Source organism: Thunnus maccoyii, chromosome 21 (genome assembly GCF_910596095.1).
Source record: "Thunnus maccoyii chromosome 21, fThuMac1.1, whole genome shotgun sequence".
In the NCBI taxonomy this organism is placed as follows: domain Eukaryota; kingdom Metazoa; phylum Chordata; class Actinopteri; order Scombriformes; family Scombridae; genus Thunnus; species Thunnus maccoyii.
In genome coordinates this window covers 18927955-19049850 of record NC_056553.1, presented here as the reverse complement: position 1 = coordinate 19049850, position 121896 = coordinate 18927955, and the positions used below count along the sequence as shown (strand labels likewise).

At 39.3% G+C, this 121896-nt stretch overlaps 3 protein-coding genes across 4 annotated transcripts; 2 read left to right on the top strand and 1 right to left on the bottom strand.

Moving 5' to 3' along the window:
• Positions 1–468: 468 nt before the first annotated feature.
• On the bottom strand, positions 469–94853 carry LOC121888366 (guanine nucleotide exchange factor VAV3). Its single transcript, XM_042399830.1, has 27 exons — positions 94451–94853; positions 78998–79114; positions 51890–51948; positions 51709–51774; positions 48141–48249; positions 47161–47262; positions 45501–45569; positions 44401–44504; positions 44031–44130; positions 43581–43676; positions 39574–39642; positions 38282–38368; positions 38090–38175; positions 37149–37281; positions 33294–33403; positions 29507–29608; positions 28031–28122; positions 25918–25940; positions 24637–24655; positions 19976–20106; positions 17829–17894; positions 17069–17103; positions 16603–16719; positions 14259–14346; positions 13433–13562; positions 6262–6413; positions 469–4738 (listed from the first exon to the last, which is right to left on the bottom strand). Exons 1-27 carry the CDS (start codon positions 94655–94657, stop codon positions 4694–4696), a joined length of 2514 nt encoding a protein of 837 aa, XP_042255764.1. The 5' UTR covers positions 94658–94853; the 3' UTR covers positions 469–4693.
• A 6698-nt stretch (positions 94854–101551) lies between these two features.
• Positions 101552–108251, top strand: LOC121888250 (crystallin J1B-like). Of its 2 annotated transcripts, none has more exons than XM_042399685.1 (10): positions 101552–101614; positions 102157–102223; positions 102970–103149; positions 103901–103999; positions 104634–104726; positions 104813–104969; positions 105093–105208; positions 106050–106127; positions 106497–106636; positions 107842–108251. In XM_042399685.1, exons 2-10 carry the CDS (start codon positions 102157–102159, stop codon positions 107944–107946), a joined length of 1035 nt encoding a protein of 344 aa, XP_042255619.1. In that variant the 5' UTR covers positions 101552–101614; the 3' UTR covers positions 107947–108251. The 2 variants fall into 2 exon arrangements, with proteins under 2 accessions (XP_042255619.1, XP_042255620.1); XM_042399686.1 differs by having other exon boundaries at positions 101559–101614; positions 102154–102223.
• Positions 108252–110567: 2316 nt separating this feature from the next.
• sh3glb1a (SH3-domain GRB2-like endophilin B1a) lies at positions 110568–120967 on the top strand. The gene is made up of 9 exons (XM_042399885.1): positions 110568–110840; positions 111277–111418; positions 112374–112502; positions 112686–112819; positions 114865–114957; positions 117672–117761; positions 118440–118540; positions 118981–119212; positions 119686–120967. The coding sequence occupies exons 1-9, from the start codon at positions 110778–110780 to the stop codon at positions 119791–119793; spliced, it is 1092 nt and encodes a 363-aa protein (XP_042255819.1). The 5' UTR covers positions 110568–110777; the 3' UTR covers positions 119794–120967.
• The last annotated feature ends 929 nt before the right edge of the window (positions 120968–121896 follow it).

The following is a 121896-nucleotide window of genomic DNA, read 5'->3' as shown; positions in this document are numbered from 1 at the left end:
TTGAATGTAAAATCTTAATATCTGTAAAGTAAGAAGTGACAACAGTATACTGTAGAGGTTACATTAGTGACTAGAGTACAATATTTCCCTTTGAAATGTAGTGAACTAAAAGAATAATTAGTAGAGTAATATATATATATATACTAAATAAATAAAATAAATAAATATGAGCCCTTAGTTACATCCCACCTCTGCAGGTTTGTGTTACATCAAAACAAAACACTAAATACGTAACTAAAAACTACTTGTCAATACGTATATCAGATCATGATCACCTCTCAAAACTACAAATAATTCAAACTGATTGAGTTAATGTGGCGAAATCATCATGAATCTCACTTAAAACTGTAAAACTCATGTGCTATATGCTGTTCTTCATTGTATATACATAGAAAGTCGAGGCACATTTGGTTTATTACACACTATGTATAGATCTGTTGAAAAACTGCAATGATGCACAACACCACATTAGAAGAAGCAACGTATATTTTTATTATATGCTATGTACATATTTTACATTATGGTACAGCAAAAATACACGGTAATGCTACACAGTCAGGATTGCACGGTTTTAGAGTTAGGCCACAGTGGTCGGGTACCGTGGTATGAGACATAACACTGAGTTTACAGTAAGTACAGCATACATCTTTGGCTTCATAGGGATAACATGGAGCATGAACAACACTGAACAAAAATCTCAGTCAAGACGGAGCAATGATAGCTGGGTAACACACAGGAGGAGGTGGATGATTTGTCAATGATTTCTTGGGTTGTACTGGATTTTCACCTCAGACCAGAGACCAAGACAGCAAAAACTATTGTTTTTGTAGGACATAAGAGTATTTTCTTCTGCTATGTTTCAGTTCAGGTTAGTACAGACCTGTTTTTACGACCTGGTTAAGAAGATTGTATCCTAAAATCCCTGAATCCTGTCAGAATGCTTTTCCCCACGTACATGGTGTATGCCTACGCATATGGACATAATCTGCTCACACACAGTGTATAGGGAGAGCACATTTTAATTCATTCTCTAATTGGCATCATTTCTCTCAGTCTATTAATTTGTGGTAAAATTAAACTAGTCTTCATTTTGCTGTGGTTGTTTATAGAGAATCAGAACACCTCTTTCCCTCCTGTCCCTGATAATACCGAATCTTCTTTTCTCCTCCCACCGAGATACAGCGGCGGCAGTTACAGCCTACGGAGCATCGGGGCGAGGGACAGAATACAGAGAGAAACCGAGAAGACAGAGATTGGATGAAAGATAGATGGGGAAAGAGAGCAGTAAAGAGAGAGATAGAGAGAAGGGAAGTGACATGGTGAGACAGAGCGAGAGAGAGAGAAGCCGACAGAGAGATGGATGCAGCGGGGTCGCTGAGGTGAGGAGATGGTGTAATGATTAGATCACAGATACCCTTGAGCCTTCCTCCCGTCCCTCCCACACACGCAAAAAAAAAAAAAATCTGGAAGCACATTCAGAGGAAGGAAGGCCTGCAGTTGTAAATGGCCCCGCTGTCAGAGTTCATCTGGGCGGAGGAGGAGTGCAGGAGTGGATTACCGGAGTCGGCGATTAGAGAACCCTACTCTGCCTCTCCAGTTCTCCCAAGATGGGAAGAGAGGCTTGTGTTGGATCTCATTTGTGCCGCTGCCACACCGCAGCTCTCTCTAAGATTTCCTAAAGATGTTATGAATTTAATGTTTGGCTGTTCAGAGCCAGCAGACATTTTAGGAAGCATGTGGGGAGGAGAAATATCATCCTCAGGGTTCCCACCGGGCATGAAAGTTTCAGGAATATTAAGAAATTCTGAATAAAATTCAGGGATGGAAGTAAAGAAACTTTACAATATGACTTCCTCTTTACATATGACTTCATATTATGAATTCCATGTACTTTGATACTTTGGTCTTGTCTTTAAGGCGTCTTCTTTCCCTTTTATTCTCAATTAACAAGTCTGAGGCTGATGCTTAATTCTGCCTTAAATACTGTTCAACTCCTAATCAGATGATGTCATCTCCAAACTTTAGCAAGCTGAAGGTGACCGCTTGGAAATGAGGACATGTGTTTAGGATGCTTCCATCTAGTGGTCACTTAATGACACTGTTGATAACACAAAATTGGAAAGGGGATTATAATACTTCACAGCTGACAAAATATGTTAATATGATACCTTTTTGACATTTTTTTCCCCCAGTTTTCCATCCAGCATTTAAACAAATGACTGTAAAAAGAAAATCTTTTGTCGTAACATTACATAATGGCACGGAGCGACAGGGCTGGCGGGGGGTTATTAATGATTTCCAAACATAATGTCTCCATTAAGCGCATACAAAAGCATATTTTTACAACTAATTATTAGTTTTACAAAATATATTTCTGACACAACACCCAGTGGCATCAACAATGACAAAGACATGGTAGGAGAGGAGTATAGCTTTGAGAGGAAGCAATGCCCTAAGGGCTGTTTCCAGAGGCAGGATCCACCAGTTAGTTACTAAAGGCTTTCTTGATCTTATCATGTACTTAAAGTTCAACAGGACCTCGGAAAAGTTCTTTCTTCAGTATTTCACCATGTTTCCACTTAAAGTAAGTGGTAAACTAAAGCTGCCTCTGAATAAACCAGCCCAATGTATGTTTCAGTGATAGATATCATTGTATTTTATGTACATTACATGTATTTTTTTTTAAAGAAACATGTTAAATTATTACACAGTTTTCCTTAAAAATGAAAAGCTGCATAATTTTTTAAAATGTCATGAGTAGGTGTGTGTAGGTGTGTGAAAGTCTGTATTTGAGGAGTGAGGGGGAACACAGGAAATGAACGACTTCAAACTGAAGAAATTAAAGGACTAGTTCAAACTAGTGTCTTCACGGAGAGAACTGTATATAACCGCATATATCCGACTGCTGCCTTCAGATCATCATTTTGGATCTATGCGTTCTGCCTTCTTATTCTGTCTGTGGCTTGATATTGGACTGTGTTAATAGTATACGGTTGTGTTGTGTAGCATGTTTTGCTGTAAAGGTATTTATTCCCTCAAATGTGGGAAAATCCTCTTTCACTGTGGATTAGGAAGACAGTATGCATAATGTTTACGGGAGGTGAGGGTGGAACGTAGAAAAGAAGAGGGGCTGAGAGGGAGGACAGTTAGAGGGAAGATATAAGCGGCAGAAAAGGGTTTCTGAAAGCTGATATTAGTTCCTTTTGGATTGAAGCTGTTGCTACTTTGAGCCAATAATATATACTCTTTTAAATGTGATGTTTTTCTTGCCAAATTACAAGTGTTCAACTGTGTTCTTGAAGGACAAAAACCTCTGACATACTGGCTATAACATTGCTGCTAACACCCAGAATAAAACATTTTAATGTGTAATCTGGTGAAAAAAATCTGGATTGATTAACTCTGCAACAATGCAATCAATCAAACGGCATCAAATCTGTCATATCTGTAGATGATGAAACTGAATTAAACTTTAAAGATGTTCTGAAAAAAATAAAATAAAAGTGACGCAGAAAAGTGGGGGGGGGGGATGAACAAAGAACAAAGTTGGGCTGTTTCATATACTTTCCTTTTCTTCTTTTTTTATGTGAAGAGGACAGGTTGCTCCCAGGTAGCTCGGCTTGTTCCCCCGACAAGCCGGTAATGCCTCCAATAAGATAAAACCTCGGCAAATGTGCTCCTGTCGACAGAGCTGCCACCGATAAGAGCAGAGGATCGCTAACGGCCAAGACAACTAAAAACATGAGAGGCCGGGCCGGAGATAAAGAATGTAGGAGGTGGGAGGAAAAAAAGGAACAACAGCGATCAACTGCTGGCACTGCGTAGCGATGCTATCCGACACCATCCCTCTCTCACATCTCCTGTCTTACATCTCCTGCGCGAGCGTGTGTGTGTGTGAGTGTGTGGCGATCATAATCTGAAAGGGAGGACAAGTGGGTGGTGTGTGTATGTGTGTGTATGTGTGAATCTGGGTCATCAAGTCATCAATAACCACCTGCATTAGTGGAACAAACACACGGGCAAGGTCAAAATAGACAATTCAGAGAAAGAAGGGGATGAAAAGAAAAAAAAAAAAAACTCTTTCCAGTGTGGGTCCTTTCCAGCTCAGACAACTCTATTCCCACAGGGGGATGGATAGATGGATGGATGGATGAGCGCATGAATGGAAGAGTGGCATTTGAGTATCTACTTTTGACAGATTGGCGACGGCCGACTTGGCAAGAGGAAACAGGTGGGAGTTGGGGGCTGCGGCTGGCTCGGGCAGAGAGAGGAAGGGAGCGAAGGGTGAATTATGGATGGATGGATTAAGTTAGGGAGGAGGAGGAGGAGGAGGAGGATGGGTTGGGGGGGGGTTGTCTGGCGAGGGCTTGTGCCCCGCTGACAGGCAAGCTGCTAGTTGGTGGAGTCACTTAGCCGCGCAGAGTCAACCAGAAATGATCGGGCATCTTTGCGTATGCAATGTACTGTAGCCCTTTTTTTTCTCTCTCAAAGGCCGCTGGGATGGTTGTAGGCAACAGGGCTCCATCGAGGAGAGTGAAGCCGTCTGCTTGGCTTTGAAAAGGAACACTGGAGCAAGCAGCGGTGCAGGAGCTGACACCGGTTTCACTTGTTTGTTGCTGTTATGTGCTCAGTTTGCTCACTCCGCTGCTGCCGGCCTTCCTTTTATCTTATTCTTCTTCCTGTGTTGGACCGTTCACTCCTCGCCCTCCTCTACGTATGTGGACGGAAACCAGCCGACCTGAGGGGAGGGAGGAGAGGAATGAGTAGCTGTACAGAGGTTGATTGACAGTTTGTGACTCATTTTTGTGATGTACTTTTCCCTCAACCTGCACTAGCTTGTTCTACCTTCGATAGTCTACATTTACCAGAATGCCTTTCAACAGCCCACAGAGATAAATTGTGTATTGTATGTGTAGGAGGAGAAAGCAGTAGCTTCATAATAATTTTATAATTACTCAAAAACATATATATTTCACATGCTACCCCTGCAGAAGTCCTTTTTCTTTTATTCTGAACTCCAACTAAATGTGACATTTATTGCTGATGTTTTAAATCGCTAGCATTCAAATGATAATGATATTATGCAATGTTCATCAACAAGAGCTACTTTTCAAACACAAATAAATTGTCTTTTTTGGCAGATTTATTCCGTTTTAATTACATCTGTCACATATCTTCAAGCATGGTACCTGAGCTGAAAACTAAAAAGCTAGTCTTCCATTGCAAAAACAATTAATAAGACAGATTAAGCCTGATTAAATGTCATTAAATTACATGAATGATTCCCAGAATAAATGACTGACAAAAAGATTTATATTAAAACTTTTAAGGGCAACATACAGCGAGGATCTTTTTCATGAAGAAATGCTATTAATTGAACTGATGTAGTGGTTTATCCCTGGAAAAGCAGTGTTTAGCTTTCACTAGAGTAGCATCAACACACACAACTGGCTTAGTAAAAGAGAAAACCTCCTTCACTCACCGCAGCTGTTCACAAAACACACTGGCAGTATAGACACATTACTGAGGGCTACAGCACACAAACATAAACACACACACACAAACACAGGCTGAATTTCTTACTCAATCTAACACTCTGCCAAGCTGAAATGCAGTGCATCTGATTGGGAGTCAGTACTTCCCTGCATTTAGAGCAAGGATTATCTCAGTGCTGCATGCCTGATTATAGAGCGCTCTCTGTATTGGACGGGAGAATTTATGCATTTAAGACGTACAAGAGCAGCAAGTTAACTCTTCCATATGACGATGTGGGGAAACAGAAATGTTGGAAACCCGACAGACTAAAAGAAAGCAGACCAAATCTGAATAGTCCCCTCCGGGTATCTGTAGACAAGAATATCTGCCAAATCTTTCTTCTTCAAAAAGCCCTAGTGGTACCTCAAACTGGATTTAAGAATTTCACATCCAAAATGAAGAAACGAAACGGGTGTCTGACTGAAGTGAGCTATTGAAAGTTCTGAAACTTTACTGCCTTGATCAGATATCACTGAATTTAAACATGAATGCAAAACACAAACTACATATATCACAGTTTTATCATTGCATCAAATGAAAACTAAATTTAAAGGGGGTACAACAAGAATTCACCCTTCACCCACTTGGGACATTTCAGGCTTTTTAAGACAGTGGATAAACTGGGAGCCAATAGCTGCCCTCAAAAATAATGTTTTTTTTTCCCTCCCAACTTCGATTTGTTGATTGGAGACTGTGTTTTATTGGCATCTGAAAGCAGCCACTTACCCTGCCGTTGACCTCGCCCCTCCACCACCCGTTGGCTCCTGACTTTGTGTAGATCTTCACCACGTCACCCTCCTGTAGTGAGAGCTCCCGGGTGTCTCGTGAACTGAAGTCGTACCGTGCTATCGCCACACCAATCACTTTGGGAGCGAACACTGCAGAAAGAGAAGGAGGGGGGTATACAGTAATTGTAATTATTTAGTTAATTCTGGTTCAAGAAGAAGAAGAATTTGAAAAACTTAGAAAAACATCAGTTTCTGCATCAACACATACACACATGGTTAAACACACACACACACACACACACAGATTAACAGAGATAGTGATGATAGATAGCTTTGCATTCACCCAGAAAGACATGGGATTTCACCCATTTCCTCTTTCTTATGAAACAAAGTAATATTTGACATTTTATTATTGGTATTAAGTATTATTATTATTATTATTAGTGGCGGTGGCAGTAGTTCCCAAATGGATTCCCAATGTTAAAATGGGAAATGTCAATTACTCATTACACTATAGCCACATTTGTGATAGGTTCATATCTACCAGGGTTAGTTACTATACGGCTTCAGAGTTACAAAGTCTCATTTTTATGCTGCAAAGTGCTGTACTGTCAGGAAAATTGTTCATTATTTGAGCCAGTTGCACCTGTTCTTTGTAAGTTCAGACTTAGCCAAGTTAGAACTGAACTGCTAGCTTTTGCTAAATACACCGGCTACCTGCTAGGTGTAGCTGTTACAAAGCTAACTGACAAAAGTAACGTTAGCTTGAGATTGTAATGTTCGCGTAAAAAGTGAGGAATAAAAGACGTAATATGGGAGATAGTTGTCATTTCTTTACAGCAGCAATACACATTGATCAACCTCAATGTAAATGTGTTAGCCAAAAGGCCAATTATTAACTATTGTCCCTTAGTTAATAACCTTACACGCAAACTAAGTGATGGATTCACGACCCAATTCAGATCTCATGGCTGAGGGAAAAAAACTAAATGGTTACGTGAGAAATTATGTACACATGGATGATTTTGCTATCTGTTTTCTTCATTTAACAGGTAATCTGACCAACAACGTACAGAGCTAAACCAGCTAATTAATCTATCAGCAGTTTGTTCATACTCCATGCTACAAGTGCATGGGATTTATTTGACATCGCTCTGTTGGCGCTGTTATTATATTACTTGTAGTCTGTAGCTTTATTTAAGATAGTTCAGTTTGAGTGTTCTGACAGCGATGCGTCTGTGTGAGAGAGACTAGAAGTCCTGTCGAGAAGACAGCAGCATGAGAGCCAGATATGGAGCAGGTTAGCTAGTTACCGCTGCTCCATCCCACCCTGCCGACTTTCTTTTTTCTCCAGACACTGACTGGTGGGTCGAACCGGGCTAAGCTGACAGGTGGAAATGGAATGTCAGACCTCTACAACCTGGCCGTGGGGATAGAATATCTAATATAGAGGTGCTCTGTGTATTTGGACACCTTCACCTTTGCTTTGACGGACAGACACACAAGCTCACACACACACGTATCAAATCCAGCACCATATGCCTTAGAAAATCCCTTAAATACCACTCTTTTCTCAAAACTGTTTCTGCCTTGCAAACTGCCACTGACATGCAAAAATACACACAATACATTCATGCATTACTAAAACACATAGTCCCTGTTCTCCACACTGGATGACATGTATGTGCACGCAACTATGGAAGAGGTGCAGATGTAAAGATCGAGTTCAAGACCTTTATTTGTCCCCAAGGGGCAATCGGTTCTGCCACTGTAGCAATTAAAAACAGCAACACAGGGCCAGACACACGAGATAAAAACCACACATAATAAAAAAAAAACATATAAATGCAGGTGTAAAAGGCAGAGATGCAGGCGATGATATGAATGCACTGAGCTACAGCCAGCATGCTAAGCAGCTGTTAACATGAAAGCAAAGAAAGAGAGAGAGTGTAAGAGAGACAGACAGACAGATAGACAGAGAAGCGATACCTGTACCTGACCAGAAGGGAGCAGAGGAAGGAGGTACAAAGCTGTAGCCGGCAGGAGTTACTAAAGAGAGGCCGCAGAGCAATGGGGCTATGGCAGGGCAGGCCAGGCAGGGAGCGGAGAGATGCGAGAGGGGAGAGGGCAGGGATGGGGGGGGATGGTAGAAGGAGAGAGAAGCAAAGAAGAAAAAAACATGTTTTTAAAAATCCCGACTCTGAACCTTTTTTTCAGAGGTATAAAGAACACAGTTGCAGTTTGATACAAAAATAAATGACGACAGGCACAGGTGGAGCTCTAGCAAGTGATATTTCATCCACACAGCCTCTGGTAGATCCGGCAGTGCTTCCACTGATGTTCTACTGTTTAGGTCATTTGTACCGTTGAAGTGTTTATACTGACTGGCCTAATGGGGGCACTGTATTTAGAAATGTGCATTTTTAACTCAAACAAGATGCGAATATTGAAAGCATCTTACTTTTCAATGTCAGCCTAGTTACAAAAGGAGCTAATATATAGTTCACAAAATAAACTCACAGGTGTGATGTGTCAGTAAATTCACTCAACATTTGTCTCATTTTCATAAAACTTTAAATTAAAGGTCAAACTTTCCCACTTTGACGATCCAAAACAAATACCACGTGGAGTGATGACACGTTTTGTTTCCAATTTGTCAAAAGTATGTCTGCATCACTGATGTGAGACAACATTTTCACTTGTTCATTTAATTGGGAGGAACATGCAGTGTGCTCACAATTACAGCATAGGGAATAGATTTCTATTTGCATATTTATAAAGACAATCATCTGGCTGTAATACAGCCACAACTGCAGATGCGCATCTCCTGCACAAAGTTCCTCTGACAGACACGCTTAACTTGACAAGCTTATCAGTGATGTTGCTATATTTCATATTTCATTATTATTGTACTTTCCTTAGTTTATCCTTATTGCCTTTAGATGTAGTCGTTTTGTTGCTCACAATGTCCACAGTGCAGATTTCTCTACTTCAGAAAGACTGACTGTGCCTTTCTCTTGCTTACAACTTGAGAAATAACTCACTGGAGACCCACTGCATTTGTATTTCTATCTGTCTTCTGCACTTTCTACTGGCAGGGAAGAAGCTAAAGGCATTGATCTGATTCCAGCGATGTCTAAGAGTTGGCAGTGTTAGTGCCTTGCTCTGGGGAATGGAACCTCTAACCCTTAAAGTACTTGTTTTACTAATTTTTATGGATAGATCTGAGAAGCTATACTTGGTTATTTTGGAATGTCAACATAAAAAGTATGTCTGAAGCACAGTAGGGAGAAAATGCTAATGCTAAAAAGAGTCTTTACAGTAGAAATTAAATAAAAGCTAAATGGATGCTAACAAATGATTCTGTCTAGAAAAATGTAACTGGGTTGAACAAAACTATTTATATTCTGAGTCAGATTATAATCATTTTATGTCAGATTATATGACATAGGCATTATTTATACTATCTGGACAGCTCTCATGCAAAATTACATTACTATACAGACATAGGAAATCAGTGTGGTAAACTCTGGCTACACAGCCACACAGGTCTGCTTCTGCATCATTACACAGGAGCCTACATCTCTGCCATGGGGAATGGAAAATCTAATCCCCACAATGGCAGATAAAAGCTCAAACTTTATGAAAAATATGCCGCTCCCAACAATACTGTTGGCAAGTTAACTGGCCAGGGTTATTGATATGCTGTAAGGAGAGCAGAGCTCCAGTGGTTTTTAAAATGAATACTAATCAGCGCACTGAGAGACAGCTCAGCAGCCCCTAATGGTGTCTAGGTACGAGCAATATGAAGAGGGATCGCCCTCCACTTCAAACAGCCACCAAAACACCAGCAGCATTTCATGCTTCATTTTTGCAAAATCTGATTTGTGGACCACACTGGAATACACAATGTGAGCTGGTCGACTAATAGAGGAGACTACGGCCGAGAATACACACATACACATCCATTGTATCACTGCACTCAAGAGAGTGAAGATGAGTTAAAATCCAATCAGCAACCCAGAGTCCCACATACGCTGTCAGCTGAGACACATATTAATTTATATTTTGGGTTAACATGAGTATTTGTTCTATCGTGGTTCAACGTGTCGGTTAAAGACTATCAATCAATCAGTTTTGCCTTCTGCAAAGCTGTCCAACAAAACATAAAACAAAGCAAAAATTAATTAGCAGTCTCTCAGCAGTGCTTTTGAGGAGGATGGATATCAAAACAAAAATCATAAAAAGTGAAAGAGGGAAATGAAGTCTGCACATCAGGAGGAGGCTGCCCACAAGACAGAAGACCATACCGGAACAAAACAAATTTGGATTGGAGCTGTCTCAACTTGTGTTTTGAAGAGGGGTTTGAACAACCAAACAGCTCTGTACAATCTGTTCACATTTCTCCCGCTTGGAATGAGATCATCAGCAAGCCGGGGATTTTTTCTTTTGCCTTTTGCATGCAGAGGCACATAGGGTTCAAATGAAATCTCATCTTACCACTGATTGCGATAAGTAATAAATTTTCCATTAACCAACTGATAGGCAATGTTGCTTTGCCGGGCTCACACACTGGGTTTAATACCTTTTCTTCTGGCATTGCTTGAAACATTCATCTTGGAAATGGCAGCGTGTGGGGTGAACATGGATGTTTTACAGGGCGAACAGCACTTTCTACTTTGGTTTTGGAGGTGGCAGACAGTCAACCGAGTCTTTAAAGCTCCCTTGATGGTTTTTCAACCTTATTCCCAACCTGACATTATCAGCCAAGCCTTTCACAGCAATAAAACAAAGGATAAAAGGATTTATATTGAATGCCTTTTCCCAAAATAAACTTTTTTACCTTTGTGCTCTTTAGAAACACCTTTAACCCCTCACTCCTACCTTTAAATGATGTAAATTGAATTGAATTGCAGCAATGTTGTCAATCCCATTCAGAAAATCTATACTTTTGTCACAGAAATGTCTATATTCACTCTTGAATTGGCAGTTTGACAGTGCTCTGCTGTTTTATCTGTTGTTTCCCTTCAAACCCAAAAATCACCTCATTAAAATCTCAGTTCAAAGTTACACGCACCACACCTGTTAAATTCCAAGTCAGAAAGGAAAAGCATCTCACTGGATGTCATGTTCTGCTTCATTAGCTCTGATAAATAACATCTCTAACACCTGAATGCTGAGAGGGATCAGAATAGAACGGGTAATGACTGACAAAGTCGCAGAGTTAAGAAGGAACAGCAGCTGCATGCATAAATAATCATCAATGTGCTGCATTCAAGTACAGTTCTGGTGTTGGATTCGGAGACAACAGCTGCTTTATGTTGAGGTGTTGCCAGGTTTGTTCGTGACAAAACAAACAGCTCACTGTAATGCGGGTAAAAAAAAAAAAAAAAAAAAAAAAAAATTCACACAGCTCAAATCTTCACCCCGGCAACTGCCAGACAACACACCACAACATCCACAGGAACAAAGTTCTGCATCAAACTCTTGTAGTGGTGTTGCTAACAAATTTTGGGTTGCCTGAGGTGTAAACTACTATTTGTGATGAGGTGACTTAACGGCTGAAACACTGCAAAATTCTGCTGGTGAGCTTCTTTTTTGATATCAATCAATCAGTAAAGTAACATCACTAACACATCACTAATATTGCCTTATTATATAAACCAGTAATTATCACTTAGTTAAGGGTGTGACTTATCTTCCATTGATGATATGATATTGTAATAACTGTTAAATGAATGTAATAAATTACAGTAACATACATCATTAGCATGCATGTACATGTTACAAACTTCAAGTTATGTTTCATTTGGTTTATTTCCAGTGTTTGAAGCATCATGAAGATTGACTATAAAAAGTATAAACAGAATTACACCATAAATTAAAGAAATATTACTTTTTGATGTAATACTGACAACCTCATTAAAAAATTAAAGTAATCAGATATCTTAAAAAGAAACTACATATGTTACAAAGTTGCTCTTTAAGAAATACTAATAATACTGCATAAACGGTTGTAGTATATTATGCCCATATATGTCGATCATGGAGTAAAAGTAGGTTTATATCATTTTTATTTGACTTTTTGTGAAGAACATTAAATAAAAAGTTAAATTTTAGATTTAAAGGTAACTAGTAATGGGTAACATCACTTGAATTTTCTGTAAAATCCTCTCTGTAGATAACACTGTAACTCACATTATAAGTGGTCTTGACTTTGGTTAACTCGTTCGACCAGATTATTTCACTCCCCTGATACCCTGATAAATTGATCTGATCTTCAGTAATCTGCCAGAGTGTGTTATCAAATCTAATAACATGCTTAGTGGATTCTGCAACTGCCGTTTGACAGTTCAGTCAAAAACAATTAACGCCAGAGCAGACTGAAGCGTTTTTAACAACAAATAGCTACGCAGCTCTTTTAAGGCTGTGAAAATGCTCCCAAGTGAATTAAAGCAGCGTGAGAGAGAGTTGGAAAGGATGACAGATAAGAAAACATAGCAGGCGGCTGGAGAGTGGTGGGCGGAAATCAGCAGAGCCAGTAACAGCAGTGTTTTGCAGGTCAGAGCAGGAACTATTAAGAGTGAATGGAGTATGAATGATCGGCAGAGTGTCAGATCACACACACTGCTTTACTGACTTAAATGTGTTCATAAAAACCCACTGACGCTGACTAGCTGACAGCTTGTGTGACTAACATCTACAATTTAGAACTGCTCTCTGTGCGTCCACGAGGGCTGGCAAACTTGTTGAATGTATTTCCTTACTCATAAAACATTTGTTAAGCAGATTTTTTGTTAAATAATTTGAAACCTATGTTGTTTACGTCCATATTTGCTTGCTATTTCTTTCTCTCTGCCTTTTGCAAGAGCATTGCTACATTTCTTGGCTCATTACTGCCACCAACTGTGCATTTGTGTCCAACAGGTAAAAACAAAGTGGGGGTCTGTTCATCAAAACATTTTAAGGAATATATTATTTTACCAGCTTTCATTTTACTTAAAACACATTCAGAAAACATGTCTTTAATCATTTTTGGAATCGTTTTTACACTGTTCATTTGTTGCATTAGTAGTTGTGACTAGTATCTCAAGTAAAGTGAAAAGGTGAGATAGATCAAATGTTTAGTGTGTGTTTCTTTTTCTAAATGACTCATCATGTCTACTCACTGTTGCCACCCAACCGGTTGATGCGGTGCATAGCAGCGTTCTCCGGTTCCCGGTAAGGAAACTGCAATGTTGTGTCCAGACTCCTAAAACCTTCTCTCAGGGAGTGGTGTTTGTAATATTCAATCAGCTCCTGGACACACACACGCAAACACACACACACATACATCAAATTAAGCAAACTAATATAAGATATACAGGTATTTGCATTAGTGTTTACTGCATGTCATAAATCAGTCTGTAAAACCAACTAAGTGACACATTCATAACTGTTTTTTTTTCAGCTCTTATGACAGTTTTTATAATGTATTCAAGAACATCTGCATCATTTGCATATCTGTCAAATCATTGAAAGTCTGTTTGAAAACTGAATCTTATTATTACCTATTGCTTTTAAGGTATGAAATGGCTGAAAAATCATATGGCTAGAAAAGCTAGAAAAGTATAAGGTTAAGTTACGGCAATATCACCACATTGGACAGAACTTTTAGAAAATGGGTTCAAAATTAAAGGTTATCAAAATAATGTTCTGACACACAACAATATTCCAATAGAATACTCAAAAATATGCTATTAGCAAATCTGAGATACAGAAAATACAGTCCTGGCATAAATAAAACTGGTGAAACTTTCCAATATGCACTGGACTTATCTATAATGCTGGAGCCCTTAGGCCACTATAAACACGTCTCTAATCATGGCTATATTTGTGCACACTGCTAAAATAAAATTCAGGTTTTGACACTTCATTAACACACTTCATGATTTATTTATGAATTGCAGTGGTGGAATTAAAAAAAAAAAAAAAAAACAGGCTGAAAAGACTCACTAATATGCTCCTGAACTTCTTGTTCTCTGCGATGTAGAAGCAGCCCTCCTTCGTCAGGATCTTTATGTGCTTCACGTCGTTGTTGTACCTGTGGGCCATTGAATAAGTTATGAGTGTAATTTCCCTCTCTGATCACCGCCATCGATCGGTGGCCGGCCCCTGGCCCCTGTGGAGAGCACTGCCGTCACTGTAATGCATAGAGTCCCAAAGGTTTGTGACACGTGAATGATGGGTGGTCAGAAAGTGGAGAAAGTGTGCGCATGCATGTAACCGCTCCCATCCCCCACACACACACACATTGCTGTGTTTGCATTAACAGGGTGGCTGATGGGGGTCTGAGGCTGGAGGAGTACAAGCTGTGGACAAGGCATGCAGAAATCTTAATGTCTGTCATTCATAGTCTTGATTTATTAGTGATTGTTGAACTCTGTGATGCACCATTCTGCTTGTTCCTGTTCCTGTCTTTAAGTCACTTTACGTTGAATTTTTAAGTGATTATAGGATCTTAAAATTATTTTGATGTTTTAGTAGAGAACAGTGGAAACCCTGAAGAAAAGCAGTGCAGTCTTGTTCTACTCTATACTCTAATATTATCTAACTTCTATTTTGACAATTGGAGTTCCCACAATTACACCTAAAACATGCTAAAACATGACAAATTGGGGTTTAAAAATCCAGTATGGACATAAATTAATGGATTTAATGTCAATAAAGTATAAAAAAAAAGGAAATTGGTGAGTCAATATTATGCTTTTAGCCGTTCATTCTTAGTGTCCATATTGTTGACACTCAGACTCTTGACCCCAGGCAATACAAGGGGACCCTTCATGACCAAATTATATTGAATATAATTTGGATCTAGATTAGTAGGAACAGCATAGACCTGTGACAAAAAAAAGCTAAATTTAAGATTTAAAAACTTTAAAGTGGCTATTTAGAAGCTAAAGAGACAGATATTTCTCTCAGGAGTTGGTAGAGACCAAAACAGAGCTAAGAGGAGTGTGAATATTAGACTTAATTCATCAAACAATCTGCAGTGTAACACACGGTAGTTTAGAACATTTATAAGTAAGAATTCTGTTATGACATGGTAAAAATATTGAGACTTCCACTGACTGATTTCAAGATTTTGGAACGTAGAAAATGTAAGACTTTTTTTGTTTTTAAACTCACAGTTGCTCTATGTGTGGCCAGAACTATCCATGAAGCTGCCTCTACTTTAGAAGAACACAATAAGCTAAAATGCCAGAGCTTAATTCGTACAGAACTGAAGTCTCTTGGCTATTTAGACACAATCATCAAAAGTCCTCTGCCAGCTCAGCTGTAAGAAAAAGGAAATGAAGAAGAGGGCATTTCCAGTCGTGAGTAATACTTTAAATGTCGTTCCCACAGCTATGTAGGCCTCTTTTTATATCCTGCTTCTCTCTTTCATGGTGAGGTTTTAATAACCTTGAACAGTCTTACAGTGGTTTTCTGCTCTGTTCAGAGCACCGCGCCTGTGTGCACACAAGCAATTAAGACTTCAGCGCAGAAGGAACTTGAAGGCACTATGAGCAGTCCTTCCTGAGAGAGGGAAGGATGCTAAAAAAAAGAAAGTTAAATGAAGTTTAAGGGAATTTTTCTGTTGCTCACAGAGAAGCGCTCTGGCTCCTTGTGGAGAGAGACTCACTGCCTGCTTTTACACTGATGCCATTTATCTTGAGCATCAAGTTACAAACATTGATAGGGTCACTAGTACCCAAATCTTCTAGAAAGTGCTTTGTCTTCATTACCAAGATGTAAATGGCTGTACGCTTCTAATTACAAACTGCTAAGACTGTTTTTGTGGGTTTTGAGGTCAAACCATAATGAATTACTACCACATGCTCCTTAACTGAGATCCTGCTCTATGATTAGCATCTAGTTTGGTCAGTTTCACACACACATCACTGTGGTTCTCCACAGTCTCAGCTTCAGAGGGAAAGCACATCATCTTTGCAAAGAACTATCAATCAGTCCATCAAATTGTGTAGTATAGCCGGGAGTGTTATCTGGTCAATACTGTGGTTTGGCTTAAGCATCTGATGAACAGTGTAGCTGCAGACAGACAGAAAAACTGTCATGTAAAAGGAAAACAATAAAATATGATTATTGTTGATAGCTAGACCCAAGACAATTTAAAATGCTTATTGTTGTTGTCACCACTTTTTTTGATTATGGTAAATAATTATATAAGTCACTTTTATGAATGATAATATTCCATTTAAGTCAATTTAATCCACATACAATGTCTTTGTGATAGTGTCGCTATCTGTATTTGAAGTAGGACCTCTATTGATTGACCTGATAGAAATGGCTGACTTACTTTATGCTGATGGCGTACTCTGTGAACTCTCTGCTGCGGTGCCGGACCAGGTAGGTGCTGTTGACCCTGTTGATGAGTTCTGCCTCTGCCTGGAGCCTCTCTATGGGCCCTGCGAACCTGCAACACAACAGCCAAAAAGCAGCGGTTAAAGAGATTATTATGGAATGTAAGTGAAGTTGGTGGCTGTCTTGGTGTTGATTATATTTATTATTATATTTAGCGTCTGTGTGATGGCTGGTTACAGTCATTAGATTACACTTATAGGTTAGAGCTACATTGCTTAATTGTGAAATTCAAATGAATGTATATTTTGTCATTATCAAAGTGAAATCTGTACATTTAAACCTGTGTTTGTTGTGTTTTGCTATATCAAATAAAACTTTGTGATTCTTTTCAGCATCAGTAAAGATTTTGACCTTCCTATTCAAAATATATTCAGACTGAGAGGGCTGTATTGTGAACATACCAAGGTTGAGAGGAGTAATCGACGGGCTTCGGGACCTGAAGCAAAGTGCAAAAAGCGAACATGTGAATTTGATATTTTCATGAAGTCAGCACCCAACATCAATATGATTTACGTCACTACAGTAAACAGTTCCACGGTACACAGTCCCCAAGCTGATGTTTTGCTCTTCTGTAGAACAGGTGCTTTTAGACTTTATAACCCCAGTAAAACAACCTAATGCTTATCTTATCTTTACAACAGTGCAGACACAGTGATAGTAGTTTATTATCTACTAGATGCCCCATATTCCTGAAGCAGCTGTACAGAGTCTGAATTTCATTTTTTCAAATGGAACACGACAATCCATTGGTGGGAAGAGAAGATTTATAAAAGGCAAAACAAAAACAGGTAACTGATACACCGTTCAGCCAGCAAAGAAGATAAACACCATTTCTCCTCCCTTCCAGCTTTCCAGTTAAGTTTGCACTATATGATGTATTGCTTGTTCCTTATAAGATATAGTTTTGTTCTGTGCTTCTTATTGATAAAGTGAATTAGACTGTAAACCACCTTTATCTCGTCTGACAAGCCAACTTCCTTGTGCTCGGAACATAAACACCCATTGGCTGTTTTTCTTCTCATGCCAGGTAAAACTGCTTACCTCCCCACAGAAATCCCTAACTATCCTCACGTCACTGCACTGCTGGTGAATACTAGCCAAAATATGAGCTGCTACAACAGCCCCTGATGTAGCGAATGTGTAGAAGGAAAGGCTGCTTACACATGGGCAAGGCTTCACAGCGTCACTTGGAAAGAAGCCAACCTCTTTCGTCGACAGGATTTTGCCCTGAAACCACAGAGAGATAATTGCGTTATGTACATCTGGCTGACTCCGTCTCCATAATTCAGGAACAATTAGCTGGCAACACAGAGCAGTGCAAATTTACAGCCCTAGTTAACTATTGTTGAAATAATGGCTGGCAGGAAGAGAGTTTCTTATTCCTCCCATGGCGATGACTCTTTAAGCTCAATGCCTTGATTTATCAACACTGGGGAGTCCATATAAATAGGGGTTTTCTGGAGGCCATCTCTTTCTAACTGACTCACATGCTGTGGGTTGATTCTGTGTGAAGTGACAAAATATTTGATTTATATGCGACAATAATTCAGTCATGGATTCCATAGCTGAAAAGAAATTAATATTTGCTGTTATGTAATTAATATCTTGAGAGTAAAAAAAAAAAAAAGCTGTCAAAGTATCTTGCTATACTGCTGTTGCAGCTCCTAAATGAGCAGCAGTCAATAAACATGCATGCAGTGTATATATTATACATTAGCAGTATATTAGCTGTGGCTAATTTAGCACTGTCATATCTTCATTTTTCATGGGCTGTGTCAATAATTATGTACTACTCAAAATATCTATTCAGTATTTATTATGAACAAGCAGTGTGCAAATGCGCTTTTACAGTCAGGGTTGACATGTTAAACCAATTAACACAAATATTCATTTAATATGTAGTGAAAGAATAGGAAATGCTATTGGAAACATTTTAAAAAATGGAGATTTTTTTTATCTCCCCATCAAGTCCAATTTGGCAAACCCTTCTAGTTTGTTTCAAGAGATAAGGACTTTTGAAGAACCGCTGGATAAATAAGGATTGATATTTTGCATATAGACTCCTTTAAGTGTAGCCTATTGAACTTAAGACATACATGAAGTTTTTTTTTCAAATACAGAGAGATGGGGAAGAACCTGAGTTTAAATGTATAAATATTTCTATATTTACTGCAGAACCATATACATCAGCTGCATGCTCCTATAGCATTCAACACGTCAACATGAAATGAAACTTTACAATATAGAAAGCTTCATTTTGAAAATTTGATTTTGATGTTTTCAGGGATACTAGATGTTAATTAGGCCTCCAGACACCCCAATGGGAAGTGTTATTTTATAGGAAACAGTGAGCGAGGGGTCAAGGCACAAGCACTGCAGCACACTACCAGCTAAGCCCATTTTGATGGTTTTTGTAGTCATCACCTGTCACATGCCTGCTACCTCAGGACATTTTATCAGTCCTTGTAGACAGTCCTGCTTTCTGCCGCATCCTTACTAAGACTGTAATAATGATTATAGCTGGTAACATTGACAGAGTAAACAGATGGTTGCCATTGAATGAAATGAAATTACGGTGATCGATTCTATTTGTCACGCATCCCCAGAACAGAAATGATTATGGTCTGCTGGCTACAAAGGTGATGGATATTGAATGTTTACAGACTGCAGGGCTGTGGCTGCCTCCGGTTAAGCTTTTACACAGGGTTAATTGAATTCTTTATCTATTTTATCTGTTTTGTATTAAGCATTGCAAGATTTGTTAGATTCCTCATTATATATCTGTTTATACAGTAAAACTATAGTAGTGCATGTCAATATGGCTCACAGTATGCTTCAGGTAAAATCTTATTATAATTATGATGGCTTCCATTCATACACAGTATGCATCAAATTTCCACAAAACAGCTTATCTTTCCTCCAGCAGTGAGGTTCAAATCACATGTGTTGTCACATAACAGTAATTGCCTGCATAAAACAAACAAACATTTCCAGTCTGTGTGGGAGTTTTACTTCCTTTCAAGAAGTGGTGTCCTGTGTGTATTTGTCTGTGGGTGTGTACATACACTATATATACTAAAAAATTTCATTTTCACATGCAGCTTGTTAGCAAGAACTGTCCGAATTACCTTACCTTATAATAAAAAGGCAAAACTGCCTTAGCGATACATCATTCTAACCATATTATAGAATACGAGGTCATGATAAGGGTTAGATAAAGTGTTGGTTGAGGAAATGAGAGATTTGGATACAGTAGATCCATTTTTGGGTCTGTGGAATAGTGATTAAGAGAGGGTGTGAACTCTGACCTGCCACCAGGGGCTGTGAAGGTCAGCACAGATTAATTCGATGATGTCACCCGTCTGGATGCTGAGTGCTGGACCCGAAGTGGGGCTCGGCACACCGAAGTAGTTCCTGATAACCAGCATCTTGGGCAGACCTGCAAAAAGGACACAGTTTGTAAAAGGGATTCATATGAACACATCAACATGAACTACAATGAATGACAGCAGGTAACTAGTATACAGTACATCCAGGTCAATGTTGTTGAAACCTGAATTTGGAAATTTAATGTACATTAAACATTACTTAACAGATTTACACCATACCAAAGAATCTGTCTTCTTCTTTATATATTTAAAGTATACAGTTTGTTGTCATTATTTACTTGTGGCCAGTTCCACAGCATATTAATTATCAATGAAAATTAATTAAATGTTCTAGAAGTAAGGAGTCGCGCTGACAGTTTTATGTGATATGGATGAATTATTGTTTTTTTAATGTTTTTAATTATCTACTCTTTGGGCTGAGTTTAAAATAAAGAGACTTTAATTGATCTGAAAGCCTCTACAAGGACGTTTAAAATTCATATTGTTATCAGCATTTTAACCTTTCATGTACTGTATGGTAATGGTTTAACAAAAAATTATCTTCAAAGAAAACTAAAAGAGCTGTGTGAGTAAGTGAGTTAATGGTAAGGTTACAACAGTTAAATGTGAAGTGGCGGATTGTTTGAACTCATATCAATTGCAATTGCAAACAGTCTGGTAAACAGTCTTGTCATTCATTCACAGGTCTTTATAGAGAAACGCAGCTACAGAGCTTTTATTCTCAACAAGGGCTTCAAGCCGACTTGTTTTCTTTTAAGAGAGTAATAGAGAATACAGTCCTTAAGATACTGAAAAAAGTGAATTACAATAAAGCAACAGGTTTAGATAATATACCTGCCAGGTTCCTACGGGATGCAGCAGAGTGTATTACACCTGCTGTAGCCCATTTAATCAATCTCTCTATAGAGCAAGGTAAGGTACCCATAGATCTCAAGAGTCAAGAGTCATTCCTCTCTATAAGGAGGGGAACAAGTTTGAGTTTCAATTTTAAGTGTTCTTTCCAAGGTCATCGAAAAGATTACATATGAACAGATAAATACATATTTTTTGAGTCACAACATATTATTTAAACTACAGTCAGGTTTCAGAAAATCCCATTCTACTGAAACCTGCCTTTTATATTTAACAGATTGCATCAGAAAGGAGGTTGACACAGGCAATTTCTGTGAAATGGTCATGTTAGACCTTCAACAGGCCTTTGACGCTGTAGATCATTGCCATTTAAGCTAAAGGCCATGGGGTTTAGCATGCTGGCTATAAAATGGGTCAATTCTTAGCTCTGGAAGGACACAGATTGTGGATGTCAATGGGACATTTTCCAAAGCTAAAACTATCAGTTGTGGTGTCCCTCAAGGAAGTCTCCTGGGGCCACTCTTTTTTATTGTATATTAATGACATGAAGGAAGCCTGTTCATCTGACCTTCGTCTCTATGCTGATGATTCAGTTATTCTCATGTCTCATAAAGATTTAGCAGTTGTGGAAAGGTCTTAGAGTGAGGAGCTTGGACACTTGGCTGTCTGACAACAAGCTGTCTCCTCACCAAGGGAAAGCAGAGGCCATCTTATTTGGATCCAGAATTAAGACCCCAGAGATGAAGGTAAAGGTAGGAGAGACAGTCATTTCAGTTAAGGATACAGTGAACTATTTAGTATGTACATTAGATAAACATATATCAGGGGAGGCCATGGCTATGAAAGCCCTCACTAAAATCTGCCAAAAGACTAAATTCTTGCCAAGAAAATCAGGGTTGTTTGATAGATCAACACTAGAGACGTTAGCTGGAGCATTAGTTCAATGCCACTTCTCCTCCTGGTTTAATAGCACACCACAGCGCATCAAAAATAAACTCAACACAGCCCAAAACAAGTTAATCAGGGTTGTGTTAAAATTACCTCCCCGTACACATCTTGATTCAGCATATTTCCGACAACTTAATTGGCTTCCAGTTGAAAAAAGAGTCATATAAATCAAGTTGGGACTTATCCATAAAATTGTTCATATGAGGTTCCCAAATATCTGTCCAACTACTTGAATTGCTTCAGAGACACTCACAACTATGCAACAAGAGGCAGCTCAACAGATTTTATTCTTTTAAGATTTCGAGAGTTCAATGGGCAAAAATACCTGGCTGCAACTGAATGGAATAAACTTCCAGTATCGCTGACACTCACAGAAACAGACAAAAATTTTAAGCAGGCAATGAAGATATGGCTAGCAAATAGTCTCTCAGAATAGGGACCTTGCACAAATTAACTCAGAGTTGTCAGTTTATGCTATTTCTGTTATGTGATTAAATGGATATTGTGTTGTGTCACCCTCCCCTCTTAGAGGACCACCATGGAAATAAGCCGGTGGGCTTTCTTGTGTAATTTAATCCTTGACAAGTGTATGTGATAACTGTCTTCAGGTGAAGCAGTATGTGTATTTTATGATCGTCGAATAAATCTATCTATAGTAGAAAAGGACAAATGTGAGTCCCAACCCATCTCCAAGATTTCTTCGACTTGATTCCTTCAATCATTAATGCCTGGCTCCATTTGTAAAAGTCTATGTGTGTGTGACCTCAGGTGTAAAGGGACATGTTTGTCATTCTAAAGCTGCATCTTTGTTCTACTAAACTATTCATGGCCCCATTACAGGTGGTAATGAGAGGGAGTATACATGTGTACACACATACAAATACACCTCTTGTCAGTGTACTGCCCTTGCAAATCAGTTTTCATTATCACAGTACAGATAAGCAGCGGTGAACTCTGGTGCACGGCTGGTCAAGCTTTTAGATAAAGCAGGACTGAGTCTCAGTGTGTGTTTACTGCTGCACACCATATTGTGGCTGCATGGAGGGAATTTCTAAAGAAAATGAAACCAAAGTTATAAACAATTAGACTAGTCCTAATCATATTTAAAACAAAGAATTATGGGAATCATTTTGTTGTTTTTCAGTGTGTAATGTATGAGCAAAGCTTTGTCTTTAGAGATGCCTGATGCTATTTGCCCCCATTTATTTTGCAGCATTCGTGCTGATAGTATCCACACTTTCTGCACAATTTGCCAGAATGACGTGTCAGCACTATTTTATTTTGAACAATGGCCAACTTTGATTCTATTGTCCACCAAGAAATCAATGAAATTGAATTATAATACCTCTGTTATGAAGTACCCACCCATGCCAAACAAATGAACAGTACAATGAAACGTATTGTGCAAATCTTTCTCTGAATTGTGTGGCGATAGTGTTGTACAGGAACACAAATAAGAGAAAAAAAATTCAAGTGAGAGCATGGAAAAAGGGAAAAGATAAAGCCAAATAAAAGAGAAACCAACAACATTGTATTGAAAGCTAATAGATCTACAATACATCTGCCTTGTTTCTGTTCCAGTGCTGTAGCACTGAGGCTGGCAGCCTGACATGTGCTAGCTTGCCTGAATAGCACTTCTAAAGACGCAGGGCCATGGAGAATTGAGTCTTGGGGGCATGAATTGCATTCCTATCCACACAAGGACAAGCCACGTGTTAGTGCACCTTTGAAAACAGACAAAGAGAGCAGCATCGAAATATTACGAAACGCCAAGGGCTGGGGCAATCAAATGCCTATTGATTTTAATGCGTCTTCAGTCAGAAATGATTTTCTGCAGCATAATGGATGGAGGGGTGGAAAAATGAGTGCTGAAGCCAGGTTTATGAGAGATTAAAGGCGCTCAGTGTAGTGTATGCACACACACACACACACACACACACACACAAACACACACGCACACACACAATTAAAAAGGATGCAGTATGTTAGTCATATTCTCTTGGAGAAAGATTGAAAGACAGAAAGCAACAGAGCAGAAAGAGGCAGAAATATAATGGCTATGTTTACTGTACAAACCCAGAATAGCTATTTTATGCACTTTGATTTTGGTTTTATTCAGGTTAAACTGTTTACATGAGCCTTTCATAGTCTGTAATTGAGTCTCTGCTGCAATGATAAAACCAGTTAACCGTCTACACCTTCCTCTTTGGTGAAGCAAGGTTACACCTGATACCTCAAAAAAAATATGATGCTGGTAGCAATTCATCTACTAGCAATCCTGACAAACAACCTGTACAGCAATGTACATCATTCTTCCTGGTTGATCTTCTTTATATGTAAATCAACCTTACTTTAATATTAATCCTACTACAATATGTAAAAGGCGGCAATATAGAAATTCTTAATGTTTATGCTTTACTTTTTTTCAAGAATCTTTATAAGTATACTCTATTGTCAGTTTGGCAGTTGTGTTGACAATCTTCTAGAAAAAAATATCACAAAATTCCCCAACTGACCAGGAAAAACAATGATCCACCAACGTCAATGTTGCTTTTAAAAGCAGATGTCAAATGATATTTTTAGCATGCTGACGTACAGTATTGATGCATCTCACCTATTTTCTGGGTTACATGCCAAAACCAGGTAAATTGAATTAGGAACAGTAGTCTCTATGCACATAAACATCTCCAGTGAGAGAAAACAGACTGTAGAGGAGGAGAAGAGGGTTGTGTGGGAGGTGGGAGGATGTCTGGTGTAGTGTTGTGTTTTGAATTTCTCACCTGAATCTCGATCTTTGCACTGAAAAAATACACAGGGATAGTCAGACACAGGCACAGGCATGCATGATCACAAATGCACAAAGACACGGGGGTCTTTTTAAAAAAAATTTCTCATCTGACAAAAGTTAATTCACTAGTTTCTCTATCACTAATGAAAGTGTATATCTTAAACACACTAATGAATCCAAAGTCAGTGCAACCTACATCCCCTTCTAATAGTGTATAATATACTAAATCAATTAGCTTGACCCATATTGCAGTGAGATGAATACTTTCAGACACACAACCCTTGTGCTATGAATATACTCACCTACTGCTGCACACAGAATTAATATTTTAACCAAGCTCTGCTATCTTCCTCACACAGGCCACATGCAGTGAGACTGGCATGGACGACACTACATACAACATATTAAAACCCATATCGCATGCACTGACACCGCAGGCAAACTGCTGTGCGGTCCTTCTGCAGCAGAAAATATTTTAAAGTTGCAGAGAGCAGTGTTGAATGTAGAGCGAAACTGGTGTCACTTTTATTGGCAAATACAGATATTTTTGCAGATGACAATTTATTCTTTAATGATGCCCAAATCATTTCAATAAATGACAAGGATTTAGTGTCTCTGACAAAAATGCATGAAGCCAATGGGACAATCTACAGGTTTAGCACCCAAAATAGTACAACTGCTATTATTACTGCTTCAACTAATAATATTAACAATAGAACTTGCTGCATTGATGCATATTTGTGGAATCTGATTAAAGTGCATGGTATCAGGGCAGCTGGTTAGCTAAAGGCTGCAGTATATGTCATTCTAGAGAAAGTTTGGATTTTGCATTTTGTGTTAAGCGCTTTCTGTGCACAAAAAACACTTCCAAGTAGCTACTGTACTATACAATACCTGACACCAGTAGGGCAATGATTTACTAACATAGTGCAGTCCCGATAAATGACCAATAACAGACACATACTGTACTGTATATTGGCATACTACTTAAGTATATTGTAGAGACCCCAATCTGTTTTCCTGTTTGGGGATAATGACGTTTCAGAGACAGCAGAGACAACTCAGAGGTAAATCTGCAAAAAACATTCTCGTTTCTGCCATCAGGTAGGCTGCAGCAAGTAAAGTCAATTGGAGTCTCCTTGGCAAATAGCTGCAGGAGAGAGCAGTCTTCAAAGTGCAGCAAAGCTTTGGAGAAGAGGCAAACAGCAGACAGTATACAAATCAACACGGACACACATACACATACACATACACACACAAAGCGGCAGCTCACCTGAGTTCTGACGGAGCCGGGATCTGAAAGAAGTTTGAGAACAGGCATAGTGAATGACGGGTTAGCGGGTGCACGCAAACACTTGCACACACTCGTCGGTACAAGGCAACACTCCCTCATTAGTGGAGAAGGCAGACGCTCGTGTCTGACCGTGGTTCACTTTGTTTTGCTGCGCTGCCACTACCTGACAGCCGGGATAGAGGAGGTAACAAGGCAGGGGGGTGGTGAGGGAGGGGGGTGGGGGGTGGGTGGGGGGGCAGACCTGTGGTTTTTGCTCCACCAGTTTCTTTCATTGGCTCCCTGAGGAACAGGTTACACCCCCTTGACACACACATACACACACCTGTGCACACACATACTCCTGTACCTGTAAAAGCAGAACACTTGCATAAACACTCGCATACCTCCACGCTCACACACACGCACTAGTGGGCAGAAAGCCCACAAATATATGCTCAGTACCTACAGTACCTGTACGCACAAATGCACACACACACACTTCTCACAGGTAGCCTGTTGTTCCTCAAGTGAACTTTGACCTGTTACTCAAACACACGGCGAGTGAGCTGATAACAGAGACAAATGCAGGTAAACAATGGCTTATCTCTCACACACACACACACACTCAGACTAGTACATACCCCTTTACAATGATGCAGTGATTGTGTGTTTGTTCATGTGGTGTAGCCCTGCGTGCATTGTGGTGTTAGTAAAAAGTGGTGCGACAAAGATTTTTGAAAATTAAAAACCCTGATTTGATGAACCACAGAACTAAGAGGAAGTAAACAAGTAGCTATTTATGTACTTGCACTTCAGCGAGTTTTCCTCTAAGTAAAGTTTCAGACTTCTTGGAAATACTTTTACTTAAGTAAGTTACTTAAGTAGTGGTCCTCACCCCTGCATATATTCCTGTTGCAGCACAGGGTGAATACTGTGTGGAGTAATGAGAGGGGGAATTCAAGCCGACATCCCAGTCATCACAGCTCTGCTCTCTCCCGCCGCTGGTGTCGCCCAAATCTACTCAGGTACACACTGTGCCCAGGTGGGCCTGGCAGTGGTGTTATTGCCTCTGCGACCTGATAGCATCATGACAGATGCCCGGTCCAACAGGAGCTGGCAGCTTGCCACAGGGAATACGAACACACACACACACACATACACGATTGCGACACACAACAATACTATTACAGTGTGTTTGCATTGTAACAGTAAAACTTTGCATGCTTCCTTGGCTGTAAAAACACTGTGCAGAGTTTTGGTGCATGCACTTTCAAGACCTAAAAAGAGCTTCCACAAATAAAAACTGTGAATTTAGTTCTTCCACCTCTTCGCTCTCTCTCTCTCCCTCTCTCACACACACACACACACTCACACATACACACACACACACTCACACAAGCAGAGGACATGCTAAGCTGGTTTTTGAAGGCCTTCTTTTCATTCCACGTCTAAAGTTTTCCCTCCATTTCTCTCAGAGCTGTCAGTGTTCCTGCACAGGGAGCTGAGTGACAGATACACAACAGGGGCATAATAAAAAAGTCTGGAGTTTCTTACGACTTCTCAGTAAAACTACTATTAAGCTTTGGGGAGCGCTACAATGATACGCAGTGACATTGTCTTTTTTTGGTGCTCTGAAGTGTCAAAACCACCCAGGGAAGCGGGGGAGCTGTTGAATGAATATAAGAAATACTGATCGAATACTTGGATGACCTTGGTTGGTAGAAATAAAAGCATGTTTAAAGTTTTATTTATTTCAGAGCAAACCCAAATTCCCACAATTCCACCTGGCAAAACCTTGATCACAATGTCACCGTGTTGCTTTTTTAAAATCACAGCGCAACAAATGTCACGCGTACCTATAATTAGTCACATGAGACACTCGTATATCGGGTTTTATGCGCCATCGTGCGTCATCTGTCATTAAACTACTATAAAAGTGCAGTTGTGCTTTTATAATTAGATTTAATGTCTCTCTCGAAAACATTTTGTTCAGGAACAGAATCGTTGCGGATAGATGTGACTAATATGACGTTGTGCATGAAGTGAATGACGGTGATAACTTTAAATTGGGTTTTATATGTGTGTGTGTGTGCGTGCAGTAGTGGTGTGTTACCTGTTTTTCCACAGCAGCCCAAGCGGCCCAGGCATTCTTTATGAGCACCTAGACCACACTTGGCGCACAGGTAGCCCTGGTTAAAGACGCCCCTGCAGACAGATGAAAAAGAAAATTCATCACATGGATTGTTTTATAGTACACACACAATAGTAGAGTAGATCAGTGCAAAGAATAGAAAAAAATGATTGTAATGCTTAAAGGAAAGCACAGATCCAAGCTGTTTGTCAAATTTTCTGACATTTTAGAAGGAATAGCAGTTTATAAACTTAAGTAAATTTCTCTAAATTAAAGGTGCAGTGTCACACTTCAGCTTTTAACGCATATACTCATATCTAATAAATACTGTAAAGAAGACACTGAAATTCTGTGGAATACCTTGGCATTAAAGATGCATGCACATACGTATGCGGAGGATGAAGCGGCAGTGTGTATTTCTGCTCTCATTTACATAACCATCTTGCAGGCCCTTATTAAAATGACATGAAAGTAGAAGCTGCTTTGCTCAGCTCTCTAGCTAATTGACTGTTTAACCTCTTTGTGAAACCTAGCATGGAGTTAACATGGAGGTACGCTGTTTTTTTTGTGCAGCTTAGAGGTATGTGTGTGTTGCAGGAAGGAGTCAGAAACTGTGTGTTTAAACCATTTAAACCAATCAGGACACCAAGCTTCACCATTCTTATGAGATCACATACGATTTTACTTTAACGTTAAGTTATATACATCTTAAAATCACAGATGAACATTTGACTAATCAGACATTTTATATCTGTTTGAATTATTGTCTTTTCAAGTTAATCAAATGTTCTCCAACAGTTACTGCATACAAAAAGATCTAAGACAATAGCCACAATGAAATAGTCCAAAGGAACGACACTTTTTCAGAACTTAATTATATAAATAATCAAGAAAATATCAACATCCTAAAGAAAGAATGATAATGAAAAGCTTCACTTCAGGTGCTTCATGAGACCTTCCTTGCTTGATTCTTGTTTTCTCATATTTTATCTTCAGAAAATGTTTCAGCGCCCGTCTCTGTATATTCACAGTGCAGTAATCTTGTCCCCTTTCCTCATCCGTTGCCTTGAGGAAGTGCTGAAGTGTGACAGACATTTTTCTTCACCGTCCTCGGTAGGTGAAACCACTCAGTCGTCCCCGCTGCGAGAAAGACCATGAGGCACAGTCCTCTGGGTGCCGATACCATTCAGCAAATTCAAAAGAAACTTTGTGTAACTAAGGCACATGTGCAGAGGAAGAGGGGAGCGAAGGGAAGGTGACGAATAGATTGTCAGGGTACGGTGGAGAGGAACAGGAGGAGTGGAGGTCTTTCAAAGGAGTCATGACAGTTGTTTGAAGGGAAAGGGTCCGCGTCTAGTCCTCAGTCTTTATGTTTGACGATACCCTTGAAGAGTGTTTTGTGTGTGTGTGTGTGTGTGTGTGTGTGTGAGTGTGTGTGAATAATAATTGGCCTCTTACCTCAGTAGCATTTGGCAAGAATTGCAGGAGGTGATTCTGTCGAAGGTGTACATATGAAACTCATGGTGGTTGTTAGTTGCATTCTCAGGACGAATGTTGGATCTAAATAAGACATAACATACAACATACATCAGAGCTATTACATTTTTCAGGTCAGGGTACACAAGTTAGTCATTTTAGATATTTAAATATCTCTGTAACTTAACAATAAATTAAGAAGATCCAAGAAAATAAGGTAAACATACCAAGCTCCCCTCTAACTTGGGATGTGGATGTGTTGCACAGCAATAACACCACATTCCAAGTTGACTGTAAACTGTTGGTTTTGCATATTTTAACATATTGATTACAAATTGTACATATCATTTTTGTATCACTTTTGACCATTTTCCAAGGCATAACTTTTTGGATTGATTTCCTAACTACAGTAGTGGCATGTTAAAAAAAACAACCAGGGACTGAAACTTAATTGAGATAAGAAGTCTATTACAGTAACAGGCTTTCAGTTATCACATGGTAATGCAGTTTAAGTGAGGAATTTTCTGAAAACTCCCCTCACTATGAATTTTGTCTGACATCAAGAAGATTTGAGCGCAAGCTGCAAAAATTGCTTTCATGAATTCTTATGTCAGAAAATCAAACCCAGAGGAAAAACAATAAACACACATTTCAAAAGGATAATGCATTTAAAAATGCAGTGTCAGCTGTTAGGCAGCTGACTCTGAAATATTAAGAGTCGGAGCATCTTTAAAATTGAATATACCTGCACTGCCTCGTAACAAATATCATTTTGAAATAGGTCAAACGATTGTTCACTGTTCCTGTGTCAGCCTGACTTACTGCAGTGAAAGGGTACTGATGAGCTATGGAATTTTAAAAAATGATGATGCTCCAAAAGTGGAGCCTTTAGGTCAAATATCAAAAAACATAATCTGATGTCCCCTCGATCATATATACTGTAGGCACTGATGGATCCATAAACTGTACTGTATGTAGTAAACAATCATTAACACGTTTTTGAGCATGTAACGGCATCATGGGGGATGGTACAATTGCATCAGCATAGTGCTTTTATACTATTTGCATCTCTAATTTCTTGTGTTCAGGTGGGCCTGAGCCATGATGTCTGACATATTTTATCAAAAACAATGCAAGACTTTCTGCCTGCATCTTCAGACAATGAGTTGGAATAAACTGCATAATAAACACTGACTGCCACTGTAGGTTGTTCTGCAAATTACAGAAGAGTCCAAATTAATGAATGAATATGAGTGAATGTTGCCAATTTGCCTTCTGTAACAGCTTTTCTCTTTGATGAAACGTCAATTTCAAAGCAAAAAAAACAAAAAACAAAAAAAAAATCACTTATAATTGCAGGCAACAAACTCTTCCATTGCTACTGAAACATTTCACTGATATGGTTCTTTGAAGTGGGAAGGAGAGAATTACAAGAAGACAGGCAAGGTCTGCTTGAAGTGAACACAGAAGTGGTCTTGGCCCCTTGGGACATGGAGAGAAAGAGAATTTACCCAAGTTTGCCTGTAGCACAAAGGTCTGTTTATTTCAAATTTAAGAGGTCTTTCTTTGTTTTCAGTTTTATAATAGCTACATATAAAGACATTGTTACCTAAGATGTTTGCTTAATACGCTCATATGCACATGCTATTTCTGAAATTCAAATTAGTCAAACTGAAGGGTTACTGTACAACATGTTCTCAGGAAAACAAATAGCGCCGAGATGGAAGAAAGCATCAAAGAAGAACTTCAATGGTGTCTTCTCCTCTGTAATGGGGTCAGCCAATATGTCAGCTTTTTAGATTGTTGTCAACTAGAAATTGCAAACCACTGACAAGATAGAGGATCCTCTTTTTTTATGATGGGTGACTGTTTGACCATAAATGAATAGTGAATATGTTGAGCACTGGACCTCAAAACCCTCCAAAAAAAACCTCTGTTTCCTTTTTCACTGACGTTAGAGGCTTGTTACAGCTCCACTACTTCTATGTGTGCTGAAAGCTTTAAAAGCTGTCCAAACTTTAAAAGTCAGAAAGCTCAGAAATACAATATGACTTAATTTAAAGTCTTCTTCTGCACTTCCAAGGATGAAGTCTTCCCTCGCTGCAACAGTTCATCTTTTGTTCTTGAGCTTGGATTTCTCGCTCTCTGTATGCAGAGCAGTGTCTCTACCTACCCCTCGTGGCTGCTGAGGCTTAGTCAAGCAGCAAACAGTGGGTGGCTTGGAAATAAAGGCAGCATGTGAGGAAACAACTGTTCACAGATCAGCTATTAAGCATCGCAAGGGAGCATGTGATTGGCTCGTAGCGCCTCGCTATTCTCGCAGCTCGTTAATTCAGCCCCAAAAGTTAATCAAGCAAGGCCCCTGTTTTCTCAGCCTCACATCACACCACGCTTCATCTTCCTAATCCTCATCTTCACTTCCTGTTAAGGCCTGATGATTTCCTTTGTTGCTTGAAAATGCTATTTCACAGATGTTTCTTTTCATTTTTCTCTGTTTTTTTTTTATCCGTTGTTATTTCTATATTTTCACTGTAATTGTACCTGCTTGAAAGGCTCACTGCTCTTAGCTAATTGGTGGTTAACCAACTGGTGGAATAGTCAAAACTGAAACAGCAGAGGCCAAGATGTCCACAATTTGAATGGGCCAAACTCCAAAAATACATGGCGACATTTCCCATAATTAAAGTTGATAGCATCTTTTTTTAGATCTGCCACACCTTCAGATTAATAACACAGACGTTCTGTTATAAATGTGTCTCCAAGCCCAATCAAGTATTAACTTGATTACATCATCAGGGTTATTCCTTCAGACGTACAAAGCTCCTCCAGGGCAACAGAAGACATTATGCAACACTTTTTATAAGCTGACTTTGATGTGTAAAAATGGGTGGAGTGCACCTTTAATTTTAGAAAAAACTATACTGTATCAGCAGTTTGAGGCCCAAAAAAAGCAAAGAAAAATATCTCTCTGTGCCTAAATAATCAGACAAAATCCTTCACTTCTTGGTCTTGATGAACAAAGTGATTCTAATTACATTGAAGCAGTTTTATTTCATGGTTTAAAATGAGGGCATTGATTCCTGCCCTACTCTTGCCCCCCCCCCCCACCGCTCAGTCAGATCTTCACAAACCTTCCTTTGGTACAAAATGCCTCCTTTTCTGCTTTTTAAACTGGATAAAAGTATTTCAGTTTACACAGTCTTGTCTGATTCCTTATGCGCTGTGAGAAGCAGGGTGGTCGGTAGAGTATCTCTAGGACAGTTAGTCGTTTATTCATCCTTCTCGGCTTTGCAAGTGAAATACTGCAGCTCCATTTATCACTCTTGGCACCAGTTTGTCAGTCAGTTTAGGTGAATTTGGATCTAATTCAGGATGTGGACAGGTTGATTTGAGTTTTACTACACACACCTGATGCTAAAATGAAATTTAACCAGTTGTGTTCTGTGAGTAAGTCCTGAACGGCCATAAAATACGATACTGGACTCAGGAGACTTAAAATTTTGGCTATTGTGATATTGCTATAGAGTTTTTATGTTGCCTTGCGCTTTTTCAGACAGGTTTTTTTTTTTTTAAGTTATTGTGTTTCTTACGACCTGCTAATCTTTGTGTCTCAGTGTCGTGTCCCTCATAAATCATCAAGCAGCCTAACTTGAAGAACAGGACAGACAGCATGTGTTTTTATGCTTTGACAAAATGCAGCTGCAACAAAGAGACACACACTCTTATCACAATGTCATGCATGAACACTCAAGAGACAATACACACTCACATGGCCATGCCAAACTGCTCCAGCCACTTCTTTTTCAGCTCTTTGGTCTTGAAGAAGAATTCAAAGCCGCTCTGGCCCTGGTTGTGAGTGAGGTAGAATCCGTGGGACCACTGCAACGGCAAAAAAAAAAGAAAAACACACATTTGAGACAGAAAATAATGGCAAATAAATAAATTGTGGGTTTGTGTGAAAGGCAAAACAGAGCAGGAGGGGGCAGGAGCTGAATGAGACAGGATGCAGGGAGACAGATGGAGGCAAAGAGATGCAAAATGAAAGAGGGATGCCTCGGGGAGAGCAAACACAAAGGCTGAAGGGTTGGAGGGCGGCAGAACTGACAGACAGAGACAAAACAGAGAGGAAGAGCATGAAGGAGAAGAGGAATGTGAGGTAGCTTTGCCATATAACTGCTGGGCATCAGACAACATGCACAGACCCAAGAAGCGAGTGGGCCTGTAATCAGCTACCATTACGCACTTGAAAGGAAAAATATTAGTCTATTAGCCTCTGTGTCAACACATGTCTCTGTTTTTAGATAGAATCACTAAACAGATGTACTTTTTATGACTCCTAGTTGTGGTTTTGAAATTCTAGCGCTCGGCTCTGAAGGCTAAAAACAAGCCAAGCTCACAGCGCTGTCAGGGAAGCGCCGCCGTGCTTCCCTGACAGCGCTGTGAGCTTCCATTGTAAGAAAAGAGAAAAGGAGCGCTCTACAGAGGCATTCCCAGTGGACATCAGCAAAAATATCGTCTAGCTACCAATTTGTAAAGAGAAGAAGGAGGAGGTATTTGTCTTTCTGTCAGTTTGTCTCTTTTTTTGCTTGAGCGATCGCTGGAACACATGCAGACTTTTAATGTAAAGGATTTTTTTTGTGTTGATCTTCCTACAATATCCTTTAATCTGACCCATGTTAATGTCTTCCACTGTGTGGGTCAACGTGCAGGAGTGAAATCTGCATTTTAAGTTGTTACTCATATGCTTCTGACCACCTGATGAATTTAAGTCTAATATTCACTCTCCTTTTAGTTCTATTCTTAGTCTCCAATAACTCCTGAGAAAAATATCTCTCTTTAGCTGCTAAATGTTACATTATGTTCACCAGCTAGTTGCTAACTTTGTGTTTCTGCTCTTTGGTGCTGGGCAGATAGTGTAAAGTGTGTTTATCAGAGCTTTTTTTGCTGAAAATTATGATATGAGAGCAGCGAGTGTGAAGAAAAACATAAAAGTTGCAGGCCAGAACACCAAAACAATGAGCTGAAAGATGCTAAAAGAGCCTGGTAACAAGTATCTGTGGGTGGGACAGTAGGAGTGATACCTTACACATTATTAATCATCATTAGATTTTTTTTAACAATGGCTTCAGTCCAGTGGTGGTGTCTATGTCCATCATTTTCGAAACAATTAGGCTTGAAGTATATTTGGTTTTGACTTGCATGCAAATGATCATTTTGCTTCTATGATGAGCGTTTTTATTGCTGCTTCCCTCAGACAGCCAGTGTCGTCTTTAGCATTTCCATGATAAATATGCAATCAAACAAATCGCATCATGTCCATCATGTCAGAGGTGAACAATACTGTGGTAGCTGCAACTTTCATAAAAAAAATAACTATACGAGCCCATATGGGTCTAAACCCACTAATGTCTGCTATTTACAACATCATGATTACTCAAATAATTGTTTCCTGGCACGCCTTAGATATCATTCCTCATTATGATTGGCAATATTTTTCACCACTTGGCACTTAGTATTCAGTGCGTGTGTGTATGTGTGTAGTCAGGCCCAAAGCGAGGTTTAATGATAACACCATCTGGGAGGAGGCAGACTGTTCCAGTCTGACACTGTTTCAGCATTATGCTGCTAAATGAAGAAGACAATGTAAAACATGTTCTGAAACAAGCATGTACCAAATTATTTAAGACTCTTTTCAGTTGATTATTTAGTTGTTTGTGTTTTGAGCTGGAAAAGTGTTTTGCATGCAGTTCATTTTAGCAACAAATACAGGACTCAAGAGCATGGAAGGCAGCAGTGGGTGTAAAGGTTGTTACAGGGTGCTCATAAAATATCAACAAGAGGCAAGTTATCTCAATTTTTTTCCTCAATTTTACAAACCTACATTTATCTGATAAATTGTTATGGTGCCTCATTATGCTGAAGTAGCGTTAATTGGTTTGTCAGGAGTCCAACATGATTTCTGTGCTTTGCTGACTCAGTCATAAAGAGGCAATAATGAACTCAACAGTGCAAGACTTCCCTCCATTATAGCTGATTGGTTGTTATGTGAGATGCTTGTTTTGTTCTTTTCATTTTACAGCATGTTAATAAGTAAGTTCTGTTATTATTTCATAACTATTACATGCACTGCATGGCAGCAAAAGTGAAACAGTGCAAGTAGAGAGCAGAGAAAGGCCTGATATATACTGTATATACTGGCTACACGTTGGCATGCAGCCCCGGGTGAGATTAATTCACTGACTCAAATGTCATTAAAAGCTATTTTAGCTGTTATAAAATCACTGTAAATCACAGCCTAAAGAAGGTTATTTCTTTTTGAAAATGGTGATAAAACACCATCAAACTAAATTAAATGTTAAAAACACACTTTCTTTAGCAAGTGATATTCAAATGGATTGAATCAGAGTGGATTCAAAGTGAGTCAACCAATCAGACCTGAGAATTACAAGCGTCCTTATTATAGGTTCAAATTACAACATTAGAAGTGTGAATCACAAGTTCCTCTCTGCTGTGACGTATCTGGACTAAGAAATGTTGAGACTAATTATTTGGCTGTCAGCTCAGTGAATAATCACAGATTTTAAGAATTACTTGGGTTTTTTTTTTTTCAGTGGATTAAAATTCAAGGCCCATGTTTTCATTGTTGAAAGCTCTCTTTTTCTGTGTGCAGCACAATAAAGAAGAAAACATTTAAATATATGGTCTACAAGCCTGGCAGAGAAAAGAGCTACCTGTTATTTTTCTTTTTGACTTCAAACGATTCAATTGAGGCTAATATTTCTACGTGACTGAGGTAAAACATCATCAGTGTGGCTTTGCCAAAAGTGGAATTAAGTTTCTTGGAACAGAAAGGGAAATTGTTCACAAAGAGATGCGTTGCTATCAAAAACAGAAAAGGAAAAAAAAGCTAAAAGATGTGCCAATATCTTTTCCAAGGTGACAGCCAGATCTGAAACCTGAAGACCCACACATGTGTAGTCCAGGGGGATCCATATCATCGTGATCTAAAACAATATGCATTTTCCATTGCTTTCATTAACCAAATCAGAAAACACCTCCATGACCCAAAATTGTATTTTTTTGTCTGACTGGTGTTTTTTTGATGGAGTCTATTTTTGTGATACATTTATAAAATTCAGTGATCTGTAAAAACACATTGTTCCCAGAATGTGTGATTTCCCTGCCTGACTTTCACTACTCAAACATCATAACATGTTAAAAACACTGATTATGTGTGTAAGAAACATTGCAGATCATTCAAACATTCAAAAAGTAGACCTTTGTAGACTTGTGAAAGACAGGTGTAACTAATACGATTAGTAGTGGCTACAGGCCATTTACAGTTGCCAGTGCATGCTGGATCACCAGCATGGCTTCCTGATGCAGCTAAATATAACACAGCCGTGTCTATGAATACTCTCAGTCACCCAGGAAACAGAGCCATCATTAATGTTATTAGTTACACTTTTGAGTCACAATGTCTGCAGTGGGGGAGAAAAGTCTATTGACAGCATCATGGAGGATGATGTCACCACTGATACTGTGTTTCCCTCCAAAATGTAAACGGCAACAATTAAGCAGGGCTGTGTCCTAACAGGAACCATATCCGTGTGTGTGTGCAGACCTTTCGGTTCTCTTTGTCCGACGTGGGGTTGTTTGTGATCTTGAAGAGGTGCAGGTCGATCACTTCTTTCATCTCATAGTTGTCTCCTCGCCGCTTACAAACGATCACCGCAGCATCGAACAGGAAGATGTGTCTGTGGTAAAAAAAAAAATTATTTGAGGTGAGTCCTGTAATTTAAAGCTACAATATATTTCTGGCATGATAATATCAGAAAATACATATGATTTATTTTACATTATCAGCCTGTGTTTGTCTGAAACTCTGTGTGGTCATACCTAAACAATTTTTGGGGGGCATTCTTAGTGTGAAAGAACAGAAAAGCGAATTCACAGTCACAGAATTGATATCTCTTTTTGAGATGTGGATTGCCTCAGCCTCAAACTAGCTGTTGTTTTCAGATGCGGTAGACAGCTCATCAAGGTGGGTGACAAGTATTGGATGAGTATAAACCTAAAACTAACAATGCACCTTCTGTCTGGTGTAAAAGTTGCACACTGTAGCTTTAAAATGAGATAACATGATACTTGACACATCCATTTTTTTAGTTTAAGCTGATGCTAAAATACTGGTTGTTATGCTGGTGAACTTGCACATTATTAATCTCTACATCTGCTAAATGCTGATGCTGTGATGATGTTGCCACATTTAACAAACCAACACTAACTCAACTGTAATATCATTGAGGAACTCTTTCCACATGAGGGCTTATTCATCTATTGAGCTTCCTTCAAATGACATAATTTAAGAGCCTTTACCCTTAAGGAAGTTCACGTTATTGTGTTCTTGACCTACGGGACACACAGGTTTAGTTTCAAACAGCACTTTGGCTTGAAGTAATACATACTCTGGCAGTTTTCCAACTGCAGCACTTTAGCAGCACTGACTCTATTGAAGCTGCAGTCAGTCATTAAGTCAACCAGCAAGCCAACTTGACATCTCACCTGTCCTGTTTAGCTCGTTTGTCCACCGAGGCCACCCGTACCTCCCCGTCACCTTTGGGTCTTCCGTAGTTACTCAGAGGCTGATTCTAGAGAGGAGTGGGAGGAGAGAGATGGGGTGTGATCTGACAGTGTTCCCGAGCACTGTGAAATTGAGAATAGCCTCTCGATATTTGGGAGAATCAGGTGGCTTACCAGGTTTTCGATGGATTTCTGATACTGGTCTATTTCTCGCAACGTCTCGTTGTCTCTCTTGACTTCGTTGACATACTGAGCCAAGTCCTGCAAATAAATCAGAAGACAGTTAAGTCTTTGAATTGTTACACATTCCTAGGAGCTGAACTGCAGCAGTGATTACTAGATTAAAGTATTTTTCCCCTTTATGCTCTATGTATTTTGTTTCTTTTTGTGCAGTTTTTCCTTCTCTTCTTTAAGCTTTAGCTGGGTAGATAACCACTGCTAATGTGGGCCTGTAAACTCCAATGAGACAATGTACAGTATATATTGCTGGGCTATATAAGTAAACTTGATTTGAGTAAAGTGAGAACTGTCTGCTTTCAACTGAAAAGCTATTCAGGGTTACAAAATGAGCAGAACTTATAAATTCAGTAGAGGACTCATTTATTTATGTGTAGTCAAATGTTGTGAACATGCAATGACTTGCAATGAAGTGCAATATCTTATGCTGTGTTTTCAGACTCTTTTTACTACCATGATCATGCTAGCAGCTTGCATTTATAGCAGCTTGAAAACATGTCATTAAGTAAAGGAGAATTTAATAAAAATGTTAATGGTACTGGCTATTATGATTAATAATAAACTGCACGTTATTTAATGCATTTTTTCAATGTAACAAAACCCCAAAATAAATCATGTCGGAAAGGATTTTTTCAGTAGTGTTTTGGTGTTTCAGGTATTATATATTATATATTTATAAGTTTTTAAGGCAACCTCTATTGTTGGATGCAGCTGAAATAGCTGCTGGAAAAAAATGTCTTTAATGACATAAAAAGGGGCAATCCATCAACTTTTTTAGCAAGACATTATGAGTATATCTTCTGTCTTATCCAACTGGTCCAATTTTATTGGGAATTTCTGTTGCAATAGGTTCTGCACAAAGTCAAAGAGGCTTTATCAAACCAATCATTATTTACAGAAATGTAAGAACAGCAATAATGTGAACCGTGCTCTTGTGTGTACCAGTGTTGGGAAACACTGGTGCATTTGAGAGTAAACTGTCATGATTTATTGCTGATCAAACTGTATCTAAACTCAATTTACATTACTTTGTAAAAATGTATTGTCTAGATTCCCTGAATATGCAGGAATTCTTGCTCTCAGTTTTATCAATACCTTTCATCTATAGCTGAATCTATTAATTGTTTAATTATCTTATTTTATCTTATTATTTTATCATCCTGGACCCCCTGATGGGTTTATATACACAAGTTATATTGTTCTTTAACTATTTTTTTAAAAAAAAGTACCTTCATGGCGTCCAATGCTTTCCGCAGATTGCTCTTGTCTGTGGCATCATGAGTGTGTTTCACTAGCTCCTGTTGGACAGAAAGAAATCACACACACAAAATATAAGTGGCCAAGTGTTCTACGGCAACTCACCTTTCCTCTTGAAAAACTGATTTGCACTGTTACCCACTGGAGTAGATTCCGTAAGGTAGAATATGTAAAAATGAACAAATGCTGTGTGTAAATCATAAAAAAATGTGTAAGAAATGATAATTGTTATCCCGCTACAAACACACTGTGCAGCACAGCTACATCCCACACATGAACTTAATGCTCTGGCTCTAGATATGAAATGAAAAAGGTTACTGCGAAAAGAATCCTGGCCTGAAATAAATCAGATACTGTGTCTGTATGTGAGTGTGTGTGTGTGTGTGTGTGTGTGTGTGTGTGTAGTAATCTATTGCGAGTGTGTGCGTGCAAGTGTGCATCTGAAATTGCTTCCCAGTGCCTGGCTTCAGCATAAACAAGACATCTAGACCTCAGCAGTAGAGGATAAGGAAGGATGCCATGCATGTCCTTCATACAGGCCAATACAAAACGGTCTCAACACACACACACACACACACACACACACACACACATCCACACCAAGCCGCTAAGGGAGATATATATGTCTGCTTGGCACTGCTCAAATACCTGGTGTCAGTCAAGCTCAACCTGGGCATTATTATCACTAGCAAGACGACAGAGTTCTATTTATCAAGCCTTGCTTCTACCTTCACACATCCTGAGAGATACAGAGGAAGGGAGTGGTCACACTGATAGCCAGGACCATACATGATGGACTCATTGAGGGAATCGTGTTGTGGTGAGTTCAGGGGGGGGGAAGTGAAATGATGAGCAGAGGCAGCGAGGAAGAAAGAGAGAAAGATTGATGACAAAAAAAGAGAGAAAGAAAGAAACAGCAAGAGAGAGGAACTCGGGGAGCGAGAGGAAGTGACAAGACATTAGTTGTACAGATTCTGGCTGTCACCGTGTGGGAAAGTAACCCAGCGGATGCTTTATTCGGTGCAGCTAGCTATTACCCGCCTGTTCCACAGGAATCTCAGCACATGTTGACACAACACAGTCACTTTGTCGCAACAGATTTTTTTCTTTTTCTTTTGGTGGTACATTAGTGTTTCATGCAAACATGAGGGGGGTGAGATCAGACGGTTCCAGAGGTTTCAGAGAGCCTAATTTAGGAGTTTTTATGGAAAACCTCAGTGAGATCAGCTCATTTCTGCCTGAACAAAACATGTGAAACTATACAGTAAATGAGCAATTGAAAGATTACAATATGCATGGCCTCGGCTTAAGGGCATATTGTTCTGTTAACCCTGCTGTGGGTATATGCAGATAACAGATGTGTCCTTCATTAGTGAGGGAAATATGCTCTCTGATACAGACCTAAGGATTCACAGATAAAACATACAAAACATATTCAAAACAACTTAAAGTCAAATTGTCAGAGCAGGCTTGTGCATCACAAATAGGTGTGTAGCTATGGAATAGTAGTAATAATAATAATAATATAATTTGAGTTTTATGAGCAGCTGAATACCTAAATCTAAAATTGAACCACATCTGAATACTCAGTGAAATCTAAATACCATTAAAATTGAAGAGTTGAAATTTAATTTAAAAACCAAATACTGTACATTCGAACTAATTTCAAGTTGTGCAATTTCAAAATATTTATTTTTCGTTGTGACAAATTCAGATTGAAAATTCAAGTGTGAAGAGTTTCCAGTCTCTCATCGGATTGTTTGTCCTTTATAGCCTGAATGATTGGATTAGAAGTTTTATGAAGTTATTATTACTGAGGTTCAGGAACAAAACCACACCTCTCTCCCCAATTCAATCACCTGTGTCTACTTATATAGGCGTTTCCTGACCCCTTCTTGCCTGTTTGTCCTCTCAATACAGGAACCACACAAGGGGGACGATGCGGCCGAAGCTCATCGAGGCATCGTGCCCCCATCCTGAGTCTCGCTCCCCGGGTTCCTCGACGTTCCAGATCCATCACGACCCCCATTCATCCCCTCGCACTCGACCCCCTTCATCTCCACCCCTTGACCTTCGATCTCACGATACACGACCCTCATCCAATCGTCAAACCAAATGAACTACTTCGTGTATACCCTTTAAATGGTCTTGTTGGTGAGAGATCCTTAAATGAGCAATTGAACCTGGGAAATCTTAATGTTGAATACTGGACATTTAAATTTTCTGTCTGAAATTGTGAACGTTTCCTCGAACTACTTTAAATCAAGTCTTTGAAACTGCCAACTGGAAACCACATAAATTCAGACAGATGGTCCTCAAAGTAAAATATTTCAATAATTACAATTTCAACATTAATTATTCAGTTAATGTGTAATCAAATTTCACAAGTAGGTGTTCAGTTGCTTTTAAGATTCAAATCCTTTTTTTGCCTTTTTATGATATAAAACCTCCTAAATCTGTTGCTACACACAGACCATCCTGCAATCATTGCTCATCCAAGGTTCAACATTAGGGTACACCCAATTAACAAAAAAAATCTAATTAAATGAAATTCAATCAAAAACCCTGAAACCATAATCCCTCCCTATGAATGCCTGGTGCAACGAGGCTCATGTCGCCTCTGCACCCACCCAAACACACGCATACACACACACACACACACACACACATCTCTTTACTAAGAACAATGCTGCTGCTTATCTTTTCATTAACGTAGGCCACACATCACATATGCATTATAAACGCACCACCTTCAACCTCTTTGACTTATTCAGTAGGAGGAGTGTGCAGTATGTGTGTGTGTGTGTGTGTGCTTACATGTCATGCATATGTATGTTAACTAGGACGATTATCTAGCCATGTTCACACACATCAAGTGTGTACTGATTTACACACACACACACACACACACACACACACACACACACACACACACACACACACACACATAACCCTTGTGTTTTTACTTCCTCATTGTATTGTATTTGATTTGATGATGTATTTATGTTACAAATACATGTCAGTATTTCAATTTCAAGACACCAGAAATACCACATAATCAAATATTACAATGTAGTCAAAGATCATACAGTATAATCAAAATATCTGTATTTATTTGTTATCCATATAAAATATCTAAAAAGGAGGATGTTTCAATTGTCAGTGACTTGAATAACTTCCTACTGACTTTGTCTGGACTTTCCACAAACTCTTGATTTGGATTCTCCCCACTTCAAAAATACTTCACCTCTCTGTCTCTCTCCCTCTTGTTTGTCTTACTCTGTCTGCTGCTCTCGCTTTCAGTCCTCACTTCACTTTATCTATTTTCTCTCTCCTCCTCCTTGATTGTCTCGATCAGATGACAATTAAGGAGCTACAGAAACAGACAGACGAGGAGCCTGAAGGACGAAGGTAGAAAGGGAGGAAAAGGTGGACAACGGCGCCTCTGGTGGAGATATGGAGTAGTGACAGTGAGTCCCTTTGCTCATAAAGTGTGATTGGCAATGATGGAGCCTTTTGATGAGTCAAAAACTCTGTGATGGAGCTGTGTCATTTCCTGACAGTCATCTACAAAGCCAGTGAAGGCTTTTAACTTAATGTTTCTGTCCTGCTTTGACAGTGAGTGACATTATATACAGCTGATTAGTGTGAGTTTTAATGGAAATACATTTTTATAAATGAGTACAGACAGCTGATTATACAGCTGACCATGCCTTGTATTACAGCGGTGTGTGATTTGATATAAATACTGCTTTTTTTTTTCTTTCCAAAACTTACTTAGAACAAATAGAACTGACACTGCTACATGTTCATGTTTATGTTTCCCCCAAGAACATGATCACATTATCTACATTAAACATCTGACACAATCTGAATCGCTTCTACATGAATAATTAACATTGAAAATGCAGAAAATCTAAATGTATGACTAAAGAAAGCACAGGAATAGGATGGGTTAGGTTGGAGTACTTTACTGTACCTGCAGGAGAAGATGGTACTTCAAGACTCGCTGCATAGGAACCACCAGCAGATCCCTCAGTGTGAACTTGCCGTAGTTGGCTCTCTTTGAACATTCCTGTATGAAGACAAAGAAAGAGAATCAATACATCATCTCATAAATTAAATATGTAGAGACCCTGCAAAGAAAACCAGCCAATGACAGTGCAGCGTTTGTGTCTTGAAAGGTTCAGAACTGCTTAAAAAAAGCTTAATTTGACTTATTTTTCACTTGCTAGAGATGAGAATAGTGACGATGGGAGTATTAGAGCCTGACAGAGAACTAAACAGTGATCTATGATCGTCACCTGCAATGCCTCAGGTACACACTTGAGGGCATTCACCGACCACACTGAGACATTGAGGAATGAACACTTGTCACACTGAGCTGTACGGAATCACTTACTGACACTAAAAACATGAAACCTTTTACCTCTAGCTTCATGCGTACGTCCTCTCTGTCTTTGCAGATGCCATCCAGAGTGGCGATGGCTGTCTCCACATGGCTGCAGTATTTCCCATAGATCAGCAACCTGGAACAGATCGAACGCATGAAGAAACAGAGAGAAGATTGGAGGGAATGACAGGATGCTACACTTCCCTCAAAACTGTATGTAAGACAGAAAGGCCTCAACAACAACTTAAATGAAAAAATTCAGCTGATTTTATTATTATTTTATTCCTAAACTGGATATAGTTAATAAAAGTTCTGTATGCAGTATAAGAAAAATATATCCCTGTTCTGTATTATTCTAAAAATGACACAAAGACTTTTTCAGGGGGTTATAAAGTATATACTGTACCTCTCTTTGAAATTGATGAATATCTGGTAAAGGTTCTGGGCACTTCTGTGTTGGACTGAGTCTTGGATTTCCAGTAGTAAACATTTGTGAACTTTAACCAGTTCCTGAAACACAAAATCAAACAATCTTTCATGTTGAGCCGCTTCCGTTTTCTTTACTTTCATTTAGGGTTGCAACTAGAAGTTATTTTCATTATTGATTCATCGACTGATTAATTAGATGTAAGAAAATAATGAAAACTGCTCAATAAAATTTCCTTTGTTTTGTCTGAACAGTCTAAAACCTGAAGAGAAATGCTTTATGATCAAAGAGACACAGACTGAGACAAAGAAAAGCAGCAAATCCTCACGATGGAGAAGTTGAAATTAGGAAATAATTGATATTTTTGCTTGAAAAATACTAAATTAATCAATCAATTAACAAAATAGTTGCCAAATTTTTCTCTATTGATTAATCAACTAATCGTTTAAGCTTCCCTTTCATTTGAAACTAAAGATTTAGATGGTGGCATATGGTTCTCTTTTAACATTAAACTGTTTATCCTGTTTTTTGCAGATATAAAGTATCCTTGAACTTAAACCTAAGTTGGCTGTTTGTCAGCAACCACCGGATAGATTGCAACGCCTGCTGTAGTTTTCTAATTAGCAAGCTCTGATTAGCAGCTATGTTTGCATGCTCATTATGCACATTAAAAGCTGTGTGAACAGTTGTGATTCAACTTGTGTATTAAACATTGATTTGTTTTTCACTATGGGCCTTTTTCACAGCAGACGTTTGACTTTTCACGGTAGGAAGAGCACAGGTGTTGATAGTAGCATGCACAATACCAGGACCCTGAAACTGTAGCAGCTAAATGGAATTCAGCCATCATTGATTTGATTATTTACACATGTGCTTTTTCCTACTGTGACATGTCATAGAAGAAAAAAAACATGATGCTCAACCAAAGTCAGTACAAAACCCACCAAAATGAATTAGATTGTAGCTTTCAGTGTCATCATTTATCACACTGCTGTAACATGTCAAAATGTTTTCTGTGTAAAAAGAATTTTGTGACCCAAAGCTGCCCACCCAGTAGGATTATTATACTGTAGACTTACCGGGACATTCACAAACACCTTTTCCATCTCGGCCATGGATAAAAACATGGTGAGGGGCGTCATAAAGTGCTGCAGCAGAGAGAGAGAATGTGAGAGAATGAAGCTCGTCCCTCTAGAATAAGTGTGGGAAAGTCATTTTGCGAGAAGCTATTATATTATGGGGGCCAAGTTGCAAAGAGCTGCAGTCAGCAAAAACAAGGAGGACTGTCTGGGTCACGACAATAATCTCATTTTCAGAGTTTGCAATTTAATGATTTCCTCTCAGAAAACTCCCGCCACATAGTCACCTCTACATCTCAAAGGAGCAGGCGAGCACAAACTAAATTCCACCATCCACTTCATAACGAAAGTCATCTACTGAGATACTCCGCTGGGAAATCAGGCAAGGTCTTTTTCCAGACGTGAACGTACACAAGAGAGAGAAGACAAGTAGCTGTGGCCGGGGGGTAAGAGACGGCGCGGGCCTTCCACAGTCCTGAAAAAGTGCAGGGCAAGGTGGAAAACATCCACGACTAAAGGGCTTTTCTTTTGGTGTAGTTTGTTCTCAGCAGTGCTCAGTTTACTCAGTACCCGCTGCTAATTTCAAAAATAAAAATATAATCTTTCAGCTATTTCTCTCAGGGACAAAAGATTTGTTACAACACTCATTATTTTTTCCATTATACCTTGTAAACTGGTGATTACGTTCAGTCGGATTCACATATTGCACTTGATAAGGAAGCCAAATTGATTTCTAGCAGAGTTGGAAATTTTATTAGTAACTTGTATTATTTCTGGTACTGAAATTGCCTATATACAGTAGTTGTTACTGGGAAAAGTTATGACATTTAAATTAGTCAGGATGGCTAAAACAAACAATGCATTAATAAATGGTTACTCGTTCAGAATAGTTTTTATAAATCTTGATCTCTGTGTTGTATCTTGTTAATCCTGTTATGTAACAGGAACGTAGCTTTCCTTTTTCACTGTTTTTTTTTTTTTTTTTACAGATTTTGGTTCCTCAGTACATCACACTCACATTGTAGATGTCAGTTTGATAAGTACATTAGCCCCACTTAGTCAATTTCAAGTCATTTCACATTTAAAAGTTACAAGGAGTGGTATAATTAAAGTCAGTGATTCACAAGATAAATATGGTGGGGCGCAAGATTATGAATGAGAGAAGAAGAGTATTGATTTATTTATTTTTTCCTCTTTTTTCTGATCTTCATGCTTTTTTCATGTGAAGAACTCAATTGTTTTACCTCTTAGGTGTCTTAACAGTTGTTGAAATTAAACAATCTGACAGATATAGAGGAGAAAAACACTTTTTGGTTAAACTGCACACAACTCAAATATGTTCAACCTTTGACTGGGGGGGTCGCAAGCAGACACTGCTTTATTCTTTGGGAACCACTGATCTAAGTACAGTAACGAGATTGAACAGGATTAAGCAGCAACATTACCACATTCTTCTCTACACACCAGATACTTTTATCCAAATACCCTGAAGTTTTAAATCTAAAAACTTCATGATTCCACATTACATCAGTGAATAACAGCACACAAAATTACAGCTAAAAAAATGTTCAGTGCAATAAAGTGAATATCATTTCATATTAAGATGTCCTCACAATACAGTAACAAGCACATCAGACAGCATCAGTCAGCCAGTCTGTACCTTCTCTATAGAGTCCAGGGTTTCAGTGTATTTCTCCTCTGTCTGCTTGATTTCTGTTAAACAGCAACTCCTGATGTCAGTCTCCGCCTGTTTCTGAAACGCCTACACACACACACACACACACACACACACACACACACACACACACACACACACACACACACACACACACACACACACACAAACACACACACACAGGTCTGTTACTATGTGTCAGCGCTGTGGGTGCTGTGGCTGACAAACTGTTGAGTCTTCAACCAGATGTAACCAGTGTGACCCTTTGAGCAAAGTCAGGGATTCACACATGCTTGCTCGATTCTCTGCCAATTGTGATACAGGATGTGAGGTACAGTTTCAAACAGCTTTTATCAACTTCATAAATTCCTAAGCTATGAAATGTTGGGCATCTGCAGGTTTCAATCCTAGTAAGGGAATGTGTTTTCCAAACTGTATCCGTCTGTCTATCTAGAGCAATGAGTTTAATTCAGCTCAATCCAAAACATTTGATAAGAGAATAACAAATATATGATTATATAATGAATAATATGAACAAAATTCTACAACACAAAAACTGCAATTAATAAGTTTAATGTCTTAAATTTATATAATTTAATTTAAGTAATGTAATCACCTGGTCTGTCACTTAAAATGTATACATTTATTTGCATTCTTGCCATCAGTTAGTTATCTGTTCGATAAATATAAAGCTAGCGTTACAGCCAGCAGTTGGTTAGCTTATTGTAGCTTAGAATAAAGACTTTTTGAAGCTCACTACTTAACACGTCATATCTCATTTGTTTGATTTGTTCAAAAAGTCAAAATCCTCTCCTCTATCTCTTGGGAAGGAAGTGAATAAATGTATTTCCCCAAAATGTTGAACTATTCCTTTAATACAGATGTGGACTCGATGTGTACAACTTAGTCAACACCTGTATCAATGAGGTGTAGTAAAGATGTGAGAGAGGTTAAAGAGCTCTGACCGGAGGAGGGATGGCTTCTGTCTTCATCAGGTCCTCGTAGATCTCTCCGCCGTCTTCGTCGTCATACACGCAGTCGTACAGATCCTCCTCATCCTCCACCCCGTTCTCACTGCAGCACATATGATAGGATATAGAAGTGACATTACATTACATCACACTGCTGTTTGATCCTGAGTTTTAGTGAGTGGGTACTGGTTTTTTTTACTCTTCATGACAGCCGCGTGAAGAGTTTCCGTTGGACACACACACACAAAAAAACACCAGCCAGTTCTAGTTTAACAGACATGGATTTTAATACTATACTACAAATCCTGTTAGTCGGGGACAAAACTTAATCCATGGCTGTGAAAGTGGTTCAGGAACACACACACACACACACACACACACACACACACACGCACACACACACACACAAGACTTTTCTGTGTGAAGCCACAGGCCTTTTCTGATTGCTCCCATCCAAGCCAATTACTTTACTTTAGCAATTGGACCAACATGGCATGACTCTGTGCATGTGTGTGTTCTTCTACTCTTCTACTTACCTTAGAAACCAATGTCCTCAAGAGGAAAGAAACATAAGGGGAAAATCTCTCAAGGAGGCACTTAAACACAGAGCACGTAGGACTTTTAAGTGTGCAGGCACTGTATGGTATATTAAGGTGAAGAGCAGGGGGTGAGGTGGGGCATGTATTGCACAGGCTGTGGATATTAAAAGCATTGGAAAAACTTTGGAAAACACTCCAGCAGGTCTGACAGAATGTCCAATGGATATTGGCATTAATACACCAAGGTTTTGGTGGACTGGTCAATGATGTGAATGATTAAAACTAGACTGCAAAATGATCCGTATGTCCCTGTTGGATCATTTGCTGGTCAGCTCTGTGATAGTATGTTAGTATGTTATGTTAGCATACATGTGAAGTGATAGTATCCCTCTAGCATTATGTCAGAGGTGAGAACATATGAACTACAACTTATCGGGTAAATTCAAATATGTTGGAACGTCTGGCAGTTTTGTGGAGATTTATTCAATTTGCTGCTACAAAAATAGCATGCTGCTTCAACAAGTAGGGATTGCTATTTTCATAGAATGAAAAGGTAGTGAGCCATGGGTAACTGGCTCGATATAGAATGTGAAGAAATACATCTGAAATAAATCCAAGAATAAATTTGACTAGAACATCTACAATAACATTTCAGTTTTAAAGGACATGGAAATGTTTTTCATCCATCAGCTTTTTGCAATACATAAACACACATTTTTTTGCTTAAGTTGTGGTTGTTTCATTTGAGAGATTTCTGCCCTTTTGTTTATTTTTCCTCTGGTTTGAATTGGGTAGGAATTCAGATGGAAATGTTTATGTCACATATTTTAATGTGCACCACAGTCCTTCATAACAGCTCTGATGTAGCAGATGAACTGAGTTTTTGAGTATTAAACTCTTAATTAATAATACCTAAAGATGTTTTGTTGTTGTTGTTGTTGTTGTTGGTTGGTGGTTGGTTGGTTGGAATGTTTTAAAGAGGGGGTTTTCATTATGTTTGTATTGTGCACTGGCATGCAGGCCATGCTGCACAGTCTTCCTGTTGGTTTTACATAATTCCACTGATCAACAGCTGGCAGCAGTGACATGCAAAGAAACTTAGCAATGTGCCAACAAAGGCAGGGAAGATGAAGACTGCTCACAAATAAACACAGATGTAAACAATGCAGGATTTAAAACATTTTAAAAATCAGCTTTCCAAATGTTTAATGAGTAAGGAAATGCATTTAGGACATTTGTCAGGCTCCAGGGATCAACACAGTGTGCTTTACTGAGTTATACTGAATGTAAACATCACTTTTTTTTGTAAACAAGAAAATTCCACAGGGTACCTTTAAGATTTGAAGAAAAGTTTGCAGGGTCTTTAAAATCTTTGAGTTATATCATTAAAAAAACACACAACACAAATCCATCTAACCAATGTTATTTTCCAATTAGTATTCATTAGGGAAACAGTGAATTGCATGCTTGTATCATTGAATAAAATTTCAACATGCACCCATTTTAATCAGTTTCCAGCCACACTGGTAGCACTTTGTGGAGCATCAAGTCCCTTTGATACATTTGAAAATGACTGGATTTTCTCAAGGGTCAAATAAGCAGCAACACCTACGTACAGAATTTACTTTTGAACCACTGAATCATCATTAAAAGTTCCAGTTTGCAAATATGTAGATTTCTTTTGGTCATGACCTGTGGCGGTGGTTGTGCAGAATCTGTATCAGTTAGTTGCTGTGATCTAACAGTTGGATCTAAATGAACAGGTAGCTGATAAATTAAATTGAAAAGTGAATCTCTCCTGTTGGGGGGGGTGGGTATATTTCTGTGTGTGTGTGTGTGTGCGTGTGTGTGTATGCTACGTCCATTTAACGGTGGTTTAGCACTGAGCAGATGGGAGTTGAGAGCTGAACACGGCTCTGTTGAGTGTGATCCAGGCTGCCACATCTATCTCACATCCACTGCTGGCTGCTGTCAGCCCCATGTTTTCTTCTGTCACTACAGACTAGTGGGCTGCCTCCTACTCTAGGAGCTGTCAGCACTAAACATAGACCAGAGCACCGTGTCATCGTAAGGCTTCCCAAAACCATTTTAACTGTAAGATTATCCGTCTTCACTGCTGTCTACATCAGAACACGTGTTACAGTAAGTCTGCCCTTGAAATGGTCTCAATATCAATCAATTTTTTCCATAATTGTTAATGGTTACATGTTTGGCTCCAAAAAGTGACATTTGACTGCATGTAGGCCAAAAATAGAGACATCAAAATCAAAAGGCATCTGCACCGGCTGGCTGAAGAAAGCCTTAAATCTAAAGTTTAACAAATGTTTAAATAAGCAAGTGTTATAAATACAAGAAAATATTGGTGAGAGGAAAAATATTAGCAAAAATATTCTGTATATACACATTGCCAACTGACAGCTGTAGTCCAAAAAATATTTTAATCTATAGCACCATCAAAAAGCATATTAACTACAACACTGTCAAGCCTCTAAAATTCTTTCAGATCCCGTTTTTTATTGCTGCATTACATTTAGATAGAGGGCTTTGCATGAGAATGTACCAGCAGCCCTGTTTGCAACGGAAGTGGATTATATAATGTTTGTTCCCTATTCACATTCAAAAGTGAAAAATGCATTATTTTTTGTTTTGATAAAGTTATTTTATAGTAAAACTAGCAAGGCTGCATGTTCTTAGAAAGCAGTCACTTTCAGTTAAATTGTCAGGTTGATTTGATGTTACAAAAACACTTTACACTCCACAGTGTTTACATAAGTGGGAATAAGGGTTGAATACAGGCTGCACAGATGATCACGCCACAAGCCTATATGACATGTGGTTAACTAAGAAAAGAGTGGGGTGAGGTGGTGCTGTCAGCCCAGGAGGAAGTGGCTGCCCTCCAGTCAACACCCAGAGAACAAATGTTGCATATGCCCACAATAGCCTGAAAAAAGACTTTTAAGTAGGAGGGAGACTTGAGAGTAATTTAAGATATTTTAAATGAGAGGAGAGGAGGGATAACATACTCTATGAGGTCTTCCAAGTGGTTGTAGATATCCTCGTCTTCAACACTCTCTTCTGTCGGAAAAGGCCTTTTAAGGAAAAAAGAAAAAATCCTGTTTTAGGTTTAAAAGCTTCATATATCATGCATCATGTGTTAAGTTGTATTATCATGTTCATAATAGACAATGTGTCATTTCAACATACCTGAGTCCAGTTTGTTGTGCAATCGCTGTTTGGGACAGTTTAGAAAGTGTGTCCATAACCTGCGATGAAAAAGAAAAAGTAAGTTAATTAGATTAATTAAAGTAATTCAGTGTGAAACGTAAATACTTGACTGATTTCGGGGGTTTGTTGTTTTGTTCTTGGTGCTCAAACTGTGCTGCATTTCTTAGAGGAGACACATGAGGGCAGCATTCTCAAACACTCTACCACCACTAACCAAAACAGACTGCACTGTACAACTCACACCATGTCATCTTCCATGGATTATCATACAAGAAGCAGTTCAGTCGCACAAGCAAACTTCTATTACCAAAGTTAACAATGTATATGTAATAGTGCAATATTCATTTCAGAGCAGAAGCAACAAGAAACAATGAGAGAGGTGTTGATGAGAGGGGAATTTTGCTGCACAAAAAACGGATTCAATCGACACACAGTCAACAGAAAGTGGAACAGTAACAGCAGAGCAGAGTTGCGTGAACTGATCAGTAATTGATCGCGCTGTGAAGTAAACCACGTGCCCTCGTAGGCTGACATGATTGCTATTAGTATGACATGTAATTTCACGCTGCTGTGCTCAGTCCTGGCAGTGCCCTTGACCCCGTATGTGTGTGTGTGTGTGTGACCTGCTTGACTAATCATTGAACTCACCTGCTGTATGAACGATACAGCTCTATTATCTGTGTCAACGCTTCACCGACAGGCAGCTCTGTCCATTCACATTCTGCGACCTGGCAAACAGCTGTTTGTGGGTCATCTACCCATCGACAGAACACGCGGACGTGCTGGTGAAAACATGCCTGCACGCTTGCACTCGCTCCGCAACAAATCAAAGATGCACCATAGATACATTTGCCTCAGAGCATAAAGCTCTTACAAATCAATATTGATCACACAACCGGCCTTTCCCTTCCCCCTCCAGTAGCAGACAAAGGACAGAGACAGACAGAAGTGGAACCCCTGGAACTAATAATGCGACATGTAGTGTGTCACTGACGTAGAATTAATGTTCACCCAACGTAGGATGCTGAAGATTGATGGTGATCTATGTACTAAAGCTGTTTTTGGTATTTCCTGATTCTGTTAATCAGGTTAAAGGTCTCTCATAGACAAGCTGACAAGTGCTGATCAATTGAAATATGCAATCAATCAAACTTCATCACATCCATCATATCTCTGTCTGACTGTCTGACATCTCATATTTCATCAATCTGTCTGTCGGAGTTTGAGAGGACCTTTTATCACAGCGGACAAGTGTCGCAGCGGGGCACTAATGAAACACAAATTAAAGCTGAGTTCATTAGTCGTAGTTGTGATCAAAGGGAAATATTAGTTGTGAGCAGCTGAACGGTGGGAGGGGGCGGTGTGTTCGTGACAGAGCTACCAGCAGAGGTGGTTGATTATCGTGAGTCGTGAGTGGAGGTTGCACGCACAAGTGTTAGAGACCTGCATTTATATACAATCGTACAAATGACAAATCAGGATAAAATTGGTGCTTTCCATGCCCTGCTTAAAACCATTTTCAGTTTCCATAGAGACCTCATACTTTATTATAGACGATGGATGACTCAAATCTGATTCTTTTTAGTGTATTTTTTTAAATAAAATAATAAAAAATACTAAATATATACAAATGAAATGTTTTTTCTACCTGAAAAACTGAATGAAAAAAAAGAGTTCCTTTTTTTAAAGCCTGAGTCGTGTCTGCAGGTGTTCAACAACCTCCACCAATTATCTGAGTGTCGCCTTAGAAGCAAAATCAAGGGCAAAAAAGTCTGCCAAACGTTCGCCGCTGCTCCTTAAGCTTATCAGTAATAACTCAGTTCAACTCAGATGAGCAACGTTTTTATCAACTCCTCTCTGATCCGGTTTATTGCAGCTGGACAGCAAGAGGACGATGTTCAGAGAGATTTTGTTCATAAAATCAACCTGAACTAATAAAAGTAGAGGAGACAAAAATAGGATTTTGAAAGGTGTGCCAGTCCAAAAACAATTCATTTTCTACTTATTTATACTTCAAAGTATTTGTTATCAACAATTATTGGAACAACAACTTCAATCACATTCGCTTGCATGAATTCTTTTGACTGAATTTCGCACTAATCTTTTAATTCTCAAACAGAACAAACAGCTTATGCAGAACGATTGTGCCTTAACTTTACTGTACAGTGCGGGAACTTTTTTCTACGTTACATGAGAAAGAGGATCCAAAGCTTAAACTTATAGAGCCTATTTAAAGCTGCAGACTGAAAGGAGCCTGGACGTTAGTGAACCTCTGTTATCAATGGTTCCCTCAGAAAGCAAAGAGGAACGGGAACAAGAGACAGTTTTGAGTATAAATGTGGACATTTTGTGGGCTATCTGTGATTCATGTGTGGGTGACAACTGATAAAGCGCTTCTGCAACATGAACTGCGGTATATGCTAATGAACACATGTTGTGTTAAATATTAAAATGCATGTCAGTTTAGCAATCCAAACACAGACGTGGATGTATGCATCGAGAGTGACACATCCCGTATCTGAGCGCTTCCACCAATATTCAAAGAGAATCTTCTTCCCTCCAGTTATTAATCCTCACGCAGCTATTAGACAGAGATGCTGGTCTACACTCTCCAATAATGAATGAAGAGCATGACATCCGGAGGCCAGTTGGCAGGTACAACATGTCCAAAAAGCTGAAGATCCACTGCATGCTCTACAGAGCTTTGGAGCCTTTCCAGTTTCTGTTGGCAGCTGAGGACAAGTCGCATAGAGTTGTGCTTTTTGGCTTCGGCGTTCACATGAGTCACACACACATTCGCTGCAAAATTGACCATCTGCACACAGCCAAGAAGACTTTCTGAAGACTCACAAGTATTTCATCCATCAGCAGTTATACCACTAATAATAGAAACCTGTCCACAAAGGAAATGAAGGGTTGAAATTCCAAGAGGCGATATGCTTAATTTTAGCAAAAAAAGAAACTTCATTAGTCAGCAAAGCAAATATATATATGATTACTACTGTGAGAAGAAGAGGTCTTAGAGCTGTATTCTGCAAGACTTAAAAATACATCATGATTCAGCTGTCACAAGGTCTCCCATGCAAGACTGGCACAGTATCTGTTCTTTAAAGTCTCGTTGAGCAACTGTGTCATCAGCCACAATCACGAAGTGAGCCCGAAATGATTTTCGCTGTCAGGTTCTCAGCACGGCTCAGTACAGTAAGACATCACGCAAGGGTTTCGAGTTGAAAAGATCAAAGGTGGGGCATTACATTTGGTGTCAGTGTATGTACATAAAGCAGGAGGTCTGAGGGTTAGCAGCCATGTAGCCGATGAGTCGTGATGCAGAGGGATGGAGGCTCTTTGATGGAGGCTAATAAACCTGCCCTGTCTGACCACAGCCGCACCGCTGGATCTAATGATTCACAACAGAGCAATTAAAGCAGGATGAGGGATGTGACTGTTGAGATGAAAGGGAGATGAGTACACAGTGTGTGTGTGTGTGTGTGTCTGTGTGTGGGTGGATGTCAGTAGCAATCTGTCAGCTCTCTGTGAATTTAAAAAAGAGCAATCACACTACTCCACATGTTGGTTTCTATAGATTGAACACACATTGGGCCACATTAAAGTCAAAAATTGCAGCTTTTCGGTTTTTCATCATCCTTATTTTATACTTGGCAAGTGGACGCAGCTTTGGCACAGTCAGATAGATATTGATAATGCACATAAAATGTTCATACAGATGTAATTCGACGATCAGTACGCAATGAAACGCTCAGTATTTTCACGCTATGATGCTTCTGAATGGATCTTATAAAAGGGCTCCGTCAGACATGGATGATGTGTTTGCCGCTTTCACTGAAAGATCAATACTGGCTCCATAGTTCAGTAATAAGTAGAGCAGGTGAGGACACAGGACAGGACAAAAGGTGAATTGATTATCAGGAAGCAATATGAGATGATTGCTAGTATCTGCTATCAACATCACCTCTTCTGTTCATTGCGAGACATTCTTCACTGTTTTCTCGTGATAAACTTCAGAAATGGGCGAATGCATTTTCAGTGTATAACGTGCCAACGGTTTTATTGGTTTCACACACAACCCAGCGTGCTGTCCCAGTTTTCCACACTCCACTTTCACTCCTCCTTTCTGTGGCTTATATTCTTTTCTTTCCCTTCTTTCTCTAAATTACTGATTACCGGCTAAAAATAGCGATCATTAAGGTAATCCACTGAAACACGTATATTTGATAACACTATATATGTTTACATTGCCTTCAAAACTGAGCATAGGCACAGTGAGAATAAGAACACTTTATTCCTGTTTACAGATTGTAATTGAGGTCATCTACCCACTAAACAGATTCTGAAATCACAGTTGAAAACGGTGTTTAACTGCAGCGTTTTCACTAGAAAACAAACAGAGTCAAACTGACAGAAACACAGCTTCATGGACAAAGTCAGCTAAATATATGTAAATTCTAAATTATAAACAATATTTTAATTTGTAGCTTACATTTTGGCTGATTTGCTATTTTCAATAAACCTACAAACAATAAATAAGATACGCACAGAAGGTTTCATACATAGAATAGGTTTCACATGCCTGTGACTATCTGACTGAGACTGACCAGGCATCAGCTGTTTGGCAAACACTGCCTCTGGGGTTTTCTCACTCCCACATATGAGGTAATCCAGGAGGGAAACACTTGAGGGACCAATTCAACCACGCCAAACAAGCAGGTGTGAAGGCACCTTCAGAGAGTGTTAGCATCACCGCCAGCTCTCACTGACCGTTATCTCAGGGGATTTTCCCATCTCACTGTAGTACTTTCTGACTCGGGAGATGTATTCATGCTTAGCATATTTGGAACAGTTGATTTAAAGTGCTAAGAGGATGAGTTTGATGGTGTAAAATGTAAGGATGTGCTTTGTTGCACCAGTGACTAAAAAGTCAAAGTTGGCTTTTGCTAACAGTGGTTTTACAAAAGCTTTAAATCATTCTTCAAAGACTACAGAAAACCATAAAAGCTTTTGGTGGGGTTAGAAATCTCAAATCTTTTTTTTTTTCAGAATTAATGGCACTGCCTCTCATTTTTTGCAGGCAATGTTTGATTAAACTTGCATGAAAGGCTGGAAAACAAGTCAGTAAAATTCTGTTTGTGTTTTAGAGAGAAAACCAAAAGGCTCCTCTCTCACACGCTTTCCACATCAAACATGTTGCTCTCTGGAACAGTCTGGAAATAAAGGACGAGTGATTATGTACCAACCTCCTCTGTTTCCCTCTTATTGTGCCTGGTGACAAATAATGGATGTCAAATTCACCGAGACATAAAAAAGCACAAAATTTACATAAAAATGCACAATGGAGACAGTAAGTACAATGAATGCTGGTGTAAAATGTGTGGGTGTGTGTCAGTGTGTGACAGAGAGTGTGTGTAGTACATGTGTTATTTAGACTAATTGACTTCCCGTTTGTTTCCTGTGTGTGTGTGTTGGTGTTTGGGTGTTGCAAGTGAGATAGATTATTGCTATTTGTGCATATATGATTAGATAAATGTGTGTGTACACTTGTGTGTGTGTGTGTGTGTGTGTGTTTGTGAGCACGTCTGCCTGACAGATGCAGCGGCGTATAAAATTCAATCCACATAGAGAGAAGCCAGTAAAAGCCTGATTGGCTCGGAGAGAGACAGACTAGCTAATGTTTAGCAATCAGTGCCGTGGCTCATTAACGTCCATAATACATAATTAGTGTGTTTGGATATACAGACGTATAGCTGATTGGAATGCGGCGCACGTTTGCCATTTTCTCCTCGGTCTTCATTGCCTGCATCATTTAGTCCGCCGCTCTCCTCATCAAACACTGTTTCACTTGCATTAATTCTACAGTCATGCATATAAAGACAGCAGAACTTCCTAGAAAACACTGCTTACCTCAGACCACGTCCACACTAAGCCAGCTACTCTCAAAATGTATGTTTCCTCACACTCCGTCCACATCAAGCGTCTACTGTGTGAAAAACGAAACTTTTGAAAAATGACAACATAAGCCCTCTCAGACACAGTGAGGGAGATGAACGGCAGTAAAGTTAAGACGCCAACTTTCCTTCACCTTTGACTTTCTCTGTGAAATGTTAATGTCAGTAAAGCTGATAGCTCATACGGCTTTGGAATCATAAAATTAGGGTTTGCAACTGATGGATAATTTTCATAAACGATTAATCTTGTCGATTATTTTCTCGATTGATCGTTTGGTCCAAAAAATATTAGAAAATAGTGAAAAATTTTGTCTGACCCGCAGTCTAAAACCCAAAGATATTCACTTTACTGTCACATATGACAAAGAAAAACAGCAAATTGTCACAATTAAGAAGCTGGTAACAATGAATCTGCAGCATTTTTTTTCTAGAAAAAAACAACTTGAATGATTAATCAATTATCAAAATAGCTGCTGATTAATTTTCTGCAGTTGTTTGAACTCTACATCAAAAAGTGACTTGATTAACGTCTCACACAGGAATTAGTGTTCCCCTGGTAAAGTATTTATGAGCCTGGATCAAATCATTATTCTATACTCATTCAGTTATCTGGCAACACTTTTTTTTTTTTCATTTAAAAAGCTATATTGATACAGGTGACCATGGCAATCTGGACATGGGGAATAGAAACTACCTTTCTGCACCTTTACCAGGAGATACTAATAGGAATTGTGAAACTAAACTGTCAGCTGCACAATCCCACAACTGCTTGGAAGGTACCTACTTTTCTGGTGATTTCTATTGAGAAATGGCAATAATGGTCATGGATGACATTGGGAGATTCAGTATTTATAGCATAATAATATAAAACATGTCCTCAAATGAAACTATATGCTGATAAATGAACGTGGATGTTTCCATGGCACACAGCACAATATGACCTCAGTAGTAGCTGCAAGTTTTGACAGTGTTGTCATTCACTGCTAATGAGTCAATAACTGGCCCAGCTGCTGAGATGTCTCATGTTTAAAAACTCATTTTCCAGCACAAACTTTGGAACAAATCTGTCCCAGTGGAAGCTGAAGATACTCCAAGTCCTCCTCTAACTACACTATGTCACACACTTGCTAAGTCTTTTGGCCTTCAGTTCGGTTTGTGCTCCAGCAGAAATAAAACTGACAACAGTATAAGATTTGAGTCCCTCCTAGTAAAGCCACCTCAACAGCATAAGTTCAAAAGCAAGGTTATCATTGCTGTCCAGGTAAATCACATCAAACCCCGCAGACTAAACCCCTGAGGTCACACGTGCATTCACACCCTGACCAGTAATCAAAGCAGATCCTTGAAACCCTCCTTCGCTCCTGCACCTCCCGCAATGTTTTATGCTCATATTAACAGAGCGACGTATCGCCCATGTAATCACTCATTTGCACGGTTTTCACACACAAACACTGAATGAGCATACTGATGATCCCACACAGCTCCAGGCCAAATGCATCTGATCTGCCGGATCTTCACTATGCTGTCAGGTGAGGTGACTCCAACTGAATTTCACACTGTCTGAATCAGCAGGCTGCCCATAACTGACCAGCAGTGTGCCACCAGTCATAGCACACTAACACACACATACACACACACGTACATACACGGAACAGACAAGAAAAAAACACATGATTTTTTGTGACATACAGTCAAGTAAGAATTATTCATACTGGTGCTTGCCACATTTGTTTGTTTAGTATATTAGTACTTGTCTATTTTCAGACGTAATGCCGAAGAGTCAAGCATTCATTTGTACAAACCCAAAACTATTTTATCCTATTACTACCACTTCAGATTATATGAATGTCTGTGTTTTTGTTGCTTTATGGATGGTCTGTTGGTCATTCCACCACTTTGCTCCAGACTGAAATATGTCAACACCTGTTAGCTAGATTGCCGTGAAATTTTGTAGCTTGCTTACTTTGGTGATCCCCTGACCTTTCATGTAGCACCACTATGAAATGTTGGGGTTTTTTTTTTCTAAAATGTCTCAACAACTACTGGATGGATTGCTGGTATGGATGGATTTGGTACATATCTGTGGTGCCCAGAGGATGAATTGTAATAACTCTTGTAATAAGTCTTGTTTTCTCCTTTAGTGCAGTTTACGGTAAATGGAGTCCTCATGCTGCTATGGAAACTTACAATCCACTTGATTGTGTGTTGCTGCTGATGCGTCTCTCCAAGTCATTATTCCAAACTATGAATGGTGAAATGGTGATTTATACTGTAGATGGTACTTTAACAGTCCAATTTCCACCCAGATTCTTGCATTATTGATTTTTGTTATCCATTTTATTTTATTCCCAGTGTACTGAACAATAGTGTTCACACATTGAAACGCAGCAGTTTGCAACTTCAAAACATATCCCAAGGCTTTGGCTTGGGATGTCTTGGGGATCTCTGCATTATATAATCATCACAGACTAACATGTATGATTGTAAGTGTGTTCATGTGTGAATTTTTCCTTAAATTCAGCCTTCTGATAATGGAGGAGAATCCTCTACGCTGAGATAGCACGAGGAATCCCAGAGCTTCTTGCTACTGTGCTCACTGCTGTTATTATCATTGAATCTATTGTGGCAGCCATGCTAAAGACATAACCTCATCTCTCCACCCACACCCAAACCAATCTACAACACAATCTCCATTGTTTCATCACGTTGACATGACGATCTCATTCCCTCGCCACTGAAACATTATCCTACAGTTAACTGAGGATGAAGTGAAGCATACGGGAAAAAGTAGTCTCCCCAAGGGGTCTTTCAGTTGAAAATATAAACTCTGTTTTTAAGAGTCCTTCAAACAACCACTGAAGTGAAGCTATCGGGATACGGTTAAAAAGCTGCAGATTTTCAGCTCCTTGTAGACTCATTTGGGGAGCCAAGACTTGAAAGACTCGCCAAAACCATAACCAAGTGTAAGAGCAAGTTTGAGTGGGTTGTCTGCATTGTAAACGATGTCCTAAGGCTGTCAGTGAAAATCCATATGGACATTCCTCACTTTTTTCTTTTTTTTCTTCTTCCCGCAGCCTTTGATCCTGCTGTGTCAGTCACGGACCCCTACGCTTCAGTTTTAGACAGCTCGTCTCACCCAGTGGGACCATATGAGTCACAAGAGGGGACAGCCAAGTGTTGAAATCAGTTTTGGGGATTTATCACTCTACAGGATGGCATCATTGAGAGGAAATATAGAAGCTGTGTCCAAATTCCATACTACACACTAATTCTAAGCAGGTTTTGAGTAAGCTGTGTGTTGACACTGGGAAAGTGGTAAAACTAAGTACACTCATGTCAGAATGCAGACTAGTGTAAATCCACTTGAGTTTTGAATGTGCTTCTGATTGACATGTTTTAACCACAATGCAATGCACAAAGGATAGGCAGGAGCTACTCACAGTTGCAAGAAAATAACAATAATCGTGGATGGTAGTGAGACAGGTCCACAAAGACCTAGAACAACAAAAAATAAGAATTGAATTGAACTAAATGTTGTTTCATATCATTGTACTGTACTGTAAGTTGAATATTTTTGAGTTTTGGAGTGTTGGTCAAACAAAACAAGTCATATCAAGTTGTCACCTTGGGCTCTGAGGAATGTTTTCACTATTCTTGGACATTTTATAGATGATATAAACGATTGACTCATGAATTGAAAAAAAAAATCAATAATGAAAATAATTGTTTGTTGCATCCCTACATTGAAGCTCTATAACTGATTACTTTAAACCACTTTAAAAACAGCTGTATGAAGATAGTGTCATTAGTTGAAGTAGTCAATAAAGCTAAATTCTCCACAACCTTAACTTAAATTTGGAAGTAAAACAATAACTCTCAGGACATACATCTCTAAAGGGATAAACTCTTTGTATGTAGTTATAATAACAGTTACTGTTAAAGATTAATTATTTCACTTTGTTTCTTTTGCACAGCAGACATTTTGACTTGTCATAGTATGAGAAGCACAAGTGTTACTAACTCTAACAATGGCTCTGTTCTATTCAAGTGTCCTAAATCATGACAGTGGTATCATGAGTGTATCGGATTATGGGATTGTTAGCAGAAAGAAGCATACATGCCAGGACACTACTGCTGTGTCCCAATTCCATTACAATAATAATAACTGTACACAGTGTGTACTACATACTAATCTTTATAGTATACTGTTTCTGCAGTTAGCATACAAGCAATAAACGTAACCATTTTATATTAACAGTAACTTATACTTGTGCCAGACATCAATCAAACCGCAACTTTAGTGTGCCAATTAAAATCAAACCACAAATCAGTCAATCAGTAAAACTCAATCTCAAATATAACCATATTGTCAATATGAAGAAATGCTGTATTGACAGCTTTATTGTCAATATTCAAATATATAAAGTAAATGGAACTCCATAATTCAAACCCCAACGTTTTGGGGTTTGAATTAGTAATCTGTAGCAATCTGCCAAACCACTTCAATATAGTGCTTTTCCAACCAGCAGGAGACACATACAGAATCTTTGGCAATGCTGCGCATGATTTACAACCATAGTGGCTGTAGGTAAACAAAGGCTGAATCCAGGTTATCCATCTTACTGCACCTCACACCACTATTCATCATGGTAGTTTACATGTCAGCCATTTTATTGCCGCCTTTCGTCGATGCTGGATTATAGTGTTGACCAGAGCCATAACAGGCAAATACTCTGTGAGACGGCGCCATAAATCCAAATCTCTAAGGAAAAAGGTAAACATAATGACATCTGTATTATTGGCTCAAGACAGTAAAAGCCTTAAAAGTAAATGAAGAATTCCCGTACCGCAGGTCTTTAAATCCTGGCTGTCAGTTCAGTATACAGTTTTAAATTTCAGGTCAACTAGTCATCCAGATTGGCTTTTATTGGTCACTTTGTGTGGTTTAGTGTATTAGACAGGATTAATATGTAAAAAGCTACTTATTTAATCAGTCTAGATCAGAAAGGAGGGTTGCAACAGAGAAGACCGTCCACTCATTTATGTAGCTGCATCTTATTTGCCAAATATGAATTCTGATGCAAGTTATGGTAAGTGTAGGAAATCTTCTTGATGTTCATGACATGACACATTAAAACCAAGTGATGAAATCCAAAACTGGCACCGAAACAGCAGGGAACAAGCGCTATACCCAGAGAAAGTCTGATTAACCAAATACAGTTCAGTCCCTCTGTAATGCAACAAATGTGTTTCCCACTACTGGATCTCCGCTGCCAAAGCACTGCCCACAAATAGCCGGCTTGTCATATCTATATGGCATAAGTGGGTTAGCATCACTTAGCATACCCTTAGGAGTTTCCATTATAATCATGAACAATTAAATACGCACTGTTTCAATCTCACTGTGTAGATTATACACATTAGTCATGCGACTGTGTGCAATCTCTTTATGTTATTTCTCAGTGACTTTTCGCATGAATAATTTAATGTCACAGAGTAAAATATGGCACTTTGGAAGACATTAGAAAAGCTTAGAGTAACATAAAACAAAAGCATGTATTTACAACCATTCTTAAACGTTGAATTTATGGGGCTTTCTTCCTGTCTTTATTCAAGAGTGTGGTCTTTCAATTCGAGTGCATGATTTATTGATTCCACATTCTGATTTTGTAATTCTTTCCCTAAAACCCTGCCCTCGCATTAAAATAGCCCCCGCTTGCACTTATATTTGCTCTGCTTCTGCTCAAACTGTATGCTTACACTTAGATATATTGTTGCTTGCACAGATTTCCTGCTGCTCTTGGATTTTTTGTGCAACAACCCAGTCAAAATTCCCCAACCAATAGAAGGCCAGGTGTAGAGTTGACCAATGAAACGATCCCTGCCGCCTTGCAGGCGCGTTCACTTTACTACTTAGAGCATCCTGTATGGGCAGTTACTCTTTAACCGGGTTCATCCACTTCCGTCCTCCAGGGCTTTATTAAATGTACTTCCCTTGTCTTTTTGTACGACTTTTGGAATAAAAGGACAGTTAATATATATAACAGTGCCCATACTTTTCCTAATAGCTACATATAATAGTAGCCATATAACGCAATGATGGGAGGCCAGAATGGTAGAGGAAAAAACGACGTCACCTTCATGACTCGGGAACGGGAGTCTAGCAGACCGCTGGCCAACATGAACCACCAAAGTCAAAGACCTCAAGTTTTTTTATTTTAATGGTGCTATTACTTCCCTCAAATTGAATTAATAAAGTCATATTTGCAGCACAAGAATAAAACCATGATAATATGCCCAGCTTTCTGATGGATTCTTTTTCTAATAGGGGATATCTCCAAGTTGTTATGAAATTCTCCAATTCTTGAGCACATTTTGAATGCTGCAGTAACAGAATACTAGCAAAGTTTGAGTGCTTTTAAATGTTTTACAATCCTATCAACATACATGCACCCCAGCACAGAACAATACTACTTGATAAACCAGAGCTTTGATATCACACATCAGACCAGATGAAGAGATTAGTATTGATTAACACCTCCCCCAAAGACATGAGCTGTAATGGATAACACACATTATCTTCCATTATACATAGATTGTGTCTTAAGTGAGACATTAGAGATCTTTTTATAAGGCTCATGACATCCTGTGTGTGTATGTGTGTGTGTGTACATGTGTGTATACAGTACAGAAGTCGTACAGTATACCTATTACTATTATTATTAGTAGTAGTAGTATTAGTATTGCAGGTTATACAAGTTCTACAACCTCTACAGTGTGCTTATACATAAGGTGTAATTTATGCCATTGACCAACACCATTGGGAAACACACACATCTACTAATAATAAGGAATTAGCTGTATTGGAAAACACTTCCACTGTCTTATTTTTGTGTCCATGCTGTTCAAATGTAGCTTAAATCATAATTTCCTACTGATCTCATTTTGGCTGTTTCTCTTGTTGAAATATGCAGTGACCATTTGAGGATTCTTTCTCATTAACTAAACAAGACAGAGATAAAAAAAAAAAAAAAAAAACTGCAGTGCTTTAATCCCAGTTCCTATGTTTTCTGTATTCCAGTGAACTAGAAACCACAACTCTTCACGTAAGATAAATGGCATGGCTTCCTCCACCGTGTATCATTTCAACTACTGCATGCATTCAAACTTTTTTTCAGTTGCCCATGTGATTTGTGGGTAAAAAAAAAAATGCTTCTTTTTGGATATCATCTAAGTCCTAACAGTGGCTATAGTAAATTGTGAGATGGGATCAGATTTTCTGAGCATTCATAGTGGAGGAAGGAGATTAGTTTTTAGAGTCGCCCACACTTTGAATGACAGCGCATCCACCCACTCCACCTCCACCTCTGGGAAGCGATGCAGAGAAAAAAAAACCCCAACCCCCCCCCCCCCCCCCCCCCCCCCCCCCCCCCCTTATAGTGGCAGTCTTGAGCATCTGGAAAAAGCATTGTTTACATACATACAGTCCTCTGCATGGCTTCTGCAGGATCTTTATACAACATAAAAACATCACTGAAAGATCTGTAGAACATAAATGTTGCTGTGAAATCCCATTTTTGCTGTTAGCTCAGATACGTTCGAGACATGACAGATGCGGCCTCCGGCATCTCATCAAAGATTTAGAAGAAAGTTTTCAAAAATGTGTTAGAGACAGGGATTGCACTTGTTGAAAATAAAATCCCCTTATTCCTCTTCTTTCAGATGGAGCCTGCAGGTGCCCAAGGGAAATTGGCCTCGCGGCGGGGAGATAGTGGCCGGAAGAAAGAGAAATAAACATGCAGAATCTAAACACTGCTCCATCTCGGTGCATGGTTGCCCATCTGACCGTGGGCAATTCATGTTCTGAATCTAAATGCATCTCGTACAGTTATCTGTAAGCAGGATCAAGGCTTTTTTTTTTTTTTAGCTTGATTCTGTATGTTTGAACTGCATAGTGGAGTTTGGTTGTTGTATTTTTTATGTCCAGTACTTTCACTTTTGGTTGGCTGCCAAGAGAATTCACTGTCGACATGCTGAAAAAAGGTTGCAGTGAGCAGGACTTTACTGACAGTTTTGGAGGCTGTTTGGAATGCAGTAGCCCTGATCCAGGATTGTAAACTACATATTGCTGCCTATATCTCCCGCAACTTGGCCATTTCAGTCACAGATTGGCTCATATATTGTTACAGAAAGAATGTTTATGTGATTTTGTTCCTGTCCAAAAGAAAAAGGGCTTCTCTTAAAGGAATAGTTTGATATTTTGGGAAATAAGCTTATTTGCTTTCTTGGTGAGAGTTATTTATACCTGGAGATCAATTATAAGGCTACCGCCAGCAGCTGGTTAGCTTACCTTAGAACAGATACTGAAGACAGGCAGAAAGCTCTGGTTCTGTCCAAAAGTAACAAAATCTGCCTACCAGCACCTCTAATGTTCCATAATTTACACACTATATCTTGTTTTTTTGCTGTAGTTTTTTTACTGAAGCGTAACAATGACATGTTCTGTTGTTACAAAGGGTTATGTGCCAGAATATTTCTCATGCTCCAAAATTTCCAACCCCCTGTGTGAAAAAGTATGTCAAGGTCGGAGCTCTGGCTGGGAAATTTCAATGGCCAATTTTGTGCACCCTGACTTCACCGAGAAGCAGATGCTCTGATGTCACTCAATATGGCAAGAACGTTAAGACTATTTAGTCATTTTCCTTGCCTAAAAACACTGTTAAATAAGACTGGTTATTTATGTAGAGTGATGTCAAAATGAATCACAAATGTGATTAACGAGTTAGATGTAGAGTTTCTTGCAGTCAGCCATGTCGTTTGCATTTGGCATCATGAAACGTTACCAGCTCAGAATTTTCAACTTGGAAATTTTTCAACCTCTGTCTTAATTGGAACGCACTATAACCTCCTTGAGTCTCCGCTGGTTGCCTGGCAACCTCACAGTGACAAAAAGACAAGTCCCAGCTCCTGAAAGAAGAAGCAAATTCCAGAAATTGTAACTAAAAACAATGTAAATTCAAGTTCCAGGAAATATCCATGGAGCAACGTGATATATGGTATACAGTCCTGGATCAGGGTTAGGAGTGAAGCTGCTGGAAATAAATATTTGGCTGATATTTAATATCTTTTCAAGCCCTGGTGTTTTCTCTAAAATAATATTTAGGCTTGAAGACACTCAACCTCTTTACTGAAATCCAATGCAATGTCATCTCTAATGTTTTAGGGTTTTTTTTGTCACATTTCAAATGTCAAATCAGGTACAGCAGACAGTAAACACAGACTGGACCGAATCCCAATTTTTAACCAGGCCAATAACAGCCTTGCAAACCAATACATCAGTCTAACCCTATTCTGTGTCATTTATTCACACTGGGATGTAGGTCTTTCCCCTGTAGTTCCAGGTAGCAAAGCACTCAGTATTGAAGATAGAAAAAAAAAGCTGTTAGAAAGTAGGACAGCGAGGGGAGGAGGAGGGCTGGTTTGTAGACCTGCACTTCTGTCTTTGTAGTCTTTGATCCTGACCACGGTGGCTTAGCTTCACATGCGCTCTGGCTGGCCCAGACTCAGCGGTGGCCTATAAATACCTGGCATGTTCTGCACGGCCAGGTAACCTCAATAACCAGCAGCACCTTGAGATGCAAAGCTTTCACATTACCGTTCATTATCCCACACTACTTGCCAAGCGCTGTCAGTAATACCACAGCCCGTGCAACAGGAGGAAGCGTTTGTGCGGTATCTCAAATGAGAGTTATAATCCATTTTAAAAATGTATCTTCAAATATTTGTACTACTTTTCTCTTTTATTTGCAGCTGAAAAGAATCAAATCCAGTTTTTTTTTAAATAAAGAACATTTTCCTTTTGAGTCTTCTCTCTGTGCTAAGCATTTCTGTGCTGAGCGTTTATGTGTAATAGACTCAATGGGAGGCTCCCTTTGAACTGGTATGGGGCAAGAATGTAAAACACACTCACTCACTCACACAGCATGCCGAAAAAGTGGCAAGCATATAAATTTCCCCCCATCCAGTTTTCCAGTTTGAACAACCTTTCTGCCTCTCTTGCTCTCTCTCTCTTTCTGTGTCATATACACACCCTCTCTCTGACATTCACACACACGCTTCCACTTCCAGGGGCCGGGGCCCGGTCACAGGAAGAGTGGGTATTTGATAGAGCCTCTGTCAGGACAGCACAGGAGACAAGCTCAGGAAATTTAGGGGAAGCCCAATTGTCTTTTTCACACACACACACACACACAAAATATAGGTCTTGACAAGCTTTTTAGCCCCATGAGGCTGTAGTGAGAAATACACCACACCGGGGGGGAGGTAGATTATATTTTGATAGCAGTGAGGGGAATGGAACAAAGTATGCATCTGCACACAAACACACACACACACACACACAGCGGATACACGTATGGTGATTACATGATGCACCATTACACCAGTAAACGCCCAATTACACCTGAAGTTCAATTTGAATAGATCCACACACTCATACACATACAGAAAGAAACAACTCCAGAGGGGCTCTGCGGTGACCATTTCCTCTTCCTGTTTCCTGCTGCTAACTTAGACTTGAGATGACTCAGTCCTCAGGGGAGTCACTGCTAGCTCTCTCACACACACACGAAGCACACACAAACACACATACATGAGTGCAAACGCTAGCACGTAGCCCCTCGCAGACACTCACATGCAAATATCGTATTCCCTCATTTGTATTCAAAAAGTCAACATGGCATTTTAAATGTCAGAATTGTTATCAGAAACAGAACCTACAGTATGTATGGCAGCTGTAAACAAACAAGGCTTGGTTGAGATCACCGGTAGCCTCTGTCTCACTCCAGCTGTACTGGTGCCAATATATCTCAAATTTCAGCTAATTCCCCATAAACGCTGTAACATTAGATTTTATCATCAAGAAGTCGCTGCTAAATGCCTGAAATTATTATAATCTATTTTTCCATTAGTTTTTCCTGACATCACAAACTAGGTTGCTTCACAATGGTGGTGTAACTTGTATGTGTGCACAGTTCACCTAAATATTTGGCCATATGAACACTTTTTTAAACCTGGGTGCGGACCAAGTATCCCATACTGAGCAGGAGATCATTTTCAGATCATTTTCAGACAGGAAGAGGAGATAATTTTCAGTCCTAAAATCACTAAGATACAGTTCATGAACAGCCAGATCTTTATTTGAACCCCAAAGTGGAGTAAATTCATGTGTCCATATCCTCACATTATTAACTAACTTACACCATCAACAAGAAGAGTGCTTGTTTTCAACTTGTCCGTTTAATCACACTCATGTGCCTCCGCTCATCATAACGTTGCTATCCATTTTCCTTGCATACTTTAGGTACAAGAGCTAAATAATTGATTGTTTTTCTATTAAAATTGTGATCTAAAAGAGTGCATATCGCAAGAACTGAGAGTGTACATAGTTAACAATGTCTTAACAGGCTATATCAAGTAAAGGTTTATGCCAGTAACAGCTGATTTCACTGTCAGCACATAAACTGTAGTTTAATGTTAAGAGCTGGTGACGACAAAACTGAAGTTCTTGGTTGTTACCTGGTTAATATGCCCTCTGCATGCTTGTGTCTGTACTATTTACCATTTATTGATCTCATATAATTGTCCTGTCAGTCTGTGAAGCTAATGTTAGCTCAAGCAGCCACAGTGTAGACATTATTAGGGGTTATCAATCCTCTATTAAAACATGATACCATGAAATGTTACAGATGGAAAATATAGTTTGTCTTCTAATTTCAAGCCGCAAGGTACTTAATGAGAGGTTTCCAAATCAAATTGAGAGTTTATTTCTTAAAGCAAACCAAATCTTTTTCAATTGTAAGGTGTTATGTAAGTCATCCAGCCACATTTTAGTGGTTGGGACGCTGGTTTTATTGCAATGTGTATTTTTTTCCATGAGGGAATAAGAAAGAAAGAGTTTCTGAGCTGCGGTCAGATTTATCGTTGATTCAGATGAACTGATAACATCACTTCCTGGCAACAGAGGTATCACCTGCACTTTAATGAAAAAATCATTCCACACGCTCAGCATAAACCTCTACTCTGTTGTTGCTGGATGGGCATCAACTTTGCACCTTTTGTGCTGTAATGAAGTCAAGAAGGTTATATGAAAAATTTTGACCCAACACTGAACGATGTAAAATACAGTGTAGACATTTCTAGTAGCAACAAACACCTTTTAAAAAGATATATTCTGTCTGTGCGCATTGAGCAGCCTCTGGTTTCTAGATGAAATACCCCTACAGAGGCCCCCTCCCTGCCATCAGGTGATAGTTGCCACACCTAAGACATCCACTGCGCTCACACAGGGATCAAACACATGTCCACAATCATCAAAGAAGTTACCCTCTCACACCCTGAAACAATCACAGAGGCACTTCAGCTGTAGCTGGTCAGCGGGGAGGCGGAGAGCTTTGCTGGCCGTGCGATCCTCAGCGAGACGTATGCGTGCATTCACGCTCGAAGAATGCCAGTTGATATGAGATGTGTGATTCCAGTGGAAGCAGCTGTCATGCAGTCAGTCACTGGGAGTCCATGAATTATCCACAGAGCTTTCAGCACAACAGCTTTACAGCAGGTTCCATCAAATAGTTTTAGAGACAATTCAAACTTCAAACGCACTGAATGTGAAAGTAAGTGAAGCGCACACGGCGCACACAGCACGAGCAGTGGAACTCAAGGTAAATGACAACCACAGTGCAAGTTTAATGTGTTTGTTTCTGCAGTAACCAGACAATTGGGATTTCTCTGCAGCACAGACTGAGCTCAGGTGATATATAGCTGGTATATACAGCTCAGGGCTGAAGCGGTAAACAGGGTGGGTAAAACCTGTGTTACCTCAGCTACTCTTTTTTGTGATAATGCAGAGACTTTGTGTTTGATTCAAGATTGACTTTCAATCTACAAGGTCTTTATTGTAAAAAAAAATAACACACAAGTAGGTGGTTTGACTTAACACTCAGGCAGGCTTGCATGAACACTATTTCAAAAATCAGAAGTGGGTAAATGCCCTGCTCATGTTGCGTCACCCTCTAGCCCTCAGTTTCTGTTCTCAGTTGAATCAGTTGAGTCTGTTGGCCCTAAAAATCCCGAACTCTCCACATGCATACGTCAACGTCATCAGTCAAGCTACTCATGCCTGCAGATGACACATCAATGACCTCAGCTACCGGAGAGAACCCAGATTGTCAACGACCTACATCATGGCAGACAAGGTGTAGTTGATAATATCAATGATGGCTCCATTTAAGAGTAAACCAGCATGAATAGCAGTTGGAATGAAACCACTATTAGTGTTACTGGTTACAGTTGTGTTTTGACAAGTCCAAAAGTCGGGCAGACAAACAGACGTCTGCTTGTAAAATCAAACCAAATGTTTTTGCATCTGTGGGACATATTTTCACACCACAAACTTCCATAATTTCAGTGTTTCCTGTATATTTGTGTTCTTTTATCGGATTTCTCTATGAGGACAGAAAACCCTTTGAAACAGCATGTGGACCATTATGAGAAAGTAAGGCTCTACATTTACAGCCAGAATAAAGAATCTGTTTTAGGTGGCTTCACATCTCCTTTAGGCTGATGGTTTAATTGCAGGTTTAACGGAGTGGCACCCTTAGAAGCTGTAAAGTAAAACCTCCTACACCACACTAGAAAGATTTCTCTGGTAATCCAGTTGCAGATAACAATAGTCTGGGAGGAACCTCCATCACATTTAGATGTGGAGGACACACAGGCCAATATGTGATTTTTTTTTTTCTTTTTAATAAAAGGCCACCCATTACACTCATCTTACCCCTAATGGTGGCAACTAAAACCTGCCTCAAAAGTAATTGTGGACCACTTTTGCTGCAGCTTAGCCATGCAGTACAAAGATACACCCCAAGTATCCATTAGCACATAGCAGACATATGATATCTGACCACACAGATCTGCTAGAGAGAGCACAGCTGAAGGACAAAAGAGACAGACAGAGAAGGAGAGATGATGGGGGGGGGGGGGACTGTTCTGCAGATGCATCTCCCCTTTAGTGGATTTCCACAGTTAAATTTATCACAGTCAACTGAGGAGGAAGACACTAATCAATAAACCCTCCCTGTCTCTCTCTCCCTCTTCCTTTCAATCTTTGCTGCTTTCCCCTCCCCATGTCTGTCATTTTCCACAACCCCCACTCCAAAAAACACACACACACAATCAGCATGTTCATCCTCTTCAAAATGCTGGAGAGCAAGTGGTAGAAGATGGTAATAGAGCAGATCCCACTCGGGCTGAGTTGAGAGTATCTATGTGTGAAGGGCTCAATTTGAAGCTATTAAAAGGTGTCACATGTGAGAACTGCGTCAGATAAATGAAACCACCATACAGTGTGGTAATTTTTTTGCTAGATGGATGAATAGGCTGCAGCTGCAAGAACAAGAGCGCACCACATCAATCTCTTATTGCCATATTATTTACATATAACGCGACTAAATACATGCAGGTGTGGCATCTTCTGTCCCATTTAAAGGAAGTTGTGGTGAAGAAAAATTTGCATAGTCTACAGAGAAGAACATAGCAGATGATCTGAGGTTACTTCGCCATATACGAATCAGCCCACATGAGACTCATTGTTCATCAGTCAGCCAGCTGTGCTTCTGTGTCTCCACAGTCTTGAATCTTTTGAGATTCAAAGTAGGGTTTTAAATCATAGTTTTTTCATGGAAAATTCAGTTTTTTTTTATTTCACATTTAAAAATGTTAATATGGCAAGAAATGCTGTCATTTCACAGAACATTAGGACAGTCTCGGAAGGAATAGTTTGACATTACTATTTTTTTTCCAAGAGTTACATTAGAAGATCATTACCACTCTCATATTCTTCTGTTAAATATGAAGGAGAAGGTTAGCTTAGCTTAGCATAAAAACTAGAAACAGGGGGAAATAGTTTCTGGTTCTGTCCAAAGATAACAAAATCCACTAAATCCACCTAAAGCTCAATAATAAACACATAATCTCTCATTTGTTCAAAAAAAAAAAAAAAAACAGTTAGTAGTTTTACGTGGGCTTATGTTGGGGACTACTACTTGGCGGGGTGCAATGACTTCCTGGAGTCTTGTCCTCATGTGAGGTTGTCAGACAACCAGCGGAAACACAAAGAAGTCATACATAACCCCCACAAAGTGGTACTAGTAATTAATATTTATGAATATCAAGTTTAGTGGTGAAATGAGCATACATAAATTTTAGGATCTGAAAAACACATATGATACCATATGATATGGTCAACTCTTGCTGTTATTTCCCTACTTTAAAAAAAAACTGTATGCTTATTCATCTGAATGTGTTTTATTGTATCAGTTAAAGTGCATATATCAGGTGATATATTCTTTAACACTGTGTGAGATAGGAATGTGTGGCTTGATGAAATCCTGTCACTTCAACTGACAATCCTGTGGCTGAACAGCAGCAAAGATATTGCTATAGTAACTGTTGGTTTCAACATGTACACAACTTAAAGTATACTGCAATATTTAATAGGTCAGATTATGACACTAAATTTTCCAAATGATGAGCAACTGTCCATCATGTGAAGATGGAAAGCTCCTGTCAGCACTTTGAATCTATTTTGAAATGATACAATTAGTCATTCACTCTCATGGATGATGATGGCAGCATGTTTTTTCAATCATGTCACAACCCAAGGCTGAAACAGCAAGAAGATGCTGTAGCTCTCAATTTCTCCTTTAAATAATGCACATCATAAACCCTGGTGTTCAGTCACCCTCTCTCTCTCTTTCTCTCTCTCTGCTAGGTGTGTATTAGTGTGTGTGTGTGTGCATGCCCTGAGCAACCGAGTTTGTCTTCTCTCTACAGAGCCCCGGCCCTCCATGTGTCTACAACACAGATGTGCAAACCAGATGTTCCTGAGGAAAAAGAGCTAGAGACAGACCTGCTGTATTTGTCTGTGTGTTTTCCTAGTTTGAGTGCAAGAACACCGACAAGCCAAAAGCTTTTGTTTGTCAGGTGTATCGGTCTTATCAGAAACTCTCACAAGTTCTCACGTCTCCTTTTGAGTCCAGTCGTGTTTTCTAAGAACTGAATCTCTTCAGGGACTCCTCTTTTACTACTGGATTCCTTCCTAGCTTTTAAGGTAGAGAAGTCAAGAAGAATTTTCAGGCTGTATTGTTAAGATTGTCTCAACTAAGGTCAGTTCAAAACATGTCCGGTATAACAGCAGGCAGGAAAATACCTTAAGATTACACAGCATAACTGCTGAAACTCCGGAGAGAGATATCCAGCATGTGTTTCCTCACGCAGACTCTATCAAGACTACCACACAAACTCTAAAATAAACAGGCACAGTTGTTTTATTCAGTAGCAGTCCAACAGCTATTTTTAAAACAGAAAAAAAAAACCCATTGGAATTGCAGGTGAGTGGCAGCTTCACCCATTCCCTCCTCTCCTCACTCCATTAGCCTCTGCAGAGCCAGCCAAGCGAGGATTACGGGGCCGGCTTGCTGTCTAATTTCAGAGATGTTAAAGTCACTCTAAGCAATGCGGGATTCACTCAAGAGAGTCATCAAAGTGTTCTGCCCGAGCCAACAAGAATCACTGGAGGAAAATGAGGGTGAAATCAGACATCAGAAAAACTGAAAATAAGTCTGTGCTTAAAGGCTGAAATGACAGCTTATCTTGGTCACCTAATTGGACGGAGACTTCGCCCATTAAGCCATTTACTTGCGAGTTATTATAAGGGCATTTATTGCTTGGGATATCTATAGTCTGACAGTACGTTTTGAGGGTAATACTCTCAAAACTTTCTTTCTTGGAGGGAAATTGTGTGCCTAAACAGCTGGAGAAAATGTGAAATAATGAAGCAACAGTTGTTTTTTTTTCAATCCTACTCTCACACACATCTGTATGCTAAATACCGATCTTCTCATCGAACTCTCAGCAAGAAAGTGAGTGAGCTTATTTCCCAAAATGTTGAACTATTCCCAGGGTTGCCAACTTGCATCAGCCAGCTGGAGTGAGATTTACTTTTGGGGATGGGTTGGGGTTAGGGTTAGGCTTTTTCAGTACTGTAAAAGCAGCACAAATGTCAATCCATCGTATTGGGGTGGAGGCAGAAACCTCAGAGACAGATACTGTGTCAAAATCAGAAAAAACAAGATTATCTGCATGAAGAGATTCTTCTAAAGCTAAGAGAGGAAATTTGTTTTTTTAGTAATTTGATTGAACTGACCCTTTAAATGGGCCAGAAGGAGAAAAGGAGATGTTTTTTTGTTGTTGTTGTTGTTTTTGAGGAACAAAAAATAACACCTCTGTGGAGTGCATTGAAAGCAAAATTATCCACCTCAAATTTAATATATCCCATTAATGTGGTGACAATGGTAGAGAAGCAGCTGAATGTATGATTCAGCCTACGAAACACTGATATTCCTGTCTGTGTGTGATGATCAACCTATCTGTGCAATGAGAAAACATAGTTATTGTACAGTAAAATGTGTTTTTATTAACTAACCATATATTTTTAGTCATTTAATTATTGGAGAGTGTGCATTCAGTACATGGATTTGCCTTCATGCACACAATAACGGCACTAATGTCACTGCAAATATTATGAGACAATGTAAGCTGCAAAACTGGAAACTCCCTGTAATAATAAACTTGACAGGGCCAAAAAATTATTTTAACTCTCCAGAGGAAACAGAGTTTGAACTTCTACTAATAAAACAACTGTCCTCCCAGTTCTGATGGAGTACAGGACTTATCCCGAGGGCGGCTGCTTTACTCCAAAATCATTTCACTGGATACACTTGGAATCTGTAATATTATACAAGTCATGATGCACAAAAACACAGAACATTAATTACTGTTATATCCTCACTAATCCTGTCTTGTGCGTCAATCGCAGACAGCACACTCTCCAACTGGAGACACACATATCGATCCTGCTGCTGTGTGACGGCCATTTCATACACTCGAAAGGGAAGAATTCAAACATTCAAACAGCTGTGGTTAACAAACAGAACATCTGTACTGCAAAACATATGGCGTCATGAGGTGGCTTTGTTGCTTCCTCTTATTTGCCTTGACATTTGTTTGGGCATCATGAGAGTTGACAAGATGGTTCAATCGATGTGACATGTGCAACCGTTTCTGTTGAAAGTCCATGTTTTGTTGTTACTTCATTGGATTTAAATGATTGGTAAACTTGAACAGACTGATGAGACATGGCTTGGGGGGGGGCGGGGGGGGGGGTTGTGACTGTTTCTTTAAAATAGCTCTGCATAAACTAGTGCACATAGGGATGTAACATCACAAGGTTGAGCAAATCTAATCAAAACAGTACAAAAACAAATGTTTTCAGAAGTAAAGACAAAGATTTGTATTTGCATATCCTAATTCACTAAGCCACTGTTGGTTCTGATTTGCCAGCGGTGCAAATGTGCTTTAATTATCAATGACTTAATGAGTAGATGACTTAATTCTCTCAGCTACTTAATTCAACTTGGCATAACAGCAAAACTGAAATATTTAAGCAACACAGGGATAAATAATGAGCTGTTGACCATGTAATACCTTTCAATGGTCCCTTATCTATTCTAAGGATCATAGTTTTTCATAAGATCTTTAGTGCATTGTAATTTTTTAATAGATACTGCTTCACTAACAAGTTCATCTAAGAGACAGTATTAACATATCTTTCATAAGTCAGAGTCTTCATTAAAGGAATATTTTTCAGGGGATGTTGAAACACTAAAATTATCAAGAGTCAAACTCTGCTGAGGATGATTTTGCTGATTACGTTCTCATCAATTAAAAGTTCAGCTGAAAAGTTCAGTCAAACAAGGAAAAGGCAATTCAACAAGAGTCTGCCCCTCTCGAGTGCGGTGGCTGCCAGGTTACCAGTGCACAGCTGAACCACAATTTCACAGCCCTTCATTTCACAAGCTGCTAGCTTTCGTTTCCCAGTAGAGTGTTGCTCCCTGACCACCATGTTCACAATGAAAAGGGAAGTTCAAAAGACAAATGTTTAGAGGTGCTTTTCCATGAATCATTCGAAACCTTACAGTATATTAAGCTTAAGCTTAATATACTGATAATATTTTCTTTATAGGATGCAGCTTTGTTCTCTCATCTCATAATAGACACACAAAAATCCTGATAAATGGACACTAATTTGGAAACCAAAATATCTGTGTTGTTCCTTTTTACTAGAAATTAAATTGTCAGTGTCAGACAGTCAGTGTGTTTCACTTCTGATATCATAGATACCACACTGTTAATTTCCTTCTAACTGATAAATAGTGTACTGTGATGACATGACATAATATAATATTAATATCACTGATGTTACTGTGATTATGGGTGTCAGTGGAGGATTTTAGCTTCCCATTATGCTCTAAATTCCACCTCTGAGGCCTCTTTACTGATTTCTGTCATGATTAAATGGAGGCAACTAATCAATCAACATGTTTATGTGTCTTCCACACAAACACAAATGACACATTTTATGCTCAGATACGTGACCTTGTCATCTCAACGCTTCATATCATGTGCACCAGCGTCCAGCAGCACCCTCTCTTTTACTAATTAAACCTCCCGGGGCAGCAGCAGGGTTGTCAAAGAGCCACAGACATTTTCACAGCGAGCAAAGACTGAGAGTCCTATCAAAGTAATGAACCCAAGGCCAGACTTGTAACCCCTTGTAAAGTCTGCACACTGAGGCATTTTCACCCTAATGAGAGGAAGTGATTAAACTGCAGGGTCATGTTGCTTACTTCAGCTTTAGCTCAGAGTTTAGGAGTATGAGGAAAGCTGCAATAAGGCCTCAGACTGTGTATGTTAGCGCCTGTAGTGCCATTCAAGGAATAGTTCGGCACATTGGGAAATTAGCTTATTCGCTCTCTTGCTGAGAGTTATATGAGAAGATTGATATCACTCTCACATCTGTATGCTGAATATGAAGCTACAACCAGGAGACAGCTAGCTCAGCTTAGCATGAAGATTGGAAACAGGGGGAAACTGGTAGCACGTGTTTATCCAAAAGAAAAGACATTCGCTTAATTACCATATTTATAGGGAAGTGAAGTGAAACCGGAACTTTTGCATTGTGTTTCAGGAACAAGAAAACCTCATTCACATTTGTAACTACACCAATAACCAAAGGTCCAGCCTCGGAACAGAGCTTTTCTTTACAGTACATCATGTAGCTCACTTCATATGTTCTCATATTGTTTTTTATTCAATATTTATGATTTTAAGCTGTCTTTAACAAACACCATCTCCCATAAGCCCTTGACATTCGCAGACTAAACATCACAGCTCGACAGAGGAGTCGTGTCTGGAAGCAAGTCGCAGTCACAGCTAGCTTAGACATGTCTGTAACAACAGCAGGACAGACAGGAGTGAACACTGTACAAGTCTTTACACAGCACAGATTACAACTAGAAAGTTGAAAAATTACTTAAGAAGAACGCGTTGGTGAATTTTAAGGATATATACAAAACCAAGTTACGATGACGCAAGTATAGTGCTGCACTTGTAGTTTATTCATGGGGGGCTGTAGTTTTTTCTGTGTTTACGAAGTAATCGTTGTTGTCGTCTTCATGCTAAGCTAAGCTAACCATCTCCTGGCTCTGGCTACATATTTAGCATACAGAAATGAGGGTGGTATCACTCTTCTAAGCTAACTCTCGGCAAGAAAGCATACAAGCATATCTCCCAAAATGTCAAACTATCAGGATAAACAAGTACTGAGCAAAGATAATCCAAAATTCAGCTGAGCCAAATCAAAGGCCAGGCTTCTATGAATCTTTGCAAATAAAAGCACACACACTGGGTTTTATGCACCAAGACCTTCATTATAATTTAAAATCCAAGTCCAGGATAAAGGAGCTCTTTCACTTATAAATAATTTTGACTGAGTTCCATAACTTCTACACAATGATGAGTGGGCGTAAAAGCACATTTGACTAATTCAATTCAGTCCACGGGGACAGCTTGAGCAGACAGTGAGGGTGGATGCAGGCTGTCGTTCCCAACTATTCTAGAAAGCACAAGCCTCCATCTCTTGCTGTGTCACTGAGCAATCCTGCCTTACCTTTCCAAAGTCCCTGACGTCAAAAAGGTCAAAGGCCTCGAACAGCTCGCTTTTCTTCATGCCGAATATCTCGCTGCATGCTGCCAGGAACGTCCTGATATTCTTCAGGCACAGGAACTGTGTTGAGAAGAGAGAAAGAGTTCATCTGTGAATGAGTCAACTGTGAATGTACAGTATGATATATATGAACAATATGATGAGTTAATGTCTTCTCATTTTCATTTCCAGAGCTATACGTGTATTTTTAAGCCACTGAATAAGAGTCTTCTCCTTTTTTATTCTGCCTGCTAGCTTTCACTCTGACTGTCTAATCAGGGCGTGCAGCTGAGGACCTGCTAGACACACTGGAGGACCACAGCTCTAAAAGATAGATGAATCAATGTTTATAGCCACCATGAGAGCATCTTGTTTCATTAATATGATGTATTTCTTGTTGAAGTAGAACAGTGGAGTAGTGGGTAATTAGGAGGGGATCATTCAATAGTGCAGGGAAAGAAATGAAGAGATATTAATTACTCTCTCTGGTACAGTATGATGTCACCACTAAGATCATGTGAACAAAAAAAAACAAACAAACAGTAAAATCAATTTACAGTTTGATAGAGCACTTTTGTAATTTCCACTGTGTTCTTTTGTAATTTCTTAACTCTTTAATTTAGCAGCAACAAAAGCTGGCAACAGTATAGTTTAGACAAACATGTCGACATTTTAACCCTCTTTTTTATTTGGTCTTTAAGACCTCACTGCTATTATACTTCTCTTCCAAAAAATGTTTCTCACTGCTCATTCTTACTAGCAAGTTTTGGCTTTAACTTCACTTAAATATCCCCTCCAGACATGTATTAAAACATATAAAAATATTATTTTTGGAACAATAATGTGTTTCTTGTGTGGTTTTTCCTCAAAAAAAAAAGTATAATTACCACTTTAAAATCTTTAAAATGGCATCTACTCCTTTTACCTCAATAAAAATTCCAGAATCTATGAATATGTACATAAGTCATAATACTGACTACTTCACAAAAGATGTTTCCTACTACCCTGAAAGTCCATTCTCAGCGTTTGTGCACTGGAGGCTTCAGTTCCCCCGTCACACTTGTTGCAAACTGGACAGGGATTGGCTTCCAAACTACTTGTGAAGTCACAAATCATGCTCGTAAGCCCACCCCTTACACTCAGATTTTCAATGAGTGCAGTAAAAGTAGGAACAAGAAGAGAAACATATTTTTGAGTGGAGGGGAATTTTAACCTAAAAAGCAAAATACGTCACTTCTTGAGAACCAGAGGGTTTTTTTCTGCAACTGTAAAACCTTTAATGTACTGGGATGAATACATATATTCTATTGTCATATAATACTGTAAATGCCACTTTTACTTGATATCATGACAACTTCAAACTGAGTCATGCACTAATTTCCATATGGGGGGAATAAAGGTTGTTGGCAACAATAAAGTAACATATTGCAGGTAACACTAATGTAGAGGAAGAGGCCAGGAACTCATTCTCAGCTAATTTTCATACACTGAGCTTAATTACAGCTGATGGAGCACCCTGATCAGAGAAAAATTGAATCAAATGATCAATAAGTAACTCCTCTAATGAACAAGGCCATTCACTGAGAATGTAAATGTTTTCTGCTTCGTCTGCAACCAAAATCTTTAGCTAATGATCTTAAAGGGGTTTCACCCGAACGCCATTTATCCAAATTATGCCACAGTTAGCGCTGAATGCTGCCTACCAACACCAATGAAACTGAAGAAACGTTGGGGGAAAGCCACAGTATTTAAGTAAGACTTTCTGAAGTGGTTTCAGACACTGGGAACTCTCTTTATGAAGAGTGCAGAGTGGCAGGCAGGAAGGGAAGGGGAAGGTGTCAACATACTGTAGTTAGCCAACATGCAACAGTATCTCTGACTTACGCCCGTTAGCCTTCCTGTGGCCGATAGAGGGTGGAACTAAAGAGGATGCTGATGAAAGAAATGTTTCAGGAAGTAATGTTTTTTTTTTTTTTTTGCCACATCACTGTCCACCACAGTTCTGGTTTTGGGTTAAGAAGGTGACTTCATCTAGCTGAATTGCATTGTGGTGGTTTTTTTTTTGATGATTTAGAGAGCAGAGCGGGCATTAGAAGCTAGTTTTTTACATTTTTATTTTTACCCCTACGCTCAAATGTTTGCAGGAATAAAGGCTCATCTGTCAAAAGTAGATCATTACACATGGATTATGTGGCACCATGCAAAGTGTTGTGTGCATGACAGAACTGCTACATAGCTACATATACATGTGTCAATACTGACATGCAGGGTACAAAGATAACAGGATGTCACTGCCAACACATATGCAAAGACCAGCTGTGTGGTTTTGACTTGTATATGTGAACAGTGAGGTGTTGCAGTAAGAAAGGATCAGCATCAGCATGAGAAAAGACAACTTAGGACACTACATTGTAGTATATTCAGAGGGGGACTATATAACTCAAACAGTGCAAGAAAAATGACTTCATTATCAAAGCTGTAGTTAAACTGGAAACTAATACTCTAACATGAATGGCTATGCAGCTTTAAAAAAATGTCTGAATATCACAATGTTATTCGAGTCATAAAAAAACTGCTGAGTCATTTAAGGTGTCATGAAGAAACTTCAGAGAGGAGAGGCAGAAATGAAAAGGAGTTGAGGCTTGTTGACAGCGTCACCTCACTTTTAGTTGCCATTTCATCCACTCTCTCCAAATGAAATCCAGTATAGTTATTGCATCTGCAGCACTTGCAATCTAAGCTAATTGGAAATTCTTCAGAGATAGGTTTACATATAACGGCGCATCTTCACCATCTCTTCTTCTTTTTCATCTTGGGTGACAGGTTTAACAGGAAACAGATTTCATTAACCATTTCCTGTTCCTTAAGAGGAGCACAACCCTGAACCATGCTGTTAATATGTGTAGTCCATGTTCAGAGGTCTACCTGTGCTCATGTTAGACAATCTATTAGAAAATAACTCAGTATCGTCTTGGAAAACAAAGCAGTGGAACCTGTTCTGACATAACCTTCACACCTTCACCCTCGTGGTACAAAGTGAGATCAGATTTGTGTGCATGGCGCATGCCCATGCATCAATATGAAATGCCTTTCCAATCCAATTGAATTAGGCTTTACAGATGACTTCACAAGAGAGAAAAAAGCCCCCAGCCAGTGAGCCTGACATAAGAGGCAGCGTAAAGCAGAGAGCGAGCAGTGAGTGAATAATATTGAATGTTTACACTCGTACACATCACTTTCTTTTATCAGACAAGCACATCTTGTCTGCCTGGAGTCTCTGGAGAGTCCCAAAGGACCTCAGTATATTATCTGAGGGAAGCAGCTTCACAGAGCGCAAATGAAAGACCGTGTCTCTGCTGCACCGAGCTGAAGACAGTAGAGGGGGAATTGTATTAACAAGAGTGTAGCAGCATGAAGCAACCAGTTACTGTTCCACTGACAGCTTTTCTTCTGCATTAGTGACTCTGTGGGGCTCAGGGAGTGAATGGCCTAATGTGTGTGTGTGTGTCTGTGTGAACGTGTGTGAGTATGTTTGTGAATGCATGTCTATATCTGCATGTATTTGTTGTATGTAAGCTATAAGCTAGTGTCAGTGTGGCAAACTAAAATCAAAATGTATGTTAAAATATTTTTTGTCATTTTATGTATGCTCTGGGTTTATAAACTGAATACACTTTGAAAGAAAATGTTTATTGATGACTATTTCTACTGAAAGAGTCTACACCCATGCTAGCGGGTTTGTGAGGCCTTACTCGGCACGGCAGAGCTTTAAACTGAATGCTAAAATCAGCATGCTAACATGTTCAGAATGACAATGCTCATGCTAATGTTTACCATCTTACTTTAGCATGCTAATATTTGCCAACAATTGAAAATTTAAAGAGGCTATAAACAATATTCTTAACAAAGGGTTCATGACTATTTGTATATAAAAGGTTTCATGTGTAGTGAGAATTGTCACCCAACTCCAAAAATTCCCTCCATTTTGGTTTTACTGCCCACAACTTATTGTCTTACTCTCACCTCTCTCAAATCATCTCAACACATCTTAAACAGCACAAAGACAAAGTTGGCAGCTAGCTGGTGAAGAAAGCCAGATATTTTTCACAGGAGTTGGTGGAGACCAAAAGCAAAGCTCAAGAAAAGTTAATATTATACATTAACCAGGTGGCCAGAAATACAACTCCAAATGAATGCTAACGCTTATCCGTATCCACTGAATGTGTAAATAAGCAACTATTTTCTAGCATGCTAGCATCAACTTCAAAGGGTGATAATCTTGTTTCCATCATTTGGGCTGATAATCCATGAGAAAACCCTGTACAGGAATGCTAAAGATACATTTTAGGTCATGTAGAAACATTGCCGTCACATATTGTTTGTCCACCAGAGACTACTGACTTTATTTCTCAACTGTAAAATGTCCCACTCAGTACATATCTTGGTACTAATTATTCTTAAAAAAAATATTTAGCCCTTCTCTACGTATGTGATGTGCTATTGTGTGTAGCTTTGTATTTTGTATTTTGAATAATGTGTTCTGCATGTTTTTTGCTTTGTACTGTTTGTTGTTGTGCTGTTGTATGTTTTGATTGTGGGGGACTATAGATGTAAATTAGCTTTGAGCTAACTCTGGTGCAGTACATCATTTATGTTAAAAACTGTACACTGTCCCAATAAATAAATACAATACAATACAATACATGCTTGTTCATGTTACTCTATGTGTTTATGAAAAAACTTACCAGCTAAAAATTGTTGTGTGAATTTTTTTAAACTCTCAAATATCAATATCGTCAGGTTTTATGTTATTATTATTTTAAACCTGGGATTCATAAATGTACCAACTGAAACTGTAACAAATCCAAGGCAAATATAACCAACAATGTTAGTATACCTATTTCTGCATTTTAATGAAACCTGCAAACAACCTCATTGTAAAGAATGAGGAATTAGGGACAGATTAAGCTTTAACATCTCAGCAGGAAGCTCCACACTGACTCAGTTTGGATCAAAATGCATTGCTTATACAAGACCCGTGTGTGGAGGGCTTAAAATCCCACTCGAGCATTTCATCTCTCAGACCAACCATCTGGAATATAAGGCAAAAAATATTCCTGTAAGACAAGCCATCTCGCTGCTGTGCTATTGATATGAGCCAGGTCGCGCTCTGTATCCACAATAAGTATCCAGTTTCTGCTTATGTATTCCTTCATACAAGTCAAAGCTCCATAGCAACAAGCTGGAGCCTTTTATGGTCCCTGTGCGAATTGTGGAGCTTAATGAAATCCTGTTCTTGTTCTCTCATAGATCACTGCAATAAAAGACAGCTAGAGTTTGGCCGTCTCACTGTTTAAACCTCGTTGGCCATCAATTAATGACAATCAAATGGATGAGTCTCTTGCAGAGGGAATCAAGGCCTGTGCAAAGAATCTCACTTGAAAGATAAAAGCTCCCTCCCTGTTTGAATCTCTCATATGCTTAAAGATAGTAGTGTGGAAAGTAATGAAGAAGATAATGAAAAGAAACTATTCTTAAGCAATGTAGAGAGAAAAAAATTTGACCATTCTGGAAAGCATATATGTCTTTCAATCTCAAACCTCTGTTGGATTATGTCACTGAGATTGTGTCTGGTGTGAATGACATAATGTCCACATCCCTCATCTGTGGAGCTCTTTTGTCAAGACTCAAAGTCATAACCAGTGGGTGACAAATCACAGTCTAAGCGATCAGGTCACATCCATGTCATGTAGGAGCTTTTGTCAGCTGTGTAACCAGGAAATGGGAGGTGGAACGTAGGCGAAGGTCTGTTGACGCTCTCTCAGCCTGAGACTGGGGTCATCACAGCAGACAGTGAGGCAACAGGGACTGGCCAGACACCCATCAACTTACTTATCTTAATGGAATACTGTCAACATTAAGCAATGGTCAGCAGCTTTTTATTCCAGTAGTACATTGTGGTAACTGATCGTTTCTCCTTTCTGGTTTAAGGTGCATTAAACTGTGAAATGGGCTTCTTCATGGGTTGGAATGAAAATCCACAGACTTGGTTTACAACTGCACATGACTGAAAAACACTGACAAAGCAGATGGTCTTTCCAGTCACTTTTTCCAGTCACTTTCATGGCTCGGAATACCCCCTTTTAGTTGGTGACAACCTCCTTATCACCTCTTTTCTTATCACATTTCCTGGGAGGAACTATTTTGTTTTTTCAAGGCTACGGCTCATTGGTCATCTCCATCTTTAGGTGAAGATTAGACAAACAAAGTATTTATAGGCCACAAGCTTTTTCCGGAGAACCTGTAGCACCTCTAAGACTAATTAATAACACTACACACACCTGCAAAGGCCTAACAGCCAAGCGAAACATTTCAGTTTCCACAGGAAGTGAATAAAAATAGTAATGTTCTGATTCCGAAATGACTTCCTCATTCACTCATTCATAACTCCCTATATTATAGACACTAGCTTACTCTGTGGTGATAAGTGAATTGGTATTTCAGACACTTAGAATCAACATCATAGGAATCATCATTTTTCATCATCACTGACGGTGTAGGGTCACACAACTGTAATTTTCACATCTATAAAATGTCATACTTCCACACAAGAAACTTAGAATCAGTCTGGTCATATTCAAAATTCTGGTTTCTATTTGCAGCGGATGCTCCAAGCCGCATCACTGCCTCCAACATTCAAAAATCTTGAATCAATGGTACCATCTAAAACCTCTATCCTACTCTACTCTGTTCTATTCTGCTCCGATCCACTCTGCAAATTGTTTGTCACAAAGATCACTGTAACAATAGGTAAACCCCCTAAATCTCTTCATTTTCCTTTTTTGCAACAACAACAAAAACTGTGCATCACAGCCATCATCTAGTCAGAAGACAGACACAGACTGACTGATCAACAAAACTGTCTTTCAATACACGCAACATAAGCGTTCTAATTTCACATGTTTCATAAAGTCCTGCTCTGCTGCACATTGATCAAATCGCTATTTCATGTTGACAAATTCATCACCCCGCCATGTCTGAGCCGTCATATGTCACAGTTTTGGAAAAGGTCGTGTTTTCCCTGTTCACACTTGAAATTTTAGATTCATCCACTCTGGAAATTACAGGCAAAGACATATAGCTAGTTCTCCATATTTCTGAGTTTCCTTAATGTAATGACAATAAGGCTAAAGGCGGAAACCCCACCTCCCTTCAAACCCCCCTACCTTTCCACCTCTCTACCTCCCCCACAACACAAATAAGTGTCTCCCAAGCTATTTTCCATTAAATCCTGGTTTTAACCCCGATGACCCCCACGTATACAGTCAGCTCACTCCATCCCCCCACTAGATAAGGGAATTGAATTAGTGCTACTGCGTGAGATATGAATCCTCTTGGCTGCGGCGACGCAGGTCAAGTAGTTTCAGCTTCAGCTATGTGTAATTGGCTCAAGAGAAGGTTTATGAGGGGGAAAAGGTGGCGGAGGGTTGAATGTCATGTAAACTGAAAAGTAAAACTTACACACCAAATGTGCGAGCAGTACACTGATGCATAAAGCAGACAATACCCCTCCTCCTTCTCCTCCATCTACTCCCTTCTGATTTTCTACCTCATGCAAGATACTGTTAAAAAAGGGTGAGAAAGGCGCTGCTGTGCTACTTGACAAAGCATAGTCAACTACTGTTTGATCCATATGTGCGTCTGTGCCCATTTAGGTGGGGGGTTTGATCGATATGGGTTTTTGAAGGCACCGTGCTATCAAATGCTTTTTAGATTTAAGCTGGTGAGAGGAAAGATTTTGAGCTGATAAACTGTAAATTTGTCAATTTTCATGCCAGCAAGAATTCAAAGTTTCTGCAGATTTTTATTTCTGCCAGCTTAGAGCCTCCCAGGAAATGGTGTATCATAAAACTGTATGCACTGCGTTAATAATAAAAACAATATAGAGCCTTGTTACATTGCCCTATCCCTTGTGTTTGCTATCTCATACGAGCATGAGCAACACTACTATTTCTACATTCTTTGCAGGGTTTCTTACCCCTTCCTTCTTCTGTCTTCATTACACAAATAAGGACATTCCCATTTCCAACAGACAACAGTCATCCATCACTTACACCCTGAGTCGCTCAGCACAGGATGCTTTATACATAACTATCCCTGCTGGAAAAGACGCAGGGTCAATAATCTCCTGAACTGCAGAAGCCGTTGGCCATATTCATACTGGGTCCCCACACACAAACACACAAGGTATACAAAAGTCCATAAATTCTATTTTAGGCAGTGTATCGAGGTTTTAGTGAGTCTTAAATCAGCTTTCTGAAACCTGCAGAGCTTGATACAGCGCTATGCACCTCACGTGGCTCCAGGTTTCCACTACACTGAACATGGCAGTAAAAGGCTGCACACACATCGCTGCTGGCTGTGACAATGGTTATAGGCTGGCATCATCTGGATCAACATCTACATTTCCTGACTGCTCACTGTCTTCCAAATAGCATCTTGACATTTCCATCAAGCTTAAAAAAGGGCAAAACTACTATTGTCATTGGTTAATCTTATTATTAAAATATTCATAATTATACTGTACGCTGAGAGGTCTCATTCGATGTGGGTAAGCCTCTGACTACACTTAAAATGTCACTTGTGATGATGATGGTTTACCAGTAAAGACAATAGACAGTATTGACTTTCTCAGAGCTTTCAGAGCACTCAACAGTGATTAACTGAACCATGCATGCCAGAATTGAGTAACATAATAACCATTGATTGCAGATACATTCTCCACCGCTGAATATCTCCTAATAAAATCAGCATATACATCATCTATACTTTAATGTGCACTGGAGCATAGCCTTTATCGGTTGGCTGCCGTGCAGGCTTGTTACCTTGGTGACGGAACGAAAGGTCAGTACACTGTGCATGTGTACGAGTGCTATATAATCTTGTCTTTGCAAATATCTGTGTCCATGTCACTGTATATTAAGCAGCCCATGAATATGCATGTCATCATGGTGACACAGCGGAACAAACCAGTGCAACTGCATTACGCTGTACTGGAATCGTAAACAAGAGGCGGTGGTGCCTTGTGCTGACGTGTCATGCACGGCTGCAGTAATGTGGTGTTTACACAGTGACAGGTGCGATGCTTTCTTCAAAATGAATCAACGGGGGCAGCAAGGCCTCTGCTACTCAAGGGTAGTCATCAAGGGACTCAAACTGTGTCCGACTGCGTGCATACTGCATACTAATAGCAGGCAGTTTTTACTATGTGCAATATTAGTATGCAAATTGAGAAGGTCAAATTGATGAGTATGCATACAATATGGATGAGAATGTTAAGTATAAAGTGTGGTCACTGATTAAACCTGACTCATCCTTCACGCCTTATTGTTCCCATAGAAACAACCCAGGAAGGGACATTTTCAACGCAAGATGATGGACAACAACGAAAGCAGCAAATTTACAATTTTGTAAAGCAATGATTTTGTTTCCTCAAATAATCAATCACATAAAATACCATAGCCTAAAAATGTCAGCGTGTGGTTGTATAAATGTATTCTGGACTTCATTCATTTGCAACTGTTGCTGCTTACAGTGTTTCATAAACCTGGGTTTCTGGAGTGCTGGTTACTCTTAACATCTGATCTGAGACTGATTTACAGCACACCTGGAACGCCAGGTGAGTGCAATTAACTAGCTGATTAACTAGAAGGTGGGGGCTGCAACATCTGTTGTAGCAAACGTGAACTGTAAAAGGTTTATATTAATAGTAATATGTGAGTTCTTTAGATTTGTGTTCATTTAATGCTTACTTTGTATCACTATGAGTCAAACATATTTTTATGATAAGCTAAGTTAAAGGTATTTCTTATGCACTTGTCTACTTCAGTCGTTTCTCACTTTTTAACAAAAAAAAAAAAAACCTCCTGTCTCGCTCTCTTTCCTGTTACACTTGTACTCAGTCAACTATATGAGAATGTACCATGGCTCTTTTGAGTCACTGTCATTTAATGCTCTCTTGTTTTGCCTCACTTGTAAGTCACTTTGGGTGAAAGTGCCAAATGACAGAATATAAATGTAATATGCAAGCATGTGTCCAAGATTGTGGATGTGGAACAGGGAGAGAAGGAGAGACAGAGAGGGAGACTGTGTGTTGTACTGTATGAACAGTGAGTCTATGACTTTAAAGTGTGTGTCGAGCGCGCACACACACACACAGAAGAGGCATTACGTATTAATAAGTACTTTTAACACTTCACCACATCACTTTACACAGTCACACCTCACTCATCTCAGACCATGTTCTGGTTTATTATCAAGTACTGACATTTCATTTACAGAGGCAGTGCCTCAGTGGGTTTTATTTCCTCTGAGATCACACTAAATACCCATACTCCTACCCAAAAAGTATAGAGAGTATAAAAAAAAATGTCCTTTTGCTGTTTGGGACATCTCATTTTATGTTTTTACTATTACGTGGCTGTAAGTTTTAACTAGTCTTCTACGCCCATATGAATTGTCTTATTCTGAAGGAACCAAAGGAAAATCAAGACATTCTCTCTCTGTCTTTCTCATTCTCCCACGCTATCTCTTTCTAACTTTTGTCTTTGCAAGTGATGAGCGAGCCTTGCAGCCTTTGAAGCTTGCTGCATGGAGTGTTCGCTGTGTGAAACCAGCTTTTTCTATTCATTGTTTGACATCACAGAACTTTGGTCTCAGCTTGATAAAATATACATATGTACCATTTATAATGCATAATAGTATTCTCAAAGTGTACTATATGTACAGATGTAATATGCCTGCCAAGGTCTCCCACAGTTTGTCAATCAGGACACACCTGCTGCATATCTGTCAAAATGCAAGATTCTGTGTGAATCTGTTGCGTTATTTATTGAGCAGAATCTAAGAGGAAGAAGTGAGAGTTGTATGATTAGCAGAAAGGTCACAGCTTAGCTCTGATGTTGCAGTCGTCTTCCCACAAGATTACAGCTTAAAACATGCTCTGGCATAATAAATCAATCACATGCATCAGCGGTGGGTCTATGTTGAAATATGCTAAAAGCTATGCCTGCTAGCTAGCTATAACATTACTGTATTCTGCACCGCATTAAAATAACCAGATAATTAATTCATAAATGTCTTAATTAAGTCTTCATGGTATTTCCATGTTGGTTTAGAATCTGTGTTTGTAAAATTCATGATGCGTTTTTTTTTTCTCTTGTTCTTCTGTGTATTGATGTTTTTTCTTGCTCTGTGCACCACTTTCTGCCGCTTGATGCTCATTAAAATTAGACCTGACTCGCTTTCTCACACTTTCACTTTCCAAAAATGAAGAACAGGCCTTGAAGCCTTTGAAGAGCCCCGTGTGAAGAGCAAAGTAGGTTTTTTCACTGTGTGAAGAGAGGCAACTTCTCTCCTCATTGTGTCTGTCTGACATCTCAGTACTTTGGTCTGAGCTTGATCGAGGGCATGTTTAGTTTCACTTCCTTCCTCTATTCCATTTCCTGATTTCCTGTGTATGTCGAGGCTCACGGCTGGTCTGTGTGAGAGGCTTTCAGCAGCTGGTGGGGTTCGCGACAATGTTCTCATTCTGAATCTGTAGCTTATAATCCTGTGTCACGGAAAACAAGGCAACAGTAGGTTTAACAAGTTAGGGGTGTCAGGGCAAATTTCAAGATTTCAGTTTCAATCCAGCTATAACACATTCTAAGCCCAACCGAACCTTGGTTTTCCTGTATTTAAGCAGTTGTTTCAGTCTGTACTGAATGCATCATTGATGTCATTCTTTGTCACAGTCTACTAGCTTACTAGTTAACCCACTCATTTACTGTAAGGAGATTAATTCCCTTCCTAACAACTCCTACAAGCAGTGTTTGAAAGACATTTGCAATCATCTCAGTAAAAACTAAGATTCAGCAGAACACCAACCCAAATGTTCCAAGAAGCAGAAGGACAGAAAGACTGCATGCTGCCTGTTTGACCACATGGTCTTTTTGTTGCGCCATATTTGCAATCCATAGTTCCTCATGATGGTGAACCCCTGATTTTCACAGAGTGAGACAAAAACAACTACTGATTATGTGGTGTTTTCTCTGGTACAAAAACAAAATGCAGCAGTTGCTGTGGTTGAGCAGTGTCTAGACTATGTAATTGAATCATTACAGCCCTGTAAAACAGTGATCAAAGAGGGTGAAAATTGTACTTTATACTGAACTGAAGCCCTTAGCTGGAACTTTGAGCTCTTCATTTTAAAGGGTTTCGCAAACCTTGTAAACTGCACAATTTCATGCACCCATGCACAGAGTACAGCACAACATATGGGTCCTCCAATCATCTAATCATTGCATCATTCCTAATCTTACAACATAGAACAGGCAACTGCACAGATCAACTTATTTCCTCAGTAAACACACTGATCCAAGCTACTTCACCTCATAGTTGTACTGCTTTTTCATCCTGCGTACAAGCACTTTGCTGGCTCTTTGTTGCCCTTACATGAAGCCATTTGTCAACAGAACTGACTCACTGTGCAACCCATACAAATCACCTAAACACAATTTATGTTGCAGAATGAGAAGCGACCCGTCCTGATGCCAACATCACACATGTGAACCCTCCAGAGATTCTGATGCATTGTGCTTTAATTATGCAGCTAACACCAGCACAGCAGGCTAGCCCTTCAGGGTCCTTTATGTCCTTGGAGATGCATCTATGGAGGCCAGACAGGCTCTTTGTAGCCCTGTCCCTTCACTGCCTTTGTCTTTCCATCTCAGAGGTCCCTTGAGTGAGGCCACGGCGGCGTCCCATGTGTTATTATTGGCCAATGATAAAGTGGCTGCCACGGCCCTCATGAATTATGCACAGTGAAAGGGAAGCAACTCCACCCTCAGTTATGTAAATGTAACTTTGAGGAGACAGGGAGGGTAAAGTTGCTGGCGGGGTATGACACCAATTTCTAGCTGAACACTGATGCACTCGTAGAGGGAGTTGTTATCCAGCATCGCATGGTGTGAAAGTGTGTGAAAGGGGGAGCCACTCATGATCTACTGACATAGAAATAAAGCAGTAAAGTTCCAGAACCAATATAAAATATTAAATTATCATCATATTTTAATGTAAATGCACATTTATCACGACAATGACTGATTGACTGATCGGCAGGTCATGAAAATGTTCATATTTGACAAGTGTCTGGTGTTTCCCAGTATAAATTGTCTGGTGAACAGGAAGTGATGCACTTTAAATCTCGGAGTAGGTGGTTTGCATGACTTGTTACAACCGCCATGGTTGATGAGGCAATGAAATGAGAATAACCTTCAAAACCTCAAACTTTTATCAATGATAATATTTTGTCCTAGACACACAGATGACCTCTGGGGAATGTCGTTCAAAAACGCTGCAGTAACAAGCACTTAGCACCTTATAGAACAAGAGTATGGGTGTAAAGTATGCACACATACACGCATGAACTTGCATGTTACAATGCTAATTTCGCTTCTGAATGTAGCATCATGACTGGCTCACCAAGTGAGTAAGCCATCCACCCAAGCATAAAACAAACTGACTATAAATAACCCAGTCTGAGTCAAGCCAGGCTGGGCCAGGCCAAGCACTGAGCAAAAGTATGGTTCACAACCTTTTGACACATAGCAGCTCTCTTGTATATCATTATGTCATGACTGACAGCAAACACTGACCTATTGATGTCCTTTTATCAGTAATTGTAAATGTAAATGGACCAATAAGCTTCTCCTCTTACATCCCCAATCTAGTTTGGTCTGAAATTTCCGAGTAAAAAGATCCTTCAACAGTTATTCTCATTGCCATTGATGACATTACAATCCTCTATGCTTATTTAAATTGTCCTCTTGACCTGTGTGCTGCAGCTGAACAGCACATATCCAATTTGATTTAGAAAGACCAGTAACTGCATATCATATTGACCGCGCCGCTGTGACATGGCGTTCAGAGTGCTTTTTCCAGGAAACAAGCGTAATCCCTCTCTCCATCAGTTGTACAGTGCATCCATAGAACTGATATTCAAACCTACATCACCTGTTTTGCATCAGATGAGAGCATTAGGGCACCCACTCCAGACTAGTCTCAGTGCGTGTGTGTCACTGGTACAGTCAAATTTATCTGCAGCAGGTCTGCAGGATCAGTAGGTGAGTGTCTACCTCACTGTGTGTTGTCACCAAGCCAGAAACACAGATTCACTGTTATGAAGGCGAATATTAATCTGGTCCTGACTCCAGCTGTCCTGTTATTGTGAAGCAGATGGTATCTGACAAACAGGAGCAGTGTAGCCACAGTTCTCTATCTGTCTATCTATCTATCTATCTATCTATCTATCTATCCATCTATCTATCTATCTATCTGTCTGTCTGGGAACTCTAGCAGTAGTAATAATTTTTAAAGTTGTCTGTAGAGTAGTATTTACAGTATGTTACAGTTACATTGTATTGCAATACCGAAAAAAATAAAATACAAACCAAAAATGTAACCAGACTGGTTAAATAATAATAACATAATAAGTGCCTTTGTTCCTTTTTATTACCAGGCAAGCCAAACAAATCCCTTTCTTGCTTGAATTCTCAATAAAAATAGATATTGCAGTGATATACCAGATTATTCATGTGGTTAATCCTATGAAATAAATCCACTTCTCTTATTAGGATAACACACAACAAAGCCTCATCCCCACTTCACCTTTATCCACTGTTTGTCTACATCACCTATAGAGGGCAGATTGAGGAGCTCCTGCAACATAACGGTTCAGTGTTTACCAAAACAGTCTGTCAATATAAGTAACTTATATTATAATGTTAGGTAAAAGACCGAGGGAAAGTGGGAGGGTTTGTCACCTTTGCGCAACTTTTATATCTCACCAAGTTCGCCCAGATAGGTGCCAACCAAACTCCGTTCAATTCTTTGTCAGTTTAGTGTTTCCTTGCTCCCTGGCAAGCGTCCTCATGTCATAAAACAAAATTTAAGAGCTCTCCTCATTGATTAGGAGCCTATATTGTCTTCGGAACAGATCCAACACACAAGCACTCATTGGGTGAATAAAATTTCCACTAATATAATGTGTCGACTTGTTATTCGTACAATTTTTCGCCACCAAAATACACCGTGTAGGCGGTAACGAGCGGTGTAACCAAATTTATTAAAGTTGAGATTTTCTATATACCAAGAGCTAATTTGTGTATCACATCATGCCGAATTTTATATATAGCTATTCTCGTTTATAATAGGTGCCAGTCATGTTCATACAGGTATGTACAATTGCTCAGAAGAAGAGAAACCTTAAACTAGCTTATTTTTTAACGAAGTCTGGTTGCGCTCTCTCCATTGGGGCTAAGTTGTAGTTTGGCGACGAAGGAACAGGCATTAGGGTTGCCTACGGTCGTCTCTTACCTGTGACATTTGAGGTCGGAGGTTAATCTCCTTCAGGTTGATGGACTGGGGTCTCAGGTTGTTGAGCAGGTGGCAGAGGAGGACTCCATCCCGGAGGGTTTGGGCCAAGTCAAATACCTGTGCAGACTCCCATGTAACCCGGTGGTTAGCTGGAAGCACCTTGCAGTTTATTAACCACAGCGCGCACTGCCTCCAATACTCCATCATTATTCTGACTTCAAAAGGACGAGCTTTAAGAGAATTTGTTTCTTTAGCGAGTGAAACTGCTGGCGGCTCGGCGGTGCGTCTTAAATCGTATCCATGCTGTATTCGCCAACTGTAAAACTGGATGAAAACAGAGCTGGACCGCGGTAGAGAGCTGGCAGGGATGCAGGCAGCCGCTCGGAGGATGACAGTCCGGTGAACTGAGGCTGTGGATGGAGCGCACCCTTCTCTCTCTCTCTCTCTCTCTCTCTCTCTCTCTCTCTCTCTCTCTCTCGCTCTCTCTCTCAATGTCTCTCTTCCCTCCCCCTCACCCAGCTCTTCACCTCTTCCGCTTGCAACCCATAGGCTCGTTGAGTACTATGTATGAAATTACAGTGCAAGAAATTACAAAATATAGCCCACAACCACACTGAATGTTTTAAAGCGCGAAACACAACATAGGCTGTAAAGAAATAAACACGCATTTCCTTAGTTTAAACTTTTAAAAAATAATTTTGGGATATCTATAGGATAATGAATACTCTCCAAGATCCATGATCAAATGTAACTACAGTATCAACACATTACAGGCAATGTGTTGTATTTGTATACATGTGATTTATGTACAGTATTTTCTTATATATTTATGCATGGCTGCAAGGTGTTTTTAGAACTCTTAATTTTTCATTTGCATGAGTGAATCATTAGCAAAGGTGTGTTTGCTGATTTTTTTAAATATTGAAGACAAACTGCATATTTAAGAGGTTTAGGTACAGTATTTACTGATGCTGTAGCTGATGTTAACTACTGTATGCCATGTGTCATCCGTCACAGAGAAACATCATGAGTCATATGGGTTTGTGGTATTCAAAGTCAGTGAAATGGAGGTTTGAGAACATTGTGCTTCCTTAATTTGAAAAAAGAAAAAAGGATGTTGGGCACTACCTGGCATCCGTCTAAAAGAGAAAGACATTTTTCTTTGTATTAACTGACTACATTGTTTCAGCTAGTTTCATTTATGATTCAGTATCTCTAACTCTGTATTTAAACTCTCACTTTTCCAAATCTCTAGGTGTACGTTCTGGATTGATTCCTCCGTTTCAGTCTACCAGCTGTCTCACAAACAGTCTCCAACAAACACATTGTCACTCTCTACAATGATCGACCAATTAGGATTCCTTCCTCATCCAATAAAGTCATTTCCCATTTCAATTTACAGCCTCCTACCACTAATTCCTCTGTTCTGGAGAAATCAAACAGAACCACTTCTTGTTTTTTTAATATACTTCCATGCTAACATGTCAACAAACATTTACAAAAGTGACATTTAGATATTTGTCCTAAGTTACTGTGAAATTTATATTTACTTTCATGGTTCAAGAATAAGCCTTTTACTAAAACATAGAAAATGTACAGAGTGACACTTCAATACACACATTTTTTCTACTAAAGCATTTACATTCCTTACATATTCATCTGCAAATGTGAAAGCCTGCTTATCATACCACTACGAGCATGACTGATCCAATATATGGCCTAACTGAAGCTGGGTTTATCTTTTTTGCTGCTGTGTGAATAAAATGAGAAAACTTCTGGTAAGACTTACAGGCATCAAATTAAATGTTTTAAATTGCTCAGTAATGGGAATGGAAATGATGTGGTGTATTACAGTATGTGCAAGCTGCCTTTACTTCATTTTTCGCCATGTATCAAACAGTTCATTATGTAGCCTTTTGATTAGTTACAGGCTACTTCTTCCTCCCTCAGTAACTACCATAAATGTGAAATCGGAGAGAGCACTTGCAATACAGTTTAGACTGATACACATATTTATGTATCCCTGTTGGGCTCAACAAAAAGCAACAGGCTACATGGAGGCTGTAAAGTAAATAGGGGTACAGAGTATAATCTGAATTATGATGTGCAAAAAAGCAGCAGTGATTTAAGTAGCAGAATAACAAGAAGATGTGATAAAAGTAGAGCATTTGAAATGTGTTGCATTACATAACAAAGAGAGGAATGTGACAGTATGAGAAATCCAATATGTGGAAACAAATACAACCCTCTATATAGTACAGGGTGTGCAGAAATGTGCTGGTAATCACATTAACAGTGCTATATTTGGTTTGCTCTTACAGTACTGCAGAAATGATGGAGGAGAAGAAGAGAAGAAGTGCACACCTTCTGGATTAGTTTCACTTTGCAGATAGAAATGATAATCACAGACAGAAATATTGGCGGAGGAAGGAACCCTACAGAATAAAAATGGCACTATGCAAAGAATGTATGTCGATGAATCACACTGAACACATTTATATACGATTACTGAACACACAGGCCTGTGCAAACCAGGTCCAAGATAAGTCTCCTGCATTTGCAGTTGTAAACACTTTTTTTGCCCACTCTCTCTCACTCTGTGTGCATCTCAGTTCCTCATCTCTTCTCCTCTCATATTTGTGCAGAAGATTTGGAAGAATGTCAACACTCCTACTCTTTTGTTTATACACATTGTATTCAGATTGAGAGTTATCAGGAACGGAGAGAGTTTGTGTGTGGTTCAGTTTTGAGCGTCCGGCTTTGTCTTCCACCGGGCACACACGGGATGCCATGGCTAGCATAGCACAGATGACAGGAGAGGTGGCCAGCGGCCGGATGCTGGCGCACCTCTCAGCACCCTTCTCCTGTTTCAGCTTCCTCTCCCAGACTGGAAGGACAGTCATGCAGCCAGACAATTATCAGCATTCCCCTGATTAATGTTGTACAGAGGCTGAGAGGAAACACACACACACATAAGATTGTACGATAACATGTGGTACTTTATTGAAGATGCTTTAGGGTAGCTTTTCAGTGCCGCAGCCATTATCACACACAATGTACATGGGTTTTTGATGGAAAGCATACATTTGGGATACTGCATTCCATCAATGCACACATGAATGACTTGCCTATCTCTGGGTTATTTCACCTGGAATATGACCAGAAGTAGAAGGTAATGACTAACTGCGTCAGCTTCCAAGAAACAGCATGATTATGTCTGGGCACATATGGCAGATGTGATCTTACTGCCAGGATTTTTTTTTTCACTGTCAGAACACATAAAGTGCTTCAACTATCAAGTAAAAGCTAATATGTCCACTGGTGATGAGAAAAAACAAGATGATGGTGCAAGACAAAAAAAGAGGGTTAACCATGTAATAAACAAAATATAAGATGCTTTTTTGTTTTGTATTTTAAAGATTTTTAATAGAAGATAGAGATTTCTGTCTGTCTGTATTTTTGCTCCCTAATATTACTCCTTCTTCTCTCCTAAGGGTTTAGCCTCTTTAGTTCCAGGCCAAAAACTGTTTTTGTCCTACTTCCATTTATGTGCCTCTTTTAAAGCTTCTTTGTAGATGTATTCCACATCCTTTTTCAAAATAACCATGAAGAAATAATCCATCGAGATAGATAGATTCAAGATTTATGAATGATTAGATTTGTGCATGTAGAATTGGGGTATGCATAGACAATTGTGCAGATATCAAATATGATTATATCTAATCAGTGAAATCTGTCAGATGTTTGGTAAAAACTGACAGCAAGTATGGAGTTACAACAGCATCATCATACATTTTTTGCAGATAATATTACTGGTTAAATCTGACACTAAACATCTACCAGCATGATGGCTAATTTTGCATGTAAAGACCACATCTACTGTTATGTTGACTGACAATGAGATACACAAATCACATTGTGTGCAAACCTCACTGAAACACCAGTGTGACATGACTGAAAGGTCTGTGATAGTTAGTCATATTAAAACAATGTTATGCTAGTGACTCTGTGAGGCTGTACTTAAGCACAGTTGTGCTTTGAGCTTAACACTAACCCGAGCATGGCAACATGCTAATAATGACAATGCTGACATGCTGATGTTTAGCAGGTAATGTTTACTTTGTTCGCCTTCTTAGTTTAGCATGTAAGCAGACTAGCATTTACTTATTAGCACTACATACAAAGTACAGTGGGGCCGATGGGGATGCCATTAGTTTGGCAAATATTTGGTCATAAAGAAAAGTATTGGAGAAATTTGACTTTTGAGATGTCATCATAGTTATTACAATACATCCTGTTGGGGAACAGGAATGTCTACACTAAATTCCATAGCAACGCGTTCACTTCTGTTGTTGAGACATTTCACTCAAAACCACAAATGTCGACCTCATGGTGGCACTACAAGAAAAGTCAAGAGATCATCAAAGTGATTCATATACATTCTCTAAGGACCATGAATGTTTGCACCAAATTTCATGGCTATTCATCCAATAGTTGTTGATATTTTAGTCTGGAACAAAATGGTGGACCAACTGACCAGAATAATTGTTACCAGGCTTATTAGTAATGAGCTTTTTAACTTGCTTTACCAACTATAGTTGTATCTGCTGCATTTTGAAAAAGAAATGACTCAACATGAATAAATATCACACAGAGTTCAATTAAAGTGTTAAAGTGCAGCTTGTAAGTGGATCCGCAGCATTGTGTCCAGGTCAACATACATTCTAACATGTTGTTACTTTGCAAGTTTTGGCATCAAATGACAGAGTGGCATCCCCTCCACCCCCTACTGTCCTGCCACATGATCAAAGCCCCCAAAGCTCAGCATCTCCCAAACGTGGGGGCACTGCCACATTGTCCGCTCTCCATCGATATCTTCTTGCTATCCTGCCAGGCTGTAATTTAAAGAGCTTCACCCTGCTCATTGTGTCACTTGATCCGGTGACAGTGGCTGATCTATTTGTGCAGCTCTTTTATCCCCTCTGTGAAGGGCATGTTATCTTCCTGCCAGAAAAAGCAAATGCTCTCCATTTCCTGCAGATCTGCCTTATGAAATGCCTTTTGTACCTGTGACTAAATGTATTTACATAAATTTGAATGTTATGTTATGTTACGTAATGTTTTTTTTATTAAAAGAACTTTATTTGAACCCATGCATACTTTCCTTTTTTATGAAACTTTTACTTAAGTAAACTAAGTTGTTTTTATATTACAAACATTTCTTAGGATTTGGTTACTTTTTTTCCATTCCTGCAAGTTTGCACTTGCTGTATAGTAAATGCCTTCAGTTTTCTCTCAGAACAATGTCCGCAACCATAACCCAGAGGTAATGGTGGAGGCGACCTCACTAGCAGCTTTGGTTCATTGTTTTCTAACTGATATTGATTGTGTGACCCTACCCTTAGCATTCTATTTTGCTGGTTTAGGAGGCCAGAAGAGAAATCAATGCACTGGGACCCCATGAGAGGCCTGGGATAAGTGAAGCCTGGCCAGGCCTTGGAACGTTTCATCAGAGTTGGAACACTTGCGAAGATCAGCTGGGGAACCGTAAGGGATGGAGGCAATGGAGTGGAAGGTTCACAGTGAGAGAGAGTGCATGATGAAATCAAAATGATGAAGGGAGTCTTTGAAAGCTATTTCAACATAATTTGCCCTCTGGTGTTGCAGCAGAGTTCATTAAGTGCAAAATAAGCAATAAATGAGGTGTTTAACCTTTGAGGAATTTAAAGAAAACATTAATGGTCTTATTAAAACCATCTTGAATTTGGACACATGGGATCAAACACAGAAACAGTCCAGACCCAGGCTCAGAGGGTTGGCGTTGACCCCAGTGTTACATCTTCCCAAAGGGCTTCTAAAATCCAGCAAAGCAGAACTGACAGTGTTTCCAACAGCATTTTAATTCTACAGCACAGTCAGAAGAAAATATAAATATAACACAAGCAGTGATGGATCAATAGACTTGTTCCCTACTGTATCCCTTTAGTATTTAATGTTATAAAAAAAGATTATAATTTAGCAGCTTACTGTATTTAATAAGGGATTAAGCCAAAAACCACAAACACGCATAGAAGTAGGTAAGCAGTATTGTATTATTGCATGAATCAGTTCCTGAGGTTAGTTAGAAGACCTAAGTACATTTACTCCTTACTTAAGTCCTGTTCTTAAGTACAATTTTAAGGTACTTGTACTTTACTTGAGTATTTTCATTTTATGCTACTTAATACTTCTACTCCCCTACATTTCAGAGAGAAATATTATATTTTTCACTCCACTACATTTATTTGACAGCTTTACTTTACTTTATTTTACAGCATTACTTAAATTATGTTTAAGTAACTAATTTACATAAAATAACATAATGATAAGATTATAAATTACACTGCATTGTTAAGAATTAAACCAGTGTTTCTCAAACTTTTTGGCTTGTGGCTCCTTTTCGTCTTCCCTACCCATCCTATCATCTCAATACCCCAAGATTCATCTTGTGACCCTTACAAAGCAGTGCAAACTAGCTCCACCTAGAGCAGCTACAATGGTAAAATGCTGCTTATGCATTGACTCATCAGTATAAATAATGTACTTAGTTAAATGTATTTAATATATCAGCCTGATCTTCTGCCAACAAATACTTCTATACTCTCACTTAAGTAGGATTTTAAATGCAGGACTTTTACTTGTAATGAAGTATTTTTACATTGTGGTATTGATACTTTTACTCAGGTAAAGGATCTGAATATTTCTTCCACCACTGGAACACCCTCAACACAGAGCCTGACAAACCAATAATCCACTGGTTTTATTGCCTGATGATCTCCAAACATATTATATATGGTAAAAATGGAGTCAAGAGCTACTAATTACCCCTCATATATGTATAAAACTTCCTTTCTGTTGACTACTGACACTTGATTATTAAAGTTAGTTAAGTTTTGTCAAGTTTTAGTTTGTTAAACTCTATAAACCTTACTTCACAACTGTTGTCCAGTGTTCCAACCTCAATCTTACCACCTCCTCTGCCTCCAAACTGTTTTTCTTGGGTCACCATTGGTGTTTGCTTATCAGCAGGCTGGTAGGACCCTCCCCTTGTCAGAAAACCAACACTAACACAGCGTCTCACAACACATAAGGCGGAATAATGCAAGGTGACGAAGAGGCTCGAAGGTAAACATAAACAAGTCTGTTTTTGTTTCTGACATAAAATACAATTCAGCACTTTGTAATGATTGTAAGGATGATGAGTTATTAAATGAAAATATACAAGTCTTAATATTTTGAGTATATATTACAATATAACAACAAAATAACCAAATGTGCTCTGTCTAACAGGGATTTTGAAGTCTTGAAATGAATACTAATAATTTTCTAATCTGTATACAAGATATAATGTAATCAAGTAAATGGTGCCTCCTTTACATGGTAACTTCTTTGAAACTAAATAAATAACAGCAACTACAAGAAGACAAGCTTGAAAAGATTTACATTAAAAAAACAAGATAATTGCATTTGGACATGCTGCATTTGGACATGCTGACTACATTTCCATTTCCTACAAGGATAGTGAGCAGTATTTCTATTTCATTTCATTATAGGAAATCCATTTCAGGCAACAGTCTTTTTTAAATGTTATATTTTAATACAGGATGAAAGCCGTACTATATTTCAGTTCATTTATTTCCACTCGCCTCTCTCTGTAATGAAAGCAGATGGCCTTGAGTGTGGCAGACAGAGCCATTGGGGCCATTATCGGGGCAGCAGTGGCAGATGCAGCAGGTAAGATAAACTGTGTGTGATACTGATGCTGGGACTCAGTTAATTACAACAACAGGGCTTTCCATTCTGCAAACCACATTATCAAGTTCATAGGTTTACTACATGTTCTGATGCTTTCCAGAAGGCTTCTACTATTTCATGATGTAGATGTGTTTATTTCTCTTACTGTCAAGGCTAATATCTATCATTTTATACTTCACATTTTTTATATATTTTTTGTCCTTTGTTACCTATCATGCTGTGGAAAACAATTTCCATATTTGATATTAAATCTTCCACACAAAAGCTCCCTACTGTGCTTGTTAATAAAAAAATGTGTGTGTAACACAATATGCTATTTCAAACAGTGTTTGATTGTTTTCTTGAGAATAACACAGAAGCATTATCAGTAGCATTATCCATTTGCAACATCTGTACATGCTGATAAAGCACAAGGGTGGTTCCTTATGTAAGTTGTAATGACTTCAAGGTTATGAAAGCTCAGTTTCAACAACAGCATAAATTAGCTATGATGAGCTTTTATTTGTATGAGCGGTTGCTTGGTTTCTGTTTAGAATCAGGATTTTCTTGCTCCAATATAATAACCATCAACCCCCCTTTGAAAGTTATCTATTATCAACAGACTGTATATACAATATGTCATGTTAGTCACATAAAAACAAAACTATTGAATGTTCCATTGTTTTTTTTCCCCCTTTTCTCTCCCCCTTCTCTCTTTTCTGTTTATGTGTTCTGCACCCATGCAGCCCAGCCCATGCACTGGATCTACAATCCAGACAGGCTCAAAGAAGTTCTCTCTGATCTTGAGCCCTCTCCGGAGTTTCGGCCCCAGTCAGCGAATCCTTTCTACCACAGGGAGACAGGCGAGCAGACCTGCTATGGAGACCAGGCGTACGTCCTGCTGGAATCACTGAGTCAGTGTGGAGGTACTGAAATTCACCCAGACACAGGCAGCAGCTATGTGTTATTATGTTAACAATACATTTTCAGTGTTAGATGTAGCATTATTTAATCACCAACTTATTATTGTACATATCAACTGTTACTATCATATAATGACTTGAGAGAAAGAAAAACATAGTCAAGATTGTGATGTTACTAATGTTTCTAAAATTAAGACTACATTTCCCATAAATCCTGTTGTTTTCAAGGAGGTGGCTTTTCTTCAAAGATTTAAAAGATTCCACATATTAGAGGATTTTTTTTCTCTTAAACATTTTGGAAGTGACTTTTCCAACATTATCTGCCACTGCAAGAAACTAAGATAGCTTTAGCTTTTTTTCACTGGAAGAACTCAGTCTTCTTCCTGTTTTGTGTGGTAAAGCAATGAAAAATTCCTGCAAAATATGATGCAAAATTAGCATATCAAACCTTCATGGTCCTACTTGTTTGCAGCAATGATGATCAAGTCTTAAAATTAGGGTTCTGATGAGATTTTTGATATTAAAAAGTCACACGAAGCACCTTTAAAATATCACTTGCTCTTTAACTATGTACTTTATATAAAATATGTAACAGTCTGTTTAACAGTGAACAAACAATAAGACAGGACAGTCTCATAAAGAGGAATTTAAAAAACATATGTGAAAAATTACATGCATTGCTCTTCCAGTTGTAAAAGCAACTGAAACGTAACACGATGGTTCTCTAAAGATATAGTGTGTCCTGTGTCTGCAGATGTAGATGTACAAGACTTGACCCGCCGCATCTACAAGTTCTTTGGCCCAGGAACAGTGTACGACCTGCCTCTCAATGATCCTTACCGGAAGAAAGGAGGTACATGTTCAGTTCAGCTGTACTGTAACTCATATAACCAAATAACAAGCCAGTACTCTGATATCCAACTAAATGCATTAATCATCAACTCAACAGCTCAAAAGGATGTGAGAGCCTCTGTAACTGTCTGATAACACTGTGTATAATATTTTTCCTACCAGCCGATGGGGAATTCCATCTCCATGAAAATATTCCACACTGTCAGACTTCCCTGTTTTTGCCGCTTTTTACTGTCAGGACATCATATAAATACAGTGCTGCTATAAATCTCCATAACAGGACAGGGCACCCTTGGGTACAGTAAACTGCAGACTGCAGCTGCCAGCCTCTTTACGCCTTTAATGTCTTATTTGGAATGAATATAAGAAGAGCTGTGTCATCATCATGGGCAGTGATAGGCGTCATGACTGAACAGACAAAGAAAAGAGCTCCACCTACAGAAACTTAAACAGCATCAACAGAGTCCAAGGAAAGACACATTACATGAGACATACTAATTGACTAGTTATATATGACAATGCAGGACAGAATTACCCGAAAATGGACTGCCAAAATATAGACAATGTCATAATGAATATCATTTCAAAATTGATTGACTCATGTCAAATCAAGGGATATTGTTGTAATCTGTTAGGCCCCAAAGCCATTCTCCCCATTGACGGCCCATGGAGGAACGGGAGCCTGAAAGCTTTCTTCAGAAATGTTGACGCTGGCAAAGAAGAAACTGGTAAAGATTCAGATCATAAATGCATGAAAACCTCCCCAGGCTGATGTTTTTGGTTGTCGTAATATATGTGTTTGTGTGTGTTTGAGGCTCTGATGTGGACTGTCAGATGGATGGTGTGACCAAGCTGGCTCCAGTGGTGGCCATGTACGCTGGACGACCTGAAATGCTGGAGAAAGTGGAGGAAGCCATGCGGGTCACCCAGAATAATGATATGTGTGTGGCTGTGACATTGGCTGCAGCGAGGTAATAAACTGTTTCAAAGATGATGGTAGCCTTCAAACTGATGATATTGCAGTCATAAAATTATTTTAAGAGGGAAATGCTTAACCCTGGTCTGCATGTCTGATTTTATATATGTGATGTCAGGTTTTTGGAGCATTTCATTCTGAATGGTCCAGACCACAATGTTCTGGATGCAGTTCTGGCTCAGTTGAATGACCCGAAGAGACAGAACCCTCAGGATCTGGACAGGGCTGTCATTGGTAAAGCTACATATGTTTTTATTCATTTTAACATTTAGTTAAACAATTTTAAAATACACAAATTCACCTTCTTATTGAGAGTAAGATGAGAAGATTGGTACCATTATATCTGTCCATCAAATATGAAGCTAGAGCCAGGAGGTAATTAGCTTAGCTTAGCTTAAAAACTAGCAGAGAGACAGTGCGGTTCTATCCAAAACTCAAAAAATGCACTTATCAGCACTTTTTATATTTCAGTTGGTGTAATGCCGGTAATTACATTTTTTAACTTTTGGACAGAACCAGAGTAGTTGTTTCCCCTTGCTTTAAGTCTTGATGCTAAGCTAAGCTAATCCACTTCTGGCTCTCGCTCCAAACTTAATGACAACGTAAGAGTGGTACTGATCTTCTCATCTAACTCGCTGCAAGAAAATAAATGACTATATTCCCCCAAATGTAAAATCTGTGAATAAACAAAGACATATTTGGAAGAAACCTGCAGCTGCTAGCAGCCCCTGCAATGCATTTTACTGTGTATTCTATCAGGATGGATTTGATGGAAAATCTGTACAGTATTGCTTGATGGTACAGTAAAAGGGGGCTTTGCAGTACAAAGTGGAGCTTATTTTATTTTGCCCATTATTCTGATCTTATACTTCTTTTTATACTTAAAAAAAGCAGAGGGTGGGGTAAGCAAAAGTCTGTGGTCAAAAGGGGTTTTGTCTCGATGCAACACATTCCAAAAAAGATGTAAAGGATGCATAATGTGTGTTATGACAAAAGGCAGAGACAGCCAAAATGGGCTCCAATGTTTATACATTAAACAATACTTTTTATCTCTCTTCCTGTATCTCTGCTGAAGCGCATATCCACCAGGTGAAGGACAACCTAGCCAAGACATCCCAACAGCTTGTACCTGCTGTGTTCACCAACACATGAGGTAAGCCAGTCTTTAGCAGCAGGATCCAGGTCTGTTGTCTTGGCATGGCTTGCATACCCTTCCTGTCAGTATATCCGTTAGTAGATCTTCCAGCCTTTGATCTCCTGACTAATGGTCTCCCTCCTCCTTCTTTTTCATTTTCCCTTTCCTGCTGAGTTGAGTGTCTCAGCTTTTACAGGGCTGAAATGTTGAGATAGTTAATGTACACGTGAAGAGTTCTGCCCACCAGTTCTGTTCAAGTGCCCTCTATAACCCTAAAATTAATGATAATGAAAAAGTAAAGCAAATGATGGTGATTTTGTGGTAACAACACAAATATTATCTGACATTTATGTCTCAATCTGCTACTGAATCTGAGTTTGTGTCCAGCTTTGCCCGGTGCGTTCCAGGGAGCGCTTCATGTAGTCCTGACGCAGAACCAGTTGGATGAAGGCGTCAGGGTCACCATGCGCTGCGGGGGATGCACCGCCAGCCGAGCCTCCTTCATAGGAGCCTGTTTTGGGGCACAGGTACTGTAGAAATGTGGCTGTCAGGTTTAAAAAACTGTGATTAGTCAGTGATGAAGTTCAGTAGGAGTAGGTTAACATTCCAGACTGATTTTGAATGTGTTTTTAAAGAGTATTATTCATTGAAAAACACTAATGTTAGAGTGTCTTAGTCTATAATATGGTTACCCTAACTTGCGGGAAGCATTGTCTCAACACAGAATCATCAATGACAAAATGATCAGTCAAAATCAGGAGAAGACATTAACCACGTTTTCTTTATACATCTATGACACCGCTTGAAAGTGAAGAAATACACTCCACCACTTTCTTGCCAAGGGAGAAGACCTTCTCATCTTACTCTCAGCAAGAAAGTGAATAAGCACGTTTCTCAAATTGTTAAACTATCCCTTTAAGGTACTGACATTACGATGACATTTATTAGAAAGCGGTTTGTCTTCTTTCCAACACTGCTGCACTTGTTGGAAAGGTCAAAACCTGAAAGGCGTCTAGTTAAATAGCAGTAGTGTTAAATGTTATTGGCAACACAACTGGTTGTTGAGCGTAAAGACGGCACTAATGGGCCAAAAAGGTGAAGCCAATTAAAAACAATGAGGTGTCAATTCATTCAAGCTAAACAATTTCAGATTTGTAAGGTTTCAGTTCATCATGGAGATTCATCATCCTCTAAACAACACAAAAAACACAATACTGTCACTCTGTAATTTATATTCATAATGTCTTTACCATATAATACACTAACATACTCTCTGTTGCTACTCAGTCAAAGTTTACGGTATTTTTCTCATTTTGTATCAGTAAAATATTATACAAACAGGTTTGATTTGCAGCACACACGCCTGCTTTTTAATGCTTAATTTTATATTGACTCTCCAAAAAAAAAGAGAAGAGAGTTGTTTGCCAGGTTGTAATAATATTGCACTTTCACTGTGTAAATGAAGAACTTAAAACACAGATTACTGATAACAGAGCTAATGGGAATTAATAGCACTTGTTTACTGCTGTCAAACTAAAAGCTAAACTGATAACATTTTAGGTCTTACAGTATCTACTGTACCAGACAGACAGCAGGGCATGAATATAATCACTTTGCATATTGCCGTCTGTAATTGTGTAGCTCTTTTTGATGAGTTTGACAGCGAGCTTGAATATCGTGAAAGCTTTTTGCCTCCCGGATGTTTTCATCTGTCATCTTGGTGTGTTTTCAGACCGGCCTCCAGGGAATCCCACAGTCTTGGAGGGAGAGGACATTCAGATATCCTCTGCTGTTGGAGCTGGCTGAAAATGTGGTCAAAAAAAGTCAACAATCGTAGTTCAGCTTTGAATTTGTCCTGTTTATCACCTATGGAGTATTTATGGAGTGTGGATAATTGCCTTTCAATGCTAATATTGAAGACTCTCTAAAGTTGCAGATGTACTTTGACATGACAATCCATGACAGTCGCATTCTAAAGTCTTGTACTGAGTGAAACTTGAATCTATTTGCTCTGTCAAAGCCACATTATGCAATAAAATGAAAGTCTGCAAAGTATTTACGCTGTGTTGAGGACATGATACACATTTCTCCACAGCAGCTGTGTCAAAAAACAACAGTAGCCAATAAAGAACTTTAATGTCACCAACATGTGTATTATTCTATTATCTGAATTTAACTTTTTAACTGCCAAGCGGACAGCTGACATTTACTAATCTCGGGCAACATGCCTTGAATTGATGAGAAAGTGATTTTGCTGGGGTTAAGTTTCACTGGTCTTCAGTCTTTTAATTCCCTGGAGCACATTCTGTTATTGTGAAGTGAAAGAGCAGATACACACAGATTTACTACTGGAACCAGATACTGCAACCTATTCCTCCCTCAAAGGAGCTGTTCTGCCTTCCTAAAAGTGCTGACTTTCATATTCACGTGTTTAAAGCACCCGCCCCAACAATTCTGAAAGTTCGCCAAGCATGAAGCACAGCCAAAGCCTTAATATCTTTGACATAGTGCGGTTGTAAAAAAAAATGCAGAGTGTAGGCTACTATTGGTGTCCATTAGTTTTTTTTTGTTGCTTACTGACTTGTTGAAAAATGATAGACAATTAGTCAAGCCTTTTCAAATCTGAAACATGTCAAGAATAATATTGTAAATCAGTACCGTTATATAAACTGGTGTTACATGTCATCTTGGCAGTGCAATAAGAAACAACATTAGTCATATTAATGGGAAAAACCCACAGCAGTTCAAGTTGTGCAACCTAAACGCAACACAGGAACAAATGTCTGGATGAAGAAACCTTCGAGCCATCGTTTAGCTGAGTAGCGAGGTTGTGGGTAAAGGTGTGTCGGTAGCCTACAGAGGGGAAGTCATTTGATTTCTCTCTCTGCCTGACTTCCTCCCACACAGCAGGTAGCAGGCTCTGTCTGGCATAATTACATCCAGACCTGAAGACTGTTTCTGTTTTTCCAAAACTGCCAAAGTCCACTTCCTCAAGATATTTTTTAAGAAACAAAAGGAGAGTTGCGTAAGAGTATGCTGTGGAAAATATCAATATCATATTCATTTATGTAAATTTATGTTAATTTTCCTACGCTTATATTCACCAGAAGGGACAATGTGCTGTTTCTGTTAATATTGTTGATTTCTTTGATAAAATTCTCCTCAGTGGTATCATTGAATCAATCACTGAATCATTGGAGTCAAGCCATGAATGCTCCAAAACACAGGGAAACATAAAATTACATGAGTAATGGTCAGTTTTCATTAAAATGTAACAGTTTTTAAAAATATTGTACTTACAGTAAAAAGTTTCAACACACTGTCTCATTCAAGTGAATGGGAAGGTGAGTCCAAACATAAACAAAAAGAAATCAATGGTAGGCTATTTATACAGTCAGTGGTCAGTGAGGGGTGACAGGCAAAGGGTGTGAAGTCAAAAGTTCATGTTCCAAGAAATTCACGATAATGATCATGAATGGGTTTAGCTGCTGCTGTATTTATACTTAGTTTGAATGTGGTTTACATGCTGAAACTGCAATTGAGAGAGCAAGACTGTCTCTATTTTCGTATTACGGATAATTTTAACTACTGTATGTGTCTGTATGTGGGTAAGTAGCCTAAATATATATTCCTGACAAATAGCCTGTGACCTTTTCAGTCTTTTTTAGACCTTTTCGAAAGCAGAAGATAGCGCCACCACACGCAAACGCGTGGTGCCTTCATTGTGTCATTTTCATTTCCAAGTTTCTAACTTGTAAATATGAATTTAGGTGATTTGGTCGTGGGGAAATGGCACATCAATTTCCAACTAGCACCTTTGCATTGAATTTGCAAAGTACTGTATTTATATAATTTAAATTATCCTAATTTACAAAATCTGTAACACATGAAATTGAGAGAGGGCGAATGTTACAATAACATATGCTGATACGCCAGTTTTGCCTCTCTTTCCGTTCATGAAGGTCACAGAACATTTTTATTATCCCACTTATTCTGTTTTTCCCTTCTTGGCTGAAACGCTCGCCTCGTAATGTGATCGCAACATTTCCGCATGATATGAACGCAACAAAAGATTAGTGACAGCAAAGTGGAACATTGCGAAGCAAGAGAGTTATCTCCACTAATACCATCCTCGCTCGGCAGAGAAGAGCGCCTTGGGGTTAACGTGATAAACCAGGGCCAAAAGATTAAGGACAGTGTTTTTCTATTATGAGGAAATCGACTTAATTCTACCTTGCCATACAACATTGAATTGTATAGTTTGCCATGCATTATGAGGAGTTAAAAGCCTTAGTTTCCGTTGTACTAGCTTAGTGTGAAATCACCAGCCGTTTGCAGCCCAGTCGACCGAAACGAGCAGTAATCTAACTAAACGTTGTGTTGTGTAGTTGCTGTTTAATTTTAATCCATTGTTGATTAAAAAAAACTATTTGACATTCAACCTGTATTGACAACTTTTCAATTTAACGTTGGCGTGCGTCGTAATGTGTTGTCTGCTGCGGGCGGAGAAGTGAACTCTCTTGTCGGTGTACCATCTTTGTCAAGATCAACAGCTGGGTGGGAACTCCGACAAAAAAAGTTGCTTCAATGACATTTTCTACAGGGATGGCAGTTTGACTGTGAAACGAGCCAGCTGTAGTATTAAGAGTTTATTATCCAGGTGGTGTCATGGATTTTAATGTGAAGCGGTTAGCCGCAGACGCTGGTACTTTCCTGAGCCGCGCCGTACAAGTAAGTTTAACCGTCTTGTTCGTGGAAGTTGTTGCTAACATTAGCTGATAGCTTAGCCACTCAGGTAGCGTTAGCTCGCTTGCTAAGCGGCCACTCTTGGCTGTTATTGTGTTGCTAAGGAGCCAGTTATCATTTAAGAGAAAATATTCTGTAGCTTAATTAACAGCCATTACACCACAGAGTGTTATGAAGCAGCGACACCTCAGTCTTTATTATAGCCAACACTAGTTCAACAGAAGCATCAAAGCAGGCCTCAGAATCCATCAGAGCTATCATCAATAGCTGGGCAGATAACGTTCATTTATAAGATGGAAAGGCACCTTCCAGCAAAGATGCCTTTCATGGCACCGCAGCCCCGCTAAATTTCTCACTCTAGTGTATCCCTTTCTTGGCAATAAGTTGTGTGCACACTACAAATGCATATTTTCTTTCTCAGTTCACAGAGGAGAAGCTTGGCCAGGCTGAAAAGACAGAGTTGGATGCCCATTTGGAGAATCTTTTGGTCAGAGCTGAGAACACCAAGCAATGGACAGAAAGGATCATGAAGCAGACAGAGGTCTTATTACAGCCCAACCCAAGTGAGACCACACTTTTTTTTCTCTTTTTTTCACTGTTTGTTGAATTTGACTGGACTGACAGACTCTTTTTTTGTCTTCCCTTCAGGGAAACACAGGACAGTTCTAGACCTTTCTATTCAAACACAAACTCCATTTATCCATCATATTAATACCACTCACTTTACTACCAGTAAATTGATAGATTTCTTTACTTAGGACATAATAGTACTTACTACTTAATTAAATAGCAACCCAGTTTTTGAAAATGAAGTCTTCCTGTAATATTAGTCAAATCAATTTTAAAAGTGGATATTCTGTTGAGTCATGTTTGTATATAAGATAGATACTATAAGATAGACTGTTCCATAATAATTGAGCTACAATTGCTCAGGGAAGGTCTCAAGCTCCGTTGCAGACGTGCATATTTGCTAGAAAGGAAGGTCACATGAAAAAATGATAAGCATCTCTGAGCTGATGTTTGGGATACATCAGTACTGTATGTAGGGCGCCTGTCAAGTCTGTAAGCTCAGCTGTGCATCCTTTCTTTGCTCACACCATGTTGCCATAATGCTGTAGCACAACAGCGGCACAGGCACAACAAACACAGACAGGCCATCTGCTGCTTACAGTCTTGTGTAACAGTCTTGGATATGGTAAAGTGGATTCGTTCTACTTTTTCCATCTTCACATACATACCTCAGATGTGCTGACTGTGTCAACGTCGGTCCACGTGATAATATAGAATAAATCCAATCAGATTCAACAGCAAAGTTGGTTTTGTTTTGTTGTGGGAGAGGGTTTTTTTTGTTTGTTTGTTGACTCACATTATGAAAGCTGCTAATTTGAGTTGCCAGGCCAGGCCTGAGCCAGGCTGTTTGGAGCTGACTTGGACTAACTGTCCTCAGGTCACTGCCTGCATTTGGCTTCCTCACTGTAGTCTTATGACTTTGTAATTGAGTTTTCTTGCAATCTGCAGATGTCCGGCTAGAAGAATTTGTGTACGAGAAGCTGGAGAAAAAAGCCCCTACGCGAATGAACAACCATGAGCTGTTGGGCCAGTCCATGATCGAGTCAGGAAATGAATTTGGTCCTGGAACTGCCTATGGTGAGTGACAGACCGAGCCCTCCTCTTGCTACTTCTGAACAACAGCACTTTGTACTAATCCATAGGCCTGTCTGTATTGCCAAGAAGTATTTAGGGTCGAGTTGCCCAATTGTACAGTCTGTCAATTGTACAGCCAGTGTTGTGTTGGGAGTGACGTTGTGTTTGTGCTGCTGACCATTACAGGAAATGCTCTGATAAAGTGTGGAGAGACAGAGAAGCAGATTGGTGGAGCAGAGCGGGAGTTCATTCATAGTTCTGCCATCAACTTCCTGACACCTTTCAGGAACTTTCTAGAGGGTGACTTCAAAACCATCCTGGTGAGTTGGACTCCTGACTATTAGTCCTGAATAGAGGGATGCCCCCCAAAACCTGGTTCTGAATTGGAACCAGCTCTAACATTTTAAGAACCCAGGGTATTTTTACGTTGGTGTAACTTAAGGTCGCGCTGCAGCCTCTCCTCTCTGTCCTCCCCTCTGCTCTTTGTGTTGGGGTTTGACAGAGGGCGGGGCTCAGCTCCTCCACACACACACACACACACACACACACACACACACACAGAGCAGACAACAGAGCAGAGAGGTGTGCACAGTGAAGCAGGTAAAGTGAAAGACAACGTTTTATTTGATTTGGTAGCAACTATGCTTTTTACTGTAAGTGCAATAAAACCTCTATGAGTAAAAGGCTAATAAGTACTTTAAGTACCCGTTCAACAAGCATAAACATGTAGAAAAGCAATGTTTTCATCTGCTTTGTCCGCAGTCTCTTATTCACCGCCTCAGCTCGCTAGTTAGGCTAACAGTAAATTGTTATGAACAAGCCAGAACGAGAGCCGTCTGTATGTAGCCTAATTGTTGGGCTCAGTTTGCCACATATCTTAAAATCTGGCAAATTTTTGTAAACTGCCAGCGGGACCTTCAGGCAGTGAATGACATCAGCAGCAGAGGGAGGAGGACAGAGGACAGGAAGAAGGACTGATACTGACTGATGTCTGTGTTCTTCCTTCTTTCTAAACCTCACTCAGTATTTTCATGTCAGGAATATTATTTTATGTTACTGATACTTAAGATTTGTCTCCAGTGAGATATTACTGAGTTTATACAGTGACTTTGCTGTCATAAACATTACTGTTGCTGAATTTATTCTTTTTAAAAATAAAATATTTAAAAGCAATTCTTGAGTAATGAAAAAGAACCAACAGGAGTATTGATGGAGAACTGAACTGATAAGGAGTATCAATAACAGCAGTATCGATAAAATCCTAACAATAGCCATCCCTAGTCTTGAATCGATTTCATTTTTCACTGTACTTTTAACTTTTATCTGAAACTAATTCACAACACTAGTGGCTGTAGAGTGTAGACCAGTATAGTCTTGATCATTTTGCAACCACGATAATCAAATATCACGTTGAACTCTGTTTAATATCAGAGTTCAACATGTTTAGAAATTTAGAGTTAAAAGTTTAGAAATTAGTCTAAAAAACATGAACTTTAAATGGTCAAATCTGTAGAAGCAGCTTCAGAAATGAAAGGAAGCTCGGTTCAGAAATGGTATGACAGTAAAAGAGGCTTCTTAGGTCCACAACTAGGTTCAGGTCTGCCCTCTACTTGAAGAAAATAGAGAAACAGTACCAAACAGGACTATGAAAGGGTTTAACCACAGCAATATGACACCTACCAGGTTGAGGCCATTATCATCATCACTGTTTTTTTCCTCTGATCTGGAATAAAAGTCTTACTGACTCCCAGTTGATGTTGCAGTCAAGTTTTACTTCATTCAAACAAAACACTTCCTAATTTAGCTTTCCAGTGGCTGTCAATAATAAGCCTTTTATCTTTAAGCAGCTACAGCAGTAGCCTTTTAGTCAGCGTGACATTAGCAACCACTAACTAATCAGTGTGTAAAAATAGGCCTATATGAAGGTGTGGGCATTCAGAAGCTTTTCTGTTAGCAGATGAGTCTTGCGGGGAGGAGCGGAAGAAGAAAAAACATTAACAGTGCAGCGGTTAGGTGATGAGGTGCACATGACTCAGGGTCTGTTTTTGGCATCTCAACTGAAAAGGCACCTCAGATAATTCAGAGAACCCTGTTTTGTAGGATTCGGCCAGTTTGACACAGCTGGATGTTGATGTAACCTTTTAAAATTAGACCATTCATCAGATTCCTCCAAACATCCTGCACATTGAACAGGCAGTTTTACTAAAGAATCCCAACATTATTGATCACTCTACATCTTCAATAAGGTAAATGATGGCAGAAACTTTTAATCACTCTTCTCATCTGCAGGTAAATTGTGACAGTATATGATGCTTGGACCCAAGAGCTGTATGTGTTTGATGGTTTTATTGTAATTTGTGTCCAGAAAGAACGGAAGCTACTGCAGGTCAAGCGCTTGGATCTGGATGCTGCCAAAACCAGGCTAAAGAAAGCCAGGATGGCTGACGCAAGAGCTGCAGTAAGTTCTCACACACACACACACACACACACACACATAGATACACACACACACATATAGTGAATACATCATTATTTGCAACTGTATGTTTGGTGTTGGTATGGTATTTTAATGTCGATCAGTGAACAAATTTCAGTTCTCTAAAATCATGTGCCTAATTCCTCTCAGTAGAAGACAAGCTATCTGGGCGTGTCCTCTTGTCCCTGTGTCTGAAGTCACACAAGTCATGACTGACACACTGTTACACAACATGAAGCTGACCATTCTATTTCTTGTGACTTGCGTACAGTCACATGAGAAACTATGGGAAGTTTAGACTTCTCCTTTTTCTGGACAGTCGTTTTCTCGCTGTCATGTCCTCATTTTCTTGATTTTCTCTCATTTCTGTGTCTTTGTCCTTCGTGCAGATCGTTTAGACTCGAGTAAGACAAATTGCTTATTGTACCAAATTTGGAAACTAGCAATGTCCTATTCCAGATGTAATGTTTCAGGGAGATGCATTTCTCCCCGTGCCACATGGTATGTCAAGCATTACCAAATTGACCCAATAGAGCATGATGATCAGGCGGAGTATAAAGAGCCATCATACTTCTGCTGAAACATCAGAACTAAGTGCTCGGGGTCTTTAAACATCTTCAAATACAGTTGCAGCATTTTATTTATTCAGTGTCTGAGGTTGTAGAGGTGTTGGAATATAAAGAGTTTTGCTGACCTACTGGTTTTTAATCATGCGTCTAGTTGAAAAGCAGATCTGATATTTAATTTTTAAAGAATTTAAATGGTCTTTAAAAGCCTGTCTGTTAAAAGCCGCAGATACTCTGTCCTGACTCTCCAGTTCGAGACTGCCTCTCAGTTAACAATGTCTGAAGATGATATCTCTAATGACCTCAGTATTTATCAACCGAGCCAAGACTTGGCTCAGTGGAAGACGACATCCTTTCGGAAAAGCATAACCTCCCTGTCTGCAAGAGTGGAACATAAAGGGTGTGCCAGTAAGAAAATAGATTATACAACTACTCGACTAAGCTGCAGATATTCTACAACTACTAAAGAGTTGGATGTGAGTCAGAGTCAGGGACGGACATTAAAAAACTGGGGTTTATACCAGAAAAGCTGTTTTGTGGCAGACTTTAGAGCATCTACAGTAAACGAGTGGTGTTTTTGAGCACAAATTTTTACGAAGTGCAGAAAAATAAACCTACTGTGAGATCCAGTGAGCCTAATTTCCATCTCTCTTTAAACAACTATTATAATATTCCCCCCTGGCGTACAGTGGTCATTAACAGTCTAATGGTGTGTTTAGTCTCTACAAACAAAGTGCGTCCCGTGAAAGTATTCCTGAGTAAACTTGTTCTCTTATTAAAGAGGAGTATCACCTAAACATATGAGGTGTGAATGGCAGTTTCTGTTGGTTAACACCAGCACCAGCTTTCTTTTAATCTGTGATCTATGGTGTTGCATCAGCGCCCATTCTTCTCCTTGAAAGGAAGCCACTGTTCACCAGATTACAAGGAGTCTGAGGTGGCTCGGTAATGTGAAAGCAAGAGGATGACAGATATTTATGCGGTGCACTGCCACGGTCCTGCCACCCTGTACAGAGTGTGGTTTTGTCAAAAATACGCTGCTATCTTTCTCTCTCGCGCACACACACACACTCACACACACAGTGTTAAGATGTGTTGTGTTGGCTGTGACGGTGTAGCAGCTGTAGCTCTAACCACTGTGTCACTGTTTTCAAAACGCAAAGCAGCAGATGTGAGCAGAGGAAGTGACAGAGGTGAGTGGAATGTTGGAGCCATCTTTGAATTGAACACACACACACACACACACACACACCAACCCCCCTGGTAGAAGTGTCAACAGCTGCTGTCTATGTCTTTTCCCAATCCCCTCCATGACACATACCGTCGTACCTCATGGAAAACTTTGAATCCTCGTAGACAAGACGTACAAGAACCCAAACACATCCAGCACTCTCCCCTTCCTCCACACCTCTCTCTCTCCCTCTGGCTGGAAGCCGTAGAGAGTGCAGGACACTAAGGCCATTGTCCTTGTCAGTCTCGGCCCCACACCATATGTTTATTGGACTTTTTATCAAGTCTGAACAAACCATTGTTCCAGCAGGTCTCATATTGAATCCTTTGGCTCAATATGAGGAAAAGGAAACATTTCCCTCGGGACAGAAACTTCATGCTCAGTTGTTGTGTCCTTTCCCCTGTTTTTTCTTACAAATTCTTACAGTAAGTCTGTTATTTTTGTCTTTGTTTTTTTTTTTTTTTAAATGCCTCTGGCCTCTATTATGTCATATCCACAGATAGAGACTTGGACTAACTAATGGTGTATGTTGATATTCAGTTTAAATGGATCATTTTCATGCCAGACTGCAAATATTTAATGTTTTCTCTAAATTGCAACAAGCTTAGGACCATGGGATACAAAAATTCAATTCATATACTGATAATAATTACCTAATGTATCATATCAGAAGTAGCAACACATACTGGCCTGTACAAAACGTTCACGATTGTCTTTAAACCAAGTGCACTGTTAATCCTGCGGTCTGTAAATCACTGAATACTCACATATACCATAAAGTTGAACTCTACTGTGATTGCTTAGATCATCATCATTCTATATGACCACTTCTCCAAACCAGATGCATGTCTACGGTGAAGTTTTTCCATAAAAATCAAGTTTTGTGTCCTCATTCTCAGGCAGAGCAGGAGCTGAGGATGACCCAGAGTGAGTTTGACCGGCAGGCAGAGATCACCCGACTGCTGCTAGAGGGCGTCAGCAGCACCCACGTACGTAGCCCAGCTCACACAAACACACCTTCCGAGTTCACCGCCCAGGTCCAACATCCTCCCCGCTCTGTTTCCCACTTTAATCTCAGCCGTCAAATGAATAACACTAAGGGAAATTATCGTTGATGTTTTTGGCAAAGATGTTGTGTTTTCAGTGAGTCATAAATCAAGAAACATCTAATGTTTTAGTGACATTTTTATTTAATAATGAACTCCAGCTATTTAATATCGCAGTCCATAATTGGGGGACTCACAATAGACACATTTTATAAGAAATGGTTAAAAATAAAAGAGATATTGTGACTTTGAGTCCGTAGAATGGGTCAAGCTCCATGTCTTTAAGACTCCATGTTTGTTGCTTAGCCAAGATCACCCTGATGACCTGTAGATGTCTCTGTCTTACTTTCTCAGACTTAACAAAGCTCCTCCAGAGCTGCAGAAGACATTAAACAAATAGAAATGTTTGCACAAACCACTATGATTGTGATGTCTTAAAAAAAAAATTGAGATATCAAAGGTTTTAGTATAGTAAGATGTTGTTTGTATGATGTGTTTTACAAATCTAACCTCAAAGCATAAAGCTGTTTCTGTTGAATTCTGCATTTGTGGAATTTCGAGTGAAACATGTAGGAAGTTCAATAAAATGTATCTCTCTCATCTCTTCACTCGTATTACCAGGCACACCACCTACGCTGCTTGAATGACTTCGTGGAGGCCCAGACTACATACTACGCACAGTGTTACCAGTACATGGTGGATCTCCAAAAGCAGCTCGGCAGGTGAAAGACCACCGTCACCTTACATCCCTTGTGTCACGAATAGCTCCGTTCAACTACCATTACCTAGATATTAAAGACCTGCTGTTTTTCCCATGAAACATTTCCTGTGAACAAAAGGCATTGGTGACGAATACTCTTGTCATCCTCTTGTTAGATAAAATGAAAACAGTGCGAGCACAGGTGCGGTCATGTCAAGTTTTGACCTTTCAGTGGAAAGAGGAAAATGATTCATTCTGACAACTGAAACAAAGGATGAGTTCACATCAAGTTCAGCTTCAATCAAATAGTTACAGTGAGAGAGAGAAAAAAAATGAGACGGGTTAAATGATGTATCATGGCTGAAACTGAATTGACTCATTACATCCTAATATCCAAGTACCACTCAACTCTGCGCAGCGTTCTGCAGTTTCCAGCGCTCATTCAGTCTCCTCTCCTTCCAGTTTCCCCTCGTCATTCTCCAATAACAACCAGTCGTCAGTGTCGGGCGGGGCCAGCATCTCGGTCCCCACCATACCCGTGTCGGCCTCCCTGCCCAATCCGTCTGGCCGCGGCAGCTCGGCCGCGTCGGGCGGCTTCAATGAACTGCGTAGCTCCAGCGGCAGCCGCAAAGCCCGAGTCCTTTACGACTACGACGCCGCCAGCAGCAGCGAGCTTTCCCTGCTGGCTGATGAGGTGAGTCTGAAACAGTTCTTGGTCTGTTTATAGCTTATCGTGGAGATAAACTACATTTTCTGTGTTGTTTTATTTTGCCATTTATTCAGGTTTTTATTTTAAAATAAGAATCAACGTTTTACTCAATTAGGAAAACTGAAATTCAATTACTCTTATTTGTTTTAACCACATTATCCGTCAAAACGCTCCCTCTCCTGAGAAGCAAAGAGTTGTCCGTTACAATCCTGTGGTTGACCAACAATGATCCAGCATTATCTCATTCATTCAAATTACTCACATTCAGGCCTTGCACATGGAGAGCCAACTGTGTGCGTCATAATACTTCTGACTGGTTTGGTGCTGTTGATGATAACCAAGCATTTCATAAATTTGGTGTCTGTGACAAGCAGAAAAAACAGTGATTTTCTATATCAGTTCTCTGCCTTGACAAACAAACGGAAGAATGTAAAACACTGCATCGCTATCTTTTCCAGGTGATCACAGTCAGCAGCGTCCCCGGCATGGATTCAGACTGGCTGATGGGTGAGAGAGGCAACCAGAAGGGCAGAGTGCCAATCACCTACCTGGAGCTACTTAACTGAGACCCACAAACGCCCCTCCAGCCCTCTGTAACCAGCTGTGATCTCATATTTATATTGTGTTGCAGGGACAGGCCTCACTTTCTCTTCCATTCAGTCATTTGACAGTAAGTTTTATTTGTATGAAAAGAAAAAGTCTCAGTTTTAGCAGAGATTCTTCTTTCGATCATTCAAGCTGGAATGAATAAAATTGAGTGAAGGGAAAGGAAATGGACCCATTCCCCGATGTGTTTGTATGCAACTGCAGTACATTTCTTAAAAAAACTTGCTTCCATGCCTTTTGTGTTTGATGCCATGCAATCTACAATACGTGCCAGAACATCTCCCAAACTGTAACTTTTTTTTTTGCAAATTTGGTTTTGTTTACACTATATATCTCAGATGGTGACCTTGGCTTTTATGTGAGGATTTTTTTTTCTTCTTCCCTCACTGCAAATTTTTTCCAAGTAGCGATATACATTTTGTTATTGCAAAAAAAGCACTTCAGTTTGAAGTGGAGAGTGATGCAGACTATTTCAAGTCTTATTTTATAATTGATAATCTTACAGTGCAGTTATGGTTATCCTAAATATAAATAGTGTTTTTTTTTTTTAACAGTATGTAATGTGTTTCAGCTTTATTCACACGGAGCCTTTACTGGACAGTGCGTAAAACTCATTGTTCCAGTACATTTGATCGATGAGTTGTAATCTGCTGATAGCCAAGCAGTTATTAAATTCAAATGCCAGACATCATATTAAGTGCCTATCACAGTGAAGCGGCCTTTCTAAAACCATTTGCCTTTCTTGTATCTACACCAACAGTATTGAGACCATCGACTCAGTCTCCTCCTCCCTTAGTATTGAATCCTAATATATCTATTTAAGTTATTGACAATTGGAAACCAGCATTTCCACATTCCTTAGTAAGTTGTCAACCAGAAGACGGCTATTATCAGATTAAGTTATTACTGTGTGTATTCTTCATAAATACATCATTTGCTCACAAGATGTTTATTTTCACTGGTTTTGGTCGACTGGTGTTTACTTTGAAGATAAGCGTAGTAAAAAGAAAACTTTACTTTTTTGACATAACTAATATGTCTCATCAGTTTCCCCTAAAGCTAAATTTCAACTCCACATAGAAATAAAAACAAAGTCTCATTACATTCTGGGAGATTAAAGTATATTATTACACAGCTGCTTTTTGTTTTGTGTAACTGATAAGATAGCATACAACTGTAAAATAAATATACAATATGATGCATTAAAATAAGAAAATTTCACTTATCTGTTGTTTGATTTCATCTTATTTCTTTATTTCCTTGCACATGGCTTTTCATGAAGAAAATGTGTCCCTTACATTCAGCTTCATTTTTATTGTGAACTGGTGGAACCAGTAGGTGGCAGAACAGGCAACAATTTGTCTGTGTACTGTGAGGCGTGGTTGTGGAGAAATGTTTTGACTGTAATTTGACAGTTTATTTAATTTTTACTTTCCTTTTTTATGTGTGCAATGTGACAGTTAAAGAAATACAGAAAATACACAATAGACAAAGGACAAAAGATTAATATACAGAATATTGCACAACCAAACAGTGTTCATAAATACAAAATATTTTCCAGAAAACAAATCACCTTTGGTATTTCTACAGAACAATATCCACAACCTTCTCCCCTTGTTCATTCTCTTTAAAGCACTCATATGTCAGACATTCATATTTTTACTGTAGCACTACCAGAAAAAGGTTTAGGATTGATGACGTGTCAGTTCAAAAACTATTGTATCATTTTAACACTGATGAAGCAATTCAGTAGTTGTCAGCCGATGTTTCTGAACCACAGCTTTCAGGGCTGAAAATTGAAATTTTGTACTGAAGTCTGTTTGCAAGTCCAAAGAGGAAGTCTTGTCAGCAAAGGCAAAGAGTAGATCCTCTCCTCTTTGTTATTTTGGACTCTCTCCTGACACATTCCCCAGTGCTTTCCACAACTCCCACTGGAGCTTCATGTTGCAGTGTTAACAGCTGTGGACCAGAAACATACAAATCCCCAGAAAATCACTCAGAACACTGACCCAGTTTGAAAGACCGTTTTCATTTGAAGATTTCATTGTAGGGCAAGCCAAGGC

Coding starts and splice junctions, on each gene's coding strand:
- sh3glb1a (XM_042399885.1), top strand. CDS start 110,778: ATGGATTTTAATGTGAAGCGGTTAGCCGCAGACGCTGGTACTTTCCTG. Junction 117,762..118,439: donor AGGGCGTCAGCAGCACCCAC/GTACGTAGCCCA, acceptor TCGTATTACCAG/GCACACCACCTACGCTGCTT. Junction 118,541..118,980: donor CTCCAAAAGCAGCTCGGCAG/GTGAAAGACCAC, acceptor CTCTCCTTCCAG/TTTCCCCTCGTCATTCTCCA.
- LOC121888366 (XM_042399830.1), bottom strand. CDS start 94,657: ATGATGGAGTATTGGAGGCAGTGCGCGCTGTGGTTAATAAACTGCAAG. Junction 47,263..48,140: donor CAGAAGCCATCCCTCCTCCG/GTCAGAGCTCTT, acceptor GTGTGTGTGTAG/GCGTTTCAGAAACAGGCGGA. Junction 28,123..29,506: donor TCTTGCCAAATGCTACTGAG/GTAAGAGGCCAA, acceptor ATCTGTCTGCAG/GGGCGTCTTTAACCAGGGCT.